This window comes from Coturnix japonica, chromosome 9 (assembly GCF_054131305.1).
Source record: "Coturnix japonica strain WE chromosome 9, WE-NBRP24, whole genome shotgun sequence".
NCBI classification, from domain to species: domain Eukaryota; kingdom Metazoa; phylum Chordata; class Aves; order Galliformes; family Phasianidae; genus Coturnix; species Coturnix japonica.
The window spans coordinates 20,698,518-20,837,621 of record NC_140671.1 but is presented as its reverse complement, the minus strand read 5'-3'; the positions used below and the strand labels follow the sequence as shown (position 1 = coordinate 20,837,621).

At 46.8% G+C, this 139,104-nt stretch overlaps 6 protein-coding genes, 4 long non-coding RNA genes and 1 pseudogene across 21 annotated transcripts in view; 9 read left to right on the top strand and 2 right to left on the bottom strand.

Moving 5' to 3' along the window:
- Window positions 1-683, top strand: part of LOC146759795 (fibrous sheath-interacting protein 2-like) — a 2,227-nt gene extending 1,544 nt beyond the window's left edge. The window contains exons 2-3 of the mRNA XM_085509877.1: window positions 1-72; window positions 399-683. The exon at window positions 1-72 is cut by the window's left edge and continues 54 nt beyond it. Of these exons, the coding sequence (XP_085366003.1) occupies window positions 1-72; window positions 399-683 (357 nt within the window). The remainder of the gene's footprint in view (window positions 73-398) is intronic.
- Window positions 684-10,944: 10,261 nt separating this feature from the next.
- LOC146759794 (obscurin-like protein 1) lies at window positions 10,945-13,255 on the top strand. Its single transcript, XM_085509876.1, has 3 exons — window positions 10,945-10,962; window positions 11,016-11,253; window positions 12,960-13,255. The coding sequence occupies exons 1-3, from the start codon at window positions 10,945-10,947 to the stop codon at window positions 13,253-13,255; spliced, it is 552 nt and encodes a 183-aa protein (XP_085366002.1).
- Window positions 13,256-19,009: 5,754 nt separating this feature from the next.
- On the top strand, window positions 19,010-21,121 carry LOC146759793 (uncharacterized). Its single transcript, XR_014931930.1, has 3 exons — window positions 19,010-19,268; window positions 19,479-19,736; window positions 20,722-21,121. It is a non-coding gene; the product is annotated as an uncharacterized LOC146759793 (long non-coding RNA).
- A 1,729-nt stretch (window positions 21,122-22,850) lies between these two features.
- On the top strand, window positions 22,851-27,136 carry LOC146759792 (obscurin-like). Its single transcript, XM_085509875.1, has 4 exons — window positions 22,851-23,399; window positions 23,526-23,715; window positions 26,524-26,630; window positions 27,131-27,136. Exons 1-4 carry the CDS (start codon window positions 23,292-23,294, stop codon window positions 27,134-27,136), a joined length of 411 nt encoding a protein of 136 aa, XP_085366001.1. The 5' UTR covers window positions 22,851-23,291.
- Window positions 27,137-32,953: 5,817 nt separating this feature from the next.
- LOC146759791 (uncharacterized) lies at window positions 32,954-33,790 on the top strand. Its single transcript, XR_014931928.1, has 3 exons — window positions 32,954-33,149; window positions 33,522-33,590; window positions 33,718-33,790. It is a non-coding gene; the product is annotated as an uncharacterized LOC146759791 (long non-coding RNA).
- Window positions 33,791-34,603: 813 nt separating this feature from the next.
- Window positions 34,604-35,148, top strand: LOC146759790 (uncharacterized). Its single transcript, XR_014931927.1, has 2 exons — window positions 34,604-34,751; window positions 35,022-35,148. It is a non-coding gene; the product is annotated as an uncharacterized LOC146759790 (long non-coding RNA).
- Window positions 35,149-37,012: 1,864 nt separating this feature from the next.
- Window positions 37,013-47,322, top strand: LOC146759789 (rho GTPase-activating protein 32-like). 10 transcript variants are annotated; one of them, XM_085509662.1, is made up of 9 exons: window positions 37,013-37,092; window positions 37,578-37,693; window positions 40,287-40,425; window positions 40,935-41,330; window positions 41,626-42,033; window positions 43,270-43,752; window positions 44,235-44,433; window positions 45,119-45,264; window positions 45,486-47,322. In XM_085509662.1, exons 6-9 carry the CDS (start codon window positions 43,653-43,655, stop codon window positions 45,941-45,943), a joined length of 903 nt encoding a protein of 300 aa, XP_085365788.1. In that variant the 5' UTR covers window positions 37,013-37,092; window positions 37,578-37,693; window positions 40,287-40,425; window positions 40,935-41,330; window positions 41,626-42,033; window positions 43,270-43,652; the 3' UTR covers window positions 45,944-47,322. The 10 variants fall into 10 exon arrangements, with proteins under 10 accessions (XP_085365788.1, XP_085365790.1, XP_085365794.1 ...); XM_085509664.1 differs by lacking the exons at window positions 37,013-37,092; window positions 37,578-37,693; window positions 40,287-40,425 and adding an exon at window positions 40,432-40,843; XM_085509668.1 differs by lacking the exons at window positions 37,013-37,092; window positions 37,578-37,693; window positions 40,287-40,425 and having other exon boundaries at window positions 40,432-41,125; window positions 41,203-41,330.
- A 23,607-nt stretch (window positions 47,323-70,929) lies between these two features.
- Window positions 70,930-80,299, top strand: LOC146759788 (man(5)GlcNAc(2)-PP-dolichol translocation protein RFT1-like; annotated as a pseudogene). Its single transcript, XR_014932049.1, has 13 exons — window positions 70,930-71,020; window positions 71,139-71,224; window positions 71,334-71,450; window positions 71,838-72,027; window positions 72,653-72,753; window positions 73,198-73,332; window positions 74,026-74,104; window positions 74,375-74,425; window positions 75,163-75,293; window positions 76,416-76,560; window positions 77,173-77,278; window positions 78,353-78,602; window positions 79,054-80,299. The product of XR_014932049.1 is annotated as a man(5)GlcNAc(2)-PP-dolichol translocation protein RFT1-like (transcript).
- A 746-nt stretch (window positions 80,300-81,045) lies between these two features.
- On the bottom strand, window positions 81,046-87,363 carry LOC146759787 (maestro heat-like repeat-containing protein family member 7). Its single transcript, XM_085509661.1, has 19 exons — window positions 87,088-87,363; window positions 86,863-86,985; window positions 86,557-86,636; window positions 86,313-86,430; window positions 86,111-86,197; window positions 85,423-85,840; window positions 85,240-85,346; window positions 84,870-85,019; window positions 84,570-84,724; window positions 84,320-84,467; window positions 83,922-84,100; window positions 83,701-83,838; window positions 83,425-83,539; window positions 83,144-83,281; window positions 82,753-82,929; window positions 82,292-82,447; window positions 82,010-82,111; window positions 81,813-81,921; window positions 81,046-81,720 (listed from the first exon to the last, which is right to left on the bottom strand). The coding sequence occupies exons 1-19, from the start codon at window positions 87,304-87,306 to the stop codon at window positions 81,377-81,379; spliced, it is 3,063 nt and encodes a 1,020-aa protein (XP_085365787.1). The 5' UTR covers window positions 87,307-87,363; the 3' UTR covers window positions 81,046-81,376.
- A 27,898-nt stretch (window positions 87,364-115,261) lies between these two features.
- On the bottom strand, window positions 115,262-120,679 carry LOC146759786 (uncharacterized). 2 transcript variants are annotated; one of them, XR_014931925.1, is made up of 4 exons: window positions 120,274-120,679; window positions 118,772-118,859; window positions 117,037-117,108; window positions 115,262-116,596 (listed from the first exon to the last, which is right to left on the bottom strand). It is a non-coding gene; the product is annotated as an uncharacterized LOC146759786 (long non-coding RNA). The 2 variants fall into 2 exon arrangements; XR_014931926.1 differs by lacking the exon at window positions 118,772-118,859.
- Window positions 120,680-127,774: 7,095 nt separating this feature from the next.
- Window positions 127,775-130,847, top strand: LOC146759785 (myosin-binding protein C, slow-type-like). The gene is made up of 3 exons (XM_085509308.1): window positions 127,775-128,099; window positions 129,956-130,115; window positions 130,740-130,847. Exons 1-2 carry the CDS (start codon window positions 127,781-127,783, stop codon window positions 130,027-130,029), a joined length of 393 nt encoding a protein of 130 aa, XP_085365434.1. The 5' UTR covers window positions 127,775-127,780; the 3' UTR covers window positions 130,030-130,115; window positions 130,740-130,847.
- The last annotated feature ends 8,257 nt before the right edge of the window (window positions 130,848-139,104 follow it).

Genomic DNA, 139,104 nt, shown 5'->3' with positions numbered 1-139,104 from the left:
CCACTCGGGGTTAAAATCCCTGTGCAGCCCGGCACCAAGCTCCTTTTCGCCAGGAGAAAGCTGGGGGAAAAGGTGAGAGGAGTAAGGAAGCGTCAAAAAGGGCTCTTGTTTCCTGGGGTTGCCGCCATGCCAAGGAGGCCTTGTGTTGGGATGCCAATCCCATGTGTTGGGATGCTGGGGCCAGGCATCCATCAGGCACAGAAATGTGGAGACCGGGTCGTTCCTGGAGGAGGGTGCAACCCTCTGCTCTCCCTCTTGGAGGACTTAGGAAAACCCAGACATGACTGTTTGGGAAAGAGGCAAGAGGCCAGCCTGTGGGTGTGAGCAGCTTGGAAGTGTCTCTGTCTCTTTGCTGCTCTCTCCTTCCCCATTCACACTCTACAACACATCTCTTCCAGCTCCACCAGCCTTCTCCTCAGTTTGACCTGAGAGATCCGTACAGTCGCAATCTGTGCACAGAGTACAACAGCCTGCATGACCCGCATCTGCGGGAGTTCCACAACCGCAAAAACAACCTGCGGAACCTGAAGAAACGGGGCTTGGTCACCGAGGATGGCGACGTAAGTTTGGCTGTTGGGCTGACCAACACGGGTCTCCTCAGGAGGGCTTTCCAGTCTGCCAGGCAGGGGCCTGACACTACAGCCATCTGTCATTGTCTCTTCTGTAGGTTGTCTGCACTCTGAAGGAGTTCAACGAGTACAGGCAGTACCTGACCAGGCTGAAGCTGGAGAAAAAGCAAGCAAAGAGGCGAGAAGAGGTAGGCAAAGCCCAGTATTGGTAGGCACGTGTCAGCAGCATGGCACTGAGGGCACGGGCTTTACTTGATGGATCTGAGGGAGATGGGGAAAGCAGAAAAGGTGAGGGGCGGGCTGGTGGTCTAGGCATTGAGGCATGGAAAGGACAGCTCAGCTCAGAGCTGAGCTAGCACAGCGTGCTGGTGTGAAGGCAGCCTGGAAAGTTGCTTGCTTACAAGCAGAGCACTGTGGCAGCCGTTCTCTTCTGCCCTCATTGCAAGGCTGAAGCAGTGTGCTTGCCCTCTTCTGCGTAAAGCAGCATTACTTAGGGTGGGAAGCACTCTCTAAGACAAGACCAAGCATAAACCCTCTGTTCCCTTCCAGGATGAGCTTCTTCGGGAGATTTCCAATTTGAAGAAATCGATCCACAGACTACAGATGGCCAGGGACAAGTTCCAGCCCGGTCCCGTGGATTACATTGCGGGTTCGAAAATCAGACCCACAATGCTTCATAAACCAGCTGGCCCCTCTCCTTCATGCTATAATCTTCTGTCTGGACAATGCAGAAGGAATGTGGCTTTGATGGAGCGTGGCCTTCAGGGAGACTCATGGAGCACAGGGCGTGCAATGAAGCTGCCTGAGAAGTCACCCAAACCTGCGTTGGGCAGGGAAGGCTCCAAACTCCCCAGAATCATCCAGACTACTTCTGCGTCAACAACAAACTCCAAACTCCCCAGAAGCATTCGTACTGCTTCTGACCCAACAGCAAACTCCAGAGTCCCCAGAATCATCCAGACTACTTCTGCGTCAACAACAAACTCCAAACTCCCCAGAAGCATTCGTACTGCTTCTGACCCAAAAACAAACTCCAGAGTCCCTAGAAGCATCCAGGCCCCAGTGAAGGGAAAAGGAAAAAAAGGGGAAAACAAGTAGAGAGATTGGCCAAAAACCAAAACAGTGGCAACAAATTAGTTTTAATTGGCTTAATTAATTTTAATTTGTTTAATTCGTTTTAATTTGTTTAATTAATTGACCAAAGATGATACCAGAATGCAAGATAACACACTACAGTACAATATATCATAATTAGTATCAGAATTAGAATTAAAACCAATAAAAAAAATTAAAAAAATAACATTACAAAGTGTGTCCGAAAACTGAAGTCCTTATTCTAAAGCCGAGGTGAGACAACCCAGGGAGTTCTCGTGCTGCTGGGATCAAAAAGGAAAGGGGAGATCAAGTGATATACGGATGGCTTTTATCTTTTGCACTGAACATAAAGGGTGACAGAGCAGCAAGCAATCCTCTGGGGGATGTAGTTGTTCTCTGCTGGGGGTACATGCAGTGTTACAGGCTTGGGACAGAATGGCTGGATGACTGTGAAGAGGAAAGGGACCTGGGGCTGTTGGTCAATGCTCTGCTCAACATGAGCCCACAGTGTGCCCAGGTGGCCAAGAAGGCCAAGGGCATCCTGGCCTGTATAAGAAACAGTGTGGCCAGCAGGAGCAGAGAGGTGATCATCCCTCTGTACTCAGCTCTGGTGAGGCCGCATCTCAAGTACTGTGTTCAGTTTTGGGCTCCTCACTACAAGAAGGACATGGAGGATGAGGTCCTCACAGGGGACTTCAACCACCCTGATATCTGTGGGAGGGACAACACAGCATTGCACCAGAAATCAAAGAGGTTTCTGGAATGTGCTGATGATAACTTCCTCTTCCAAGTAGTATGGGAACCTCAAAGATCAGGTTAGGAAAGCTAAAACCCAGGCAGAACTAAATCTAGCTGGGGACAGAAAGGGGAACAGGTATATCAGTGATTAAAAAGAAGGTAAGCGAGGATGTGGGCCCTCTCTGGAAGGCAACTAGAGGCCTGGTCATGAGGAATACAGAGAGAGCTGAGGTGCTCAATGACTTCTTTGCTTCAGGCCTCACTGGCAAGTGCTCTAGGCCCAGAGCCCAAACTGCAGAAAGCAACAGTAAAACTTGGAGAAGGTGGATCTGTAAGTGCTGTAAGTGAAGATGAGGTTCTAGACCATCGAAAGAATCTGAAGCTGCACAAGTCCAAGGGATCCATCCGCAGGTTCTGAGGGAACTGGTGGATGAACTTGCCAAGCCGCTGTGCATCGTATTTGAAAGGTCATGGCAGTCTGGCGAAGTTCCCACTGATCAGAAAAGGGGAAACATAACCCCCCTATTCCGGATCGGGAAAAAAGAAGATCCAGGGAACTACAGGCCAGTCAGTCTCACCTCTGTGCTTGGTAAGATCGCGGGGTAGATCCAACTGAAGGCCCTACTGCACCACACGGAAAAATAAAGACAAGGTGGCTGGTGGTAATCAAAATGGTTTCACCATGGGCAAGTCAGACGTGACAAACTTGGTGGCCCATGTCAACTTCATGAAGTTCAACAAGGACAAGTGCCCTGAGTTGGGGAAATCTCAAGCACAGATAAAGGTTGGGTGGAGAATGGCTTGAGAGCAGCACCGAGGAGAAGGATTTGGGGGTCTCAGATGATTCAGCACGAGGTGGCAGTGTACGCTTGCGGCCTGGAAGGCCAAATATATCCCAGGTTTCATCAAGAGAAGTGTGACCAGCGAGTCGAGGAGGCGACTCTGCCCCTCCGCGCTGCTCCCGTAAGACCCCACATGGAGTACTGCGTCCAGCTCTGGGGACCCCAACACAAGGACACTGTGCTGTTGGAGCAGGTCCAGATGAGGGAAATGGAGATGATCAGAGGGCTGGAGCACCTCCCCTAGAAGGACAGGCTGAGAGAGCTGGGGCTCTTCAGCCTGGAGAAGAGAAGGCTCCAGGGGGACCTTATAGCAACCTCCCAGTATCTGAAGGGAGTGCATAGGAAAGCTTGGGAGGGACTTTTTATAAATGCATGTAGTGACAGGATGAAGGGAAATGGTTTTAAACTGGAAGAGGGTAGATTTAGAATACATACCAGGAAGAACTTTACTGTGAGGGTGGTGAAACACTGGAACAGTCTTCCCAGTGAGGCTGTGGTTGCCTCACAGAATCACAGAATTGCAGGGGTTGGAAGGGACCTCTAGAGATCAATGAGTCCAACACTCCTGGAAAGCAGGCTCCCTACACCACGTCGCACAGCTCGGCGTCCAGTCGGATCTTGAATATCTCCACAGAAGGAGACTCCACCACCTCCCTGGGCAGCCCGTTCCAGTGCTACGTCACCCTCACCGTAAAGAAGTTCTTCCGCATCTTCGTGCAGAACTTCCAATGCTGAAGTTTCATCCCATTACCCCTAGTCCTGTCCCTACACATTACTGAAAAGAGACCAGCCACGCCACTATGGCACCCACACCTCAGGTATTTATAAACCTGGATCAAATCCCCTCTCAGCCTTCCCTTCTCAAGGCTAAACAGACCCAGTTTGCTAAATCTCTCCTCATAGGGGAAATGCTCCAGGCCCTCCACCATCTTAGTGGCCCTCCGCTGGACTCTTTCCAAGAGATCCCTGTCTTTTTTGTACTGGGGAGCGCAGAACTGGACACAGCACTCCAGAGGAGGCCCCACCGGGGCAGAGTAGAGGAGGAGGATCACCTCCCTCGACCCGCTGGCCATGCTCTTTTTAATACACCCCAGGATGCCATTGGCCTTCTTGGCCACAAGGGCACACTGCTGGCTCATGGTCAATCTGTCGTCCACCAGGACGCCCAGGTCCCACTCAGCAGAGCCCCTCTCCAGCAGCTCTTCCCCCAGCCTGTACTGGTGCATGCAATTATTTCTCCCTAGGTGCAAGACTCTACACTTGCTTTTGTTAAACCTCATCTGGTTTCTTACTGCTCAGCTCTCCAGCCTGTCCAGGTCTCTCTGAATGGCAGCACAGCCTTCAGGCGTGTCAGCCAATCCTCACAACTTCGTGGCATCAGCAAACTTGCTGAGGGTGGTCACTATCCCCTCATCAAGGTCGCTGATGAAGATGTTGAACAAGACCGGACCCAGCACAGACCCCTGGGGGACGCCGCTAGTTACAGGCCTCCAGCCAGATTCCGCACCACCAACGACAACCCTCTGCACTCGGCCAGTCAGCCAATTCTCGACCCACTTCACCGTCCACTCATCTATCCCATACTTCCTCAGCTTTGTTATAAGGATGTCAAGGGGGACAGCATCAAAAGCCTTACAGAAATCAAGGTAGACTACATCTACCACTCTCCCCCTGTCCACCCAGCTAGTGACATCTTCATAAAAGGCCTACAGGTTGGTCGAGCATGACCTCCCCTTGGTGAACCCATGCTGAATACTCCTGATAACCTCCTTTTCTCCCAGTTGTCTGGAGATGGCATCCAGCACAAGCTGTTCCATCACCTTCCCTGGGACAGAGGTGAGGCTGACTGGCCTATAATTACCCGGGTCCTCCTTCTTGCCATTTTGAAGACAGGAGTGACACTGGCCGTCCTCCAGTCTTCAGGCACCTCCCCAGTTCTCCAAGACCTCTGACAGATTACTGAGAGCGGCTCAGCAACGACCTCCAGCAGCTCCCTCAGCACCTATGGATGCACCTCATCAGGTCCCAAGGATTCATATTCAGTGACTGAAAGCAACAGTTGTTGCTCTAAGAAATGCAATACTAAGCTAGGTCTGCCTGTAGCTGACAGCCATCAGCTTGCTCCTCAGGCAGGTTCTGTCTGGATGGAATGAAGGGCATGAAATACTGATGTGCTCATCAAACGCTGCTTGTTAGCTTAGAGACAAGGTGTTAAATAGGTTTGTTCATGTATTGCAAACATGTTACTTAGCTGCCTTCATTCTAGCTTCAGAACAACATGTGCAGAATACAGAATTGATTAAAAGAAATAAGAACTGTCTGCATAGAACTTACTCTTTCCTTTACACAGGAGAATCAAGCACACGTTTGTATGTGAGTACCTCCAGAGGTGAAACTCGATCACCCAAATGTAATGAGCAGAGACATTACAATCAGTTCTAACTGTATCTTCATGCTGTGCTGAATAAGGCTGAGTCAGGATGTAAACCACTTTCTCTTTTTTTCTTCAGATGAAGCCATTAATTCGGTCAACAAGCCCAAAACGACTCCAGAAATATCAGTCAGTCCTTCTGAAGACCTGGAGCTAGTGTGTGAGGTGTCAGCTGCAAGCGGAGCTTTCATATGGAAGAAAGATCAAACAGAGGTGAAGCAGGACCAGAGGACAAGCATCATCTCCCAGGGGACGCACCGCAAGCTCATGGTCAAAAATGTGACCCTGAAAGACCAAGGGAGCTACAGCTGTGAAACAAAAGATGACAAAGCAACATTCCAGGTGAAAGTCAGAGGTGAGAAAATGCTTGAAATCCCAGAGATAAAGGAACGCTTCATTTGGTGTGTCTTGCATTTGGAGGATCAACTGACAGCCTCTCTGGTGCAAAACATTTTGGCTATAGGGCTTTCTTTGTCATCTAGTGTCATAGCAACACTTTTCTACATGTGCTTTTCCATCCAGGAATGAATTACTGCAACAAACAATAGGCAAGGAGGGTAACTTGTGCAGCTCTTGTAGTCATCTGGTGTCTGCAGGGTTACAGTGCAAGAGCACACCAGGCATGCAAGGAGTGAGAAAATGGGAGGTGTTTGAAGAGATCTGGTTACAAAATTTGAATGACACAATGAGGTGGAAAATGCAAATAATCAGACTCATAAATGGCCTGGGTTGCAAAGCCCCACAGTGCTCATCCAGTTCCAAACCCCTCCTATGTGCAGGGTTGCCAACCAGCTGCCCAGGCTGCCCAGAACCACATCCAGCCTGGCCTTGAATGCCTGCAGGGATGGAGCATCCACAGTCTCCTTGGGCAACCTGTTCTAGAGGGCCGTTCCCTTCTGATTTACTGGAAATGTAGAGAGACATGAGAAGAAAAAAAGATAAGGGAGGAGGTTCAGCAGTGCATGCAGGTGTTCTAAATCTCATGTCCAAATCTGCTATCAGACTGTGAAATGTTTAGCTTTGTGATATGATATCATATCATATGAAATGAAATGATATGCTTATCATTTCCCAAGGCAAAATAGAGGGGAAAGTATTTTCCTGTCTTAATGAGGTATCACAATGCTCCCTGTGAAGGGCAAGTATAGTGAAAACGGGGAACTGGAGTTAGCTCTGCAGCAGACTACAGCAAAACGGTGTGACTGTTGTGATGTCCCTGCAGAGAAAGAAGACGTGTTTACAAACAAGGACAAGGTACAAAAAGAGGTGAAGGCTGTACTGACTCAAAATGCCACGCTGAGCTGCGAGGTGGCCCAGGAGAAGACGGAGGTGAAGTGGTACAAGGAGGGGAAACTGATCACCTCGAGCAAGAAGTTCAAGGTGCAGTCAGAGGGCAAACAGCGTCGGCTGGTGGTGAGCCAGGTGGAGAAGAAAGGTGCAGGGGAGTACAGCTGCGAGGCTGCTGGCCAGAAACTCACCTTCAAGATTCATGTAACTGGTAGGAAACACATTTTGGTTGATATTCTTTGATTATTCCATAGTCCGGCTGTGGAAACGTCTGTGTGAATGTGTCTTGATTCTGCCATGAAACTGTTTTTGGGAGGATGAAAAGAAATGCTTACAAACGTGCAACTAAAATGATTATTTGTTTTTAACAGTGTTTCATCCAGCTCTTCCCCTACAACTACTTTATCATCAGCTGTCCATGGATGTCCAACTGTGATTTGTACAATGTGCAACACTGCTCTACCAGTTGATATTTCAACAGTAGTAGTTACAGATCTCTACTGTGGCTGCACTGAGAAGGTTTGGTTGTTGGTGTCCTAAGAACTTTTAGTCAGAGGCATTGCACTTGCCTTTGGCTTGTTGAATCCCACGTTGACAACCATTCATTCCATGTTCTGTAAATGTAATGACCAGTCATGAATCCATTGATACCTTTCTAATTGTACGTTTCTCATTAGTCTGAGGGTTTAGAACAGAGGCAGATCTCTCACTCCAGCTGCAGTAGAGATTGCTCTGGTGTCAGTATATTTTGCACAAGATCTGGTAAATTTTAACTTAGACTCCAGATAGCCATGGGCACATCAGCTGCATTCTGAGTGACCATTAGTGAGCTGGCTGATGACGAGGGTTTGTCTTCTGTTTTATTTGTAGCTGCACTCTACTGGTTTTTGCTCATAAGTCAACTTGTTCTCTGTTAACTTTACAGTTCTCGTCTTGTATTCTGAGCTGATCAGGACAGGGAATCTGTTTTCTCCTCTTCTTTCTTATGGCAGTGAACACATTGGAGCTTAATCCTGGTCAAGGTTTGGCATTTGATCAGCTATGTGGAGGAGCAACTGTACTGGGAGTCTACTGCCTTTCTGCTCACGCAGACCTGTTGTCCTTGCAGGGCATAGCTTGCGTTCTGTTCCCTTGTAAAGGTTGCAGTCTTTGCTCTCTCCATCTTGGGGCATTCTGCTCCTTCAGTCCCGGGTGTGCAATATATCTCTGCTCCTGTAGTAGACAGTTTTGCTGCTGCCTGTGGTGTAGACTCTAAACTATCAGCTTTTACGTTTCCCACACCATGTGGATGTGATTCTGGGGCCTTTGGATCTGTTCCGTGAGTTGTGTAGCTCATGCTTTTGGCTCAGGAAACTGGCAGTTTCAGCAAAGAGTGGATTACAGAAAGGGTAGATTTGGGAGGTATCTGTCAGAGAAAATGAAATATGAACGATTACAGAAAGACTATGGCAACAGCTGGAATCAACCAAGTTAATCCTCAGCAGCCAAAGCCAGCCCACGTCTTATTGCAGAGGCGTAGGGAGAAAACCCAGCAATGTAGTGCTTTTACACTTGAATTTTGCTAGCTGAGGGCTATTATTAGCTGTTTGCCTCAGAAACCAAAGGTTTTCTGTTCTCTTTCAGACCGGATGAGCTCATGGCTGCACAGGGTAATGTAATACTTCCTCCTCTGCCATACGTGGAGAGTGCTTGCCTAGCTACCGTTGCTGTATTTCTCATGTTTACCACTGTAACATGACGTGCAAGTCCAGCACTCACTGCAAAATGATGTGGTGTGAAAGTCAGGAGGGATTATGAGTACTCTTGGAGTGGTTGGCTCTTTCACTACAGAAATCCTCATCTTACTAGCTTCTCCCAAAGTGCAATGGCTTCCTGAGTCTTAATTTGTCCTCTTACCATTGCACTCAGAAAGCTTTTCAGGGTTCCTCTACCCCAGGGTTCCACTGGTAGCACAGAACAATCCCATTTTAAGGACATGTTGAATATTAGGTGCTGAGTGTTGAGCATTACGGGATGCAGATTAGACCTTCTTGCTTAAAAGAAACAAGTGCTGTACACCTTGGAAACCTATAGAAAACTAGACTAAAAAGGGCTGATTCTGCCATCTCATTATCTCAGTATTTGTGGTGCACGCTGAAATCCTTATTTGAAGTGGGCCAAAGCTCCATTGCATTTGTGAGAAGTTTTGCATCACCTGATTGGTCTAGGCCATGTTTGTTGTCTTGCTAATAAGCAAGCCTTCTGATCTTCATCAAATCATTGTGGTTGGAAAAGACCACAAAGATCCCCACATCCAGCCTCAACCCATCCCACCATGCACACTGCCCACGTCCCTCAGTGCCACATCTCCATGGTTATTGAACACTCCCAGGGATGGTGACCCCACCACCTCCCTGCAAAGCTGTGCCACCACATCACCACTCCTCTTCAGAAGAAGTTTGTCTTAACATCCAACTTGAACCTTCCCTGAAAATCATCAGTCAGAACAGGGGCTGTTGAAGATGGGCGGAGAGAATGATGCTTCTACAGTCAATACAAGCAGGGAGATCAAATGTAGAGTGTATCAACTGCATTCTTGCATTGGCTTGCTGCCCTGCTCCCTCGCCTTCAGTGGACTGCAGTGCTGGTGGTAGAGCTGTGGTGTGAATCCTGGGATTGCACGTACTGCAACGGTCAGCAGCACAGGAACTTGAGCTGAACTTACCCTCCTGGGCAGCTGCTGCCACTCAGAATTCAGACAGCATGCAGAGGAGAAAGTCATGAAGGAAGGGAAAGGGATGGCAGCAGAAGGCTTCACAGAGTGACAGCGGGGAGGAAGGAGATAGGGGACAGGTCCTGGAAGGGTTTGCCATGACTGCTGGGGAGCAGGAGCCTTCCCGGTCACCTGAGCTGGGTATGCCTGAATATGCTTGCATGAATGATCTGAATGAGTGGTCTTCCATGTCTCCACTGCAAATAAAAGGCAATGTCAATCCCCCTCACACCTGCTAGCCCTGCATTCATGCTTGGAGCCTCTGTCTTGGTATCAACATCAGGACCCTGGGATCTTTCCTGGGACCCAAACAAGCATAGGAAGCTTATTCAAAATTGCTCTGCTGTTAGAAGCTGGCTAGCACTAGAGAAGTCCATGATGTAAGTGCATCATAAATATTCTGCACTTCTACAGCCTTTTGTAGGGCAAACCATGGAATAGAAATGGAAGCCCATTTATTTAGGGTTTATCTGTTCTCCCACGCCTCAAATAGGAGCTAGCATGAACGCTCTCAGCGACCAGTTGTTGGTAAAAGGAGAATCAGATAAAACAGTCATTAAAGTAATCAATAAAAGATTCAATGTATCAATCGATCCCACTTAGCAAAGTGATTAACTGAATCCCCTTAACTGAAGTGTGTATGCCTAACTAATTATACTTGCTATCTTTCTGATGCTAACTCCATTTGTTGACACAAAGGGTAAGGTGGGCTTTAAACACTTTCTTCTATATGTGTTAGGTATTAAGAGGAGATGACCTCAGCCAGTTCTCTGAAGAATCAGGGGTTGCTGAGAGTAGAAAACCATGCTTTATGCATAAAACCGAGCTACAAAACCTAATGTAGGCCAAGTATTCACAATATTAAGGGCTATATCACTGCCATATGGTAGAGTCAAAAGATGGTTTTCTGCTCTTAAATTTCTATGTTTTCCTGATTTTGAGGTCTTCATAATTGAGCTGTATTTGGCTGCTCTCCAGCGTAGAGTGGAGCAATATCAAAAAGACACACAGATGAAGATCTGTCATTGTCTTCATTAAAAGAAATCTGAAAATTAGGAGTCCTAGCTGATAGTAAAGACTACCCAGAGGGATGGGATGACCATAGGGACTGTGCTGAGGATGCATTATAATGTGTGATAAACACTGTGAAGCAGTGTTGCTCCAGGAAATGGTCCAATACAACATAGAAGCAACTTTTAATGTCTTCCAGTCACAAGTTGTTCATATGTAATGTATATTTTACCCAGTGTTTTCCAGTTCCAGAAGCAGAGGATGCCTTTATCAACAAGCAGAAGGTGTAGAAGGAGGTGAAGGCTGTACTGACTCAAAATGCCACGCTGAGCTGCGAGGTGACCCAGGAGAAGACGGAGGTGAAGTGGTACAAGGAGGGGAAACTGATCACCTCGAGCAAGAAGTTCAGGGTGGAGTCAGAGGGCAAACAGCGTCGGCTGGTGGTGAGCCAGGTGGAGAAGAAAGATGCAGGGGAGTACAGCTGCGAGGCTGCTGGCCAGAAACTCACCTTCAAGATTGATGTCACAGGTGAGAGAAATTGTTTTGACTGTATTGAACCCCCCAGCAAAGAAGGAGGGGAAAGTTAAGTGGTTTGACACATTCAACCCCAGCATTCAGTGATGTAGATGGTGCTTAAATTCTGTTTAATTTGTGTACATTCCTGTTTGCCTTCTGAAGCTATGAACACAGAGGACTTGGGTAGCCTCAGCTTAAGACAGGCTGGAAATAATTCGGGAATTTCCCTGGGGATCTCAAGTAGATGCAATGATAGCAAAATGAGAAGTCAATAATTACAGGGGAAATTAAAGAATATTAAAGGTATCTTCATGGCACAAGCACACCCCTGCAAATGCTTCTTCCTAAATAGTCTCAGAGACAGCATTTGGTCACAATGCTAGACGGCAGCATTGGTGGTTTCTATTAAATTAAAGAAACCTGCAACTAAAAAGGTTTTCCCGTATTTTCTTTTGTTTTCTTCTCTATAGCAGGTACAAAAGAAATGCTTAAAAATAGAAAGGCTTCAAGCTGGTGCTTTTCTTTCCAGAAATGGAGGAAGACAGGCGTTCATTTATTAGGAGAGTCTGATAAGAAAGTGGAAAAAGGCTTTTTACCAGGGTCTATAGCAACATAACAAAGGGCAATGGTTTCAAAAGTGAAGAGGGTAGACTCAGTTTGGACATGAGAAAAGTTCTTTATGATGAGGGTGGTGATACACTGGAACAGATTGTCCAGTGCAGGTTGTGGGTGACTCATCATTGGAGTGTCCAAGGGCAGGCTGGATGGGGACCCTGGGCAGCCTCATTTAGTGAATGATGTCCCTGACCACGGCAAGAGGTTGGACTGGATGATCTTTAAAGCTTCCTTCTATACCCAAACCATTCTATGATTCCATAGGGGAAACCATTTTATTACTGCCTCTGAAAACTCAGGAGATATTAGAATTGTTTTCAGAAATAAGTAGGTGAGAAAAATACATTTCCTCACTATGACTTAATCACAAACAGAATTTAATCTTGACCCTCACCTGGCTTTTGCTGGCAAAGCAACTTACAGCTGTCAGCTTGTTTGGACAATTTAATGCCTGTCCCCTTGTATGAAACAGACTTTTCAATGACTGCGTATGCTGGTGTGCTGCTGGACAGTGGGGAAAGGGGTGTTTTTTAATTTTTGAAGATTTTGGAACATGATACTGGTGGAAATGAAAACAAGTTTAGGGCTATCTAAACTGTTTTGGTCTGGCAGGGAGGAAGTTCTTCACTGGCAATTGATATAGTTCAGATGTTGGCATTCAGTTCTGTATGGGAGATCACAATGTGAACCACTGATTGATCAGCTGAGGCAAGTGTGGGGTCAGCTGTGGGAGCACAGGTGAAAGTTATGTAGCTGTGCTCCCTGGAGGGGTGGAGTTCAACTCCACCTCCTCTGAGACCTCATTTAAGGGCTGACCCTCACTGAGGCAGCATCTCGTGGAGATCGCTTGCCAGGGAGGATTGTCTCAGCTCTGGTGAGTTCCCTTTTCCTTATATCTTCTGTATTTCTACCATTTTGCTTGTAATTGCTATCCTTGTTAGTACCAGCATAGTTACTGCCAATACAAGTTCATAGCACTGTCAGGAAATGTGAGTGGGAAAGCTGTCCTCAACGGTACAGTCCAAAGACTAATTTGGGCATTTGGGGAAGGCTGTGTAGAAAAGATTCATGTCTTAAATGTGCCCATTTGCCTTCAATTCCAGAAGCAGAAGATGCTTTTTTCAACAAGGAGAAGGTGCAGAAGGAGGTGAAGGCTGCACCAACCGAAAATGCCACACTGAGCTGCGAGGTGGCCCAGGAGAAGACGGAGGTGAAGTGGTACAAGGAGGGGAAACTGATCACCTCGAGCAAGAAGTTCAAGGCTGAGTCAGAGGGCAAACAGTGTTGGCTGGTGGTGAGCCAGGTGGAGAAGAAAGATGCAGGGGAGTACAGCTGCGAGGCTGCTGGCCAGAAACTCACCTTCAAGATTCATGTCACAGGTAAGACAGGTGTTGTCTGAAATACAGCAGAGATCAGTAAAGTAAAATCTAGTTTCTATTATACAGTGATCCAGTTGCCGTAGTCTGTGCTGAGGTTTTTCCCCTATACTTGATTGCCTGGGTTTGTAGCAAGTATTTGGATTTAGTATGGCACAAGGACCTGTTTCAGTCTGTCTGTAGAATAATAATTACTGATATATGTACAGTGGAAGCAATATTCAAGATATTATTCAAATCTCTCCAGTGCCTGAGATCCCAAACTGTAATTCTTGTTCACCGAAACATTTGACTAAGAAAAGTATGTGCAGTGAGGCTGGAGTGCATGTTCTACGTGCAGCCTTTCGTGGCAGGAGAAGCAGGAACTTCTCCTAGTAGTACACTGCCTTTTTCCTATGCCTTTATGTTGGAGGCTGCATCTGGATAGGTGAGTCTGCTACTCACAGTAAGAGACCTGGTAGAGCTGACTATTCCCAGAGCTCAAAGTAAGATAGATATCTGCAAATCACACACAAAGAACAAAGGACTGCGTTGGTGAGCATATTTCCTTTGTGCCTTTGACAGTCACAGTTGTGGCAACGGTAGAGGCCATGAGGAGTCTGTTCAGGAAGCCGGGAGTACTGTTCTGGGTCATGAAAAGGCAGCCAGTGGTTTGACTATCACATGTTTATGTGTTTTGATGTTTCACAGTGGGTCTTAAGCAAAAGGAACTCGGGTTTTGGTTGCCTGCAGGTCAGATGTTCTTTTGGGTTCAATATGTTTGCATAGTGACTTGCAACCATGGGACTGGTGTTCAAGGACCCTCTTGGTTCCTTCAGTTCCTAGGTTCTTTCTTGCCTAGATTTGACACTTAGTTTCAACAGAAGAGCTGATATTCTCTAGTGAAGGCTATTAGTTTGGGCACAAGTGGTAACCTAAACCTGTTCCAACCTGTACATACAAACCTACAAGATGGTCTCATTTCAGTCCTTCTGTTTTTCTTTTCTTCCCTCAGAGCCAAAACCTGTGTTTATAAACCAGGAGAAGGTGCAGAAAGAGGTGAGTGCTGCCCTGGCAGCAAGTGCTTCCCTCAGCTGTGAAGTAGCACAGGATCCAACTGGAGTAAAATGGTACAAGGATGGAAGACTGCTTGCCTCCTCCAGAAAGTTCAGAATGGAATCTGTGGGCAAAACACGGCGTCTGGTTGTGGAGCAGCTGGAGAAAAAAGATGCTGGAGAATACATCTGCGAGGCTGCTGGCCAGAAGATGACCTTCGAGCTGGAAACAACTGGTGAGCATTCAGAAATTCTCAGCCAGGATTTTGTAGCCTTGTTTTGAACTGGGTTTTAGGGTGAAATCTCAGTTTTCTTTGCACCTGACAGTGTGAGAATTTGCTCTGGCCCTTTGTGTACCTCCCCGGTGCTCAGCTGTTCCTTCCCTTACTTGGGGATAACATCATTTATTCAAGGTGATGTCCAAACGGGCTTGTTAACAGTCCTCTGCAGTGCTTTAAGCTGTCATATGTCAGCCAGAATTTATGCGTGTTCTATAGCCATTCCTACATGTTGAAAACACTGCTCTGTGCTTAAGCGTCAGCATATGTTCCAGTAAGTACAGTTCCATTAATTCTAGGGAATTGGGTGAATTAAGCATAGATCTGAAGGCTGCCTTTGCCCAGTGCAGAGATGGAAGGACTAATGTAGATTTGACTTGATATTTTCCCTTCTAGGATGGGAAGGAGCTCTGTCAAAGTAAAAAAGTGGGCATTACTTCCCAGGGAAATAAGAGAAGTCTCATTATTCACAGGCGGTGAACTCTCATTTTCTCTCTCAGTCTGCAACCAGGCTGGGTTGCTGTTTCAGTACTGGCTGTTTTATGCAGGAACTCTTCTCCTGAGGTTAATCCAAGTTGTATCCAGGCCCTTCAGAAGGAAAGGGAAATAGCAGCACAGAAATATGGTCTGATTCTGACATAAATAAGTGCAGACCTAGAGAGTTAAAAGGGATTGTGTGATGTTCAAGGGACTTTGAAGCAAAGATGTCCCCTAGGTAAGATTTGTGGCTGACATTCCCCATACATTGTGGGCACACAAGCTAAGGAGAGACTAGTGATGAGCATGCAGAGAAGCCAATGGTTCAGACAGGTTTGTAGTGACACGACATTGTAGAGTTCTGTCTAGTTCTCCTTGGCATAGTTTGGAAAATAAAGATGAGGTGATGGTGGTAACCAATAGGGCTTCATCAAGGTCAAGCCATGCCTGACAAACTTGGTGGCCTTTCATGATGGAGTAACAGCATCAGTGGATAATGGGAGAGCAACTGACATCATCTACTTGGACTTGTGCAGAGCATTTGATCCCGTCCTGCATGACATCCTGGTCACCAAACTGGAGAAAAATGGTTTTGATGGATGGACCAGTTGCAGGATAGGGAACTGTCTGGATGGTCACACTCAGAGAGCAGCAGTCAATAGCTCAGTGTCCAGATGGAGGGTGGTGTTGGGACCAGTGTTATTTAACATTTTTGTAGGCAACATGGAGAGTGGAATCAAATGAACCCTCAGCAAGTTTGCAGATGACACCAAGCTGAGCGGTGCTGTTGATGTGCTAGAGGGAAGGGATGCTACCCAGAGGGACCTGGACAGGCTGGAGAGGTGGGCCCTTGGCAGCCTCATGAACTTGAGTGTGGCCAAGTACAAGGCCCTGCACCTGGGTCAGGGCAATCCCAAGCACAGGCACAGGCTTAGAGGAGAATGATTTGAGAGAAGCCTCGACCCTGAGGAGAAGAGTTGGTGTGGAGGAAGGTGTCCCTGCCTATAGCAGGGGGACTGGAACTAAATGACCTTAAAGATTCAGTCAGTTCTATTGTTTTTCTACCCTTAATTTTGCTTGAAAGGTTTTAGAATAAATGAGATTCTGGTTTCCATGAAAACTGTTTGCAGGGAGCTCCATTGTAGCTAGTAAGTCTATCTTTAATTTCAAGGGCAATAATGCATTGACTGTGTTGAAAAGGGAAATGACTCAGGAATGGATGATGGTTTAGAATAAAACATAATCCTACTTATTTTCTATGCAAATATGTGTAAGGAAAAGATGCTGCACTCAGTTCTGGAAATACCCTGACAAATATATCTCTACTGTTTCACAGCTGGAGATATCAAGATTGTTAAACCACTGGAAGATGTGGAAGTGAATGAATATGGGAGTGCATCTTTTGTCTGTGAGATTTCACACGATGAGGTTCAGAGCCAGTGGTACAAAGATGACAACAAGCTGAAGGCTGATGACAACATCAGAATGCAGCAAGATGGTAGGGTGTAAGAGGGGGATCTTTCTCCTGAGTGGGGGGTGGGTTGGAGATCAAGCATATAAGACATCTGAAATGAAGTGAAGAGGGTTCAGAAGCGAGTTCCCCTTTTGTTTTGGGACTGAGGTTTAGGTGGAACAAGTGACAGGTGGGAAGCTTAGTGTGGGAAGTGTGATGCTATCCCACCATCCCACACTGCCAGGAGCAGGTAGGAAATGAGTGCAGTTATTTCCAACGTGGGGGTGAACAGGGCAGTCAGTTCACCTCTCCAAAGAGGTTTTGTCTGACAGTGAGTGTGATCCTTCTGTATCAGGTACTTTGAAGGTGACAGCGGCCACATTCGGTCAGTCCTTGTAGAAGCCATGTTTAGATTACACTTTGGTGGGGATGTGGACATGGGGGAATGGGTGGTTTCATTGACATGAGAGATCAGGCAGTGATGCTGTGAAACCAGATGGATGATGCTCAGCCTGGCCATGTGCCTCAGAGCTCTTTGCTCAAGGAAGCCAAGTGTAGTTGTGGGTTTGCTCTCAAGAGCACAGTTTGGTAGGGATGAGTTGGTGGCTGGACTAGATGACCTTAGTGGTCTTTTCCAGCCTTAGTGACTCTTTGGTTCTCTGCTTCAGGAAAGAGCTACTTGCTGACTTACACACGTGTCCAAGTCAAGGATGCATCAGAAATAAAATCTGTAGCAGAAAAGGCAGAATCTCGTGAATCTTGTGCCCATCTTACAGTTAAAGGTAATTATGCTTCTGATGATGATTTTGATTAAATTATCTTATGTTATAAACGAGCTAACATCCTTTGCTTGAATGTCAAGGAAGTTAAACACCACCAGGGCCTTTCACAGAAATAAAAACTCCTACCTACCTACCTTTCTGCCCACAAAACATCCAGCTTCTCTTTTGGAATTTACTTTTGCAAAGTAAGATGGATTATTTTCTTAGGAGGTTGATTTTCTACGTTTAGACTTGTGTTTAGATTTGTGTTTGAACGTTGAGGGATAAAAAACATAGCTTGACCTTTTCTTCATTTTCTCTTGCTGTTTGAAAAGAACACAGGGTTTTGGTTTTTTTTTTTTTAATATATACAATGTCAGGGTATATATATGATGTTAAGTGTGATAATGAAAAGGGAGACATTTGAGTTAGCACACTACTCAAGAGTTCAGTCCCCAGCTTTGCCACTGTTAAAATTATAAGGGCAAGAACTTCCTGGAAAATGAATTTCTCCTAAGTAGAGTCATTACATTTGAGCTACAGAGACCTTTACTAGGTGAAAACTTGTTGTTCAGAGCTAAGTTGCTGTATTTAACCAAAGTAATTATCAATGTCCGTGTTTCAATGAACCTCTTTTCCATTTCGTAATGCGAGGAGTTTGATATTGGGATGGGAAGGTCATGGTTTGATTTAGATGTTGGACTGGGAATCAGAAGATCTGGGCTCTTTTCAGGTTGTCAATCTTATTGTCTGACTTCTTAACAACATTCTTTTCTTTCTATTATTTTTTAATGATGTTTCAAGGCATTCTGAGCTGATAGGTGTAGTGTTCATGTGCAGTAATGCTGACGTGAGTAAGTGGGGTGATAATGTAAGGGTTTTTTACATTCCTTCTAAATCTCTGCTTTCTCTTGTTCCATCCTTCTTAAAGAGCAATCCATTAATCTAGTAAAGGAGCTGTGTGATGAGGATGTGACTGAGCCTGAAAAAGCCAAATTTGAATGCGAGATATCCATTCCTTCTGTGAAACCTCCCAAGTGGTATCTACGTGGGGAAGTCTTACAGGCTGGCAGAAACTTGATTATGCAGCAAGAAGGCACCATCCACCAGCTTGCCATAGCGATAACCACCACTGATATGACAAGCACCATTCAGTTCTCAATTGGCAAATCCAAATCCACAGCCAATCTGCTTGTCAGAGGTAACATATCCAGGCTTTGAAAACACTGCACTGTGCAAAGATCTGTTTGAATAGCTGTGATGTGCTTACTATTCAGATCTACAGAGCTGAGGTTTTGTCCTTGGCTATACCAAAGAAGTCAAATCAGGTGAAATTAATTGTATTTCTGAACTAGACAAGGTTAAGTTTGGTAGCACCTAAATTTGATGCAGTTTGTCATTGATTTCATCTGAAAGAAACTTGCAGGCTTTTTATCTGCTGTTGTCCCCAGCATAAGAGTCTCCATTCACACCCTAAAGTACTTGTTATATTTTCAACTCACTCTTATTTGAATAAAAGCCTCAACAATTGGGAGCAATTTAATAAGCACAGAACAAGAGCTGGACCTTGCATTTGGTAGATAATATACAGTATTACTTTATAGAAATGTAGTCAATGGCATTCCCTATAGACAATCGTTTGTTTTATCTTTAGAGTCGTTCAAAGAACCATTGTGAACATGACATTAATTGGAATGGAATACACGCAAGAGACTTTCCTCTTCTTCCAATTGTCCTCATCCTTTCTTCTCTTCCACCCCTGCTTTGCAGATTACCATATAGAAATCACCAGGAAGTTGGAGGACAAGACAGCTTTGGAACATCATTCTGTCATCCTGTCCTGTGACTTCAGGCCTTCTCCAAAGGTTGTGAAATGGTTCAAAGGCCACACACTCATCAAGCCCTCTGAGAAGTACAAGATCAAGAGGGATAAGCATTCAGCAGAGCTCAAGATTCTGAAGCTGAAGCCCGATGATGCTGGTGTGTACAAGTGCAAGGAATTGCAGAGACTGAGGCCACGCTGACAGCTGAAGGTATGAGCAGGGGGGGTGGTCTCTTACATGTCCTATTTCACCTCAGATTTCTCTTCTTGGGGTTGATTTCTGCCGTTCTCTCCTGCTAACTTTATAAATGTATAATCTTCACTGAGAAGATTACACAAAGATCATCTAGTCCAACCATTCTAACACATCCCAGTATGATTTATAGTAACAGTGGTAACAGTTCACCTTGTTTCCTCACAGCCCGCAATGTAGAAGTAACCTGCAGGATGTAGAAATTGAAGAAGAGAGCTCTGCTGTCTTCTCCTGCGAGCTGTCCCATGATGACGAGGACGTGGAATGGTTCCTGAATGGCAGCCTCCTTTACACCAACAATTACAATGACATCAAGAACGTTGGCAATTGCTGCAAACTGACAATGAAGCAGGTTAAGCCTGAGGATGCTGGCACAGTGACAGTGAAGTCAGACAAGGTGTCAGAAAGCGCACCTGAAGGTGATAGGTGGGTCTGATCACACCCCTCCTGGATGTAAGAGATGCTAAGGAGCTCCAGTTCATTCTATTGTGCAGCAGTCCTGCTTCTAAAGCTGACCTCTCTGGGGTGACAAGTCATCAGAGGCTTTCTTCCAGTGGAAGGTTCCATTGCAGCAGATATCAACGAAGGAGGATGGTTTTGGTGTCCTGCCAAAGCATTCCATTGCTTTTTATCATCATTTTATTTAGCACAAGGAGAGTTACAAGAGCAGTTTCTTTTACTGCTTCAGTAACATGCAGTGTCAATACTGTTGTCTCCAAGGATTTATGACTGCAGGGAGAGATCATTCAGTGTGTGTTTTGCCTCTGGGATGACTAATGACCAGGCTGTGAGCAACCTGATCTAGCTGTGAATGTCCCTTTTTATTGCAGGGGAGCTGGGCTAGATGGCCTTTAAGGGTCTCTTCCAATTCTAAGGGTAATGTGATTCTAATCTGCTCTCCCCAGCAATTAAGTTCTTTTACTCTATGCGCTCAGAGTTTGAAGGATTTCCTCTTTCTCCTTTCTTTTGCATTTGGTGGAAGTTTTTTCCCCAGTATAAACATCTGATGTGTGAAATAGAAGATAGATAAAAGGAGTCAATAAAACAGGAAAATCAAAAGTGTTCAGCATCTTATCCTCTTAATCCTGTGGCCTGCTGTATGAGCTGTGCTCCGTGTGAGGGCAATGCCAGCTCTCCAGCTTTAGAAGAGCTGCATCCCAATTACTTCATATGATATCAGTCCCACCCACCGGCAATGCAGGCTGTCCCTCCTGTTCCCTGTATTCTCCTACTGATTAGTTCAGAATTCCATAAAGTGCATTCAGTCAACACACATGAAACCGCTTTAGGTTCTATATTGGTGTTGTCAGTACTGGTAAAGATTTATTTATCCCTCTTTAAAAATCTGAAAGCAACTGGAAATGTCTCAACTTCTGTATCACATTGTTCTGTTTTGCCCTTTTAATTGCAGAGAAGCCTGCTGTCTTCATGAAGTCCTTGGATGATGTTTTTGGTGAGGAGCGGGGTGTGATTAAATTGGAATGCGAAGTCTCTAAAGAGAAGGTCAAACCAGTGTGGAAGAAGGACGGTGTTCTGCTCACTTCTGGCAACAAGTATGAGCTGGTACAGTCTGGGAAGACCCTATATCCCCTTATCCATGACTTCGAGAAGTCAGATGCAGGTTTCTATACCTGTGATATTGTCCGTGATGTTGCCAAATCAAAGGTCGGCGTTCAGGTTAAGTACTGTGGAAAGTAAAGGAGTGCTGAAAGCACATTCAGTGTGGTCACTATGTCTTACACCTATTCCCCCGTGAGCCTTAATAGTTTCTACAATAGAAGTGTATTACTGCAATTTAGCGCAGTGATGTCTGGAAAATTCCCATTACTTTTGATGTAAATGTATCTCATTTTGCCATGAAAATCACCAAACACATCAAGAATGTCCTGGAAATATTTCCTTTCTAAACATCCCTAAAATGGAGAAACGGTTTGAACACCAGTAGGGGTAGGATGGTAACAAATTAGCTAATAGAAACATTTAATGTCTTGTCGTAGGCAAAACCCTTTTTCTCACGCAGCATCCTAGAGTTGTCCTCTCTGTTAGGTTGTTCCCTCTGTAGCTCATTGAATCTTCATTGTGCTCCATGGACTGAGCTGCTCTAATTGTAGTTCTTCCAGAGCAAAGACAAGAGATTCACGTCTCTTTTTTTTTTATAGCTTTCTGGTAATTCTGAGTGGAGAATGTCTTAGAGAATACATCAGTAAGGAATGCAGCCATGTTCTGCAAATCCTAAGTTAAAACACCAGTACTGCTACTCATGTCAGTCACAAATGCCTTTTCTCCATATAAACCTCATACTAACGTATCTCTTACCTTCCAGAGCTGAATAGTGGCATTACCAAACGGCTGAAAACCACTGAAATCCAGGAGGGAGAAGATTGTACTTTTGAATGCATTCTGTCCCATGAAAGCATTGATGAGTTCAAGTGGACACTGAATGGAAGCAGAGTGAAAAATGGTGGGCGATTTAAAGCTTCTAACGTGAGTCGGAAATATACTCTCATTATCAAAAGTGTGACTCCTACTGACGCTGGGGAAGTCGTTTTTACTGCCCGTGGTCTAACCTCCAAAGCCTCTCTGTCTGTGAAAGGTAATGAGATGGGAGAGATTCTGGGGTCTGATTCCTTCAACTGTCTTCTGATAAGATTGTCGTGAGAGCTAACTCATAATATGGTTAAAGTGAATAGCAACCTTCTACTTGAACCTCGAAGCACTGAGAATTTCTCTTAAAAATAAGTAAAAGGACAAAACATTTTACACAAATGTGAGAACTACCCAAAGCACTGGGGTAGTGTTGGAAATGGGCATCTCACTACAGCTTGTTCCATTAACAGTAAATCAGGAATGATCTGTTGAGGGAACTGTGGGAGCAAAGTAAGAGCTATACTCTAAGTATAAGCTGAAGGGATGGCCTTCACATCATCTAGCTGTACAACAAATTCCTATCTAGAGCATGTGCATCTGAGAGCATCATCCGAGGCTCCCAGTGTGATGAGTGGAGAGAAGAGAGAGGCAGTTTTCAGACATGGTTCATCATCCTCAATTGGGTAGATTTAAGAGAGAATAAATGCTGCCTGGAATTCTATTGTCTGTACTTTGCAGATTACTGCTGGCTGTAGGATGGCGTCTGTTGCAAGTGCCTCTCTAACTTATCTCCAGCATGTAGATGCATGTATTTTGAGAGAGGCATCCTACCCTAAGTGTATGTTACTCAAAAAGCAATGTTTTCTTCCAGGAAAACCTACTGAGGTTTCAAAACAGCTGGAGGATAAGACAGCAGCAGCAGGGCAGGACATCAGCCTGAGCTGTGAGCTGTCAAAGCCGGATTTGAACATCAGGTGGTACAAGGATGGCAAAGCAATCAGAAAAAGCCAGAAGTACGACTTGCAGCAGGAGGGAAGGAACTGGGGCCATTCTGATCATCCATGACTCTACTGCCAAGGACAGTGGGGAGTACCCCTGTGAGACAGAGGACTCCATAACAAAAGCCAGGGTCACTGTGCAAGGTGAGTTGAAAAGCACACTGGGGATGGCATGTAGAGAAGTCGAGGTAAATATCTGCAGCCTGTGGGTGATGTTTTTCTCTTCTGTTTCCTTGAGCAGGATCAATTCTTAGTTTTCAGAAAATACGATGGATTAAAATCTTTTCCTTAAAATAATCTGGAAACCGAATGATTCTCCAGTGTGATGTGGATCTGGGCAGCCTGGTCTGGTGGTTGGTGGCCCCTTGACAGGGGGTTTAAAACTAGATACTCTTTGAGGTCCTTTCCTACTCAGGCCACTCTATGATTCTGTGATCATTCTATGGTTCTATGATCTTGGTTGTTAGTGAGCCAAGAAAAGATGGCAATCTGAATTAGTCTATATTGAATATGTGTAATCAAAACTATATGCAGTTTATCAGATGAGATCCTACCAGCGCATGTATAATGGTATTGAACTTTCCAGATATCTACTGGAATTATCAAACCTATGTAAATGGGTGGACTCTGTGGACTTCTTAGATTCTTTGCATCTCTATGTGATGTTCTAGAAGTGAGGGCAAAGGAGATTCAGGACACCTCTGTATGCTTGAGACTTGTTCGGGTAACAAATCCCTTTGTCCCACACCCTCATCCCCCTCTTTTCCTTCCAGAAAAACCTAATTACTTTATCAAGGAACTTTCAGATCTGAAAACTGAAGAAAGTGGAACTACAATTTTTTCATTTCAGTGCGAGAAATGCTCATACACCGTCATATGGAGGAAAGGCATTGCTGAGCTCAGGCCTGGCAGGAAATACGAGATGGCACAGAAAGGACGAGACCTGCAGCTGAGCATAAGAAATCTGGAGAAAAGTGACAGTGACATGTACACCTGTGACATTGGTGATGCCCAGTCCAGAGCCAAGCTGGTTGTACAAGGTATGTGTGAGAGCCATATGACTGCGCATCCTGTTTCTCCACTCCCAAGACATTATCCTGGTAGAATTTGTACATTTATGGCAGGTCTTTGGGGCTGCAGCTGTCTGGCCTGAATAGCGGTTCACAAGCCATGCACAGAGCGAGCTGCACGGAAAGGGAAAGAACTACCAACTAGAGCAGTGCCATTGAGAACTTTATGTATCATTTAAAAACCAAAAATGCTGATGTACGGTGAGGCTGGTGACCCAGAAATCAGTGTGAACTTTCTATCTCTGACCTTTCTGAGTTAAAAATAGTTCTCTAAAGTTCTAGGCAAAAATTCCCTGATGCAGCATTCTGGGTAGTTGTCACGGTTTAAACTAAAATTTACCTGTGTTCGTGACAGGGGGGCCACAGGCAAGCGAGGTGCTAGAAGGAGCTGAACCTCAGTCCCAGCTACTTCAGAAGCAGCCCGAACCCCCAAATACACGGCTAAGATCTCCTTCTCAGTTTAAGCATAGCGCTCCTCAGACCCTTTATATGCTCGACTCCAAAATCCCAGGGGTCGGCCTTGGGTCTCTCCTGAAGCTCTTTGCCACAAACTCCAAGTGGGACCTTTTTCTCCAGCAGCAGTGTAGATTATGTTTTTCACATCCTGTCCCGTCCGTACTGGCCCCAAGGCCACGGCATGGGCTATCTCTTGTTTTATCTGCTCAAAAGCCTGCTGCTGCTTAGGACCCCATGAGAAATTATTCTTCTTCCACGTTACCTGATAGAGGGGGCTCACTATGTGGCTGTAGTTTGGGACATGCATTCTCCAAAAGCCCACTACTCCCAGGAAAGATTGGGTCTCTGTCTTGTTGGTGGGCGGAGACATAGCAGTGATTTTGTCAGTCACATCTGCTGGGATGTGTCGATGCCCATCTTGCCGTTTTACACCTAAAAACTGGATTTCCTGGGCTGGCCCCTTCACCTTGCTGCGCTTAATGGGAAAACCAGCTTGCAAAAGAATTTGGATTATCTGTTTTCCTTTCTTGAAAACCTCTGCTGCTGTATGGCCCCACACGACAATATCATCAATATACTGCAAGTGTTCGGGAGCATTACCCTGTTACAAGACAGCTTGGATCAACCAATGGAAATGGTTGGGCTGTGCTTCCACCCTTGAGGTAAACAGTTCCAGGTATACTGAACAGCTCTCCAGGTAAAAGCAAACTGTGACCTACATTTTGCAGCCAATGGGATGGAAAAGTAGGCATTAGCAATGTCAATGATGGCAAACCACCTTGCTTCTTTTGACTCCAGTTCATACTGGAGTTCTATCATGTCTGGTACAGCAGCACTCAATGGAGGTGTGAATTCATTCAGGCCACGGTAATCCAGCGTCAGCCTCCATTCTCCATTGGCTTTACGCACTGGCCATATGGGGCTGTTAAAAGGCGAGTGAGTTTTGCTAATCAATCCCTGATTCTCTAATTGGCGAACTAGCTTGTGAATGAGGAGCAATGAGTCCCTATTGGTGCGGAACTGCTGTCTTGTACCACTTTGGTGGCAATTGGTACCACTTGGTCTTTTACCTGGAGCAACCCCACAGCAGAAGGATCATCTGACAGACCAGGTAAAGCTGACAGCTGCTTAACACAGTTTGTGTTAACAGCAGCTATCCCAAAGGCCCATCGATAGCCCTTGGGATCCTTAAAATATCTCATCCTAAGGTCATCAATACCCAAAATACATGGAGCCTCTGGACCAGTCACAGTAGGGTGTTTTTGCCAGTTTTTACCATTGAGGCTTATTTCGGCCTCCAACATAGTCAATTCTTGGGAACCCCCAGTCACTCCATGGATCTATATTGGTTGTTTCCCTTGGTGACTTGAGGGCATTAGGGTGCATTGTGCGCCAGTGTCCACCAAGGCTTTATATTTCTGTGGTTGAGATGTGCCAGGCCACCTAATCCACACAGCCCAGTATACTCTATTGTCCCTTTCCCCGCCCAGGCTGTAGTCAGGGCCCCTCTATTGGTTACCTCGATGGCTTGCAGCAACTGGAACTTCCCCCCTTTTGGGGCATGTAGCCCTGTCTTTCATGTCTCATGTCCAGTTCCACATGTTGTTTGAAGCACCATCTTAGAGGCAGCCTTTATTTCTCCAGCCCACCACTCTCTTGTACCACGAGAGCTCTCCTGCTTCTCGCTGTGATGTGAGACCAAATGGAAGGCCCTGCAGAAGTCTGGGTAGGTGATGTCAGTTGCTGTTCCTTTCCCCAACTGGTGCTGGGAAAAGCAGGGAATGGGACTGGGAGACATCCCGGCGGTGGGATCCTGCCTAAGCAGAACTGAATGGCTGTTCTGATCCATGTATTTTAACCTGAGTGAATCTGAAACTAATGAGGGAGGTGAGGGACCTGTGGGAAGAAAATGTATGTGCCGCAGTTTGTGGTGCAAGGTGTTCTAGGAGCTGCTGGTAACAGTGCCCAGAAGTCTTCCTTTTTTGACGGGGAGAGGATTAACAAGGTTATTTTAATGAATCTATTTCCTTTCTGTTCATCTTTCATACTACCTCTCAAAAAACTGTCTGTGGATTCTGTCATAGTTTTGTGCTGTTGCTGTCAATATTCTACATCATAACATCATGTGCAGTATGAATCATTAATTGAGGGTATAAATAGTGGAATCATGTACAAAGGAAAAAGGGTTAAAGAGAAAGTAAATTTATGTGTGGATTCTATGCATTCTCAAGTAGTAGTTCTTGCTAAAGAGAATTCGTGTGCACTCTGTGCTTTCATCTGCACAAAGGATCTTCTAATCATCTCTGTCTGTGTTTCTTTTAGACCCAGAGATGGAGCAGAGAGGAACACAGACTTGGGTGGATCTTCATTCAGGAGCAGGGACACGTCATGCTCATCTGAGGTGTCTGGCTGACAGCAAGAGCAGAGAGGTAAGTTTCATAGGGTCGCGTGCCCATTTTATTTTATTTTTCATTCATGATGCATAGAGGCGTTCCCCAGACAAAGTGAGCATTTCTCAACTGGACTTTCTAGAAATGAGCTAGGCAGTGAAAATGGGTTTGAAGCATTCCTAAGAGCCCCGCAAGAGAATGCTGAGAGTTAATCTGGCACCATCCTTTGGAAACGTCCGTTGTCTGTCAGCTCTTCAGCTGTGCCCTAACACCTCCCATTGCGCTGCCACACCAGGATAGAATTCCAAGCACACACTGAGTCCTGGAATGTTGTGGTGCCGTGTTGGAATCAGATGTGACCACGTGGTCTTGGCTCCCCGCCTTGTGGGGGGTCATGGTGGACCAGGCTGTTGGCCGTTGGTGATGTCATAAGCGGCTGGAATGAGGGGAGGAGCGGTGCGTTCTGTGTTCCTTTGTGGGTGAGCTAGTGGTCGGAGTGGTTGGTTGTCTTGTTGTTCTTGTGCCTTTTGTGCCGTTAGTGCTGATTGTTGGTGTTGGCAGTTGGTGTTGGCAGTTGGTGTTGGCAGTTGGTGTTGGCAGTTGGTGTTGGCAGTTGGTGTTGGCAGTTGGTGTTGGCAGTTGGTGTTGGCAGTTGGTGTTGGCAGTTGGTGTTGGCAGTTGGTGTTGGCAGTTGGTGTTGGCAGTTGGTGTTGGCAGTTGGTGTTGGCAGTTGGTGTTGGCAGTTGGTGTTGGCAGTTGGTGTTGGCAGTTGGTGTTGGCAGTTGGTGTTGGCAGTTGGTGTTGGCAGTTGGTGTTGGCAGTTGGTGTTGGCAGTTGGTGTTGGCAGTTGGTGTTGGCAGTTGGTGTTGGCAGTTGGTGTTGGCAGTTGGTGTTGGCAGTTGGTGTTGGCAGTTGGTGTTGGCAGTTGGTGTTGGCAGTTGGTGTTGGCAGTTGGTGTTGGCAGTTGGTGTTGGCAGTTGGTGTTGGCAGTTGGTGTTGGCAGTTGGTGTTGGCAGTTGGTGTTGGCAGTTGGTGTTGGCAGTTGGTGTTGGCAGTTGGTGTTGGCAGTTGGTGTTGGCAGTTGGTGTTGGCAGTTGGTGTTGGCAGTTGGTGTTGGCAGTTGGTGTTGGCAGTTGGTGTTGGCAGTTGGTGTTGGCAGTTGGTGTTGGCAGTTGGTGTTGGCAGTTGGTGTTGGCAGTTGGTGTTGGCAGTTGGTGTTGGCAGTTGGTGTTGGCAGTTGGTGTTGGCAGTTGGTGTTGGCAGTTGGTGTTGGCAGTTGGTGTTGGCAGTTGGTGTTGGCAGTTGGTGTTGGCAGTTGGTGTTGGCAGTTGGTGTTGGCAGTTGGTGTTGGCAGTTGGTGTTGGCAGTTGGTGTTGGCAGTTGGTGTTGGCAGTTGGTGTTGGCAGTTGGTGTTGGCAGTTGGTGTTGGCAGTTGGTGTTGGCAGTTGGTGTTGGCAGTTGGTGTTGGCAGTTGGTGTTGGCAGTTGGTGTTGGCAGTTGGTGTTGGCAGTTGGTGTTGGCAGTTGGTGTTGGCAGTTGGTGTTGGCAGTTGGTGTTGGCAGTTGGTGTTGGCAGTTGGTGTTGGCAGTTGGTGTTGGCAGTTGGTGTTGGCAGTTGGTGTTGGCAGTTGGTGTTGGCAGTTGGTGTTGGCAGTTGGTGTTGGCAGTTGGTGTTGGCAGTTGGTGTTGGCAGTTGGTGTTGGCAGTTGGTGTTGGCAGTTGGTGTTGGCAGTTGGTGTTGGCAGTTGGTGTTGGCAGTTGGTGTTGGCAGTTGGTGTTGGCAGTTGGTGTTGGCAGTTGGTGTTGGCAGTTGGTGTTGGCAGTTGGTGTTGGCAGTTGGTGTTGGCAGTTGGTGTTGGCAGTTGGTGTTGGCAGTTGGTGTTGGCAGTTGGTGTTGGCAGTTGGTGTTGGCAGTTGGTGTTGGCAGTTGGTGTTGGCAGTTGGTGTTGGCAGTTGGTGTTGGCAGTTGGTGTTGGCAGTTGGTGTTGGCAGTTGGTGTTGGCAGTTGGTGTTGGCAGTTGGTGTTGGCAGTTGGTGTTGGCAGTTGGTGTTGGCAGTTGGTGTTGGCAGTTGGTGTTGGCAGTTGGTGTTGGCAGTTGGTGTTGGCAGTTGGTGTTGGCAGTTGGTGTTGGCAGTTGGTGTTGGCAGTTGGTGTTGGCAGTTGGTGTTGGCAGTTGGTGTTGGCAGTTGGTGTTGGCAGTTGGTGTTGGCAGTTGGTGTTGGCAGTTGGTGTTGGCAGTTGGTGTTGGCAGTTGGTGTTGGCAGTTGGTGTTGGCAGTTGGTGTTGGCAGTTGGTGTTGGCAGTTGGTGTTGGCAGTTGGTGTTGGCAGTTGGTGTTGGCAGTTGGTGTTGGCAGTTGGTGTTGGCAGTTGGTGTTGGCAGTTGGTGTTGGCAGTTGGTGTTGGCAGTTGGTGTTGGCAGTTGGTGTTGGCAGTTGGTGTTGGCAGTTGGTGTTGGCAGTTGGTGTTGGCAGTTGGTGTTGGCAGTTGGTGTTGGCAGTTGGTGTTGGCAGTTGGTGTTGGCAGTTGGTGTTGGCAGTTGGTGTTGGCAGTTGGTGTTGGCAGTTGGTGTTGGCAGTTGGTGTTGGCAGTTGGTGTTGGCAGTTGGTGTTGGCAGTTGGTGTTGGCAGTTGGTGTTGGCAGTTGGTGTTGGCAGTTGGTGTTGGCAGTTGGTGTTGGCAGTTGGTGTTGGCAGTTGGTGTTGGCAGTTGGTGTTGGCAGTTGGTGTTGGCAGTTGGTGTTGGCAGTTGGTGTTGGCAGTTGGTGTTGGCAGTTGGTGTTGGCAGTTGGTGTTGGCAGTTGGTGTTGGCAGTTGGTGTTGGCAGTTGGTGTTGGCAGTTGGTGTTGGCAGTTGGTGTTGGCAGTTGGTGTTGGCAGTTGGTGTTGGCAGTTGGTGTTGGCAGTTGGTGTTGGCAGTTGGTGTTGGCAGTTGGTGTTGGCAGTTGGTGTTGGCAGTTGGTGTTGGCAGTTGGTGTTGGCAGTTGGTGTTGGCAGTTGGTGTTGGCAGTTGGTGTTGGCAGTTGGTGTTGGCAGTTGGTGTTGGCAGTTGGTGTTGGCAGTTGGTGTTGGCAGTTGGTGTTGGCAGTTGGTGTTGGCAGTTGGTGTTGGCAGTTGGTGTTGGCAGTTGGTGTTGGCAGTTGGTGTTGGCAGTTGGTGTTGGCAGTTGGTGTTGGCAGTTGGTGTTGGCAGTTGGTGTTGGCAGTTGGTGTTGGCAGTTGGTGTTGGCAGTTGGTGTTGGCAGTTGGTGTTGGCAGTTGGTGTTGGCAGTTGGTGTTGGCAGTTGGTGTTGGCAGTTGGTGTTGGCAGTTGGTGTTGGCAGTTGGTGTTGGCAGTTGGTGTTGGCAGTTGGTGTTGGCAGTTGGTGTTGGCAGTTGGTGTTGGCAGTTGGTGTTGGCAGTTGGTGTTGGCAGTTGGTGTTGGCAGTTGGTGTTGGCAGTTGGTGTTGGCAGTTGGTGTTGGCAGTTGGTGTTGGCAGTTGGTGTTGGCAGTTGGTGTTGGCAGTTGGTGTTGGCAGTTGGTGTTGGCAGTTGGTGTTGGCAGTTGGTGTTGGCAGTTGGTGTTGGCAGTTGGTGTTGGCAGTTGGTGTTGGCAGTTGGTGTTGGCAGTTGGTGTTGGCAGTTGGTGTTGGCAGTTGGTGTTGGCAGTTGGTGTTGGCAGTTGGTGTTGGCAGTTGGTGTTGGCAGTTGGTGTTGGCAGTTGGTGTTGGCAGTTGGTGTTGGCAGTTGGTGTTGGCAGTTGGTGTTGGCAGTTGGTGTTGGCAGTTGGTGTTGGCAGTTGGTGTTGGCAGTTGGTGTTGGCAGTTGGTGTTGGCAGTTGGTGTTGGCAGTTGGTGTTGGCAGTTGGTGTTGGCAGTTGGTGTTGGCAGTTGGTGTTGGCAGTTGGTGTTGGCAGTTGGTGTTGGCAGTTGGTGTTGGCAGTTGGTGTTGGCAGTTGGTGTTGGCAGTTGGTGTTGGCAGTTGGTGTTGGCAGTTGGTGTTGGCAGTTGGTGTTGGCAGTTGGTGTTGGCAGTTGGTGTTGGCAGTTGGTGTTGGCAGTTGGTGTTGGCAGTTGGTGTTGGCAGTTGGTGTTGGCAGTTGGTGTTGGCAGTTGGTGTTGGCAGTTGGTGTTGGCAGTTGGTGTTGGCAGTTGGTGTTGGCAGTTGGTGTTGGCAGTTGGTGTTGGCAGTTGGTGTTGGCAGTTGGTGTTGGCAGTTGGTGTTGGCAGTTGGTGTTGGCAGTTGGTGTTGGCAGTTGGTGTTGGCAGTTGGTGTTGGCAGTTGGTGTTGGCAGTTGGTGTTGGCAGTTGGTGTTGGCAGTTGGTGTTGGCAGTTGGTGTTGGCAGTTGGTGTTGGCAGTTGGTGTTGGCAGTTGGTGTTGGCAGTTGGTGTTGGCAGTTGGTGTTGGCAGTTGGTGTTGGCAGTTGGTGTTGGCAGTTGGTGTTGGCAGTTGGTGTTGGCAGTTGGTGTTGGCAGTTGGTGTTGGCAGTTGGTGTTGGCAGTTGGTGTTGGCAGTTGGTGTTGGCAGTTGGTGTTGGCAGTTGGTGTTGGCAGTTGGTGTTGGCAGTTGGTGTTGGCAGTTGGTGTTGGCAGTTGGTGTTGGCAGTTGGTGTTGGCAGTTGGTGTTGGCAGTTGGTGTTGGCAGTTGGTGTTGGCAGTTGGTGTTGGCAGTTGGTGTTGGCAGTTGGTGTTGGCAGTTGGTGTTGGCAGTTGGTGTTGGCAGTTGGTGTTGGCAGTTGGTGTTGGCAGTTGGTGTTGGCAGTTGGTGTTGGCAGTTGGTGTTGGCAGTTGGTGTTGGCAGTTGGTGTTGGCAGTTGGTGTTGGCAGTTGGTGTTGGCAGTTGGTGTTGGCAGTTGGTGTTGGCAGTTGGTGTTGGCAGTTGGTGTTGGCAGTTGGTGTTGGCAGTTGGTGTTGGCAGTTGGTGTTGGCAGTTGGTGTTGGCAGTTGGTGTTGGCAGTTGGTGTTGGCAGTTGGTGTTGGCAGTTGGTGTTGGCAGTTGGTGTTGGCAGTTGGTGTTGGCAGTTGGTGTTGGCAGTTGGTGTTGGCAGTTGGTGTTGGCAGTTGGTGTTGGCAGTTGGTGTTGGCAGTTGGTGTTGGCAGTTGGTGTTGGCAGTTGGTGTTGGCAGTTGGTGTTGGCAGTTGGTGTTGGCAGTTGGTGTTGGCAGTTGGTGTTGGCAGTTGGTGTTGGCAGTTGGTGTTGGCAGTTGGTGTTGGCAGTTGGTGTTGGCAGTTGGTGTTGGCAGTTGGTGTTGGCAGTTGGTGTTGGCAGTTGGTGTTGGCAGTTGGTGTTGGCAGTTGGTGTTGGCAGTTGGTGTTGGCAGTTGGTGTTGGCAGTTGGTGTTGGCAGTTGGTGTTGGCAGTTGGTGTTGGCAGTTGGTGTTGGCAGTTGGTGTTGGCAGTTGGTGTTGGCAGTTGGTGTTGGCAGTTGGTGTTGGCAGTTGGTGTTGGCAGTTGGTGTTGGCAGTTGGTGTTGGCAGTTGGTGTTGGCAGTTGGTGTTGGCAGTTGGTGTTGGCAGTTGGTGTTGGCAGTTGGTGTTGGCAGTTGGTGTTGGCAGTTGGTGTTGGCAGTTGGTGTTGGCAGTTGGTGTTGGCAGTTGGTGTTGGCAGTTGGTGTTGGCAGTTGGTGTTGGCAGTTGGTGTTGGCAGTTGGTGTTGGCAGTTGGTGTTGGCAGTTGGTGTTGGCAGTTGGTGTTGGCAGTTGGTGTTGGCAGTTGGTGTTGGCAGTTGGTGTTGGCAGTTGGTGTTGGCAGTTGGTGTTGGCAGTTGGTGTTGGCAGTTGGTGTTGGCAGTTGGTGTTGGCAGTTGGTGTTGGCAGTTGGTGTTGGCAGTTGGTGTTGGCAGTTGGTGTTGGCAGTTGGTGTTGGCAGTTGGTGTTGGCAGTTGGTGTTGGCAGTTGGTGTTGGCAGTTGGTGTTGGCAGTTGGTGTTGGCAGTTGGTGTTGGCAGTTGGTGTTGGCAGTTGGTGTTGGCAGTTGGTGTTGGCAGTTGGTGTTGGCAGTTGGTGTTGGCAGTTGGTGTTGGCAGTTGGTGTTGGCAGTTGGTGTTGGCAGTTGGTGTTGGCAGTTGGTGTTGGCAGTTGGTGTTGGCAGTTGGTGTTGGCAGTTGGTGTTGGCAGTTGGTGTTGGCAGTTGGTGTTGGCAGTTGGTGTTGGCAGTTGGTGTTGGCAGTTGGTGTTGGCAGTTGGTGTTGGCAGTTGGTGTTGGCAGTTGGTGTTGGCAGTTGGTGTTGGCAGTTGGTGTTGGCAGTTGGTGTTGGCAGTTGGTGTTGGCAGTTGGTGTTGGCAGTTGGTGTTGGCAGTTGGTGTTGGCAGTTGGTGTTGGCAGTTGGTGTTGGCAGTTGGTGTTGGCAGTTGGTGTTGGCAGTTGGTGTTGGCAGTTGGTGTTGGCAGTTGGTGTTGGCAGTTGGTGTTGGCAGTTGGTGTTGGCAGTTGGTGTTGGCAGTTGGTGTTGGCAGTTGGTGTTGGCAGTTGGTGTTGGCAGTTGGCGTTGGCAGTTGGCGTTGGCAGTTGGCGTTGGCAGTTGGCGTTGGCAGTTGGCGTTGGCAGTTATTGCCTTTTTCTTCTCACCGTCGTGCGCAGCAGCTTGTAGGTAAGCTGAGCTGGCGTGGGATGGATGGGTGGGCAGTGAGATGTTGAGAACTGCTGGCTGTCGGAGCTCACAGCACCGTATTGCTTACTCTTGACCATCAGACATAATTTTCCCCTGGTACACACGTTCCAAAGGGGGTATCCGTAAAGTTGGCGCCTGTCCCGTGCTTCTTCCATTGTCTTTGCTCAGTAGTGGAAGCATTGTAAAGTTGCTGGGCGGACAGGCATCACGTAGCCTGAGACTCAGCATGTCTTGCAGCAAGTGGATGGGACGGTTGTGCTGTGTGTGTTATTCCATGGATGTCTTAGCCCTGCTCACTGACCTGCTCTTTCTCTCTCCTCTCCTCACCCTCCGCCCACTGCCTCGGTGCAGCTTTTGCTCTCATTCCATCCGAGCAAAGCGACAACTGCTGCAGATAGCTTGAGGTGATCTCACTGCCAGGTACGTGCCATGATTTGTTCCCCCACATGGTTTTGCCACATGGTATGTGAATGTAGTTCTGAAGAAGTCTGTCCATACTGTGCTGTGTGAATAGAGAAAACAGAAGTGTGTTTCTGCTCTGTTCCAGCTCTTCACACTTGCTGTTATGGGTGCTGCGTGCAGTGAGATCAGCCGTGAGCCTGAGGTGGCGGCGACAGAGGTACAGTATGAAGCTCTGGCCGGTCTTTGTTCCCTGTGTTGAACCATTAGAAGGAGCTGCAGATGTACTCTCCTGCAGGAAAGAATGGGCCAAAAAGGGCCTGGCCAGCTGTCTGCGCCAGTGCCATTGCTGATGAGTCTGGGTAGAGAGAGATGCATCTTTGCATGGCCTGGCAATGCACACCAGGAAGGGAAATAACTGTGATGAGACGTGCAGCTCCTTCTGAAGTGCTCCTGATAAGGACAGAGCGCATTTGCTGCAGCTTTCTCTGCAGATGTGCTCCTCACCTTGAAATCCTCCTGGTTTGTCCTCATCTCCTGACCACGGCCTGTGCTCTGTTTTGCAGGCTGATAACATGCGGAAGCCGCAGCTGGTGCGTGCTATGTCATCTTTAAACGTACAAGCGATTGCGGCAGCCCATGTTATTAGGAGCCACGTCGCCCAGGGGCCGGATGAGCTCTCTCTGGAGGTAAGCAGTTCCAGGCGTTCCTTGTTGTTGTGCACAGAGAGTAGTATAGAGTGTGAACGCCTCGGGAATACTCTCATATTTTGTGTCATAGAAGAAGGCTTTTGTTTTAGCTGTGCTGAAGCTGGGATTGATGTTTCAATCTTTTGCAGGTTGGAGACATCGTGTGCATTGTTGATATGCCACCAAAGGAGATGAGCCCCTGGTGGAGAGGCAAGCGTGGCTTTGAGGTAGGCACACATTTTTGACTAGAGAGCACAGCTTCAGTAGTGTCTAGAATCTCCGGTTGGAGCTGCTCTGCCTGCACAGGATGGCTTCTGGATGCAAACAGTTGCCCTGTGTCGGTGTCAGAGGACCTTCCCTTTGGCTCTGGGCTTGGGCTAATGCCCACCTGTCTTTTTGTTCTTATTACAGGTTGGTTTTTTCCCTGGTGAGTGCGTGGAACTCATCAGGGGAAAACTGCCCGAGTCCATCCTACATTCATTGCCAAAGCCAGGTGCGTATTTTACATTTGACAATGCGGGTTAGTAAAATGGGGTCTGAAGGTGGCTTTCAGGGGGTTCATTAATGCCCGAGTTGAGCAAGCTTAGAAAGAGAACTGCATTAAGCTCCTTGGGCACCTCCAGGGATGGGGAAAATCCGTTCTTGTGTGTCCTTGTTGGGAACATGCTTTCTGTTGTTACGTGTTCTGTTGAATGCGTTGCACTTGGCCTCGTCCAACCGAGCCAAGCCTGAAATGAACTTGTTTCTTTGTTTTGTTGCACAGAGCCAAAGAAACGGGGCAAGTTCATCTCCTGCCTTCGTTGCCCGTTGAAGGCCCGCCCCAGGAGAGCGAAGCAGCCGGAGCCTCCAACATTCTCGGGATCCATGTCCCTGCTTGACATCGTTGAGAGGTATTTAGCCAACAGGACTTGAGGGCTGAGCTGTAGGAATGGAAGCATCCTTTGCTGTTTGAAACAGAGCGCTTTTCTAAGCTGTGTTTCAGCAGAAACCAGGCATTGCCAGGAACAGGCAACTATTGGCAAGGGTTCGGTGCAGCTCTTCCCTCACCCTGCACCATGACTGACAGCATGCTCTGTTTTCTCTGCAGAATGAGTTCTCCCAGTAAGAGGGCAGAGTCAGCAGCTTGCAGTTGGCGTTCCTGCTTCTGCCTGGGCAAACCTTCCCCTGTGGCCAAACGCCAACTGCAGAGCAGTGCCAGGGAGCCCTCTGAAGCAGAAGTCTTGGTCCTGGCAGGTAAGCATGCAAATCCAGCTTTCAAAACACTGCTTGTCAGCAACACAGGTAGAATTCATGCTTTCAGTGGGCTTGTACATCCTTCTGGCATTCAAGCCTGTGCCTGACATCTTCAGTTGACTCCTGTCTTTCCCAAATGAGTCTCTTGTCAACACAAGAGCTGGACCTGCACGAGGATCACTTTCAAGGCAGTGACACTGTTGCTAGAAGCCTATTTGCTTCTGCCCACCATCACTGCATAGCCAAATGTCAAGAACCTGTTTCATGATTCATCTTGTGAAACTTTGACACTAACTGCTGTGCATCTACTCCTTCCTTTGTGACCCGAGCCTTTGTATATCTCCAAGACACCGGGCATGTTACGATGCAGCTTCCTGTGATTCCATCAATGAAGAACTGTTACTAAGCACAGGATGCTGCAGTTCAGATGAAAGCCTTCCGTATAACATCAGTTATAAAGAGAAGAATGCCATCATCGTTGAAGCTCTCGTTCATCCCATACCTGCTGAAGCTGCTGACCTGAGCCTGCCAGACTCCTCAGGCACCAGCCTGAACCGAGTGCCTTTCGAGGACAGCCCAGCCCAAGCACAGCACGAGTGCCCCGACAGCAGCACAACCATGCAGGCTCAGGTCAGCATTACAGAGGAGAAGCCAAACATCTTGGAGGGGGAGGTAGAATCAGGCCAAGAGTCCCAGGCTCCGGGCAACAGCACGACTTCTGAGACACTCTCGTCAGACAACAGAGAATGAGTCCCATCTTTCCTCCAGACCTCACACCCCCTCCTTTTTCCTATTGAATAAAGGCACGCTCGTGCTCAATCAACGCCTTGACTGAATTCTGAGTTTTCATTCGCAGAGATTGGGATGAGTACAAGAAACAGCAAGACAGCTCAGCTTGCAACGCTCTGGCTGTGGGGTGCGTGCAGGGACACTGTAACCATACAGGGAAAGGCTTCCACTGCTTCCTCAAGCTGTAGTCCAGCCCTGCTACTGCTCTGTGGCACAAAGCCCTGAGGGATGTTCCATATTGTTAACCTAAGTGAAGCCAGCTTCATGCACTGTGTTTTGTTGTTGCTGGGTGAGAGGGGGATGCACGTTGGTGAGAAGATGAGCATTGCTGGATCTGCCACGAGTGTCCCTTCTGCCTCTAAGAATATGTCCTAAGTAGGATGTGAACACTGCTGGCACTTCCTCATTGCACGTGCTTGGAGGATCTTCAGTTCTTGCACATTCAGGATGTCTGTCAGTGACTACGAGGAAATTCTCAAGTACTAGGAATTCCATGAAACAGTTGGAACGGGTAAGTGTCATCTTTGTACAGAAACAGCACGCCTAACAGTCTGTCTCACCACTCTAGAATTAATGTGAGAATAGATTAACAGCTCTTGTAAGTTCTCTAAGTCAGGTTTCATTTGTATAAATTTGAAATTCGTTTTTTAAACCAGTTGGAAATTGTAATATTATATTAGAGAAGAATTCACACTCAACTTTAAGCATCTGTGTTTTGATTTGTAGGTGGTTTTGCCAAGGTAAAACTCGGGCGGCATCTTCTTACTGGTGAAAAAGTTGCACTAAAAATCATGGAGAAAGTTTCTGTAGGGGTAAGCCAAAAGGCATTTAAATATGATAATATCTTCTGTTGGAGTTGTGGAGTTCTCAAGAACACGGGGGCAGGTGGGATGGTACATACAAATGCAGCCTACTGGTCCCATTGCCTTTTGAAAGATGCTGTAGAGCTGGAAAAAGTTTAACAGAGCACCACAAATCTTCTTCCTCGTTGTTCAGAGGGCAGTATTCTCTGGCTGTAAAATGGAGGAAGTTATTACGTTATTACATTACATTACATTATTGTTACATTATTACAGCAACTTTACCAAAATACCAATGAAAATGCTGAATGTTTTACTTTTCATTTTTCACAGCTCTGTTTCAGAATTTCTATGGGAGTGATGTCAGTCATTGCTGAGTTGATGTTGAATTGTGTACTGTCCCGTATGTGCTTGTTATGTTTCACAGCAGTCAGATGTGGTACCTGGTATGTCACAGTAGTTAGCAATCTCATCGCTTGCTTTTATGGTCTCTTAAGGATGACTTGCCTCATGCTAAAACAGAAATTGATGCCATGAAGAACTGAAGTCATCAACATGTTTGCCCATTGGATCACGTAAGAGAGACACCAAAGAAATATTTATAGTCATAGAGGTAAGAAATAGTTTCTGCTTTCTGTGCTGTCATTGTTACTTACCTTTCTCTGATACTCTCTAAATGCATTTTCAGATAACCTTATCTTACAGGGAAGCTGTTTGATTGCATTGTTTCTAAGGACCACCTTTTGGAAGAGGAAGCTCCAGTCTTTTTTTGACATATTGTTTCAGCAATTGCTTATGTTCACAGTCAGGGTTATGCCTAGAGACCTCAAACCAGTGAGCCTGAACTGCAGTCAGTCTTCCATAAATAATAATGAATGTGTTTTTATTTTTCTGTTGGGAGAGAAAGTTACAGTACTCCACTCCATTCCAGTGGATTGCAGGAGAGAACTTAAGGCGGGAGAAGTAACACAAAGTAGAACTAATGGGTTGATTGAATTGATAGAATTATTTACTGAGATAAAGGATAATAGTTATGATGAATGCAAAAGCAATTGCTCACCACCTACCAATCAGTGTCCAGTTAGCCTCCTAGTAGTGGAAGAGATTTACATGAAGTTCTACCCCCTTCAAAACTCCTTCCACAATATGTCATATAGTATGGAATATCCTTTGGCCAGTTTAAGTCAGCTGTCCTAGTTCTGTTCCTTCTCACTTCCTTGGGCTCTCAGCTGAGATTGACTGTGGCTCTGTACAACGCTGCCTGGCAGCAACTGTAAGCATCACTGCGCTATCTCCATTGTTTCTCTAGAATGAAAACGTAGTATTAAATCAGACACTGAAGAAAATAATTCAGTTCCAGCTGAAACTCAGAGAATAACTTGTGCTTAGAATTCTTTCCCCACAGGAAATGTTAGATAATTATTGCTATTTGGTACTGTGTTGTGTAGCTGAGCTGGATTTTGTTATCCTTGAAGAAGTATCTTCCTCTGAAAGGGGAGTAAAACATGATGCTCTTAATGAGCGGAGCAGAGACACAGATCTGATCTGAGTGTTGGTTTCCCATTTTTGTGATGCTCTTTGCTGCAGTTTGTATCTAGAGAGAAGCCCTTGTGGTGTCAGTCTGTTGTGTAACCTGCTCTAGTTTTGTGCCTCAAGGAAGAGTGATCCTTTAAACAAATGGTGGCTGTACAGAGGGTATGGGGTGAGATGCATTCCTCTGGCCCCATCCAATGGATTTTCTGTCACTGAAGTCTTGAAGCACAGGTTAGGTACTGGAAGGCTTGAATATTTCCTCACCAATAGGTTAGAGCTTGGCATTTTGTAAGCTGCTGGTATCTCTCAGTAAAGCAAATCATTACAGCACGAGCATTTTCCTAGGCATCTTATGAAATCCCTCTATCTAAGGCTACTGGAAGGCACTCTGAACAAAGATCATTCTCCCCAGCTTCTCTTCTCTGAGTGGGAGCTTCAGCCCCCTGCACAGGCTGGAGGTCATCCCCAGAACTTGCTTCAGGTTGTTATCCTTCCTGGCCAAAAACCAGATACAGTATTGTAGATGTGGTCCAGTGAGTGTTGAAGCAGGAATGACTTGTCGTGGTCTGGTTGTGCTGCTTTTTAATGCAGCTGATGATCTTGTTGTACTTCTTTTCTGTCAGAGCACACTGCTGGCTTGCATTCAGCCTGTGGTCTCTCACCACTTGTCCTCCTAGTTCCATACAGTTCGGTCTGTTCATTAAAATGTTTCAGTAAGTTGGTCTGGTCCTACGAAGCAGTATGACTGCAGTAAGCAATGTACATGGTGCGCTGTGAGTACTGCACACATTCCTCTTGGCAGCTTGTGGAACAGACATTGTGCATTGTTTGGATTGTGTAAGCATTCCTGTTGGTCTCTTGTGATGCTTACCTTCTTATAGCACCTTTCCATGTTTGGCTCTACATATTTTGGTACCTTACTTGTTCTGTTTGGCTTAGCAGGGAAGGTCTTCTTCTGAAGCATCCTCAGTCTTGGTCTGGGCAGCATACTTAGAAATGACATGGACGTTACATGAGTGGGTGATCAAAGGGGGAAAGATCTCACCTTTCTGATCTGTTTCCTTTTAGAAGACAGTCCTGGAGAGGATTTGCTTTCCTTGTTTCCTGGAGACTTGGATTCTTAGATGGTTTTGACTGCAGCTATTTCTGATGTTAATTCCTTTTTCTGTACTTTAGTAGCAAAGTGCACGTGGAGTGCTTTGGAATTGTCTGAAGTTGCCAGGTTGCTTGTGATCACATATGTAACGTGGAGTTATGTGTGGTGCCAGTGATAATTCAGTGTGATGAACTTGAAGGCTTTCAGTAGAATTGCAGCCCTAATAGAAACAATGACTTGAACTCTGGAATTCTGTGTAAAATCATTAGCTAGCTTGTGGTCCGGGTCTTCAAACCAAAGGCTATGAGGTGCTGCTCTTGTTGACACAGGCTGTGAAAGATGACTTGAGCTCTAAGAGTAATTTCCCTTCTGCTCTTGATATGAACGTCAAATCCAAAATTACAGTATTAAGAACATAATATAAAAGTTTTTGCTGCTGGCTTGTGGACCTGCATTAGCTCTTAGCCATAGTTTGGAACTTGCAAAGCAATCTTATTTAGATTTTAGTGATGAAATCTTTTGATGAAATCTTTCTTTTAATTCTGCAAAAGAATCTCAATGGCACATTTCTTTTCAGTCTGAAAAGGCTCTGACATAATGAAGATGTGCCAGACTGCAGCCATGTGCCAGATGTGTTTGGATCCATGGAATTTTCTGATGTAGCTTCAGTGTTTGAAGAATCTCCGCTCGATCTAAATACTCAGAGAACAAAGCAGGTGTGTAAAGATGTAGTGCTAGTTTCTTACAGAAAAAATATAGCACTTAATCCAGAAATTTACTTCTCATTGTATATAGTGCTTACTCCATACTTCAGTATCTAGTAAACCTTGACCGAAGTAAGATACAGATTGAGCAAAGTATGTTAAGCATAAATTTTGGTGCCTTCTACCTGTAGGCCATGGTTCATTTTACAAGAACCCTAACTCCAGTGTTTGGTTTGCACAGAAATAGCAAGCAAGGGAACAAGTAAAGGAGTCAGTGAGGATTTTAAAACGCAATGGAAAGTGATAAGGCACAGTTGATAAGATTTTGGAGTTAGGTTGGATGTACACAGAGCTTTAAAGAGGAAGAATCTTCAGGAATAGTCAGCATGGATTGACCAAGGGCAAATTGTACTTGACCCACCATTGCTAGGTGAGCTTCTGCTTTAAAGCATCAAGCTGCATAAAGAAGGCAGTTTTAAAAGCAAGCTTACCAATTCGTTTTTAACCAGTGATTTTTTCAGGAAGGAAAGCTTATAGATGCTGTTTGCTAATGGAAGATGGAGAGAGGAAAAGCAAGAGAAAGGCATGATGTGTGCATAGCCACCACATCCCATCTGCAGCGTTCTCCCCCTCTGCAAACGAGGAGCAGCTCATCAAGCTTGGCCTGGGCCATGGAAAGGGAGCATGCTAACATCTGGGCCAACCCAAACGAGTTAGTTCTGCAGGTTGGTTGTTTTCTGCTGTTTGTCTCACGTCCTGTTGCTCAGCGGTAGATTTGTTCATGTTCAGTGCCAACAGGAAACACCCAACAGGTGGGGTTTGCGGAGAAAGAGGTCCTGCAGGTCTTGTGTGACACCCATGGAACCGTAGCGAGGCTGCATGTGTGTAAAACACCAGGAATCAACAGAGGTGTGAAGGTGAGCTGTGGGCTGCAGTACCACAGGAAGGGATGTGTGTGCTCTGGGTTTGGATGCTTCTGTGTGTTTTAAGTGACTGAGATACCACTGCTCAGTCTGTTTGAGTGTATAGAAGAAGTGTAACATCCATTCTGATGGAGTATTGTGAACGGAGCCCTGTGGGTTTGAGACCTGCCTTTAAGCTTGTGGGCATCATCCAGGAGTTGGGGATGGGGCAAGGGAAGTTGGGGTGAGGGATGAAGCGTAGGAACAGAAACTTCTTTGGTCCATATTAACTCCTCCCTTTTTTGATTAGGAATCGATGTGGGTTTCTTTTATAAAGAAACAGACTCATCGTGAAGCCTGTGAATGAATTGATTCACGCCTGCTGATTGGTGCTGTTCTCTACAAGGAGCTTCAGTGGAAATGGACACTTCTGGTCCACTGTCTGGCCCCCTCCTATGTGCTCAGATCAGCCAAGTTGTCAAGGCCTGGCTCTTGGTTGGTGAGTTGTGCCAAGGTCAGAGAGTTGGATTTTCTGGGCTTTGAGACACGTCTTCAAGATGCACATTGTGTTATTTCTGATGTGTTGACCTGTTGAGGTCCAGCCCCAAATGAGGATTCAAGTACTACCACAGCAGGAATGGTTTAGATTGGAACTGGAATGCAGAAGGTTGGAGTCAGCAGGAGCAGGGAATCGATCATCCCCCTGTACTTGGCACTGGTGAGTCCTCACCTTGAGTTCTGTGTTCAGTTCTTGGCCCCTCACTGCAAGAAGGACACCGAAATCCTGGGATATGTCCAAAGAAGAACACTGAAGGTGTGAGGTGTCTAGAGCACAAGTCTTTTAGCAAGCACTATCTTAAAGGCAGCCTTGATTTCTCCAGCTCCAAGCTTTGTGCCACAAGAGCTCTCCTGCTTCTAACTGTGATGTGAGACCGTATGGAAGGCTCTGCAGAAGTCCTTCCTTTTCTTGACTGTATTTTGTGTGGCTTTGGACTTGTTTTCATCTTCCTCAAAGCCCTCTGCCCAATTCTGTGTCCTTCTCTGCAGCCATGAATTCAATATGGAGCAGGTTCCTGAGCTCAGCGTCCAAGACATTCACAGCGTGAGCTCCCTGTGTAAGATGTATTTCAGGGAGCTCCTGAACCCTCTGCTGACTGAGCAGCTGTATGCCAGGATCTCTATAAGCTCAGGGCAATGTCTTGGAAATGACACGTACCAGTTCCCTGGCCATCCTGGTTAGTGGTTGTAGCAGTGCCCCAGCTCTGAGGTCTTCTTTCTGTTAGCCCCATGAGTCACGTCTTTGCCACATCCTGCCTCTCACTGATGGCACTTGTGGTGGTGCCAGGAGGTGCTTATTTAAGCTATTCACAATGGTTGTGAGAATTCCTTTTCCTTTGCTGTTCTCCTGCTATTGGTAGAATGGGGTTAATAGCAAAGTGGACTTGGAGACGAATGCCTGCTGCGAGGAGCTGCACTGTGCAATCAGGCTGTAAAGCTGCCCAGTGCTTGCACCGCTTGGCCTTGATGGCACGGGCTGTGTGTATAATCAGGAGGGGTGTTAACTCTTTGAAAGGGCCGATAATATCAGTTCAAGAGGAAATGGTTTTATGTTGAAAGAGGGAAGATTAACGTTGGATGTTAGGGGAAAGTACTAGGAGAGTGCTGAGGTCCTGGAACAGGCTGCCCAGGGACATTGTGGATCCCCCATCCGTAGAGGTGTCCAAGGCCAGGTTAGATGTGGCCCTGGACAGCCTGGTCTAGTAAATGTGGAAGATAGGTGGCCCTGCCAGGCAGGGAGTGGAGCTTCATTATCCTTGAGGTCCCTTCCAACCCGGGTCATTCTGTGTTTCTGTGTTCCCCAGATGCCTCTTGGAAGGCATCAAGTCTGCCTCAGTGCTGACCACCAGTGCACTGTCCCCATGGGACTTAATAAGACACTTGATTTCTCTGGCAGGGATCTGCTCGGTGATAAACATGCATGCTAAGAACTTAGCGATAGTGTGGGCTCCAAACCTCTTAAGGTAAACTTCTTCTTCCATTTCAACACGATGCTTAGTTCTGCTGTCCCCCAACCCAGGTGCACAATTTCTAGATGACAGTTTCTACTCACTTGTTTAGCTGGGACTGCTGTGTCTCTGATCATCCAGGAGAATTAGTGGCATCACATCAGTGGCATCGCTGTTTGCCCACTGCGGAAGTCTCCAGAGCCCAGCTTGACAGTTTTTGGCTACAGAAATTCAGACTTGGGGAAGTGACCTCGGGGAAATGACTTGTAAGATCTGCCTTTTCTTCAGATCCCAGCAGAGCCAATCTTCCTGCGCATGAAAAGCTGCTTGCATGGAGCTGCAGATACAGTCAGCTGTTGTGGAATTACTCATCAGCCACACAGATGTCATCTTCTGCTCCAAATCCACACCAGCCATGGGAGAGGGAGTAGGTGAGCATCTTCCTCCATTAGCTTGATCTTGATCTGACAGCTTCATCCAATCCAGGGCTTCTCCAAGACCTTTGAAAATTCTATTACTGTTGAGGAGACAGCAGGCTTCTGGGCTTAGATTAGAATATGGTGCCCCATTCCTGGATCCTTAGTGTGTCCAAACACAAACCTTACATGGAGAAAACCATCACTGCTGTTAAGATTTTTTGCAAGCAGTTGAAGCTTGATTGAAATGTGGCAGCAAAGCTTTCTGAAATCCCAGACCCCTAGTTTTTCTAGGATTTTTGTTTGCCTGTTTTTGATACAGTGAGCTGCTCTTAATTGTGGCTGTGTCCTTTGCCACGAGCATACCTCTGAGCACACGGTTATTTTGAGCTCCTCTTCTTCCAGTGTCTCGGATAAGCAAGTCTGAGAGAAATGCAGAACTGGGATGGCTGTGCTGCTGCTTCCTCCTCCATCTCACCTGTGGTTTTCCCTTGCAGGGCACAGTTCTCTGCCTGGGCCCAAGTCTGTGTGGGTGTCTCCATCCACAAAGCTGCTCACACTGCAGGAGGCACAGGCTGAGAGGAGAGGCCAGAGCAGCTCTCCTGTAGCAACACGGAGCAGCAAGATACAAGTGGAGGAAGGGCCTGCAGCTGTACTGAGGAACTTCAACGCAATCATTGATTTTCCATCTGAAAGGTAAAGAAAGAGGAATTCCCTTTCCAGCCCCTATCATCATTGTTCAGGTGATTTCTATTGGTTTATTTTTTGTCCATTATATCTCCAAGCACTCAACTAAAAAACAGTTGCACTATGGGCTCAGTTCAGCCACACAAGGTGCCTTTCCTTCCTGGTTGGGCAGGCAGTCACAAGATGCAGAAAGCCACGCTGGTGTCTATCCTGGCCTGTGCTGCCTGTACCTGGAAACACTGGGGTTTTCCAGATTTCAGGGCCACGCACCTGAAACCAATTGCGCTTCTCCTGTAAGCAGAGCTGTTGGTCGGACTTGCTGGCACTAGAAATTAAAGATGGCAGTGAGCTGAGGCCAAGGAGGTGTTAACGTAAGAGTCAGAGATGCTTTTGAGCTTCCCTTATGGCTGCACCATTCCTCAGAAAGCAGTTACGCCTGCCAGCTCCTTTCCTGCTGCTGAGCCTTTGCTCACATGCTCCGCATCTTGCTTGACACGGTTGAGAGGAATGTAGCCAGCAGGACTTGAGGGCTGAGCTGTAGGAATGGAAGCATCCTCTGCTGTTTGAAACAGAGCGCGTTTCTAAGCTGTGTTTCAGCAGTAAGCAGGCAGTGCCAGGAGTAGGGAACTGCTGGCAAGGGCTCGGTGCAGCTCTTCCCTCACCCTGCACCACGACTGCTCTGTTTTCTCTGCAGACCATGTTCTCCCGGCAAGAGGAAGGAATCACCTGCTGGCAGTTGGTGTTCCTGTTTCTGCCTGCGCAAACGATCCCATATGGCCAAACACCAATTGCAGAGCAGTGCCAGGGAGCCTTCCAAAGCAGAACGCGTGGTCCTGGCAGGTAAGGGTGCAAATCCAGCTTTCAAAGCACTGCTTGTCAGCAACATGGGTAGAATTCATGCTTTCAGTGGGCTTGTACCTCCTTCTGGCGTTCAAGCCCATACCTGACATCTTCAGCTGACCCCTGTTTTCCCAAAGGATGAAAAAGGCTTTCTCTGAAGCCTTTGCCTCCATGGGCAGAGGAAGTTGGATGCTAACCCCTGTGTATCCACTCCTTCCTAGGTGAATCGAGCTCTTGTGAACCCAGAAGAGCCAGGTCAAGTGCTGATTGCTCAGAGAGTGCTTCCATCAACAGAGACCTCATGGGAAGCACAAGTTGCTGCAATTCAAATGAGAGCCTCCCGTGTGCCAGCAGCGACGGAGAGCAGGAGGTCATTGTTCAGGCACTCATTTCTCCCAGCTCTGCTGAAGGGGCTGATCTGAGCCTGCCAGAAAACACAGTCACCAGCCTGGACTGTGGCCTGGTGCCTTTGCAGAGCAGCCCAGACCAAACACAACCCGAGTGCCCCAACAGCGGCACCTCCAAGCAGGACGAAGTCACTGTCACTGAGGAGCAGCCGAGCCTCTTGGAGGGGGACTTGGAGTCAGGCCTCCAGTCCCAGGCACCCGGCAGCAGCACGAGCTCCGAGCCACTCTCTCCTCAACAGCAAAGGATGAGTCCTGTCTTTCCAAGTGACTAAAGGCACGCTCATGCTCAGTCAACGGGATGGGGTGTTGGAAGAAGAAATGCTTAGAAGAGAAAATTTCCAGTGTTCATTTTAAAATATGGCATTTTTAAAAAGAGAAGAAGATAGAATAAGCAGATGTTGACAGATTAAGGGCACCTCATCAAATTTTGGGAAAGTCCATCTTGAGGAAACTTGGATAAGAGCAGAAAATAACTGTTTATGGATATACCCAATCACTAAAAATACCACCCTGAGTGCCAGCTCATGGCCCCAGACCCTTTTCTTCATTTCAAGAGCTGTCATCACAGAGGGCATCTTCCTGAGCTGGAGACCCTGAAGTAAAAGAATCCTTGGTCCTCAGTTAGTCCATGTAACTGATTTGCCTCGGAGCTGTGAACGTCACGGTGCACTGCTGAAAAACTGGCAGAGTTCCCCTGGAAACCCTGATTTGAATTCAGCAAAGTTCATCAAATCCAACAAGATTCAGAGGAAATGTTACAGGAACAACGAGTTGATATTTTCTCTGAAACTTCCTGGTAGGAGCACTAGAAATGTGGTCAGAAGTCTTTGTGGCATATGTAGGCCTCTTTTAAGAGATCAACATCACCTTTTGCAAAACAGAAAGATGTGGTGATTCATTCACATGAATACTGTGTCTGAACTCCACTTGTACCTGCCAAAGATCCTGCTACCTTCTCAGCTCAGTGAAGATTTGGCCTGCTGTCTGCCCTGAATTATGGTATGGTCTTACCAGATTTTCCGAGTGAAATAACACATGACCAAACACTGCTCCTACTTCAGAATATATCCTGAGTTCATCCCACCTAATACAGACAGAATCATCTTATGCTCTGTTATTAGAGTATGAGAGATGGTTTGCATTGTTGACTAAACATACTTTTAGCACCATAGAACCATAGAATATCCCAGTTTGGAAGGAACCCAAAAAGATCATCAAGTACAACTCCTGGATCCACACAGGACTACCCAAAAATCAGACCCTGTGTCTGAGAGCACTGTCCAAAATACTTCCTGAAATCTGGCAAGCTCAGTGCTGTGACTACTTAATCTGGGGAGGCTGTTCCAGGGCCCAATCACCCTAAATCTTACTTCACTGATTCCTGAGAATTTCTTGGATGACCACGTTCCTATGTCATATGTATCCAGGTTAGATTGCATGAACCAAGCAGATCAATGTGATCTCATCCTCAACAATTTTGCATAAACCTAAAAGCACTGAGTTTTGTAAATGGGAAAGAAACACAAAGCAGACGCAGTTCTTATTCAAACTATAAAATGTCTAGGTGTTTCATGGGAAAAATAAATTTATATTGAACATATTTATATGTAAATTTTATTGTACAATAGAAATAAAAGAACATTAAAAACAATGAGAAACGTGCTGTTGTTTTATTCGTCTTCACAATGATGATGAAGAAAATTAAGTACAGAAGGATTTGGCCCAATATTCACTGACTTGTGTTGTCCCAGATTAGACTTCTCTAAGTGTAAACTCAGAGACTACTGTCTTGATGTTCAGATGTCCTTTGCCCAAACCAGTGGGGTTGCTCAGGTGTGTATAGGTCTGTGGGTATGTGTGCAAGGGCGAGCATGCACATATATGTGTGTGCACAGGGGTGTGCAGAGTGTTGGAGCTGCACAAGGACATTGTGGTACCGGTGTGTGCGTGCACTTTGGGAGTGAAAGGAAGGGGTTACACATGTGTGTCTAATGTCTGGACTGTGGCAGCAAAGAGGCTGCAGTGTTGTTCTCTGTAGGAAGAGGCCAGTAGTTGCCCCATGTCAGACAGAACCAGTTCAAGTGCTGGCCAAAGCTGAGTCAAGGAGTGATGCTGCTGGCACTTCTGTGATAACTTTGTTAAGGAAGGTTCAAACCACTGCATAGCATATGTGAGAGCTATGAGCAAGAATGATGTGAGACAAACAGCCCTGCAGTCACCAAGGTCAGTGAAGAAGGAGGAGAGGAGGCTTAGTGGACATGGTGGTGATGGACTGATGATTGGGCTGGATGATCTAAGTGGTCTTTTCCAGCTCTCATGATTCTATCATTCTGTGACAGGTGATGTTAGTTTTGTTGACAGGTTCAGCAAGGTGAACTGGGACCAGAGGTACATCCCAAAACCTTTGAGTTGCTGGACTGGAGATAATCTTCCCAAAATAACTAATGAAAATAGTAGAACCATAAAAGGAATTTCTTTATCACTACGAGAAAAAGGGAGGGATCCTTTGGCTAATGAAGGCCTGATTTGGCAAAGCCAGAGACAGTTTGCTTTGCACCACATTTATTTGACTTTCCAGAATGGTGTACTTACTTTCCAGGTATTTCTAAACAGTGATTTTTTATTTCCAAACATGGCTAACAGCAGGTTAAAAATTCTTTTCTTTGTTTCCTTTCTGCTAAGAATGAATGAATTTAATGTGGTCTTTTTCGTGCTTCCTTCTTTACGAAGGAGACAGCTGCTGCATCATGGCAAACAAACATTCAGATGGTTTGGAGAACAAGTCCTTACATAGACTACAGTGTACAGCAATAAAGGGCACACACAGCAACATGCAAGACATTCATTCAGCCTCCAAACACTTCTCCCTGTTGACCAATTCAGAACATATTAAACCATTTAAGAAGGGCATTAAGCTTTAGAGTTGATGGGACGTTTTATACCTTGTACTTTTCTCCAACTCCCATAGTAAGCAAGGAAAAACAGAACAATAATAATAAAATCATATACAAAACAAACAAAGAAAGAAACATACAAGCAGAAAACGCTGACAGAAAAAGAATATACCTCGCAAGGTGTCAGGATCCTTTATATCTAATCCTCAAGGCAGAGGATGAAAGCTTTGTCTTTTCTAGGTAACTTGTGGCTAAGACTGGGAGCTGGGAGGACTTTATACTTTCCCTGACCCGGTGGTATGTAAACTAAATACAGAAGGTAGTCAAATAACTATAACATATGTAACATATGTTTATATATGTTTATATATGTTAAACATATTTATATATATGTATTTTTAAATCCCAGACCTTAAGCCTGAAGTTCCTTGAATGGCTGGAGCTTTTAAATAGTGTTTTGATAGAAATTCTCTCAGCTATCTAAGAGTGCAGCTGGTCAAATCCACAAGCAAGCACGAACGATAAGCTTCATTTATAAGAGCAAACACAGAAGAACAACATGGAGGGAATAGTTGTTAGTTTCTTGAGTGAACTAACCCAGGCACCGTGTAGCCTCTACTATTGCTGTTCCTGAAGGAGAATCTGTTCCTCCCTTTATTTCTGAGCTTCACCCACCTCTACCACCTCTCACAAGAAGTGTGTTTTGGGGGAATATTCATATGGAGTCGAAAGGAGCTGGCTGTTCTATCCAATCAAGAATGGGAAGGCATATGACCTGTAGATTAGAAGATAATCCAAATATTTTACAAGAAATCTCTCCATTTATTTTAACAGCTCACTTGGAAGCTGTGGAAGAATTATCACCTATTTACAAACAAGACAGTGAGAGATAAAATTCCATTGTACAGTGAAATCCATGAGATAACAAAGACAGAAAGTCAGTAAGTCCATCTGCCACAGCAAGCAGCAAGCAAACCCCATCACTTTGGTTTTTGCCCGAAAATAAGAGTAAGGTTTGTATGTGTTGGAACAGAACAGCACTGAATGAACTGCAATGGAACCAAACTTTAAATTGCACACCTTGCTTCTGAAATTTGAGGAACTTGATGTGCAGAAGCAGCTCGTGAATGCTGAGTTTACAACAGCAAACCTGAAACTACTTTGAATGAGAGGGAAGAAGCAGAAGCTAATTGTGGCAGGGTGATTCTCTTCATTTAATGCTTCCATTTTCTGTTTTGCCAGGGTTCACTGGATTTCATTTAACGTGAGGTTCTTAATGACTATTATATGTATCCATTTAGAGTGTCATTTAGCCAAAGTCTTTCTGAAACAGACAGGCCTTCCTGTTCTGGACTGTGAACACCTTGTAAGTTTTGCCTCTTCTGCCTTTGCCTCGTCTCTCAGTGGGTTCAACTTCTTTATTCAGTCCTAACTAAGTTTGGCCTGTAGGAAATGGAGAATATTCTCATCTGCTAGAGAAAGATGGCTTTAGAAACTTGGGATGTTTCACGGCACTGAGAGACCCTCCTGCTGCCTGCTTATCTTCTGTGATTTTGCTTCTCATAGAATCATAGAATCACAAGGTTGGAAAGGACCTACAAGATCATCCAGTCCAACCGCCCTCCCATCGCCGTTGCTGCCACAACCACATCTCATAGCTCCTCATCCAGACACCCAGAGCGTATAGTAAAAAGGAAAGTGAGAAATTAAAATTTCCTCAGCAAAGCTTCAGTCATACCAATAGTGGAGGGTAAGACCAGCTCCCGTGGGGCTTCACAGTCAGATTAGTACAAAACTATTCTCAAAAAGGATGCCATCACCTCTTGTAGGCTGAGCTGCCATATCTGCGGCACCTGCTGTGATTCTGGTGGTGGACAGCTGATTGATTCAGAGATGGCTATTTGTGCCAAAGCATTATTTCCATTTCTATGACATGCAGAACAGAAAACAATCATGGCACTCATTGCCAACTTCTTTTTCATAGAGCAGTGCTTATCAGAGGACTTCACTTGTCTCTCCTTCCTGAGCCTTGTTTCATCTGTTCTGCTTGTGGTGGGGCTATGAAAAACTCATCTGATTGCTGTCCGCTTTTGGACTGATGCCCTATTGAGACAGGAGCTCACCTTCCTTTTCTAAAGTCCTGAAGCTTTAGAGATTCTTTTGGTAGCAATATGAATCAGTTTCTACAGATCGTTTTAGCTTTTGTACTGAGGAAGGATTCCACCACTCTGATAGTCAGCACGCCAGTTACTGTGATGTGCAGCTGAACTGGGCTTTCCTACCTCCTCGTGGTTTGCTGCTGTGCCCGTGCAGAGCTGCAGCTGGGTGGAGTGAGACGCTGTGGTTAGGCTGCTACATGTAGGAGGTGCTAGAATCTCTTTGTTTAAATTTATGATGTTTTGAGAACTTGTAATTGCATAATATTCTGTGCCTGCTATAGATGAAATAAAAGAATGGATTTCTTTTGTTTTTCCTGGAGGATGAGATGTATAAGCCAGGCAACCCATGTCCTGTGGCATGCTGAAAGAGGAAAGCATGCAGATTTCTACATATTTGTGTCTGCAACTTACAGCAGAGTGGTTTTGGTTATCAGATGTTAGTCTTAAAAACTGAGATTAAATCTGAGATATACGTTATGTCCCAACTGCTCTGCAGCTTTACTTATCTGAACAAACTTTTGTATTTGGCTTGATAACAAATGAGGCAAGAAAACGCCTTCCTGGCACTCTGAGATTCCTGCCTAGAGAGCTTTGCTTATGTTTGTTTTTTAAGGCCTGTGTGCTTGAGGTAGATTTAAACTATGTGACAATCTTGGGTGCTTTTTCCCTCTTAAAAAAAAACCTATTTCACACGCTTTTATAGCAAACTTGCAAATGTGACCTACATTTCCCCCAAAATTGGGCTGCAAATGAAAGGAACCAGGGAGTCTCTGAAGACTTTTATCAGTATTCCTCCTGCCTCCTTGTGCTGCGGATAGCAGGCTCATAACTGATTCTTGAACATGTGAGGCTGTCTCATAAACCTGTTCTTTCAGAAGTATTTATGTTAAGAATGACTTTGCACACATCCCCTTAACACCCAGGTCCAACACTCTGGCTGTCAGTGTTCATTCTGAACAACCTAAGGAGGTTCTGCTTTCCTTTATGATAGGTTTTCTTTGCAATCATTTTCAGATTAATGCAGACATAAGTTATTAACTAGAATTTCTTCTATTGGTAAAATGTGCGAACCACGAGGGTATTAGTATTATTTGTTCTATTAAATGTGCTTTAACCACTGTCAGACTGTGCAAACAATAACATGAATCAGTCTCACGGTGTGACTGGAACAAGGCTTTGTTTGCAGAAAGAAGAAATGTGCCCTACTGCAGCCTGGTGTGAGGACGTGGGAGCACCTGATTCCTGGTTTCGTTGTCTGCTGGCGTCATTTTGAAGTGTAGTTTGACCACTGTGAACAGACAGCTCACTCTTGGCAGCTGGTGCCTCTAACATTTAATTCTCGTGTATCGGTTCTTGTCTGCTTGGGTATTTTTCCCTGCTATATGGATACTTAACAATGTTGTTCGTAGGTTTTCACGTTCTTCTAGGCTGTACTCCTTCATCCTTCTATTTGCCTTTACTCTGGCAAGTACTAGTTAGACCATAATTGTGTTGTGATAATTGCTTAGTTGGATTTATTTTTATTGGTACAGCAACTGCTGGTATCAAAAGTTGAGCACAGTATCGTTGAAACAAGGTAGCATGTGAGATAACTCCCAGTAAACCTTTAAAATGAAAGTAAATACCCATAATTAAACTATAGCTTGTGTGTGTTTGCACAGGACGAGGGTGGAGTGGCAGACTGGAGTTGCCCTCCCCAGGCACGTCATGGTTACGCTGAAGCACAGAGGGAAAGTTCCATGTCCTGGATGGCTTTACAGTGTCACAACATAGTTGTTGAGCCATGCAGCTTCACAGAGAGATGGCAAAATGCTTCTCCTTCCCAACTGTGTCATGCTGAGAGAGCGTTTGGTGGGAATAGCACTTCTACGTTGATCTTGCCAAATAATAAGTGGACCAAACTCCTGCTTGTGCTCATAGCAGAGTTGTCCCTTAACAAAGTTGCTTGTAGGCAGTTGAGCTGAGGGTCCCCCCTGAGTTGACATCCTGAGGATAATCTGGTAAAGGTGGCATGTGGGAGCCCTGAGCATGGCGTGCTCTCCGGGGGGTGTTTTCACTGACAAGAAAAATTACAGCCTCAGGATAAGCAGAAAGAGATGGAAGATGTTTTCTTGAATTGTCACAGCTGAAATCTGGCTAAAATCTATACTCCCTTTGCAAGGTTTCATTTGTTCTGCTATCTTGACAGGTAAGAGGCTTGGGCATTTTTGCATCTTGTTTTTTGTGATGTGAATTTGTTTTGCATTTTTTTTAGTATCAATAAATTACAGGTTTTCAGTCTGTTTTCTAGAAGACCAGGAGGGAATTGCTCGTCTTAGTCATCGTAGAGTCATACACAAAACAAAGTTTCATCTGGTTGTGAAGCTTAAAGCGTGCTGCTGCACAATTAGAAAGCAATTGCTTTGTACTGGGAGTGTAACAGCACTCCCAGTTCTCACTTCATGTCTGCCTGTAAAGTACAAAGTTGTCAGTGCTGTTGGAGGTGCCCTGAGGGATGATGCTGACAGTTGTGTTGATGTTCCCTAGCAGCTCTGAAAAAAAGCATTCAGCGCTCTCTCCTTTATTTTTAATACAGTGATGTCACGTACATGTATCGGTGTTTAAATGCCTTTCATGTTGGGAAGTGGGATGTAGGGATATATTCAGTTTCAGGTTCCTTTTGATGAGTAATTTCATAGGCTTCTTTAGAAAGCAGGGCTTCTTTACTAGCAATTTAGAGCACTTGACCAAGACTTCTCTTTTGACTCATCTGTAGCGGACTGTGTTTCTTTGCACTTTGTAGAGGGACCCAAAAGCAAATGGTGAGAAGACCTCATGGCTGCCATAGGGAGAAAAACCAACCAGCGCCACCCCGACCACACCTGAGCTGTTTGTTACCAAATGTCTGTAATGTCAGTTTCATTGGACTGACTGGGAGCAGCCAGAAAGTCTGAGCAGGGCCACTGCTATGTAGACAAGCACTCTGTATGCAGGACTGCCACAGCTGAAGGTGAGACCATGTGTTTGTGTAGGTGCTGATTTCTGACGTGGATCCTTGATGTGGACAGCTGAGCAGAACTTAACTAATGGGGTGCTTTTGTGAAGTGGAAGGAAGAGCTGCACAAGCAGCACAGTGCTGCACCAGAGCAGGTTCACACTGGATTTGGGGAGAAATTTCTCTCCAGCAGTGTCCAGGAGGCGTTAGGACAGTGTCCTCAACGTGAACTGACTTGTGCTCAGCCCTGAAGCTGTCATGCAGTTAGACCTGATTATCTTTGTAGGCCTCCTCCCCCGATCTGCTATAAACACGATGAATTTTCTTCCTCTTTTCTTCAGATTACATAAGCTCAGTGAAGGGTTTCTGTGCTTGAGAGAGATGCAGGATAAGAGCACAACAGCACAAGGTCTGCCTTTTGGCAGCTGGAGCTGTGATAATTCCAACATGCATGAAATGGCCTGATGTGCAGCGATTTAATTAATTGTGATTGCAGTCACATTTGGAGTTCAAGAGTTGCAGTTTGCATTTTGTCTGTGTCTTTTCTGGACCACGTGCAATTAAGTTTGAAATATTTCAGCATAATGTATGTAAGTGTACGATGAAGGACACTGCAGTTGCTCTTTTGAAGGTAAACATGTCTGTGTGTCCCTGTGTGTAGGTCCTGAAGCTGATCAGACATACTGTCAATAGTAACATCTTACAGATCAAGCTTGCTTGAGTTCTGATTCCAGTGATGTGGAGATGGGAGGAACAAAAGATATCAAAGCGCTGTTGCTATTCAGAAACATTCAGGTCTTGATTTTAGAAGTACTACTTCACCTTCTTTCTCTGTAAGATGAAAATAAAACCAGTTACCTGTTGTTTTAAGTTCACTGCTGTCTCTAGGGGAAATCTTTCCTTACTGTTATATATTAATAGATTAAGTTCATCTGCAGGGCAAGTAGAAAGAACGGCAAAGACAAAGAAACCACACCTGGGTCTGCAGGAGCTGAATTAGTGGAGGTTCCCAGCTGCTGCTGCTCAGGAGGCATCACCCATAGAGCACAGGCTTGCAGGATATGATGCCTAATTGCTTGTTCAGTTTGTTTCAGAATAGCCTGTTATGTTTGAAGGACTTTTGTAGAACATGAAGTAAATTGATATTTTCCTTCTTGTTTGCATAAGTCCTCAAATTCTTGGCTTCCCAGGCTTTGATTGGAGGAGGTGCAAGACAAAGGAGCAGCATCTGAAAGGCACAGCTTTGTGGAAAGGCTCTTACTGTTCTGTCAGGACCTTAATGCAGCACTGCACAACACTGCAGAGCACTGCAGTGAAATGGCTGAGGTACTTGATCAGGCTTTACCTTCAAGGGTCAGTGTTCCTCATAATGAGAAACAGAAGGGTTTTTCGCTGTGGGAAAAACACTATAAAGAGCAATTAGAGCACAGAACCCTGAGCTGCATCTGCTGCAGGCTTCATTCCAAAGTGTTGAAGTCTGGAAGAATTCACTAAGTTACTGTGCGGTGTCAGCTCAGACATATGTAAAGTACAGGTAAGGATCTTCAAATACAAAACCACTCACATTAATAATCCCCAGGGGACATGAAGGAATGCAGGTCTCGGTGAAGGCAAACAGCATCTGTAGGCAGAAGGCCACGCATCAGAGACCTTTTCTTGTTGTTTGCTTGCATTGTAAGTGAAACATCTAAAATGACACTCCCAGAGGAGAATTATACCCAGGCAGTGGTGCACAGGCATGTATTAAAGTGCTCTTAGTACTTGTAAACACAATCAAATCAGATGGAAACATAGTGCAGAGTTCACTTCCAAAGGTCTTGAAGTTTGTTATTTTTCAGGCAAGATCTGATTGCTCAGGGTGTCAGTTTCATCACTATCAGGATGATTTCCCTCCTGAAGCAGAATCTGTTCGTCCCAGTCTCACAGGAAGGCTGAGGCTCACAGTCCTCATTTCCACATAGGGAAAACGGTCTTGTATTTTGTATTTTGCAAGTGTAGCTGCAGGAGAAAGTAGATCAAGTCTGTCTTTGATGCCAGGAATGAAGTACGAGGAACTGTGCTCGTTTCCCAGTTAAGGGCCATCAAGGTAATTAGACATCTTGAAGTACATTATACTTGGTAGATCAGAATATTGCATCTCATTTAAATGTCAGTGGGGTCTTTTGGTGTTTTTTCTGCATCCATATTATTTTGTTTCCTTGTCTTTTGTTCTTTCTAGGGCTCATGTGCTTCTGTTACTGTCTGATTCCTTTCTCTGCTGTTGTTGTTTAAGGTTTTCAGGTATCAGGTGGAATATTTTCCATGAGTGAGTCCACAATAATAGTTTAAATGTCTGTGGGATTTTTTTCCATGGTGCACAGCAGAGGTTAAAGCAGTTCATCTGTCCTTGCACTTGAGGCCTGATTTATGCGTCCTAGCCTTCCACTCGTGACCAGCTGCTGTTCTGTAAGGTGCTTTCCTAAATAGCTCAAGTAAAATCTGAGCTTCATAAATAGGGAGCAAGACGATTGTTTAACAAGGAATGCTACTGTTTTCCGAATCCTATTATGTTCTTTATCAAGTACACTTGTCATGTGAGCCCTTTTACTTTCTCTTGGTGCTTTACTGTAAACAGAAGAAGTAGATTTGAGAGACCAGAGGAGGAAAAACATCAGGATGTTGTGTTCTCACTGGGTGAAACTTTGCAGAAGTGTGGAAGAACACATTGTTCATCATGTGATTCTTCCCTGTTGTGTTTGCTCTCATGCTCACATCGAATGACCGTCAAATTCCAGCTTCAAACCGGCACAGCATCACAGCTGATGGTTTTGCTGTTCAAGTTATTGGAAGTCTTATCTGAACTATGAAAAGTAGGGATTCTTTGCTTTCTGAACATATGGAGTGTGTTTGAGTCACAGCTCGATGCTTTTGTCCCTCAGCTGTGGCAGCTAGAAACTTCTCTTACGTGATAGCTGCCATTCTTCTGCAGGCATCTGAATTTGACACCTCAGTTTTCAGGAGAAAAGTCTTCAGTTATTAATATTGCTTACTATGATTATAGCTGATAAGGAGCCCTTGTCACCAACCCTGCGTGGATTCAGAAAATGAATGATCTGAAAAAAAACAAACATGACAGCCATAAGGGGGAAAGAAGAAGTAGAATGTATGACTGAATAATGTAGGCAGTGGCACAGAGTAGGTGGCTTATTACTGTAATTTCTTAAATGTTGGTTGTGAGCTTATTTTGGGAGAGGCTTACGTAAATCAAAAGGGAAGGATGGTCTTTGATCAATCAACAGGTGAGCAACTGTGGGTGAGGGATGCTGGTGAGGAGTCAAGCTGATTGAAGAGATTGATGAGGGTGTAGGAGATATTTAGCATAAAGAAATCTTTGGACTAGGACAGAAAGTCCAGCCCAAGTTAGAATGATCTCAGTCTGTAAGTTCCTTCCTTAGTGGATTTTGCTGGCTAGAGATTTCAGATGTTTTCTTCCTGGCAATAAAATAGTTTCCTTCTAGGGGAAAAAAAAACCCAAAACATAACTGTAAACCCCACAGGATTATGATATCACAGATGTGAGAACTACTGACAGAGACTGCTGGATCTCCTTCATGGAATGGCTTTTAAACAGAACCAGGCGCAACCTTTTGTTTCTTTACGCTGCCCGTGGTTTGTCCTTTTACTCTGGGCTCCTTAGTACTGAATGTGCAGCTCCAGGGTTCTTCAGGAATGAATCAAGTGAAATGATGGATAATTCTCATGTTCTCTTTAAACGGCGAATAACAGAATTTTCATTTCTCCTAAATATTTCTGAGACAAAATAGTTAAGGACAGTGGAAGTGGTATTTCAAGTTACACTGCCAAAACATATCACAGTACAGTGCTACTGGCCTGGTTTTCCATTCTGGTCACCATTCCAATCACCAACATGCTGATCCTGTCTCCAGTGTCAGTCTTTGTGCAGTGCTGTTTTGCGCACTAAACAGGCAGTGTGCTGCCCTCCACACCACCCACGAAGGAGCTATGTGTGTGCATCAATGTGCTTCTGACACATTCTGTGATGGAAGTCACTATGCCTTAGGCCATTAAATAGATATGGTCTGAATTTGATTTTTTGTACTGATAAAGTTAGTGTTTCTGTCACTCTATGCCAGTAGTCCGGTGACTGGACTTAGAAAGCATGTCAGTTTGCTCCTGTAATTGCACCTAACTTTGAAGAATAATTGATTTTCAATACCATTGTTCCATAGTGCTCCTCAAATATTTCACAAATTAAATTCCATTTGAAATGCTTCAGGCAATCTGAAAGAGGAAACTCCCCTTAAAAATACCTGTTATGCAGAGTTTTCTAACTTCCTTGTTTGTCTGGCAGTGATTCAGCCTGGTTGATGCTGACTCAGTTATAACTCTTGTATGTGACTCTTTATGTTCCTGTTTTCATGCTTTTGTTTTATTGAGGGACTGGTTCTTCTGGTCATGGGTTTACATACTGTGACTCAGGTGCAATGCAGACAACACGGCAGTTACAGGAGAAAGCCTGTTAATATCAGGTATGTTAGTACTTACGTTTTCCTTGTGCCTTTAGCTGAGAAATTCATACAGTCATAGAATGCTTTGGGTTGAAAGGGGCCTTAAATTTCCAACTCCCTCCAACAGCTGGTTGTCTCCCACAAGGACAGGCTGCCCTCATCCAGCCTGGCCTTGGCCATCTCTAGGGTTGGGCACCCACAGCTTCTCCAGACAACAGTGCCAGGGCCTCACTGCCCTCTGAATAAAAAGACACACGAGGGTTGAGCAGGTGATCCAAGACAGCTGGCACAGCTTCACCAAGGGTAGATTGTGCCTGACCAACCTGGTGACCTGGTGACCTATGATGGAGTGTTGGCATCACTGCACAAAGGGACAGCAACTAATGGCATCTACCTGGGATCCTGCAAAGCCTTTGGCACGGCCCCTTATGCTCTGCTCTTGTATGGCCCCAGCTGGGGTAGTGCGTCCAGGTTTGGGGTCTTTAACGCAGGAAAACTGTGAACTTCTAGCGATGGTCCAGAGGAAGCCATGAGGATGCTCGAGGGCTGGAGTGCTGCTGCTATGATGACAGGCTGAGGGAGCTGGGCTTTTCAGTCCGGCTTCAAGGAGACCTCGCTATGGCTTTACAATACTTAAACATAAGTAGGAGGGGAATAACATTTTTACACAAGTGATAGGACAAGGAGGAACTTCCTTTGTATGCCCAGCAGAGGCAACGCTTCGCCCGCCCGGTGCCAGCCCTTGGTGCTCCTTGTGCCCCACTCCGCTCGCTCAGAGCTGCGTGCCGCTGCCGACTTGGAGCGGTGTCAGACGCGCCGCGGATGCTTTGTAATTTTAATGCTAAAATGGAGCTGTGCCCGAGGGCTTGCACGCACGTGCCAGGAGGTGGAAAAACAGCAAGCAAACAAACGCGGCCTTTCCAGCGGTGTCGGGGCTCCCTCAACTCTGCCGCAGGCAGGAGCCGCCTTCTTTGTTTTACTCCGTGTTTGGCTTTTCAGATGTTGGAGCGCTCTGCCTTTCATTAGTCTTGGATATGGTGAGGACAGGCCGTATCTGTTGGCTCCCAAGGGCTAAGAACCAAATGTTTAGCTGCTCTGGATAAACCTGGCATTGAAAGTATGTTTGTACAGCTGTCACCTTTGTCCCTATGGCTATTTATTGTCTCCTGTGGTCAGTGGGTGTTTCTCGTGCATCTTTCGGAGGACAGCCCGGGAAGGGACACACCTTGTGGGAAAGGTTCTTGAAGTCTGTGCCCTTTTGACACTGTCCCGAGTGGAGCAATGTCCTGAAAACCTGCATTTTCCTCAGCCAGCATCTAAAGTTCAAAAGTACAGTTGAAAGTTAAGGACAGAGAAGTCGGGTTTTTTGAATTCCTTCTTATAAATGCATCAGTGTAGGTGTGTGCTGGAAGGGATTCAGAACGAATGCTGTCTTTCTCAGAGCTCTGTGCACAGCACAGATTCAGTGCAGCCGCCTCAGGTACCTTCCAGCATTCTGTCAGTCCTGCTTTCTTTCTGAACAGCAGCTGTTTAACACTGACCTGTTTGCCTTGGGGATTTCTGCAGAGGTGCTTTTCACATCCAGTGAGTTCACTTTTGCTTTGAAGACTGCAAAGCCATGTTTTGCTGTTGACGCTGGGTGAGTGTACAGTAAGAATGAAGTGACACAAAAGGCTCAGCTGACCTCACCTCTGCCTTATAAGAACGTGTTCTGCTCGTTGGGGGTGCCAGTAAAGCAGTTCTGTCAAGTGCATTTGTCAGCAAGAGTTACCAGCCCTCGTTTAGAATCAAGGGTTGCGCAGATTAATTGCGTAGTAGTTTAGCTGTGCTCAGTGCAAGGAGTGCAGGAGTTGAATATCACTGAGTAACCGCAGGGGAACCCCGAGTTAATCAGTGTTCCTGCTGATGGTGAGCAGTACTGCATCACTCAGCAGAGCTGCTGCAGGAGTCCTTTGCAGCCTCCTATTTTTAGACCTCGGAGGAGGGCTGTGTCCATCGTCACACACGGTGACTAACCCTCCTGGAGTGCTCTGTGGGCCTATAAATACTGGGTGTGCTATTTCAGTCTCAGTACCTGTGAGGCAGATCGGTGCGTGAGGGCAGCTCTGTGCTGCTGAGGGCAATGTTCCGTCCCACACCTGCCCTCAGGTTACAGCTGGGCTGTGCTGCTGGGCTGTGCTCACACACAGAACCAACCCAGGCGGCTCTCGTTTCTGAGCCCTTGTAAGACAAATCTTGGCCAGTGAGAGTTTCTAAGGGAGATCTGCCCAGTCTGGAGGCGGAATGCTTCCAGCTGTTCATTGCAAACAGCAGACCTGCACTGAAGGATGTTACTGTTCTTAGCACTGTATATTGTGTGCGGTCTCATTGCTGTAAAATAACATATATGTACATATGTTTTAAGATATTGGAGTATCCCTACTGTTGTGGAAGTGTGTACTTAGGCAAGCATTATAAGTGCGAATGCAGCTATTTAACATGCACATGTAGCACTTCATCACTATTGTGATCCTATAATACAGCTGGCTGGTCTTTTTAATTCAGCTGGAGTACTTATCAGGAAAAGAGCTGAACTGGACTTGTATCTCACTTGCTGCTGTCTTGTAATATTGGCCCTTCTGCTTAAATTTAGCCCATCTGTATTCATATTCTCAACCAGTGACCAGCCTCTTCCTTTTGCTGTGTATGCGGCAGTGCCCAGCTACAGGCAAGGTAAGTGAACTTATAGGGCTGCTCTGTCTTTCTGTTCTTATTAAAGTACAAGCTGGATGAAGATTTCAGGGCTGTTTTGTGAGCTCTGACAACTTAAATGTGCTTAATGTTGCCAGGGAGAGCAAAGGAAAACTGTTCTTTTTATGTAGGTGTTGAGATGAAGATTTGCTGTGATGCTCTCAGCTTTGCGGAGGAACTTCTAAAAGTTCCTAATGTAGATTGCACCAGGTGAGCAACCTGGAAATTAAAAAGCCTTTGTTCCCATCTGCAGCTTTGAACAGATCACGTGCACTGCAGCAACTTACAGATCCTGAAACAGGCAAAGAAATAGAAAAAAAAAAAAAAGTTCAGTCTTTTGCTGTAGTCACTGAGCTGCATTGGATTCCTTCTGGCAATGCTGTATAGCAGCTGCTCTGTCAACTGCAAGACAGCAAAGTTGTGTCTTTTTAAAGATGGGGCTGTGTCTGTATGTCGGGTCTGCACGACGAGGGTTTGATGGCAGCTGCAGCAGTGACCTCTGGTGGTCTCCAGCAGCTGCCCCAGCTCAGCTCAGAGCCAGATCCACCCAGGACTAGAAGGGTGGTGCTGGTGGCCTGAGCTGAGCCTGAGCAGTGCTGTCTATGCTCTGGGGATGTGGGGAAGGTGTTTGCATTTGCTTTAGCTCTCACTGCTCTGATTTGTTACCAGCCGGTAATAAATTACAGCAATCAGTCTATGCTGAGTGTTTTGACGGTGACAGTAACTGGTGATTGACCTCCCTGTCCTTACCTCAACCTGTGAGATTCCTTTTCCTCCATCCTATTTCCCCCCTGTTCTGTTGAGGAGTGGAGCATGGTGCGGTGGAGCTGAGCTACCTGTTGCTGGATCACAACAGTGTGTGTGTGCTGCTGGGAACCTGTGTGAGGATTCCACCATCATTTTAAAAGAAATCTGAGCAGTGGGAGGACGTTTAAGGAGGGAGCTGAGGGGCTGCTGGGAGCGGCATTCTGACCAGCACAGCTGCAAAAACATGAAACTTTTTCCCTGAAGATTTGGAGGAAAATGTTGGTGTTTCCTGTTGCAGCAAGTCCTGGGAATGTGTAAATGGAGCAGAGAAAGAGAAGGGAGCCTTCATCCTGCCCAGCCGTATTTCTGAAGGTGGTTTGCAAAGCCTCTGAGTTATACAGTATTATCACAGAGTCCCCCCTCCTCCTTTTTTTTCCCTCCATTCTGACAGCTTAGATTTGGGTGGGAGAATTTTGCCCTCTTGCTCTCACCCTTCTTAATATTCTGCAGTAACTGGAATAAAAACATATAAAACTCATCATGCTCTTCTAATACAGAACAATGTGGCCTACAGCCTTCTGGAAGGAAAACTTGCATCGGCTTAGAGTATAAATGAAGAAGCTTGAGGCAGAAATTAAGAAGTAACACAAATCATCGGCATTTCTGATGGTACAGAAATGTGAATAGAAGGGCCGTGTTTCACTTGGAGATCATAAGCTCAGTCAGTGTGTCAGCGGGGTGACACGTTAGTGTGCAAGGTGTGCTCAGGACAAACGGGGGCTTCCATGTGCTTTCTTTTGTTGCATCTTTTGAGCGAGCTTTCTGCTTCAGGAGCTCTGTGAGGGGGCTTAATGGCTTTCTGCTGGTTCTCTGTTATATAGTCACGTAGCTCTTCCCTTTCTATCTTTTCCCTTGGCATTAGGGAGCAGCTTCTTGCTGTTTGCAGAGGTAATAACCAGCGGGTTACTTAGCACAGCACTTTCTATATAGTGAGAACATTCCACAGTGGGTAGGTGTTCTGCTTCACCAGGCAGAGTGCATCACAGAGCATCTGTTTAACGTGCGATTAAGAACCTATGAAGCTTGATAGATCAACTGCCCGGGGAAATAAAGTTCACTTTGTTTGGAAGCAAAGACAGAAGTGGAGCACTGTGTTCACAGTAAGGTTTGTACTTCTTTCCCCTTTTTAAGAAGAATAAGAAAAACAACTGAGCACCTGCCTGGCAGAATAGTTGTTCTCAGTCATATGAATGGTAGTAACTACTTTTGGGATGTTGTCTTAGATCTTCAGCACTTCAGTAGTGTTTAGCATCTGATTTAGGCCTTAAAAGGTATGCAAATCAGTATTGGTACTCCCCAGAACCTCTTCTCTAGGCTGAACAAGCCCAGCATCCTCAGCCTGTCTTTACCCGGGAGGTGCTCCAGCCCCCTGAGCATCCCAATGGCCCTGCTCTGGGCCGGCCCCATCAGCTCAGGGTGCAGAAAATGAAATCCTTCTGGGCAAACGTAAGCCGTGGTATTACTGCACTGATTTCATTTGCCCTACATGTTTGCTTTGGATTTTATGCGGGGTCTCATACGGGTTTTATGCTAATCATGCTAATGGTTTTGCAGAAGAAAACGTCTTAGAAGCACAATTTCCTTGTAGTATCTAAATCTCCGTCATGTAGAACAGTCCCAGGTTGTACATTACCTACAGACAAGGCCGCATTTAAATGCAGAATAACTGGGGGAAGAACCTGTCTTTACAGTGGGGTTGGGAGCACGTGATTAATGAGCTGGAAGACTTGCTGGAGCTGAGCCCTGACAGTGACCGTTCTTATTCCTGCTCCAGATAACATTATGCTTGCTCCATTTTATTGGCACACATGAAACACCTAAGCATGGTGCCGTTGCATCCCTCCTACTATACTAGGATAGTTGCCACCACAAATTACTGGGTCATGACTGACCGAGAAGGGCAGGGCTTGGTCTCTTGTACCTTTTTATGGTATTGCAAATAGCTATGCAGTCATCCTGGAGGAACAGTGAAAGAAAACAAATTACAGGCTAAGCCAGTCTGCCGGTGTCTCGGTGCAAGAGTTTGTTTATGTTAGTTTCACTCTGCCAGTTCTTCCAGAAAAAGGAAATACAGGGAATGCTGCCGTATCAACAAGATCTTCAGCAGGTGTAAGGTTACCAGTGAAATAAGCCACCTGGGAGTGCGCCCTGGGTGCTGCACTGGGGTAGAACAGTTAAAGACACTCGATGGTTCCTTCCTTGGATAGGAACGGGGAAGTGGACTAAATGAATGTGAAGTTCAGCTGGGACAAACACGCTTCTCCAGAAAATCATAGAATGACCCAGGTTGGAAAAGACCTTGAAGACCATCAAGTCCAACCGCAGCCTAACCAGTACCCTAACTCTAAAAACCCTCCGCTAAATCATATCCCTGAGCACCACATCCAGACGGCTCTTAAACACATCCAGGTGCAAACAAAGAATCCTCTATAGAAACGCAGTCCAGCAGAGAGAGATTTGAGAGATGCAGTGACTTATAGCCTTACTAAAACAGAACCATGTGAGCTGTGATCCTCAGGAACAGCACAAGTGCTGTCCTGGCCTGCAGCGTCACTGTCCTTTATGTCTCATGGTACCCGTTTTCTCTGTAAAATGTGTGTATTGTCAGCAGTTCTTAGTCTGTTCTTGTTACAGTTAATAAAAGATAGGATAGAATATTTTAGCTAACCATTGCCATGGGGTGTGGTTTATTTTAGCTCTCTGCTGAGTTATTTCTGAGAATGGCCATCCTTCTTTCAAACATGTTTTACGTTTTGTTCCTATTCTCAGATACCGGCTTCTGCTGAAGTCTTTGCAGGGCTATGCAAATGCTAGTTTTAGCTCTAAATAGCTTCTCTATTTATTCAGAACTAAAGATTTGTGGCAAGACAAGCTTTTTTAAGAGCAAGTCTGTATCTTAGAACCAGTGATTTGGCTGCTGTGCAAGAGTTGAACTGACCCTAACCGATGCAGGTGAGGATTGGCCTCTGCATGTCCCACATCTCTGCCTCATCTCTGGAGGCGAATGGTGCCTTCAAGGCCAGGTTGGATAGGCAGCCTGAACTAAGGGGTGGAGACCAACCCAGCCCATGGCAGGAGGTTTGGAGCGAGATGATCTTTAAGGTCCTTTCCAATCCAAGCCTTTCTATGTATCTGGGACAAATAGGCACAAATAAGCAGTTAGATGAATGATTACAGTCAAAACTGTGGTCATTCCTGAACAGGCTGTTTGCTCTGGGAAAAAAAGGGGTGATGAAAAATATATGGTATGAAGTTCCATGACTGCTGACGTTCTCAAGCCCCATAAATAGTCCGTGACTGCAAACACAAATTCAGATTTGTTAATCAGCCCAATCCCTGGAGAGAAATGGGAGAAAACTGTATCGCAGATACTGCATCCATCATTGGTGTCATTACTGTCGCTTCCTATTTGCTCTAATAAAGAGACAGAGACCTAGAAAAGGAGTCTAAGGCTGTGATTGGCAGCACAGGGAGGAACCTTTGCAAAATGGAGCCAGCTTGTTTCCAAGTCACTTCAAAACTAACAAGCTTTCTGCTACTTTTAGACTGCAAAATATGTAATGTCTCCTGTGCTCACCCTGATACACGGGGTGCTTTTATCGTCATTCTCATCACAGTCATGCTTTAAGAAACCTCAGAAATATTGTCTTATCTGTCATAAAATCTAACCTTTTATAATAGCTACCAAAACTCTTAATTCGTGGCTGCTCTGCTTCATAGCAGGATTATGGTTTCAATTTAAGAGGAAAGAAAAAAAAAGCAGTTTGCCCAAGATTAGTGACAAGAGGCAGCAGTTTCAGTAGCAGCTATAGCCATTAAGAGTGCTTTCTTGCTAAGCCCTGTCACCTTTCTTTTAAGACAAGTGTTTCTGCATCTTTTTGATCCTGTAGTCTATAAAACAGTACCATATTTATTTGGCACACTTGTGTTTTTCTTGTTAGTCAGATTTTTCTCCTTTCTAACTTGAAGGCTGTAAACTGTTTCCAGTCAGTCTGATGCTTAAGGGCCAGGAGCCTAATGAGAACAAACGAGAGGCTAAATTTTGCTTTTGCTTACAGTGGGTTTGTGCCAGAAAAACTCAGCTGAAGTTACTGGAGTAGAGTTACCCTTGTGCAAAGCCAGAGTAATAGAGTGACCTGGATTAATTCCACTCCATTAATTACAACTTTCCCTCTAGTCTGATTTTCTCATTTCAGCAGTAATAAAGGCTGGTAGCGAGAGGGACTATCAGAATGAAGACTATGGTTTTTCATTTCCACCTTACAAACGATGCTGACTTTCTGTGTGCTTTAGTGACCCGTTACCTTTCCTGTTCACAGCTGACTGTAACGTTCAGTCACCTTCAAATCACAAAACAGACACTGGACACTCAGCAGTGGAAAGGAATCAGAACAGATGGACATTTACATAGGTTAATAGCTGCTAAAAACAATTCACTGCAGCAGTTCTGGAATTAACTTTCCAGTAATTGTAGAGCTGCTTGAGAACCTGCATAATTTCAGAGTGCCACGTTTGGACCAGCAGCTGAGTGTCCATGTAGTAGAGCTATAGAACAGGGACTTCTCATTGTCAAGATTTAGTTGGACTGTGGATGGATTTGGAAGTCGAAAGCTGCTTGATTTCGGTCATCCTAGCACAGAAAACAGGCAGCTTTCCCAAAGACATCCAACCCAAGAACGTCAGTAAGGAAGAGTACAGAGCACTTTCTGCAGGCGGTGCTGCACAGACTTGGAGTAGTTGCTGGCACTCACTTGGCAGTTCTCTTCTGCAGGGATGAACCTGTCCACTGCCACGGACTGAGCCTGTTTATTAATACTGGGTGTGGGCACAGATTTTAACCATATTAAACCCAAACAACAAAAGCTAACTGTCGTTAACCTTCTTGGCCTGTATCCCTAAAACAGTTCTATCTAAAGCTGGAATACTCACGCCAGTAGGCAAGAGCAGCAAGGCAGGAGCAAGACTGTGGGTGGTGAGAACAGATGCAGCACGCAGAAATATTTTAATGCTGCAGTTTTACTTTAGCATGGAGGCGGGCTGTGTGTGTTTGGGCAATGCTGTGAGCCAGGAGAAGAGCCCCAGGCTGCCACCCACATTTGTCAGTATTCTCACAAGGGGAAAAAAGAGAATATTTTCTGTGGGGGGTGGGCTGAGGCCAAACACCCCATGGTGAGGCTGGGAGGAGTCTTTATAAAGTCTCAAATAGGTTGTGGATTTTTGGAGGGTTTCCTCCCCTGCCCCAAGTTTTTATGTGCATGTTTGTTTCACGGTTTGTGGTGGGTTGGCTTTTGTCAGATCTGCAGCATGGCTATTTCTGTACAAGTTATTAAACAGTAAAAAGGGAGAGAAAAGGAAGGCTGTTTTCAGTCTTGGAGGACTTTGTTACAAAAGCAAACATTAGAGTTTAATAGATTTTCACGGATGTGAAAACAGCTCCAGCAGGGGAGCTGAAGAGAGGATGGTGGATAAGATTCTGAAAGAGTTTTTGACTGCTCAGCCTCTGATCAAACCTGGCTGCTAACAGCATCAGTGGGGCCAAGCAATCACAGGTGTGTGTCTGTACACCACTTCCTTGTCTTCGAAGTACACAGTGCTTTGTGGGTATGTAAAAGGACCATGAATCTCTGAATGCTGCGTGCATCCTGGATGACTTCAATGAACGTTGGGTACTTTCCACTGTGCAGGTGTACGTGTGAGCTCTGATGCTCATCGTTTTATAATGCAACAGGAAAGATCTCAAGAACCCCTCTGTGAGTGAAGATCAGTCAGTCAAGACTGCTGTGATCTTTGTGACCTGACTGTCCTGGCTGCTTTCAAAAAGCACCGTAAGGATACTGGCTGTTAAACCCCTGTGCTGTATGACATGTGTGTGCTCCCTGCTTCTATACACAAGTCACTAAGCAGCGCGTCCCTCATTCCAGTGAGTGGCCATGTGAATTACTAGCAAAACTGCTCGTAGTTGTGGACAGCTCATCCTTGCTGTTTAGCTGAGAAGTTAAAGCAGTAAACTGAAAACATCATTTGTCCTTTCAGCCTCAGCTTTTTCAGTCTGTTTCCCAGAGAGGTGAAAGTAGCTGCGTTGGCTGCCTCAGTACATGTCTTCCCATGCATCTCCTGGGAGCACTGTGCAGAGTTCTACTTGTGCTTACTCTTTGCTTGGAGGAGGGAGCAGCCTTAATGAGTCCTGTGAGAGTCATTCTTAGGTTTTTGCCTTGGAAAACGAGAGGATCAGAGGCATGCTATGAAGGAGCTGGCGTGCTCCTTCAGTGACAGAAAGGGAGACAGATGGTGAGCTTTGGTTCTTGAAACCTCCATCCATTTCTGCAAGGAGAGGACATTCATTCTTTTAGGCTTTCTGCATTATTTCAGTCTCTAAATGCAGTTAACAGTTTCACTTAGTGAAGTGTGCTTTAATTCCTGTCCTGTGCCTTCCAGCTGTAATGCTTGAGCAGTGGAAATGCTGTGTTTTCCCCAGGGGGGGAAGACGGTCTTGTGAAGGACAAAGTGTTTGGGAACCATTGGGATGAAAAGGAAGTTCAGGAACCGCATGGCGTAAGTTTCAAAGAAAATCCCCAGGATGGTTTTTTAATCTTATAAAGGAATGATCTGCTCCACTTCTCCCTTATTTGTGACTTGTGTTTAGTTATGTCGGTGTGTGCTGTAAGGTGTGCTGCTTCAGTTGACGTTACCCAGGCTGAAAACACCAGAGGAGAGCAACAAGGATGAGACAGTATCGTGGAATACAGTGCAGTTTATAGCATGCATGTGCTGTACAAGCATTCTGACTATCAATATGCTTTCCTTGTTGTCCATAAAATTCCTCTCATTCACTTCCAGGAGAAGACTGGGAAGTCCTTCTTTTCCACGTGTTGTCTGTTCACCTTACAGACTGCATTGGAATAGTTAGACTGACATTTCTATTTATGCACAGCTGGGTACAGGATGGGCAGTAACACACGAAGCTGTCTCGGATTTGCCCACCTGGCTCTGGTGATGTCAGCACATTTCGGTCCCTGTAGCAGTTCAGTGCTGCTGGTTTTTGCACTCTGCCGGTCAAACACTTCAGAAATAGTTGCAGAGGAGAGTTCTGTGTTTTTTTGTTTTGAATCCACCTCGGTGTGTGTGGGGGAGGCAGCTCTCGGCCCTACACTGACTGCTTTGGCAGACCCATCCAGTTTCCTCTGTAGTGTTCTCCACATGTGGTTGTGAAATCCAGTGGCTGACCTCTTTTCTAAATACTGAGTCACCATTCTTTTAAAATAAGTGATGCCAGAATTCTCCCTTGTTTTCAGGACCTTTCTTTCTACTTCTGCAAGTATTGAGCATTTCTCCCTTGTCCATTCTGCACAATCACTTTTCAAGTAACTTTATTATTCTTTTTGCTTTACTGTGTTCTGGTGTAAGTAACTGTTTGGTTTGTCTTCCAAGCAAAAGATCTGCTAACAAAGACTGCTTTCCTTCAGCAATGCAGGAGCAGCCACCGAGGAGTGTGCTGTGCCCCACAGTTAGCACAGAGCGTGTTCTTCACGTGGGCACACCTTCTGTGTGTAGAACACGGACAGTAACGATGGTGTTAGCAAAGATGAAGTGTTCTGTTTTCTCAGTTCAGTTCTGAGCAAATAGCTGATATGTCTTCACTGCACTACCCAGCTGGAACCACCTGATGTCCTGCATTATTAACGTGGTTAAATGGTATTGCGTGTAAGTAAATGTCTTAGCTTGGCCTCTTGCTAATGATGCTAGACTTTGGCTCAGAGGTAAAAAGGGACCAAATGTAAGCCTGGGCTGCAAAACAGCCAGCAGACTGAATGAGTTCACTTTTTATTGGTGAGTCATCATGTGCTTCAAGAAAATGACACGCAAAGCTCATAGCAGCCTCACATGGATTTGGTTGAAAAACCCAGTGTTGCACAGTGAAAAGGGCTGCTCACCCTTTTATCTGTATGGTTTAACAAGGCAAGTCTGATTTTGGGCCTCCCCTGTTGCAAATTACACATTCCACTCTCTGTACCGCTGATCTGATCTCATTGTTAAGCACCACAGTTCTCTCTTTTGTTTTAATAATCACACAAAGGTCTGGAAAACTGCCATAATTCAATAAAAAAGCAAGGCTGACTTCATGGTTTCCTGGCTAGCTCTCTCCTAGGCTGCAGTGAACCTGCATATACCCTTCGGAAACGTTACTGACAACATTACGGGGTTTTGTTCTGTACAATGTAATGTTTGTGAGAGGATGAAGTGATTCAAGTCACAGGCCCGGGGTATGGTGTCACTGCAGTAGTCAGAAGTGGCATTTGTGCCTTGCTGCTCCCATAGGGATGCTGTGGGGCTCTGTTTCTGTTGGAAAGATTTCAGGTTCGCCACAGACAGAGAACAGGTTTTTGCTTTCTGTATTGTGCTTTCAGCATAATTGATCGCATCAGGTTTTGTGTGCGGATGGACAGGAGTTTGCTCCACATCAGACATGGAATGTTAGGAGTATGGTGTGCACGGAGGATGTCAGTGCTGGTTTAGCCTCAGACATGGGGTCAGAGCCTCTTCTTTGAACCTCTCCACATTCCTCAGGATGCGATGGGAGTGTTCTACCGCTTAGAACAGCCTGAGGTGACTCCTGAAGTGTCTCTTACGATGAACCTTCGGTACTATTGGATTCTCAGAAAAGAGTCTTACATTTTAGGTAGGATGATAAGGCACAGATAAAATGAGGTGGTGAAGTTGTATTGTACGGGCTGCTCCAAAAGTAATGCCTGCCGTTTATTTCCATGGGAACTGCACCGGGTGCAAAGAGCACAACAGCACAGTTGTGTGGAGCAGTGTCAGCTACAAAGCGCCGTGTCTCAGCACTGTCACTACCAGCAGCTCCGTGTTTTGGCCAGCAAAGAACAAGAGCCGAATGCGGCGCTGCTAAAAGCTGCATGGCCAGATCTGGGGCTTTTCTTTCCTGTCCGTGCCCCCAGTGCTGCAATGCACCACATCACTGCGCTCACACGCGCTGCTTGTGCTCCATCCACATTCACAAGTGGAGCTGGACGCCTCTGGCTGCCATTTCCCCGCACACTGAGGCCGTACATTGTATCGCTGCACACCCCGCTGTGTCACCCCGCCGCCACCTGCTGACAGGCACCACACGGGTCGGGTTCAGCTCTGCTGCCGTCCGCCCCCTCGTGACGTCATCGCAGCGCGACGCCGTCCTTCCGGCCGGTCGCTCGGTGTCATGGCGGCCGTCGGTGCTCTCCGTCAGACCGCCCGCCTGGCCTCGTCCAGCGCCCTGCTGCAGGTGCGGGCCGACCCGGGACCCCCGGCCCCGCCTCCTCCCGCTCCTCGCCCTCCTGGGCGGCGCCCGCGGGAGCCGGCCCGGCCCCCCGGCAGCGCTTTCCTCCCCCGTTCCCCCGCAGGTGCTGTTCCGGGCGGTCACCTTCGGGCTGAACGCGCTGACGCTGCGCTACCTGTCCAGGGAGCTCCTCGGCGTCGTCAGCGTGAGGTGACGCCGCGCTGCCCCGGCAATGGGAGCCGCCGGGAACCGCCTCTGGTGGCCGGGTTTCCTTGGCACGGAGCGGGGCCGACCCCGTGTCCCGTCGTGTCTCCCGCAGGCTGACGCTGCTCTATTCCACCGCGGTGTTCCTGGCCAGGGAGGCGTTCCGCAGGGCCTGCTTGAGAGGCGGCGCGGAGCGGAGCTGGGCCGCGACCATCAACCTGCTGTGGCTGACGTGAGAGCGGCTCCGCTTTGCTTTAGAGCTCACTCCTGGTTCCGGCTGGAGGAGGCGGCGGGTCCTGCAGCGGGACCTGCACGAGGCGGCCCGTGTCTGCAGCCCGTGTCTGCACTGCATGCCGTGCATGTTTTCTTCTGCTGACTCCACTGCCGTTGCCTGGAAGGCTCACTGTAACAGTTACATTGGGGCTATCAGACTCATAGCTGCAAGTAGTAGCTCGCACTGACAGGTTTTACACCAAAACTTGTAGCTACAATAGCAATGAGTTTGTCTGATCTCTTTCGACATACGTAAAGTACAGCAGCGTGGGAAATTTGAATCAGATTTTCTCTTGTTCTTTTTTCTGCTGAAGGAAACCTGACTGTTTTTACATTAACTTTTTAGAGTCCCTCTTGGTGTCTTCTGGTCTGTTTTCCTGGGCTTCGTCTGGCTGCACGTACTTGAAGTTCCGGATCCATCCGTGGTTCCTCACTATCAGGCTGGCGTGGTGGCGTTTGGCCTCTCTGCAGTTGTTGAGCTTCTAGGGGAGCCATTCTGGGTTTTAGCCCAGGCTCACCTGTTTGTAAGGCTTAAGGTTAGTAGGGAAGCTGTGAGCATAGGGCTGTGTGGGACGGAGAAACTTCGTGCTGAAAAAGTGACGTAATGGAAATGAAGACCAGATTCCTGAACTGGATCTGTGCATGTTCAGGGGTGCTTAAAAAACAAATGAAGCTATGGTTTGCTTCGTGCTGTACGATGTAGTCATAATGTATTTGTAACGTTAATTTGCTCCTGTTTAAAAAAGGAAGTTAATTTGTTTAGAAGTTACCTCCCTAATGCTCATTAAATGTATAATCACAAGTGTTGCTCAGAGGGAGGCACAGACGCCTTCCACACTTCTGCTTTTCACTGTCGGTGTGAGGCTGTGAAATGCAGCAGCTGGGGTCACGATTGTGCCAAGCAGGATTTACTCCCATGTGGGTCCCACACAAGGGAGCGGGGCAGTGTGATGGGGGAAAAGTGCCGTATAAGACTTGAGAATGTGCAGAGATGCTGCAGCGTGAGGTGGTCAATGCAGCAGCAGAACTGTGGTAGCCACACTGACTGTGAATGCCTTACAGGTCCTTTGTGGGTTGTGTGTGTGAAACTGGAGTGCTTTGCCTTCCTGTAGGTGGTTAAGCTGGCAAAAATGAGCGTTGTCTATTTTCTCTTTCTTGAAGGTAATTGCTGAAAGCCTTTCGATAGTGTCAAAATGCACTTTGACAGTTATCTTAGTCATCCTTTATCCGCAATGGGGCTTCACATTTTTTCCTTGGCTCAGGTAAGTTTCCTGTATTCTGTATATAAATTCTTGCTCTGAAATGTTCTTTGCTGCTGTCTGTGACATTTAACCTGCTAGATAACACTGAGGAGGTGAGAGAATGTTCCTCCGAGGTGAGGGTTTAAATGTGAAGGATTTTGGTGATAGACGTTACTTGGCGCGTTGAGCCCAGTCAGTTTAATGGGCACCTTTGTTGTGTGCCTAAAGGTACATTTTGTGAATAAGGTTGTTACGTTGTGTGTGCTTTAGCTGTTCTTGAGGGCAGAGGGCTGTGATGCTGATCTGCTGATTAAAATGAATTTAAATCAACAGTACTCTGTGTGTGGGGAGGGGAGTTACAGTAACGCCTTCAGCTAGGTTCAGAGTTGACAGGAGGAAGAACTGCCTTCACTTCTTACTGAGTTCTCACTCATTCTTTGTTTTTTTCCTTCCTTGTCTTTCCAGCTTTTGTACACCAGTGTTCTGGTGCTGTGCTATGTGGTTTGTTTTGCAAAGTTCTTGGGGTCTCCTGAAGCAACAAAGAAGTCATTTCCGATTACAAGAATGAAAGGCCTGTTACCTAACTGGATGGCGGATAAGGTAGGTCACACAGTTCATTCTTAAGTCTTTGACGAGAGCGCTTTGAAAACTGGAGTTGATGGAGTGACTGAGAGATTATTTCTGCTCCTGGACACCATGGCTGGTTAGGAAGCATGGTTGCATAAAATTCCATTCACAGTTGTTGCATTCAAATCCTTGTCAGAAAACCACAGTGAACCTGGAGCTCTTTGTTTCTGGGCCTCGTTGGCTGCCTCATCTGTTGATTGGAGATGGAACATTTACAGTGTTAAAGGGAGTGAGCTGGTATCAGGTAGAAGAGAATCCAGGGTTGTCTTACAGAGCTGGTACTTCAACTTCTCCTCAGACAGAACGTGGTGGTGCACAGCGTCCTGCAGATACTCAGATCTCTGATGTCCTCCAAAAAGGAAATGGGGCAAAGAAAGAAATGAAAAGGCAAAGATGAGGAAGAGACTGAGAGATTGAGGACATGAAGGCAGTTCTGTCTTGTGAGGCTTGCAGGAGTGCTTTGAAGAGCACTGAAAGATGTACAGTACTGTGAGGGGCAGAGTTATATTGGTCTGCTAAACAACTTTTCCCCCTCTCTGGTTACTGTTGAGTGATTTACTCTGTAGAAAACTTATGCAGTTCCTTTGTGTATCTGCAAAGATGGTGATTTTCCACAAGGGAGAAAGTCAGCCAGACCAGGGTGACGCTGCTTCTTTGATTTTGCAGGCTTTCCTTAACTGGAAGGAAGCATGGCTGACTTGGAGCTTCTTCAAACAGTCCTTCCTGAAGCAGATTTTGACAGAGGGTGAGGCTCGATGTGTGGGAATGCTGGGGGAAGAAAAGTGGATGCAGGTCACAAAATGGACAAGGAGCCTGGGAAGGCTGGGAGGGGATGGTGGTCAGAGCGGCACCAGCAGGTGTTGGCAACCCAGGTGCAGTTACGGAAGGTTTGTGGAGGATCAGAACTGTACCGTCCTGCTGGACATGTCTCTGGAATGCGTCCTGTTAGCAGGGCCTGGACACACACGGGGAGAGATGTGGGGGTTTGTCCTTACTTCTGTGTTTTCAACTTCAGGTGAGCGATACGTGATGACTTTTCTGAATGTGATAAACTTTGGCGATCAGGGTGAGTGTGGCGATGCTGTGCAACAATGACATCATTTTCTAGTTGCTCCTTTTTGTCTGCTTCTGAAAATACTGAAAATATTAGAAACCATTTGAAAATAACATGAAAATGTTGGAGGATTTCAGTGGCGCTGGGACGTTGAGGTGCATTTCAGAGAATGATGGGTAAATGGTTATTAAATATAACACACACCAAAAAACAAGAAACAAAACCAGAGCAACTTGTTTGAGGGTCGTGGATTTAAGGAATGCTTCTCCCTTGGATCAAAACTTGGCAGTTGTGCCTCTTCTGCTGTGCGTCTTGTTTCTGTTTTAAAAACTTGGAAGGAGGCAGCATAGTATCTGATACATTGCAGTTCCTTCTCTTCATTTTCTTGGCCCTGTTGTCTTCCTTTGCAGTCTGTTAGCTGTTACAGCAGGAACACTGTTGTTTGTAGCATCACATCTCCAACTGAATGTGCTCCATAAAAGCAGTGTCCTTACAGAGTAATGAATGGCAGCAGCAGTTCAGGTGACAGCACTGGCTGCGCCACAGGCTGATTCTCTTGCATCTGGATCTTTTATCTTCCTCTGTAGTAAGAACTGAAGGGGCTGCCTGGGGGTGTCTGGGGCTATTGCTAGATTTGCTCTAATGCTGCATTAAGTTCCCCTGGTTCTCTCTTTGTTTATCAGAAATGTGGAATAGGAATTTGTGCCAGAAAAAAAGTGACAGCTTGTTGGTGTGTTTTGTTTGTGAAGGTGTGTATGATATCGTGAATAATCTCGGGTCGCTGGTGGCCAGGTTCATCTTTTTGCCTATTGAAGAGAGTTTTTATGTCTTTTTCGCTCAAGTATTGGAAAGAGGGAAGAATGTAAAGGATCAGAAGCAGGTACGTTTGTTAGTATTGGTTCCACATGAAATGCTTACCTTCTGTTGGAGATCAATTGTATCAGGAGTGTGACTGACGTGTGTTTAAATTACTGAGTGTAAAGATATTTGGAAAGAAACTTGAAGTGGAGACCATGCCGAAGGAGTCTGGACAAAAAGCAAATGGATAAAAAGGTAGCGAAGTAGGAGTTACGAGGTGCAATGACATAATGCTGCATTGTCTGGTAATTGAAGTTAAAATCCTCTACTCCAACAGCATGGTGCTTGTGCACCATGTCTGTGCAGCTGTGCTGAGGCAATTACTGTAGGTTCAATCTCTTTCCAGCAAATAAGTGGCACTTGACAATATTTGACTGACTTGAAAATACAACAGGCTGGTAAGCATTGAGCGCTTCAGAGGGTGCCCTTTCCAGAGGAAGACAGCTGTGTTTTGGCTGAGCTTTGGGATTGTTTGCGCAGTAACGATGGTTACATGAAGGAGAGGTTTCTGTATGCTCTAGAAGAAATTCTTGGTCAGATAGGAAGGTCCCAGTCAGCCAAGTGTCGTGTCTCATGTTAATGGTAGGCTGACAGAGGTGTACCTGTGTGTGTGTTTGACGTGGAGTGTTCATGGTGTGTTTGTGTGTGGGCTTATCCCGTGCACCTGGCAGGAGGTTTGACTCCTCATGAGGGGTGTGGGCAGCTGCATCTTACCATGTACAGAACTCACAAGTGGCTCCTTATGCTGTGGCGAAACTTGTAGTCCAGTGTAACAATGAAGACGTGGCCCTTTTGGTGATTCAGGCTGTGGCCCTGGGCAAATGCTGTGCTTTTCTTTGCTATTTACTGGCTGCTGTTTGCCCCTTTCCTTAAGCCCTGAAACAGAGCTGTCAATGGCTGATCTTTGTTGAGAGTTCTGCATATAATACGGAAGAGAATAAGAATACCTGAGCACAGCTGGAAGCCAGGACCAAGTGTGTAGGTGTGTCAATACCAAAAAATAGTCTTGGCTGTGCCTTGCATTGTGCCAGTGGACTTTTTCCCCCTGGAACAGTTTCTCTTGGTGACAGCAGCAGTTGTGCTGGTTCTAGTTCGTGTAATTGACTGCTGGGTTTTGTTGTTTTGTTTCTGTTTTTTTCTCCAGGATGATGTTGCTATGGCTTCGAATGTGTTAGAACTGCTGTTGAAGCTGGTGCTTCTGATTGGCCTTACCATTGCTGTTTTTGGATGTGCCTTTTCTCAGCTGGCTCTGGATATTTATGGAGGTTCAATGCTCAGTTCTGAAACAGGTAAAAAGCTTTAGCTGTGTTTTTTGTTTCTCAGCTCTGTTCTGAGCTCTTGGCTCGGTCAGCTTTCTGTCTGAAAAAAATCAGCTCAGGTTAAAAGGAGCTTCAAGTAGCCTCATTCTGGTAGAATTATTTGATTGCTTTGCCCTCCTGTAGATGCATGCATTTAGAATATTCCAACTGTAGCACCACAGCTCCCAAAGTTACCTGCAGGGATGCTTGCAGAGGCTGGAATGTAGCCCAGCAGTAGTTTTAACAATATTAGGAGGTTTACAAGGAAGGAAGGATAAAGCATTGGCTTTTCCTGACTTGTGTCACGTGTACCAGCTTATGGCCCAATAAATACAACCACCACTTTTGTGGAGGAGATCTTGTCTGTTACATTAATAGCTGCTGCCGCCTTGTACTTTGAGTTTGGGTTCCCCTTGCTTTGTTTATTCTGTTTGTCATCTTGTCAAGATGTCCAGACCAGAAGCTTCTCAAAGGGACACAGAAGTTGCTGTTATCATCGGTGATAATGTTACAGCTTCTGTTGTGGAGTATGAAACTGTGGCTTTATAAAAGAAATAATGATCTCTTTATCCTTGTAATGCTTCTGTCTTTATTTTGTTGTAGGTCCCGATCTTCTCCGGTGCTACTCGTTGTATGTCCTATTTCTTGCTGTCAATGGAGTAACAGAATGTTTCACGTTTGCTTCGATGTGCAAAGAAGAAGTGGACAGGTGAGGAGTACCCCCAGTGCATCTGTGTGTGATTTGCATGGAGTTAAGCATGCAAATGGGGAACAATTGTTCTGCTTGGATATTCGCTTGGAAATGCTTTTCTGTTACTGAGAAGGCAGTTTCTTTTTGCAGTCGTTTTAAGGACTGTGTGCAGAACTCGATGTAAAAGCTTTAGTTTAAACCTTTGGGTAAAAAGGATCCGAACTGACAAGGTTATTAGCTTTAATACACAGCAAACTGGGAAAGTAATTTAATGTGAAGTCTTATTTTCTGTACATGTACGTGAATAGAAGCTTCAGTTTTTAAGGTGGACTGTTATGTTAAACTCCTTAAAGTCTTGCAGCTGTTAAAACTTCTCAGTCACAGTTTCTATAGATCACATTTGGGATGACATGAGTTCAGTGGTTTATCGGCCTTGAGGAGAGCTCTGGACAAGATGACTTCCTGTGATGTTTTGCAGCCTGGATGTTTTCTTGGTTCTCTGTTGTGGTGTGTTGGCACTGCAACCTGATGGCTGCCATCGGACTTGTTTCACTTCTGTGGCTGTTGTCTATTACAGCTCTGTTCCAAATTAATTAGGCCTTTATTTTTTTTAGGTCATTAATTAAAAGAGATCCTCTTTTAGCAGTTTAGCAATTGAGCAATTCTTTTTAGATGTGCAAGGACTGCTTTTGTCCCCCTTTCCAAGTGTGATCTTCTCTTTAAAGCCACTGTTTGGAGCAGGACTAAGTGTCACCCTATTGAGCGTTATTGTTCTTCAGTACCGAATAGAGAAGGAAAAAGTCCTCAGTGTTTGATACTGCTAATTATTGTTAGTAGGTTTTCTGAAGTGAATGCACAGGTGAATAGTAGGATAGAATTTCCTTCACTTAAAGTAGTTGTTGGTTTAGTTTACTCAACGTATTTTTCATTCTTGTGCTGCATTTCTTTTCTCAGCCTTGCCGGCTGTTAGCAGATGACAGGAGTTGTTGCTCCCATGTTTTAGAAAGCGAATGGATTTTTATCTTCTGAAAATGAGTTTAGTAATTAAAAGGTGCAACTGCATATGTTGTTTATATTGTTTCTTCTTCCTAGGTACAATTTTGTTATGCTGGCCTTGTCCTTCGTGTTCCTGTGCATCTCTTATTTCTTGACCCGCTGGCACGGAAGTGTTGGCTTCATCCTTGCCAACTGCTTTAATATGGGTATTCGCATTGCTCACAGCATCCAGTACATCTATGAGTACTTCAAGGAAAGCTCCTACAGACCTTTGACAGGCTTGCTTCCCTCACCGTTTTTAATACTCGCTTATGTCATAAGTGGAGGAATTACTGTTTATTCAGAGGTAAGTATCTGCCTCGGGATGTTCCTTTCACTGCGGAGGTTTGTCAGATGGCTTCATTACCAGAAGGAAAGAAATATTATCAACAGGAAAGGCTTACAACCATAGCCTTGGAGATTTCCATTACATCTTGCAAGGCTGCGTATAGATCTATTAAAAATGAAACAAAGACATGCAATTATATTGATCTTCAGATGTGTGCCTGCTTGCCTTCTCCAGGTGGCAGAGAACTGTGTACCTAATGAGTCAGACAGTTCTGCTGGCCATCTGTATATCCACATTCTTAGTTCTTGGTAATTGATGGTGATAGTGCAAAGAAATGGTCACTAAAGATTCGGTTAAAAAAATAAAAACGCAGTGCAGGGGGAATAAAACAACAACATCTATCATGTATGTAGCTGGCCTACCTTGTGCCAACTGGTTTTCCTTCAGTTGCTGGTTCCCTTTGTTTTAGGCATTCTTCTGCTGCGATAAGGGTTGGATGTCAAGGCTGATTCACATCAGCATTGGGGCGCTGTGCTTTGCAGCTACCACCATTACCATGTTCTGCACAGAGACCAAGCTGGTCCACTTTGTCAGAAGCCAGTTCCTCTCCCAGTATATGAAGAAAGGAACATGAAATGCTCGTGGGCAGAATAATTCTTGTTCGTGGCTGCAATTATGGAGGGTTGTATTCTTTGCACGGGTCTGCCTGGATAAAGGTTTCCACATGAGTTTGTTGGAAGTATTGATAGTGACAGTATAAGTGGTTGCTGACTAAACTACTCTGTACAGTGAAAGAGAGCCGAGTAATTTTCTCTTCATGCATCATTCGTTCTTAGCTTTTCTTCCAACAGCCTCGTTGGTGATGAAGGTCTGTAGTGCACCTGCCTGACATGAACTGATGGCCAGAATTAATGTGGGGAGCTCCCATTCTTACTGGTAGGGAGACATATATGAAGGCATTGTATGGCTTACGTCTTAATTAACATGTAATTAAGAATACCCTTATTGAGGATGGTGGGCTGTTGAAAAAGTTAGCAAAGAAATGGTTTGATGTTGAAAAACAAAAACCAGAACCAAAACCTGAAGCAAACACTGGAGCGAGGACCAAGCACAAAACCAGTACCAAAGTGGAACGTAATGCAGCGCAGAAAAACCTGAGTTATCGGTGCCCTGAAGTGAGAAGCATTAAACAGACAGTTCTGGTACTTGCAGGGAAGCTACTGGAATATGCAGCGTGTCCAAGTCCAAGCTGGCTGTGTGAGTTTACTTCTGTCAGCATCATTCATGTAAGGAGAGAATCGATTAGCTTGTCAGAAATGCTCTGAAGCTTTTCTCTAGACAGAAGTGTGGTGGGTTTTTGAGCAGTGCCGAACAACAGCTGTGAATTACAGTCACGTCCAAGTTCCAGAAGGTAGAGTTAAATATCATTGACTTCACTGCTGTTCTGTTCCTACCTGAGGTGATCAGTGCAGTTATGAGCAGATTTGTCTCGCCTTTCTGCAAAGTGGAACGTTGTGTATGTTGAATGAGATTTCCTTCTGGGTTTGTGCGTGTTGGATCTCTTGCTTTTGGATTAAAAAAATGCTGCTTTTTCTTACAATGAGGTTTTTCATCTGGTTGCTCCTTTTTGTGTTTGTTATAAACCTTTGTGTTGATTTAATTTATTGAAAATGTCAATGCTCAGAAGCAATAAAGCATTGAATTTTGTTTCCTAAGGGCGCCATGTCGTATTGCTGGTCTAAGATGTGACTTCAGAGCATACGAGCAGCACGTTGTAACAACCAGCATTCCCTTCACATGGTTTGAGTGGAGCAGGAAATGCCGAGTGTGCTGAGACGTACAGCATGAAGACTTCACTGTCATCACATAGCAAACTCCACAGGTCCTGAGACAGCTCTAGAAGCATCTTCACTTCCAATGGCAGTGAGGAGTTGGTACCAATGGACAGAGCTGACGGGGTGAAATGCTTTCTGGTATCACTGTGGTACCGTTAGAAATGTTTGGTTCTGTTAGAAATGTTTTCTTAACTGTCGCCTCCAAATCCGGCGACAAGTCAAGGCTGCGTGTGAAAGTACCGTGCCTCCGCACATGGGGAACAGATGAGACTCACACACAGTGCGTAATGCCAAAAGAACGAATTTAATGCCTTGCAACAAATAGTATATACCAGTACATGTGACCGCCCCCATCAGGTACTTGTGACCTCCCTGACTCCAGCCCAGGTGCACCCAACAGCTTTGTCTCAAGTGATGCACGGTCATAGTTTACAAATCCTGATGAGCGGGCTGAAAGGAAGTGATCACACTATGATACAGGAACATCCCCTTCACCCGAGATTTCTGTCCAGGTTTTGTCTTCTCCAATTTAGAAAAGGCTCATTGGTAGGCTAACAGCATTGTAACCAGCATTACTAACACATCAAATGCCTATTCCCATAGATTCCAGCATTCGTAACATTAGATCCTATTTGATTCACATCCAATTTATTAATAAAATAGAAGCACACTGGATAATAACCTGGATAATGCCTAATAATTGCAGTTCCTGAGACTGCATTGGAAATGCTAGAAATTCTCCCATTATGTCGCTCCGCTGTTATCTGCAGTATAACAGGTTACAAAGCAGCACACGGGCCCAGTCACTATGAAAACTGGATACTAGGGCCAGTCCTAACGACTCCCATTTACTTTCCAAAAGCACAATTTGTGCGGGCGATGGGGCAAAGGGAAGTGATGTGCCCGAGGAGTGGGGCTGAGCAGCAGGCAGGAGATGCTGGGAGCTTTGCAGGGCGCTCAGCTGTCTGCCCGGGAGGAGCGCCACCTCCTCCATGTGCCACGGAGCCTGGTGGAGAGCTGCCCAATGGCTCCTTGTGGATGTGGCCTCGTTTCCTTCAGGATCTTCAGCGTCTGAAGGGCCAAGGAAGCGACAGCTGGACAGGGGTCATGCTTCATTCCCTGAAGGCCTGCGATAAGAGGAACAGAGAGGCATGATGACCCAGCTCTCCCCTCTGGCAGGAGGGAGCGAGGGACAGGCATGTCACCTGCTGGCTGCCCCAACATCCCACTCCCTGGCTTACTTTGGTAGATGTGCTCTCTGTCAGCCCGCTGCTCATCCCTCATGTGCCGCCCTAAGAGCCCTGCGAACACAAAGCCCCGTCAGCGACCCCCGCTGTTCCGTGGGTGCAGCATGGAGGGCCGGGGATGGGGGAAGCTCAGCCTCGTGGCTCACCGATGAACCTCACGGCCTCCAGTCGCAGGGTTTCCTGCAGGCTCTGCAGGTAGAGCAGGCAGTCGCCCAGGTAGTCCTGCGCTGCACTCTGTCTCCTCCTCTTGGTCAGCTGAAGAGGGAAGAATGTGAGGTCAGTGCAGGCTGGTCCCGACCCTGTCCTGGGGTGTGGGAATGGGCATACTGTTGCGCATACACACCATGCAGTCGCTGATCTGCCAGAACTGCTCTGTCTGCACCAGGTGCTCCAGCTTCCTCCAGCGCAGGAACCGTGCAGCACCAAGGAGGGCTTTCTGGGAGGCCTGCCAAAGAGCTGAGATAGCACCGCAGCCCGAGCAGCCGCAGAGCCCGTGTCCCCAGAGCCCCTCTGCAGGGAGGATGCAGCAGCAGGGGCTGATGCTGCTGTGGGCTGCAGTACTCTTGATGTATGGGGGGCACCACGGGAGCAGCATCACCCTCCCCCAGATGAACCTGATTCCCACCTTGGACACGTTCTCTTCCTCATCGTGCAGGTGTAGATACAGCAGGACCAGGTTCCTGCACACCGTCTTCTGCATCTTCCTCTTTTCTTGGCCCTCCACAAAGCTCAGCGTTTTGAGGAAGAAGTCGATGGAGAGCTGACGCACCGTGCCGGACTCCTGTGGAGGAGGAAGGAAGGACATCTGTGTCAGCAGCTCCAAGTCCATGGCAAGCAGGGACAGCACCACCAGTGAAGTGGGGGCAAAATCTCCGAGCTGAGAGGATGCAGATCTTGAGGATGCCCTCAGAACTGCTCCAAAGTGTGCAAGCTCTGCCCAGCGGAAAGTCTGCCCAGGACCACGCAGTGCCTGAACCTGGTGAGCGGCCAGGAAAGTCCCCTGGTGCGCTGTCACAAGGCAGCAGGCATGGGCACGCTGGGCTGGCAGCCACATCCCTCGTGTGCTGGACTCCCTATCATCCTTACATCGTTAAGCAGAGCTGGGAGCTTGCCGGCCAGCTCCAGAGCCATGACGCTGAGCTTAACCTCCTTCAGGAGGTGCAGCAGGTTGCTGAATATTGGTAGGGCCGTGGCACGGATGTCACTATCTGCATCCTGCAGCTGCTCCATGATGCACGGCAGGAAGATGATCATTGTCCTTGCCTGTGGGGAAAAACACCCCATCCTTTAGGTACGGCAGCAAGCGTAATGAGGGCAAGGCTACTCCAGTACCAGCCCTGAATAGCAGGCAGTGATGGGGTGGGCAGAGCGCACCAGCTCCTCACTGCCTGAAGAGTTGCCGAGTTGTACATGGCCCCGCTACAGCCCCATGGCAGGCCCAGCCCAACCTGTGGCATTCCTGGCCACCCATGCTCACCGTGTCCTGCCTCTTGCTGAGCTGCAGGATGCCCCTGAGCACCAGCTGCTGCATGCCCACCCTCTTGCTCTGCAGATAGTGGGCAAAGATTCCTATGATGCGGTGCAGCTCTTTGCTGAGGTCCATGCATTCCAGCATCTGCAACAACACACGTGGCTCTTAGTGCTGGATCTAACAGTCAGCTTGGGGAAAGACAGCAGGCCCCGAGGGAGGCAGCAGGGCTCGTGCTGCCAGTGGCCTTGCAGCCTCCAGTGTTCTCTGCTTCTGCAGCTGTTGCTCACCTCAACGAGGAAGACCATGGCCACCATATCCCAGGAGTAGAAGTTGGTGCTGAGCAGCTCAACCAGCTGCTGGAAGATGGGGTCACGCAGAGCAGCAGGCAGTTCCCTCATCACCCTGCAGGGATAAGAAGGCACCGTGAGCCCTGAACCAGGCAGACGCAGCTCTGGCTGTGCAGCCCTCTTGCCACTGCTGCAGGGGCCACAGGCTCTGGTGCTGTGGCTGCAGTTTGGCTGAGAACTGGGGACCCCCGTGACACCACAAGGAAGGGCTCCCACCTGGCCACCACCTGCACACCCTGGAGGTGGGTCACAGTGCTGAGAAGCGCGTCCCAGCCCCCCTGCTCCTGGATGGCCTCCATCTGCTTCTGGAGGCCCACGCTGCAGAGCAGCACCTTCAAGGACTGCACCGCGGACCTGCAGGTGGAGAAGGGTGCGAGTCACATCAGGAGCCCCAGCACCGGGTCCCTGGGTGCAGCAGGGGGACGGGGATGTGGCACCTGATGGGAGTGAGCTGGTGCTGCTGTTGCCCCTCCCAGAAGATTTCCACCTCCTGCAGCGTCAGCTCCGTGGTGAAGGACACTTGCAGGAGAAGGGCTGGGAAGAGCTGGGGGAAGATGGCTTCAGCCTCCTTGAGGACCAGAGGCAGCTGGAGTATCTCTGGTAGGATCCTTGCTGCCTGCAGAAAGCACCCGGATATGATTCTTGCCCTGTCCCCTGGGTTTCCACCCCGTCTCTAGAAGTGTAGGGATGGAGAAAGGGAGGGGGGGGGAGGGAGACCCCCAGAGCCCCAGGCAGGTCTATGGATGCATCCCAGGGCAGGAAGAAGGCTCGGGGGTGGACAGGGAAGGGGAGTGGGGACTCAGCTGGGGTTCAGCTGGCAGAATGAGGAACTCACGGCCAGGGCAAGGACACGTGGCCTCTCCTTGATGAATGGGGAGGTGTGCTGCAGAGTGTGGTTTATGAGCACTTGGAACACCTCCTGCAGCACCGTCTTCACGGTTGAAGACTCTGAGAGCATTTCCCTCCACATGGTGACAGCAACTCTGCAGGTCCCCAGGGCTGTCAGCGTGGCTGCTCCTGCCTGGCTGATGGCCGTGGGGTGGGGAGGGGGGGGGAGAGGAGCCCTGAGGGCTGTGGCCCCATACCTGGAGCAGGTGAGAGAGCAGACCAGCAGGCTGCTGACCATCTCCTTTGGGAATTTGCTGGCCAGCACAAGCAAGGCCCTGCTCAGGCTTTCAAGAGCTGGCTTGGCTTTGATGGAAGGCAGGCTGCTGTGGATCGCCTTCACAATCTTTTGCACCTGGAGGGGGGGAGCATGGGTGAGAATGGGATGGCACCAGAGCAGGGCCCTGCTGCCATCCCCACTGCTGCCTGCCGGCCAAGCGCAGTGCCAGGGATGGAGCAGAGCCCCCAGGGCTGGAGCGGAGGCAGCAGCAGGTTCCCACCTGCTGTGGAGGGAAGCGAGCCTCTCCTGCGAGCACATCCACCATGTGGGCAGCCAGCTGGGTGCTGTGGAGGCTCGGTGCTTTCATGCTCTCAATGGCTGTGAGTAAAATGTTGACCTTTTCAGGGTACAGGAGGTATTTCAGAAGGACCTGTGGGAGGGAGGAGAGGAGGGATGACTTATCCTCTGCTTGGCTGCTCAGCTGTGCAGGTGTCCCAGGAGAACTGGGAGCAGAGGCTGTGCTGGGTGATGCCAGGGATATGAAGCGTGAGGGCCCCAAAGGCACCAGGGCTGCTCGGGGACAGTGCGTGCACTCTTCCTGACACTGCAGGCCTGGGTTCTCCTGTGGGCTCAGGGTTTGCTCTTTGTACCTCGAAGATATTTCTGGCTCTGTCCTCACGGGAAACCTCCTGGTGGAGCGAAGTTTGGCTGTCCCAGAGCTGTGGTACTGTGCGCTCCTCCGGTTGCCATGGCAGTCCTGGACAGGAGCACACACGGTGTCAGTGAGGGGTCTGGGCATCTGGAGGGACCTAGCCCAACACAACTCCTCTCACTTGGGGCAGCGATGAAGATGAAAAGCTGATGAACAGCATTAATCGCCTCATCTCTGGTCCTGTCATCCGTGGAAGTGCAGGACAGGATGAGGTGTCCGACCAGCTTTCCCAGCACGGGGAAGCGTTGGTTCTCCTGGCACTTGTGCTGGAACACCGCGGTTCCAACGAAGCAGGTGCACAGCTGGGGAGAGAGGCAGCACGGCTGAGTGGGCAGCAGGGCCCAGCCCAGGCTCTGTGCAAGCCTGGACACAGGTGGGCTCTGGCTGGGGAGCCAGGATGTGGTCCCAGAGCTGAGCGCGCCGGGACTCCCTACCTCAGGCAAGACGCAGGTGTTGCTGAAGGCGAGCAGCCTGGCAATGCACACCACAGCCCTCTCCTCCACGGCCGCCAGCTGGCACGTGGTGAAGGGCAGCAGGAGCTGTGGAGAGAAAAGTTGCTGTTGTGCCCACAGCACGGGGCACTCGTCCTTCCCCTTGCTCCCCAGCTGCAGCGGGGTGGGTGGTTGCGTCCCTGTCCTGCTGCAGCCCTGCCATCTTCCCGCTGCTCCCCACCCATCCCTCTAACACCACACGGGCTAGTTTTGGGCCAGCACCCCCTGCCCGCAGCAGGCCCTGGGGGGACCTCGTGTGGATCCCTCCTTTGTGGCCTTGAACCATCCCCGCAAACCCCAGCGTTGCCACATCCAAACCTCCATGATGTTCTGCAGCTCCACGAGGACAAAGCGGCCAGCGCTGCTCACCAGCACCTGCAGCAGGTGGTGCAGGGCTTCCATGGTCTGCAAAGGAGGACAGGGGTCAGGACGGCCTGCCCTGCTGCGTCCTGCTGGCAGCAGAGGGGCATCCCGGGTGCTGGTGCCCAGGAAGCGTCCCCAGGGCTCAGCTGATGCGCACCTCCACGTAGAGTGCCGCATCCAGGTCCGCGTCGTCCTCGTAGCGAGGGAGGTGGAGGACGCTGCCGAGGCAGGCACGCAGGAGACCGTTCTTCTCCTCTGGAAGCAGCCATGCTCCACTGCGAGGGGAGAGAGGGCAGAGGTGTGATGCTCCGCTCAGCACCCTGTGCCCTGCAGCCTGTCCCGCTCAGGGCCCCGGCTGGGACCAATGCCTCCACGCTGGCAAAGCCGTGCTGGGGCAGTACCTCATGGCGGCGATGGTGCTCATGGCCTGCTGCCGGAGCTCCGTGTCCAGGTGCTCGGCGGGCTCCTCCTGCAGCAGCGCCTGTGGGCACAGCGGGATGGGATGGGATGGGATGGGATGGGATGGGATGGGATGGGATGGGATGGGATGGGATGGGATGGGATGGGATGGTGCAGTGTGCCCTGCTTGGTGTGCAGAGCCCAAGCACCCCATCCAGGCCCCCAGTCCTGGCCCTCGTTCAGGGCTCCCCAGTGATCCTGCAGTGGAAGGGCTGTGCCCTCAGCTCAGCCCTGCAGTGCTCCATTACCTCAATGCACAGCACCACCTTCAGCACGTAGTCACACAGCTGGCTGTGGACCACGCTGTCCGTGATGGCAGCTGTGCAGGCAGTGCGGACGCAGGCCAGAAAGCGCAGCTTCTGTTCCTGTGTCTGAGACAGGAGGGGAGTTACAGGGGTTGGCATCGGGGGACCCCGGCACCCTCTGGGCACAGCCGGGCAGGGGCAGCCATGGAAGCACAGAGTGCACACTACCTGCGGTCTGCATGCACAGCAGGCGTCGATGTAGCTCAGGGGATCCTCGTCCTGAGGTGACACGACGGAGGCAAAAGGATCCTCAGCTGAGCCCACGGGCCCCTGCTGGGGCTGCACCCCATGCACCTCGCCGGGCCCCTGCGGGGCCGTGGGGGTGCGGGATGCTCCGCGCCTCTCTGGCCAAGCCTCTCGAACTCGGAGTGGGGGTCTCTGCTCCATCTCGCAGCGAGGAACAGCGGCGAATGAGCCTCGTGTTCCAGCTCTGCCTCCTGGTGGTCAAAGCCCCTTGTAACGGGGCTGTGATCTCACCCCGTTCCATCCGCCTCCACATAGAACCCCTCCTCTTGCCCTGGGCTTGCCCCAGAGCCCCACAGCCGTCCCTGTCCTTGGGCAGGTTCGGTCTGGAAGGAGCCCTTGTATTCACTGTGTGTGTTTGCCACAGCTGCAGTGTTGGGATCCGGGAGTCCTTCTTCAGTCCATCCCCGCATCCCCCCCTGTCAAATTAAACCATGTTCTGGTCTCCATTGGGACGGAGTTGATTTTCCCTTCTTGGCATCTGGTGCTCTGTTTCGGCTTTAGGAGAAAAACAGTGTTGGTAACGCAGCAGTGTTTCTAGCTGTTGCTGAGCTAGATGGGATGGGATGGGATGGGATGGGATGGGATGGGATGGGATGGGATGGGATGGGATGGGATGGGATGGGATGCGATGGGATGGGATGCGATGGGATGGGATGGGATGGGATGGGATGGGATGGGATGGGATGGGATGGGATGGGATGGTGCAGTGTGCCCTGCTTGGTGTGCAGAGCCCAAGCACCCCATCCAGGCCCCCAGTCCTGGCCCTTGTTCAGGGCTCCCCAGTGACCCTGCAGTGGAAGGGCTGTGCCCTCAGCCCAGCCCTGCAGTGCTCCATCCCTGCAGGCATTCAAAGGCAGGCTGGATGTGGCTCTGGGCAGCCTGGTCTGGTGGTTGGCGACCCTGCACATAGCAGGGGGTTGGAACTGGATGATCTTTGAGATGCTTTTCAACCCAGGCCATTCTATGACTGTACAGTTCCATACTGGAACAAAGATAAAATGCTAACTAAGTAAAACATGGAGTCAAACCTGTGTGATTTGTCCACACCAGGAGGTGATTAGAAAACAATTTGTAAGCTACAAAGCTGCTTGCATGAAAGGAAAAGAAAATAAAACTACAAGAATAAGGGAAAAACTTTCTTCCTGAAAATAGGAAGAATAATGGACCTGACATGAAATTTGGGTGAAGCTGCCTGATTTTATGAAGCTATTCCCATTATTTTCTTGGTGCTGTGTTTCCCAAATGAGTGGTTTCTGGCTGTGCTGCAGCACCAGTCTGCATGTGAACATCAACTCTATTCACCATCTGGGAAGATTAGGACTTCCCTTCTCCCACCAGCACCACTGAATTACAGTTACTCAGTGGTTAAACAAAGGAATCCTTAAAGAAGGGTTTACAGCTGTCGTGTTATCTGAAGTGCTTGGGGCATTCTGATGCTATTAAGCTCTATGTATTAACAAGTTCAAAAAGAAAAGGTAGGCATCTGATTGTTGTGACAGTTTCTAAGTGATTTGGAAAGCTGTACCACCCAACCACTCCTTCTGTTTGATGGAGGTGACAAAGCTCAGTTTAATTTCTGACTGCTGTTTAAATTCTGAAGCTCGAGCTGGTTCCTGGAGCAGAAAAAGCTCGGAAGCTGTCCCTCCTACAAGCAGGCACCTCTGAGCAAAATATGACATCTTGATTTCTGATGGTAAGGTCAGGAGACCTGATTCCAGCGTCTAGCTTTCGGATTCATGCTATGTTAGTGGGACCTTTGGCATCTAGCACTGACCAACAGCAACTGACAGGCTGGTAACAGTGCACCCCAAAACAGTTACGTTTCTATTTATGTTATGAGGGAAAATTGTATCGCATTGAGATTTCCAGTTTTTACTCTTTGCAGATCTAACTAGCTGCTGGAAGAATCCTGTACGCCATGTTCACACCATTTTCAATGAGCTGGATGAGTCTGTTGTTGGCATTTTAATACCACTGACCAGGCAGGCAATATGTATGGAGTATTTGGCTCTCTCTACAGTCATGAATGTTTGAGTATCTTCAACATGTGGCTCATTGCTTCCATTTCAGGCTGCCCAGAGAAGCTGTGGATGCCTGTCCTTGGTGTTGAAGGCGAGGTTGGATGGGTGATGGGCCGCCTGAGCTGGTTAGTGGGCAGCCAGCCCATGGCAGGGTGTTTAGAACTGGATGATCTTGAAGGTTTCTTCCAACCCAAGCCCTCCCGTGATCCTATGATTCTGTGATTTCATTCAGGTTTATTAAGATGAGATGAGTTCTCCTAAATGCGCTGTTCTCCATATGATGATAATTGGAGTCTAGATGGATGACTTAAACCAGACACCAAACTTTCTGATGGCCAAAATGAAATGAACTCAATCCTTTACTGTGTCAGTAGTCTGTAACTAGAGCCCATCAGGTAATTCCCAGCCTCCTGCCTGTATCAGTGGCTGCACACGGTGAAAAAGTCTGATGGGATTTTAACCTCTAAAATGTTCAGAATCAGCCAGAGGGTGAATATATTCACTATGCAAATACCTGCAGGAATAAGCTTGTCATGTATGTCCTCAGGTACCACAGTAGTTAATGGTGGGACTCAGTAGGTCATGCTGAAAGTTGAGTCTGCTGATCTTGAAGGTCTTTTCCAGCCTACATGACCTTCTGCTAATATTTCTGTATTTATTTCTGTTCAGCTCCCAGAAAACCTCCCACCCAGCCCCCAGTTGACCCCGTGGTGAAAAATAAAACAGAAACCTCAGTGATGCTGGCATGGACCCCTCCGAAGATGCACTGCCCCATTCCAATCAATGGCTACATGTGGAACCCAATAAACTAACTGGCTTCACGTGGGTGAGGTGCCACGAGTCTCATGTCCCCGTCCCAGAGTTCACGGTGAGCAATCTGTCTGAAGAGGCTGATGATCAGTTCCGAGTGTCTGCAGTCAATGCGCATGGACAGAGCCCGTCTCTGGAATTCCCAGGGAGCGTGCACCTTGGTAAGCACAAAAACCCCAGTGGAAATGGGTCAGTGTGAGCTGAGCAGCTGTGTTGGTTCCCTTAATATGTTTCCTTTGACTTTAAGGATAGTAGTGCATTAACACACCAAAGGCTTTCCCTTATTCCTAGTTCTCCTATCTCATATCAACCTCCAGCTACCACTAAAGTGATACAAGTTATGTTTCTGTGACAGGGACATGAATATCCTTATCTTTTGATATCTCATATGTGCAAGATCTGTAACAGATCTTAAGCATAGAAGTGCTTCTTCCAGCACTCATGCAAAGGGAGAAGTAGAAATGTCCCTATGATTTAATCTTCCATCTCTAAATGAGATACCAGACTTGCATCTAAAGAGCATTAAGACATCCATGTTGTTCTTCCTCAGAACCAGTCCTGGCTGTGAAATCCCCCCTAACAACTGGTGAAGCTGTACCTGGAGGGGATGCCATGTTTACTATTGACCTTACAACAACATGTTGCGGCACTTGGTACCTCAATGGTAAAGTCTTACAGGAAAGCGAGACCTGGATCATCAAGAGAACCCAAACTACTCACAGCCTAATCATAAAGAACATCCCCAAGAAGGATGATGGAGCAGAAGTGAAATTTGTTGCCAAAAATGTTGATGTCAGCACCAAGATGAGAGTGAGAGGTATTTGCTTTGATCCTTCTCCTTTCCTCTTACAGTCAAGGCATAGTTGCTGTGATCTGATGATTAGAACTGGGGCTGCAGGCATTCACTGACTGTACCAAATACCTGAAATTGCATCCCATGGACTGACGTGAGTCCTGGTAATGACCTAAACATGATAGCACAGAGTGTAGGGTAAGCCAATCTACCCAGCTGCTTGGTATCTGAACCAGATTGCTCCATGCCAGCTGATGAATGTCTGCAGTTCACAGCTACTGGTCAGTGCCTTCAGTCACCAGGTTTACCACTGCATCACCATAGAGCAGTACTTTCAGCTCCAGGTTCAGACAGCCTTTCTGATTGCACTGGAATAGTTTAGAAGTAGGGGAGCAATCATTCCAATAGTATCTCTATCAATCAGCTTTGCATGACAAAATAAAACAAATAAAGATTCATTATGGGAGGAGCTGTTTGTCATTGGGTGGAAACCTCCGCAGAAGCATGTTTAGAGCATTATTAATCAGTAGAAGGAGATGTTTGGTTGATTTTTACTTAGTAAATCCGGCAAGAAGAACAAATTAAATATCTTGAATTGCTCAGCACTGACCCAGTTATGAGTGCAGGAACAGAAGGTGATACTTTTTCAGAGATCTTGCAGCAAACATTGACCACGTTAGCCTGATATCAATTGAAATAACGAGGCCTTTGCTCCTGACAGGTGCTGCAGTGAGATTTACCAATAAGAGCAAAGATGTAGAAAAGATCTCCGCTCGGCTGCGTGAGGAAGCCAAACTGCAGGCTGAGCTTTCAGACACAGGTGCTACTGTGGAGTGGATGAAGGATGGGAAGGAGCTCAAGGCCAGTGAAAAATAGGAACTGCACATTGTGGGGAAGAAACACACCCTGAAAATTCACAGTGTCTCAATGGATGATGCTGGAAGTTGTCAGTGCATCTGTGAGGGGGATAAAATGCTCTATCAGCTTTCAGTGAAAGGTATGTGACAGTCTGGGCTGTCCTCTTCCTGCCCAGGGCCAGCAGACTGCATTCACCTGACTCCCCGACAGTCCAGCTGTTGTCAGACAGCATCTGGGGTGTTTTCAGTGGCTGTTTTGACTTGAACTGGCCAATCTGCTTTGTAGAGCCATTTGATTTCTGTGTTCTGTCCTGTGATTCGTCCCTAAGATATAGAGGAAATCAAGGGAAAGATAGGAAAAAGAGCATCCCAGCCTTCCTGCTCTTCTATCAGGTTGGCCACGAGAGATGATGTAAACAGCTCTTTTTGTAGCAGTGATCCCAAGTGTAGAAGAGACCTGTGAAGAGTCACAGGGATGTTTCCTTAGCTGTCATTCCATGGTGGGCTTTTTCTTACACAGATGTAGAGAGAAACTGAACTTTCCCACGCAGGTCTCTGTTTTGCTGCAGGGTGTAGGTCTGATCTCTGAGATCCACACGCTGGGCCTTGATTGCAATAAATGAGAGCCCTGTGTTTGCTCCAGTGGAAGACTTTCCATTTCTGCAGTACCCTCTGCAGATGACACAAATGCAAATGCACCTTCTTCCCAGCAACAATTCCTTTTTTTTTTTTTTACACTGAGTATGCATGAGGCTCTTCATCATATTCTGCTGGCTTGTCACCCTTGTTGATCCATGGAGAGACGAGAAAGCCCTAGAGTAGTGTATGCACTTTGGCATTGGAGAGCTTACTTAATTGCTTCTTCTCAAAGAACAAACTCCAGAGAGGCATGGAGACAGCTCCAAAGAGAATTGAATAATGGGTATAAATTTAAGGAGAGCAGAACACCCTGCCAAGGCTTGTCAGCTAGTCTTAATTTTGCTTTTCTTCTCTTTCTTTGTCACGATAGCATAATATTTCATACTGGCAGTTCTGCCCACAGAATTAACTGGCACAGGCTGCCCGGGGAGGTGGTGGGATCCCTGGAGGTGTTCAGGACCAGTTCTTGGGACCAGTACTTTTTTACATGGTTATCAGTGACACCAATGATGCAATGGAGTGCACCCTCTGCTGTTTGCTGAGTGGTGCGGCTGATGCAGTGGAAGGAAGGGATGCCATTCAGAGGGAGCTCAACTGAGAGGTTGGCCTAGGTGAATCTAATGAGGTGGAACACAGCAAAGTGCAAGTATTGCACTTGGGCTGGAGGAATCCCAGGCATCTGTACAGCCTGGGAGGAGCAGTCCTTAAGAGAAGCCCCGCAGAGAAGGACCTGGGGGTCCTGGTGGATGAAAAACAGAACGTGAGCCATCAGCGTGCTCTTGCAGCTCAGAGAGCAAATGGTCCCCTGGGCTCCATCAGAAGAGGGGATGGCCAGCAGGGACAGGGAGGTGATTGATCTTCATGATCCTTGAGGTCCCTTCCAACCCGGGCCATTCTATGATTCTGTGATTACACTCGCTGTCAGAAATAACGGCAGCTGTACAGAAGCTGGATATATTGTGGGACAGTTCTTGTAACCAGCTGATTTTAAGACCCTGCCAGAGTTGAGAGTCTAAATTGCATGTCAGAAGAAAACTGGGAAAGTGGTTATTGCTCATTCTTTTTCATTTGCTGATTCTTTCTTTAGGGATCCTTTTCCAAATGAGATTCTGGTGCTGGAAGCAGTTGAAGAAAGAACCTAAGCAGCTCTTGCCAAGAGTGCTTGAAGTCCCTGTGGAGAGAAGCAAAGAACTTGGGCTTCCTCTGGGATGCTCCCCACCATGTCTCAGGAAGGAGACAACTGCTGTTCCACTTTCTGCTTTGTGTGTGGAAAGGTACGTCTGGGTTTCTTCTGCTTGTTTTTTCTTTCTTTTTCTGGCTTTGAAGGAGAAGGGGTGGAGCAAGGGGAGACCCACTGGTCATTTGTTACCTCAAGAACAGGATGGATTCTGCATTGACTGTGAAAAACCTGGGCTAGTAGCATGGGCATGTTTCAGGCTGGACTCTTCTTTGGCTGCTTGGTTTCCTTTTGGCTACAGGGAGACAGCTGTCTAAAGGTGTGTTTTCAAACCCACTCTCCAAAACCATGTTTCACTGTTGCAGGTGGTTCAGTGTGCTCTTGCAGTGCAGATGCTGTAGTTTGCTGTAGAATCTGAATGGTTTCTGTTCCTAGGGGAGGACTGGGAGGAGGTAGTGAGAAGAGAATTCAATGCCTAAGGGGAGGGGAGATCGGGGATTGGTGGGAGAGGGAGCCAATAGGAGGGAGAGAGAAGTTGGGCGCAGGGTGATGGTAACATCCCTGTGTGACGTCATAATGCTCCTTTGTGACATCATAATGCTCCTTTGTGACGTCATAATGCCCCTTTGTGACATCATAATGCCCCTTTGTGACATCATAACGCCCCTTTGTGGCGTCACAATGCCTCTTTGTGACATCACAATGCCCCTTTGTGACATCATAATGCTTCTTTGTGACATCACAATGCTTCTTTGTGATGTCATAATGCTCCTTTGTGATATCACAATGCCCCTTTGTGATGACATAATGTCTCCCCTTTGTGACGTCACAATGCCCATTTGTGACATCATAATGCTTCTTTGTAATGTCATAATGCCTCTTTGTGACATCATAACGATCCTTTGTGACGTCATAATACCCCTTGGTGACATCATAATGCTTATTTGTGATGTCATAATGCCCCTTTTTGACATCATAATGCCCCTTTGTTACCTCATAATGCCCCTTTGTGACATCATAATGCTTATTTGTGACATCATAATGCCCCTTTGTGACATCATATCACCCCTTTGTGATGTCATACTACCCCATATGAAGTCCAGGCAGAGTCAAAACTTATGGACCTGCACGAGGATCACTTTCAAGACAGTGGCTCTGTTGCTTCAAGCTTATTTGCTTCGTCCTCTCTATTACCAAGTATCAACAACCTCTTGCATGATTCAACTTGCAAACGTTTGACACTAACCCTTGTGTTTCTGTGCCTTCCTAGATAATTCGAGCCCTTGTCAACCCCAAAGATCCAAACCAAGTAGTGATGTGCAGTGTGTTTATTGAATAAAGTCACTCTCATGCTCAATCATCGCCTTGGCTGCATTCCGAGTCTTCATTCACAGGGATTGGGATGAATGCAACAAACAGCAAGGCAGCTCAGCTTGCAATGCTATGGCTGTGGGGTTCGTGCAGGCAGAGCTCTGGGTTCCCATTTTGCCTGGCTTTGGGATGTCAGCAGCAAGATCTCTACCATTTTGTATGGCAGCAAATAATCTCTAGCATCCAGGTTGCTGCTCATGATAATCCCAGTCTTCCTGGCTGTCGCTTTGTGATACCTTTCAAAGCCTTTTGATACTCTTTGATGCCTTGGCTGCTCCCTAACACCTCTGTCCTCCTGCCATGTTGACTCATGTCTCCCACTTTGAAGCTGGCTTTGCAGATCATCTCCAGCCCTGTCATCATCACGCTGCAGCAGGAGGTGCTCACCTGGCCCAGTGTCTGGCAGTTCTGCTTGTTCTGCAGATGAGCAGCTGCCTCCTCATCTCTTCAGCTACAGTAGTTTTTCTCAGGGCAGTTAGATGCAGTCACGCTCCTCTGGATTTGGTGTGTTAAATCCATGCTGCATGGCAGCAGTCAGTGCAATACAAAGGTGTTCTGTGTGCCACAGCATTTCTCCAGGGGCTGCCAAAGGTAGAAGCACAACACAGCACCATCCTTCTGACAGTAATGTCTGTGAGTGTTAGACATGTGAGCACTGCATCATCCCCAGCGTGTCAGTGCTTTTCCACACCAACCTGACTCTCACACTCTGCACTGAATGTAACTCTGCTCTTGTGGAGACAAATGCTTTCTGTCACATCCTCCATCCCTGCAACCATTTGCCGGTAGGCAGCTCTTGCAGAAGAATCAAGCAGCAGAACCTTGTGCTCACCCTACAGCATGCAAATGCTATGAAAGCAGAAATAACCTGGCGTGCTCTGGGTCTGCAAGGCTGCACAGATGGGAGAGGTAGATTGTGTTTTTGCAGTGGAAGTTTCCAGTATTTTCAGTACATAGTGTAGGCCCTAACTGAATGTATAACCCTCTTGTAAAACAGCTGTATAAGTAGTTTTTCCACCAAGAAAGTTGCTGAACAGAGTTAAGTTCAGACTGGGGGCATTCTGACATGGGTAGAATTAAGACAAGCACAAGATAAATACGCAGGGTGGGTAGAGCCCAGCACAGCACAGAATGAATGTACTGACTGTTGGAAACATTGCCCTTCTCTCTCCGCAGAAAAGTACAAGGCAAACCTAAAAACAAGAGGTTGGTAATTGACCTTCTATGGAAATGAATCCTAGCAACAGTCTGGAGGAGTGTGTGAGCCTGAGATGCTCAACCAATGAGAGCCATGAGAGCATCACCTGCATTGGGTTTAGGGCATAGAACAGAATTAATGTCACTGACTGGTGTGCAATTTCTCCCTTGCCAACAGGGGATGTGCGCGCAGTATTGCAGTAATGAATAAGCACTGCTGCTATCGCTGCCAGCTTTGCCTAACTAGAAATCTTTGACTTTGAGAGTTTCTCACACAAGGGGAGATGGTAAGAAAGTAAAGAGGCACAGAAAACTAAGGGAAACTGCTCTTCTTTATCTTACCTATAAAAATTGATACAATTGATGCTGTCGTGCATTTTTTTTTTAATTATTTTTATTTTTTTTTTTGCCAATGTCAGTTAGATTGTTTTAAAATATCCACACACCAAAATCTGACTACCAAGCAAATTTAATGAAAATGAAATGAAGGTGAGTTAGCGGAAAGCACAAGGCCATATTATATTAGGCTCTAGGAAATTTACAGGCAGTCACTGCACGAAGAGGTAGATCTGAGTTGCACATTATATGATTCCCACAAAGATTAATGAAATCTGAAGCTTTCAATATATTTCCCCTATAATCAAAAGAGAACGGATCCCCAGGGTCTGTCCCGCAGACGTTCTTTCCGTGGTCTCTGCTGCCACCTGCTGGCCAATACACGGAACTGCCACTGTTGGGCGTTTGGTGCCGCAGGAAGCACAACGCAGATCTGAGTTCTGACCGGTCTACGCAGCAAATCCGCCAATCTTTATTGTGATAAGCCCTCCACATGGCATTGCACACGCACTCGAACACGCAGCAGGCATAGATTTCTCCTAACTCCTCGAGGAGCAGGCAAGCAGAACAACTGAGCACTGCAGCACTGCCACCCCCATCATAGAGATGTGTGGTAGATCTTTTACCCACCCCTGGCTTTTTTGGCTACAAGGGCACACTGCTGGCTCATGGTCAATCTGTCGTCCACCAGGACACCCAGGTCCCTCTCAGCAGAGCTCCTCTCCAGCAGCTCTTCTTTCTGCTTACACAAGGAAGATAGTCTTGTCAATGCAGAGAAATGAATCACAGAATCACAGAATGACCCGGGTTGGAAGGGACCCCAAGGATCATGAAGCTCCAGCCCCCCTGCCTGGAAGGGCCACCAAACTTCCATGTTTACTAATGAAATAAATGAAATAAATGACAAAATTTCCTTTCAGAGAGTTGCATTCACACCTTGACTTAGGTTTGTACAGCCAGTTGCTGACTTGTTTCTTTTTGTAAATCTGTTGATGCACGCACAAAAAATGGATCAGAGCACGGGGTCTTATCTGGAGATGGGAAAACAATTGGATAAACAGAAAATTGTTATTTGCAAGTTTTGCAGATCTGTAAGTGGCTTTTCAAGAGATTGTACCACTTCTGCACATTGATTGTCTGACAGTTTCCCTATGATTTTACTTAAAAATGAAGAAGCAATGAAAAGCTCTGAACTCTGTGGGTGTGCATGGCTGGCTCTGCCCTTCTCATAGAGGAGAAAATCAACATTTTCACCCCTGGTTCCTACACTTAGATAAAATCCCCTCCACTTACCTGCAATTTTCCTATGTGTGGAAACAGCCTGACCTCAGATGGGGTGAAGCAGCTTCTATTTGTCCTTTCTCATTATTGAGGAAATAATCTGTATTCTTGGTATCACATCATTCACATGAATACTGTGTCTGAACTCCACTTGTACCTGCCAAAGATCCTGCTACCTTCTCAGCTCATGTCATGGTTTAATAATTTTGTATTTTTTGCTATCAGTATTCCACATCATAACATCATATAAAGCATGAATAATTTTACTGAATCTGCAACTTACAGAAGAAGACTACATCTCCCAGGGAACAACACGATGGGTCACGGGACCTGGACTCTATATTAACTCTGTCGCAGAACAGACTGACGTCTTTCGAGTTCTGGCGTTCAGGGGAGTGTGTGGGAGCCTTCAGCCGTTCGCCTAGATTTACAGTAGGCCTCTCGGTTACGGGACTCATTCTCTCTCCTATTTTGCTTGATTCGTTAGCTCAATTTTCAATTATACTGTATTATATTGTGTTATCCTGTATTTTCGATATAGTATTTAGTAAATAAGTGTGCCTCCTTAGATCGTTGCCGCTGTTTTCTTTTCCTAATTAACTTTTTCTTTTCGGCCTAGGGCCCCTCCGGGGCCCACGGCCCCCTGTCACGGACGCAGGTGGATTTCTTAGTTCAAACCGTGACAGATTTTGGTGGAGAATGCGGGCAAATTGAGTTGCTGTTTTTTCTGTGTTTTCTTCTGTTGCTCTTTTAGCTTTTAACAGAGCTACGAGTTTTTTCCCTGTTAAGGAGCTATCTCGTGTTTGCGATTCTGCACCTGCGAGCTTGACCTTGAAAGTCCAGGCGGACTGCCAATACTCCGGTATATTTTATAAACACTGCTGAGCTTTGTTTTCTTTTACTTTTTTCTCTCTATTGGAGGAAAAAAAAAAATGTTTTCTCTACTAAATTTGTTTTACCAGGGACTGTGTGCCATTGGTTCCTTTTTTGAGACGCTCCGAACATATTGGGCCATGTTTAAGCTAGCCACTTTTTCTTATGGAGCTATACAATTGTATAATGGATTGAAAGCATGGTTAGCAATGCTCACTTCGTATCTGTATACAGCTCCAGAGGGAGCAACTAATGCAACTAATTATACAGAAATGGTGATTTTTAAGCGTGCTCCTCTTTCTTTCTATGAATCCTTTATGCAGTTTTTGAATGATCAGTGGGCCACACTCTTAATCTCCCTGATCTTACTGTTGATTATTGTAATAATCTCACTCAGTATCTGGATTTATAACATCCGGAGGAAGTCTTCCCTAGAACCAGAGAATACTGAGTGGCAGGGAATTGAAGAGATTCTCAAAGGACAGACATCTTCAGTGTTATGGAGCTTCACTCCTGAACACTTGAAGAATCCTGAGAGTTTGATTGCATATTTGAGGCAGGAATGTTGTGGCTCAGGCAGATCTCAGGAGGCACAAATGATTTTGGGCCTAGCTAATGCTTATTGGGCCTTAGTCAATACCATTCCTGAGAGGGAAGTTTTTGAAGCTGAGAGAGAGAGTCTCAGGGCCGAGAAGGAGAGTCTTAGAGCTGAGGCAGAAAAACTTTGGGCTGAGAAGGTAGAGAGAGAAAAAGCTTTTGAAGCTGAGAGAAAAGATCTCCTGTACCAACGAGACTCAATCTGGTACGAGAAAGAGAGTCTTAGAGCTGACGCAGAAAAACTTTGGGATGAGAAGGTAGAGAGAGAAAAAGTTTTTGAAGCTGAGAGAAAAGATCTCCTGTACCAACGAGACTCAATCTGGTACGAGAAAGAGAATCTTAGAGCTGACGCAGAAAAACTTTGAGATGAGAAAAGCTCCCTGCAATCCCAACTCAACACTCTCCAGTCCGAGCACAGCGCCCTCCGGTCCGAGCACGACACTCTCCAGTCCGAGCACGGCGCCCTCCGGTCCGAGCACGACACTCTCCAGTCCGAGCACGGCGCCCTCCAGTCCGAGCACGACACTCTCCAGTCCGAGCACGGCACCCTCCAGTCCGAGCATGACACTCTCCAGACTGAGCGCGATGCCCTCCGGTCCGAGCACGACACTCTCCAGTCCGAGCACAGCGCCCTCCGGTCCGAGCACGACACTCTCCAGTCCGAGCACAGCGCCCTCCGGTCCGAGTACAACACTCTCCAGACTGAGCGCGATGCCCTCCGGACCGAGCACAATGCCCTCCAGACCAAGCTCAACACTCTCCAGACTGAGCACACTGCCCTCCAGGCCGAGCATAACGTCCTCCGGTTCGGATACAACACTCTCCAGTCCAACTACAACAGCCTCCAGACTGAGCTTGGTGCTGTCCAGTTTGAGCGGAACGCTCTCCGAGACCAGCTATGTGCCCTCCAGGGTGAGTTGAATGTATTTAACCAACTACCAGGGGCACATGTAGTCCAATTTGGCCAGCCATTGGGGGCACATGTAGTCCAATCTGACCAGCCACCGGGGGCACAGGTAGTCCAATTGGACCAATCATCTGGGACACCAGATACAATGTTGGTTGCCCCTGTAAGAGGGCGAAAGACAAAACAAGTTTCAACTCAGTTAGAGAAAATGCAGAAGGAGTTAGAAGAGCGGAGGGAGTTAGGAGAGCAGGACTCAGGAGACTCAGGGGAGCAGGGGGAGTCAGAAGACCAGAAGAAGTTGGAGGAGCAGAGGATGTTAGAGGGATATAAGAAGATGATAGAGGAGCAGAAGATGATAGAGGAGCAGAAGATGATAGAGGAGCAGAAGAAGTTAGAGGAGCAGAGAAAGTTAGGAGAGAGGAAAAAGAAGGAGGGTTACCTGGAGGAAATAACACAAGCATCAGGGTCAGGGTCAGAGTCAGAAGAGGAGCCAAAAGCTACTTTTTCTTTACGAGAATTTCTCAAGTCCAAACTTGTAGATGGGGCAGCCTCATCAACACAGTTGCCACCATCAACACCTGGGACTCTTGATAGAGCAAAAGGTGAGCAAAGTATTACGACCATTATTGATCGATCTTTTAAACTGAGTGAAATTCGAGATCTAAGAAAGGATTACACACGTCAGCCAAAAGAAAATATGGTCACTTGGTTACTTCGCTGCTGGGACAATGGTGCCAACAGTGCATGGCTCGATGGCAGTGAAGCTCGCCAACTGGGTAGCATTTCCAGGGACCCACGTGTGGACAGAGGTATTGGCACATGCCAAAATCGGTCCTACACCCTCTGGAAGCGGATGTTGATAGCGGTAAGAGATAGATTCCCCTTTAAACGGGACTTGGAGCCTGAGAGAAAGAAATGGACTGATATTGAGAAAGGTATCCAATTTTTGAGAGAAAATGCTCTGGTGGAAATGCTATACAGCCGCGAGTTCAATCGTAATGATCCAGACCAATTACATGATCCTGAAGCAGTCCGCGTTCCACGACAAATGTGGCGTGACTTTACAAAAGCAGCTCCTGAAAAGCATGCCAGTGCACTTGCATTAGTATATGGCAAAGGGGACAGGAAACCCTTTGTGAATGAACTAATTGGCAGACTTCAGGAACTTGAATTGTTTATAAGCGCCACAGAAGTTAATCTGTATACTTCAGCCATTGTCAAAATTGTGGAAAGGTTAAACGAAGTGGAGGGAACACAAAATGATATTATTGACAAATTGGCTAATGCGCGTGATGTAGATGAATCCACGGTGGTACAAGATGATGGAAACCAGGATTTCCACAATCGCCTATTGAGGAAGCTAAACAACATGAGTTCCTCTCGACCTGTATCATCGAAAATCTCAACCATTAAAAAGAGACGTCCTCGTATTCAAGCAAATGACGATGATAAGTCACCTCGAATCAACAATGAGACTACACGTCTTGCCTTGTTGCTTTTCCTCTGTAGTCATGGGGAGGACATGAAGAAGTGGTGTAATTCATCCACTTCTGCACTTCAGGCACGAGTGAAAGAATTACAAGGTGAAACAACTACCAAGGTGAACTCTTCCAAGAAGGGGAGAGTTCCAGTTGCTGCAAGTCAACGAGGTAAACAATAGAGGGGCCCTGCCCCCAGCCAGGGGGGGGAAAGGGACAACAGAGTATACTGGACTGTGTGGATTAAGTGGCCTGGCACATCTCAACCACAGAAATATAAAGCCTTGGTGGACACTGGTGCACAATGCACCCTAATGCCCTCAAGTCACCAAGGGACACAACCAATATATATTCATGGAGTGACTGGGGGTTCCCAAGAATTGACTATGTTGGAGGCCGAAATAAGCCTCACTGGTAAAAACTGGCGAAGGCACCCTATTGTGACTGGTCCAGAGGCTCCATGTATACTGGGAATCGATTACCTTAGGATGGGATATTTCAAGGATCCCAAGGGGTATCGATGGGCCTTTGGGATAGCTGCTGTAAACACAAATGGTGTTAAGCAGCTGTCAACTTTACCTGGTCTGTCAGATGATCCTTCTGCTGTGGGGTTGCTCCAGGTAAAAGACCAAGAGGTACCAATTGCCACCAAAGTGGTTCACAGACGGCAGTACCGCACCAATAGGGACTCATTGCTCCCCATTCAAAAGCTAATTCGCCAATTAGAAAATCAGGGAGTGATTAGCAAAACGCACTCGCCTTTTAACAGCCCCATATGGCCAGTGCGTAAAACCAGTGGGGAATGGAGGCTGACGGTAGATTACCGTGGCCTGAATGAAGTCACACCTCCATTAAGTGCTGCTGTACCAGACATGCTAGAACTCCAGTATGAATTGGAGCCAAAAGAAGCTAGGTGGTATGCCACCATTGATATTGCTAATGCCTTCTTTTCCATCCCATTGGCTGCAAAATGTAGGCCACAGTTTGCTTTTACCTGGAGAGGTATTCAGTATACCTGGAACCGTTTACCCCAGGGGTGGAAGCACAGCCCAACAATTTGCCATGGATTAATCCAAGCTGTTTTGGAACAGGGTAATGCTCCTGAACACTTGCAGTATATTGATGACATTGTAGTGTGGGGCCATACAGCAGCAGAGGTTTCCAAGAAAGGGAAACAGATAATCCAAATTCTTTTGAAAGCTGGTTTTGCCATTAAGCGCAGCAAGGTGAAGGGGCCTGCCCAGGAAATCCAGTTCTTAGGCATAAAATGGCAAGATGGACGTCGTCACATCCCAGCAGATGTGATTGACAAAATCACTGCTATGTCTCCGCCCACAAATAAAACAGAGACCCAATCTTTTCTGGGAGTAGTGGGCTTTTGGAGAATGCATGTCCCAAACTACAGCCACATAGTGAGCCCTCTCTATCAGGTAACACGGAAGAAGAATAATTTCTCATGGGGTCCTGAGCAGCAGCAGGCTTTTGAGCAGATAAAACAAGAAATAGCCCGTGCCGTGGCCTTGGGGCCAGTACGGACGGGACAGGATGTGAAGAACATCCTCTACACTGCTGCTGGAGAGAAAGGTCCCACCTGGAGTTTGTGGCAAAGAGCCTCCGGAGAGACCCGAGGCCGACCCCTAGGATTCTGGAGTCGAGCATATAAAGGGTCTGAGGAGCGCTACACTCCGACTGAGAAGGAGATCTTAGCCGTGTATGAGGGGGTTCGGGCTGCTTCTGAAGTAGTTGGGACAGAGGTTCAGCTTCTTCTAGCACCTCGCTTGCCAGTAATAAACTGGATGTTTAAAGGACAGGTTCCCTCCACCCATCATGCTACTGATGCCACTTGGAGTAAGTGGATTTCATTAATTACTCAACGAGCTCGAATGGGAAAACTCAGCCGTCCTGGAATTCTAGAAGTGATCATGGACTGGCCTGAGAGTAAAAAAATTGAAACACTACCTACAGAAGAGGTATCACGTGCTAAAGAGGCACCACCATACAATGAGCTACCAGAAAATGAAAAGAAATTTGCCCTATTCACAGACGGATCATGTCGTATTGTAGGGAAGCATCGCAGATGGAAAGCTGCTGTATGGAGCCCCACACGACAAGTTGCAGAGGCCACTGAAGGTAAAGGAGAATCAAGTCAATTTGCAGAGGTAAAGGCTGTTCAGCTGGCTTTAGATGTGGCTGAACGGGAGAGGTGGCCAATGCTTCATCTTTATACTGATTCATGGATGGTGGCAAATGCCTTATGGGGGTGGTTGCAACAGTGGGAAGATGATAATTGGCAACGAAAGGGTAAACCTGTTTGGGCTGCTGAACTGTGGAAAGACATTGCTGCCCGAATAAGGAACATTGTTGTAAAGGTGCGCCATGTAGATGCTCATGTGCCTAAAAGTAAGGCTACTGAAGAACATAAAAATAACCATCAGGTTGATCGAGCTGCCAAAATTGAGGTGGCTCAAATAGACTTGGACTGGCAGAACAAGGGTGAATTATTCCTAGCTCGGTGGGCCCATGAGACTTCAGGTCATCAAGGAAGGGATGCAACATATAAGTGGGCCAGAGACCGAGGGGTGGACTTAACTATGGACGCTATTGCTCAGGTTATTCATGATTGTGAAACATGCGCCATAATTAAACAAGCCAAGAGGATGAAACCTCGTTGGGGGGAAGGGCGATGGCAAAAGTATAAATATGGAGAGGCATGGCAGGTTGATTATATCACCTTGCCACGATCTCGCAATGGTAAGCGTTATGTACTCACCATGGTGGAGGCAACCACTGGGTGGCTCGAAACATACGCAGTACCCCATGCTACCGCCCGAAACACCATATTAGGGTTGGAAAAGCAAATCCTGTGGCGGCATGGCACTCCAGAAAGAATTGAATCAGATAATGGGACCCATTTTAAAAATTCCCTTGTAACCACTTGGGCTAAAAATCATGGCATTGAGTGGATTTACCATATTCCCTATCATGCACCAGCTTCTGGTAAGATTGAACGATTCAATGGGTTGTTGAAAACTATGTTGAAAGCAATGGGTGGTGGAACGTATAAAAACTGGGAGAACCATTTAGCAGAAGCCACCTGGTTGGTCAACACTCGAGGATCTAGTAATCGTAATGGTCCTAACCAATCCAGCTCCCTACGTACCGTGGAGGGAGATAAGGTTCCTGTAGTACACATAAAGAGTGTGTTGGGAAAAACAGTTTGGGTCCTTCCAGCATCTGGAAAGGGCAAACCTCTCCGGGGTACTGTCTTTGCCCAGGGACCTGGGTGCACATGGTGGGTGATGGACAAAAATGGGAATGTTCAATGTGTACCACAAGGGAATTTGATGTTGGGGGAGTGCAGCCAATGATTTTCCTGTAAATATATAGGTAGAGTCTCAGAAAATATTTCAATTAGGTACAGAATTGTTCAATTAGGTATAGGACTTAAGATAGAGTGGATTAATGTTAAGGAAACACTTTTTCTCTATATACCTTAATTAGGCATTCTGTAAGCAAGTTTTCCATCTGGACTCTATATCCTGCACTGGCCATGCATGTGTAGAGCACACATGGAAAGAAGTATAAGTCAAAAGGAAATCTGCTGTGGTGGCTGGAAAAGGATGAGTGCACCTTGATGTGGGGGACGCCCTACTAGCGCTGCCTTTCCCCTCTACCGCTGACATGTTTTCCTTTTTCTGGCAGTTTTGCCATTTTCTCAAAATTAATAAATAGTAGGTTAGGTTATAGAGTTTTGTTCTCAACTTAGGGATTTGTATGGAATAAATATAAATTGTTGAGAAAAATAAGGTTGCTGATTATTCACAATTATACATATGAGTGTGTATGTATGTATAAACATAATGTAATGATGTAGAATAAGGGGTGGAATGTCATGGTTTAATAATTTTGTATTTTTTGCTATCAGTATTCCACATCATAACATCATATAAAGCATGAATAATTTTACTGAATCTGCAACTTACAGAAGAAGACTACATCTCCCAGGGAACAACACGATGGGTCACGGGACCTGGACTCTATATTAACTCTGTCGCAGAACAGACTGACGTCTTTCGAGTTCTGGCGTTCAGGGGAGTGTGTGGGAGCCTTCAGCCGTTCGCCTAGATTTACAGTAGGCCTCTCGGTTACGGGACTCATTCTCTCTCCTATTTTGCTTGATTCGTTAGCTCAATTTTCAATTATACTGTATTATATTGTGTTATCCTGTATTTTCGATATAGTATTTAGTAAATAAGTGTGCCTCCTTAGATCGTTGCCGCTGTTTTCTTTTCCTAATTAACTTTTTCTTTTCGGCCTAGGGCCCCTCCGGGGCCCACGGCCCCCTGTCACGGACGCAGGTGGATTTCTTAGTTCAAACCGTGACAGCTCAGTGAAGATTTGGCCTGCTATCTGCCCTGAATTGTAATGCCAAGTATTGGCTTTTATTTAGTTTTTCCAGCAACGTTTTGTTACATTGAAACCTGCTTTTCTATTTTAACTATCACCACCACTTTGCTGTGATCAGTGGAGATGAAAGTTTATCCTGTGGATATATTATGCCTTGAGGAAACAAATGACTCCCTGACACTCAACCATCTCTCATTTTCAATATCCTTAAACAATTCTCTCACTGACTTCCTGCTGTTCATCTTCATGGCATCTCGCTCAAGCTGAAACCCATCAGAAATTCAAAAAGGTGCCACTTATCCTAAAGACCGGGAGGTGGGAGCTGATTTTACAGTTCAGTGTGAAAGAACATGAATGAGAGGAAGCAAGTCTTGAGAAACAACTTCACCAGCTGGAGTCAAACAGGCACATCTGGAAAGGACTGTCAGATGCAGCTTTTTCACTTATCAATTCAGATCCAAGCATGACATTCAGAAGACAAACGCAAAGTGATGCTGAGGGAAATAGAGAACTGTGGTAGAGGTCATGAAATACTGAGACAAACACAGGGTTTAAAAAGAGATTTTCAATAAAAGAACTACATAATTTCAAGTTGTATATTTTTCTCAGGTTGTATTACATGTCTAATGTCTGGATGTGGCAGCAAAGAGGCTGCAGTGTTGTTCTCTGTAGGAAGAGGCCAGTAGTTGCCCCATGTCAGACAGAACCATTTCAAGTGCTGGCCAAAGCTGAGTCAAGGAGTGATGCTGCTGGCACTTCTGTGATAACTTTGTTAAGGAAGGTTAAAACCACTGCATAGCATATGTGAGAGCTATGAGCAAGAATGATGTGAGACAAACAGCCCTGCAGTCACCAAGGTCAGTGAAGAAGGAGGAGAGGAGGCTTAGTGGACATGGTGGTGATGGACTGATGATTGGGCTGGATGATCTAAGTGGTCTTTTCCAGCTCTCATGATTCTATCATTCTGTGACAGGTGATGTTAGTTTTGTTGACAGGTTCAGCAAGGTGAACTGGGACCAGAGGTACATCCCAAAACCTTTGAGTTGCTGGACTGGAGATAATCTTCCCAAAATAACTAATGAAAATAGTAGAACCATAAAAGGAATTTCTTTATCACTACGAGAAAAAGGGAGGGATCCTTTGGCTAATGAAGGCCTGATTTGGCAAAGCCAGAGACAGTTTGCTTTGCACCACATTTATTTGACTTTCCAGAATGGTGTACTTACTTTCCAGGTATTTCTAAACAGTGATTTTTTATTTACAAACATGGCTAACAGCAGGTTAAAAATTCTTTCTTTTCTTTGTTTCCTTTCTGCTAAGAATGAATGAATTTAATGTAGTCTTTTTCTTGCTTCCTTCTTTACGAAGGAGACAGCTGCTGCATCATGGCAAACAAACATTCAGATGGTTTGGAGAACAAGTCCTTACACAGACTACAGTGTACAGCAATAAAGGGCACACACAGCAACATGCAAGTGTGTAGTCCAACCACTGACTCATCCCCACCACACCCACTAAATCATGTCCCTCAGTGCTATATCAGGGACTGCACCACTTCCCTGGGCAGCCTGTTCCAAAGCATTGCAACCCCATCTGGGAATCATTTTTTCCTAATACTGAACCTCTCCTGGCACAACTTAAGGACATTACCTCTGGTTCTACGACTATCAAAAAGAGAATTCAGTAGATATAAACAGAAACTTATCCACCTGATATCTGATAACAGACACTGGGGTCCTGTTTCCTTTCTGTTAACCTAATCCATGGCAATGAAAATTGGCACTAAAAATCTTCAGCTACAGGACAAGAGGTAATGGCCTCAAGTTGCACTAGGGGAGTTTCAGGTTGGATAGTAGAATAAATTTCTTCTCATCAAGAGTAGCAGTGCACTGGAACAGGTTGCCCAGTGTGATAAAGTGTTTGCTCATTAAGACCAGGATGTGGTCTTAGGAAAATTGATGATCATTATGGTCCTTTTCAACCCAGGCCATTCTGTGATTCTATGATATGCCTTGAATAGCTGAGACAATGCATCCTTTCTTGTTTCCCTCTCTGTGTTACACAGAGACAAGACTGATGGTGAACTGCCAGCACTGCTGAGCAGAGATGCAGCTTTAGTCTTCATTTGTGTGCATGCTTTTCTACAGGCCCACGCACTGCTAACATCACAGAAGATGAAAGTGGTTTTAATCAGAGCAGAAAACGTGGAGAAAAATATCACACTGTAGCCAATAAAGAAAAACTTTCAGTGATACTCAGTTCAGAAGGCATTCATTCTGGCCTCCTTTGTAGTTTGTTTCGTTTAGGCTCTTTTTGTTGTTATTACTGTTGTTCAGTTTTCTGCTAGAAAGAGACTAAATGAATGGAAATTGATTGGTGTATCTAAAGTTATGTACAGGGATAACAATAATAATAATAATTCTATAATCAGTGATTCCCGTCTCACAGTAACCTTGAAGATAGAAATGTCAACATGGATGCATGGATACACCACTGTATAAACGAGCATTGCAGTCATTTCAACTTTTACCTGTTGAAATTCTTTTGTGGAGTAAAATTCAGAAGGCAAAATCAGCCCAGTCAAAGACATGTCCCTGTAAGGTAGTCTCGTAGAGAGAAGCATGCCGTACTTGTTATGAGAGAAGAGTTGACGTCTACACTTGAAATGCCTGCCAATTTAAGCAGGCAAATCGATACTCATGGTATTGTCTTGCTGCTCAGCTTTTTCTGACTCCCTATGTAGACCAGCCCTAGGCAGAGAGGTAGGGTACATTCTTATGTGCATCCCATAGTTTTAGATATAGTCTCAGTACAGCTTTTTGACAGAGCAAAGTAACTCCTCAAACAACTACCTCCCATTCTTTCAGTAGACTGCTGAAATCCCATTGAGCACATTGTCTTTCGCTGGCCCTGCACAAGGGATTCTCTGAGAAATTTCAGGCAAAAATGTTAATTCCCAACAATCTCTAGCTAAATTTAATATAAGGGTAAGACTTGTACGGCATATCTACAGAATCACAGAAGCGTTAAGGTTGGAAAAGAGCACTAAGATCATCTAATCCAACCATCCAACCATCACCACCATGCCTGCTAAATCTTGTCTGTTAGTGTCACAGGGAGCATGAGTTGAGATGGAGAAGACAGAAAGGGAGTAGACGTGTTCAGGGTATTCCTGCCACCCTTTCTAATGACACAGCTGTGCCATTGGCAGTCCCAACTTCATATATGCAAACCAAACAACTTAGCCAGTGTTTTCCTAGCCATACTGAAAAGAAGTCTTCAGTATTCACAGAATTAAAGAATCATTAAGGTTGGAAAAGACCTCAAAAGATCAAGTCCAACCATCAATCATATTGCCAAGGAATACTGTGTTAGTAAGACAGTTCAATACATACCATCTGTCTGTGGATTGCATCACAGGTGTCTGGATACAAAACCTACTGTGCCCTTACCCCATACCTTTCTGTTCCATTGCCTCCAGCAGTGGGTTCCTAAAATTTGCATTAGATATAATGTGAAAGCAGTATGATACTCAGCAAGTTGAACTTTGTAAAGCACCACAAGCATTAAAGGCATTCAGTAACCAGTAACTGCTGCTCCTGAGCATGGGCTCAGGTCCATTTTGATACTTAGGCTGGCTTTCGCAAAGGCTGAGGAAATTCTTTCCTTTACAAACAATTAGAGAAATCATGTGTGTATCCATGCACAGCCTGTTCTCCACCAAGGCAAAACGTAAGTCAATTGCTAGTACCACTAATCTTAGAAATGGCAGGCTTCCTCATCCTACAGTTTAATTCTTGGCAGTTTTGATAGATTTCTAAGGCAGAGGTAAATAATCTTGAAGAGTCTTTTAAGGTGATTGTGCCAGCATCAAACCACCCTCATTTAAATATACAAAGAAATCTAAGGTACAGTACTGAATGGGAAAGAAAGGAATTCAGCAATGACATTCAGCACAAGTTTGGAACTCATTCAGTCATGACCCCAGTGGAAGAGTTCAGACTAAATATCTCAATGAATTTCACTGTTTCTTGTTTAAGTAGTGATTACATGAGGGCAATAGGATTCTATGTCCCAACTGTTGGCTGAGTGATGCACTTGACTATTAATCTAGAGTTACAATGCAGGTTAATGCTGTTATCTTTACAGCTCCTGCGAGAGTTGGGGTCTGGGTCAGGTGTTTAAAAATGAAATGAAAAAAGAATTAAAAAAATATATTGAAAGCTTCAGATTTCCTTAATCTTTGTGGGAATCATATAATGTGCAACTCAAATCTACCTCTTTGTGCAGTGACTGCCTGTAAATTTGCTAGAGCCTAATATAATATGGCCTTGTGCTTTCCGCTAACTCACCTTCATTTCATTTTCATTACATTTGCTTGGTAGTCAGATTTTGGTGTGTGGATATTTTAAAACAATCTAACTGACACTGGCAAAAAATTAAGAATAAAAAAAAAAAAAAAAAAAAGGAACGACAGCATCAATTGTATCAATTTTTATAGATAAGATAAAGAAGAGCAGTTTTCCTTAGTTTTCTGTGCCTCTTTACTTTCTTACCCTCTCCCCTTGTGTGAGAAACTCTCAAAGTCAAAGATTTCTAGTTAGGCAAAGATGGCAGCGATAGCAGCAGTGCTTATTCATTACTGCAATACTGCGCGCACATCTCCTGTTGGCAAGGGAGAAATTGCACACCAGTCAGTGACATTAATTCTGTTCTATGCCCTAAACCCAATGCAGGTGATGCTCTCATGGCTCTCATTGGTTGAGCATCTCAGGCTCACAGACTCCTCCAGACTGTTGCTAGGATTCATTTCCCCTGGAGAAATGCTGTGGCACACAGAACACCTTTGAATTGCACTGATTGCTGCCATGCAGCATGGATTTAACACACCAAATCCAGAGGAGCGTGACTGCATCTAACTGCCCTGAGAAAAACTACTGTAGCTGAAGAGATGAGGAGGCAGCTGCTCATCTGCAGAACAAGCTGTACTGCCAGACATTGGGCCAGGTGAGCACCTCCTGCTGCAGCGTGATGATGACAGGGCTGGAGATGATCTGCAAAGCCAGCTTCAAAGTGGGAGACATGAGTCAACATGGCAGGAGGACAGAGGTGTTAGGGAGCAGCCAAGGCATCAAAGAGTATCAAAAGGCTTTGAAAGGTATCACAAAGCGACAGCCAGGAAGACTGGGATTATCATGAGCAGCAACCTGGATGCTAGAGATTATTTGCTCCCATACAAAATGCTGCAGACATCCTAAAGCCAGGCAAAATGGGAACCCAGAGCTCTGCCTGCACGAACCCCACAGCCATAGCATTGCAAGCTGAGCTGCCTTGCTGTTTGTTGCATTCATCCCAATCCCTGTGAATGAAGACTCGGAATGCAGCCAAGGCGATGATTGAGCATGAGAGTGACTTTATTCAATAAAAGACAGGAGGACTTGAGAGGTCAAGGGTGAAGATGGGACTCCTCTTGTCAAGATGAGAGTGGCTCAGAGCTGGTGCTGCTGCCTGGTGCCTGGGACTGGCAGCCTGACTCTAAGTCCCCATCTAAGATGCTCAGCTTCACCTCACTGATGCTGACCTGCTCCTGCATGGTGGTGCTGCTGTTGGGGCACTCGGGCTGTGCTTGGGATGGGCAGCACTGCAAAGGCACTGGGTCACAATCCAGGCAGGTGACTGTGGTGTCTGGCAGGCTCAGGTCAGGAGCTTCAGCAGAGCCAGGAGATATGAGAGCATGAACGTGGATGAGCCCCTTGTGTCCATCACTGTTACCATGTGGAAGGCTGTCATCCGAATTGCAGCGATTTGTGCTTAATAAGAACTCTCCATTGATGGAAACACACTGCACATCACTACTTGGTTTGGATCATTGGGGTTGACAAGGGCTCAAGTCACCTAGGAAGGCATAGAAACACAAGGGTTAGTGTGAAATGTTTGCAAGTTCAATCATGAAAGAGGTTGTTGATATTTGGTAGTAGAGTGGCGGCAGGACGAAGCAAATAAGCTTGAAGCAACAGAGCGACTGTCTTGAAAGTGATCCTCGTGCAGGTCCATAAGTTTTGACTCTGTCTGGACTTCATATGGGGCAGTATGACATCACAAAGGGGTGATATGATGTCACAAAGGGGCATTATGCCGTCACAAATAAGCATTATGACATCACAAAGGGGCATTATGACTTTAAAAAGGGGCATTATGACGTCACAAAGGGGCATTATGATATCAGAAAAGGACATTATGACGTCACAAAGGGGCATTATGATGTAACAAAGAAGCATTATGACATCACAAAGGGGCATTATAACATCACAAAAGAACATTATGATGTCACAAAGGGGCATTATGACATCACAAAGGAGCTTTATGACATCACAAAGGAGCTTTATGATGTCACAAAGAGCATTATGACGTCACAAATGGGTATTATGACATCACAAAGGGGCATTATGATATCAGAAAAGGACATTATGATGTCACAAAGGGGCATTATGATGTCACAAAGGAGCTTTATGATGTCACAAAAGGCATTATGATGTCACAAAGGGGCATTATGATGTCACAAAGGAGCTTTATGACATCACAAAAGAGCTTTATGACGTCACAAAGGGGCTTTACGACGTCACAAAGGAGCTTTATGACATCACAAAGGAGCACTGCGACGTCACAAAGGGGTATTATGACATCACAAAGGGGCATTATGACATCCGAAACTGACATTATGACGTCACAAAGGGGCATTATGATGTCACAAAGGAGCTTCATGATGTCACAAAGGGCATCATGACGTCAAAAGGCGCATTATGACGTCACAGAGGGCATTATGACGTCACAAAGGGACATTATGACGTCACGAAGAAGCATTATGACATCACGAAGGAGCTTCATGACATCACAAAAGGACATTATGATGTCACAAAGGGGCATTATGACGTCACAAAGGAGCTTAATGACATCACAAAGGAGCTATATGATGTCACAAAGGGGCATTACGACGTCACAAAGGAGCTTTATGACGTCACAAAGGAGCATTATGACATCACAAAGCGGCATTATGACATCAGAAAAGGACATTATGACGTCACAAAGGGGCATTATGACGTCACAAAGGGACATTATGACGTCACAAAGGCGGCATTATGATGTCACAAAGGGGCATTATGATGTAACAAAGAAGCATTATGACATCACAAAGGGGCATTATGACATCACAAAGGGGTGTTAACATCACCCTGTGCCCAACTCCTCTCTACCTCCTATTGGCTCCCTCTCCCACAAATCCCCGCTCTCCCCTCCCCTTAGCCCCGCCCCCCGCCCCCGTTAGACCCCGCCCTGCCCCTCACACCTCACTCCCTACCGCCATCTTGCCCCGCTCCGCTCACCCACCTGCCCGGTGTCGCCCGGCCCGAACCGGGAACGGCTGAAGGGACGGGGAGGGCAGCAGAGATGGGGACGGGGTCTAGGGCGGCCATTCTGAGAGACAGCCCTTCTGAGGGCTGAGCTGCAGGGCAGTGAAGAAACCCACCCGTGACCAGGGTCACATCAAAGCTGCATGAGGCTGTGTTACTAAACACGGTGCCACACGGCCTGCAAAACCATGCGGGGGGGACAAAACATGGCACGTACCTGGCAGTGAGATCACCTCAAGCTATCTGCAGCAGTTCCTTGTCGCTTTGCTCAGATGGAATGAGAGCAAAAGCTGCACCGAGGCAGTGGGTGGAGGGCGAGGAGAGGAGAGAGAAAGAGCAGGTCAGTGAGCAGGGCTAAGACAGTCATGGAATAACACACACAGCACAACCGTCCCATCCACTTGCTGCAAGTCATGCTGAGTCTCAGGCTACGTGATGCCTGTCCGCCCAGCAACTTTACGATGCTTCCACAACTGAGCAAAGAAGAGCTGCACCAAGCCCTTGGATGATGGATTCCCTGCTCCTGCTGGCTTCAGCCTTCTGCATTCCAATTCCAATCTAAACCATTCCTGCGGTGGTAGTACTTGAATCCTCATTTGGGGCTGGACCTCAACAGGTCAACACATCAGAAATAACACAACGTGCATCTGGAAGACGTGTCTCAAAGCCCAGAAAATCCAACTCTCTGACCTTGGCACAATTCACCAACCAAGAGCCAGGCCTTGACAACTTGGCTGATCTGGGCATGCGGGAGGGGGGCAGACAGTGGACCACAAGTGTCCATTTCCACTGCAGCTCCCTGTAGAGAACAGCACCAATCAGCAGGCGTGAATCAATTCATTCACAAGCTGCACAATGACTCTGTTCTTTACATGATAAAAAAACACACAGAGATTCCTGACCAAAAAGTTGGGAGTTAATAACGACCAAAGAGGTTCCTGTTCCTACGCCTCATCCTCTCACCCCAACTCCTGGGTGATGCCCACAGGCTTCAAGTCAGCTCTCAAATCCACTGAACTCCCGTCACGGAACTCCATCAAAAAGGATGTCACACATGTGAAACTTACATACATGAGAATGTATGTATCAGAAACACTGATGCCAGCAGGAGCAGAGAGGCGATTGTCCCCCTGTACTCAGCACTGGTGATGCCACAACTCGAATTCTGTTTCCAGTTTGTGGCCCCTCACTGCAAAAAAGACACTGAGGCATTGGAACGTGTTCAAAGAAGGGCAACAAAGCTGGTGAGGGGTCTGGAGCACAATGGAGCCATATGAGAAGAGGCTGCGGGAGCTGGGAATGTCCAGCCTGGAGAAGAGGTGGCTCAGGGGAGACCTCATTGCTCTCTAAAACTTCCTGAAGGGAGGTTGCAGTGAGCTGGGGGTCGGCCTCTTCTCTCATGTCATTACTGATAGAACTAGAGGGAATGGTTTCAAGCTGCGGCAGGAGAGGTTCAGGCTGGACATTAGGAAATATTACTTCTCAGAAAGGGTGGCCAGGCACTGGAATGGACTGCCCAGGGAGGTGGTGGAGCCATCCCACCTGGGGGTGTTCAAGGAATGACTGGATGTTGTGTTGAAGGACGTGGTTTATTGGGAGCTATTGGTAATAAGAGAACGGTTGGACTGTTCTTTTAGGTCTTTCCCAACCCTGGTGATTCTATGATTCTGTGATTCATACACTAAGAAGCAAGGAGAGGCTCTTTTGTTAAATCTTTCAATAGAGAGAAGAGTTGATATCTGCTTCTCCCAACAACAGAAACACGGAAACAACTTTCCAAGCCCACCTGCCATACAGTAGGCAGAAAACGCACATTGTAAAGGAGCACGCACATCCCCTCTGGCATAAGTCGAGCCCAAAACCCACCTTCAGATCTCTGTGCATTTCCCTTGTTTTACACCAATGCAGCCTCGCTGCAGCTCCGTGGGTGTCACACAAGGCCTGCATGTCCTCTTTCTCCGCAAACCCCACCCTCAGGCCTTGCTCTGTGAGGATTGACACCTGAGCAAAAACAAGCACTAAGAACGAGAGTAAAGCACACTGGATTCGCCCTGGCCTGGCCCAAGCCACAGTCCTACCAGACAGACCCTGGAATGAAAACTGCTCCACAAACCACAGATGGACACCAGCACACAAGAAGTTGATCGGATACAATCCCATGCAAGCACCAAGCCTCCTAAGGAAGCTCTTTGCCATCAGCTCCTTCATCGCCTTTCCTTCTCACCTCAATCTTAAAGTGGCTTCAACATCTGCCAGCACATCTTACCACGCACCTGCTCATCACACAGTGCTTCAACAGCAACAAATTTGCTTCCGGGGCCCTCCTTCAACTCACTGTGCTAACACTCATGATTCAAATTACACAGAAATCCTAGCAGAAGTTCTCAGTGAGAACTGCACCTAACATTCCTCCTTCTACAAGCAACAGCCACAACAAGTGGTCATGAAAATGCTTTCATCAAAAAGAAGCAGAGACGGCACGGCAGGACAGATGTACTCTGTGTGCATGTCTGAAGCCTTTTGAGAACCTAGTCGTTCTTCCTGCAGGACCCCTGTCTTCTGTTAAAAGCTGAACGGTCCCCAGAGCACCTGTTTCCATCAGCTGCCACCATCCAAAGCAGCCAGCCTTCTTACAGTCACCTGGCCCAAACATCCCTTTTGCTCTACACTTGATTCACAGAATCACAGAATTGTAGGGCTTGGAAGTGATGGGAGCTCGGCATGCACACCATCCTTCCAACAGCACATCCCAGCAGCAAGGGATCACAGCGCTGGCACAGCTGAAACAAAAAGGGTGTGCGAGTTTCCTGTTAGCACTCAGTGTAAACAAATCTACCACTGAGCAACACCGTGAGCCCCCACTCACCTCAGCACAGGTCAACCTGTAACCCCAGCCTTCCCCTATCCATGTGCACATGCACACCCGTGTGCCACCCTGCCTGCTTTGCACACCTCCATGCACACACCGCATCGTGTGCCCTCCTTTGTATTCACAGACGTGTGCAAACCACCCCTGGGAACACGTACGTGCCTACACCTTCCACAAACACCCCTTTGTGTGCACCTGTGTGCAACCCAACTCCTCAGCACACGCACACGTTTGTGCCACCCTGTCCACGCACTCACCACGTGCCCTCCAGCATCACTGCTGCCTCCTCTGGTACCAGACCCGCAGATGCTCCAGAGCTCATTAGCATGGACTTCCTTCCTCCCCTCAGCAGCTGCTCCTGCACTCACCTTCATTCCTACTCAGATACCGGCTGCTTCCAGCACCAGCTGACCTGCAAGACACAGAAAGGAAAGGTGGGAGTCATGCAAATCCCCAAGAAGCCCAAGGCTGCATCACCACCACGTATGGCAGCCTCAGGAAGTCAGCTGCAACTACAGACTTTGTCAGAATGGAAACAGGCACCATCAATTAAGTGTGACCTCTGAACTCATTGCCACCATCAGAAACAGGCACTGAAATCGCTCACTTCACTGCAGCTGGTTACCTCCTGATTTTGGGAAAATGCAGACACGGAATTGAAGGACACCAGCAAAGTGACATCTACTTCATTGTAGGTGGTTAAGCTTGGAAGCAGGACTTGAGCAAGAAAAGCTTCTCAGCTCCTTGTAAGGCACTAAGTGATGGGATGATTTCCCATCCCTGCAGAAATCCTGACCTCTGCCACAGGTGGCTGAGTGACACAAAAGCTGTGTCCTTGGTTCCCAGCCTTACCTTCTCATGTCGTTCATCTTGCTCTGCAGCTCCTGCTCTGAATAGTCTTCTTATATTCCCACATGATGTACCCTGAAATACATCATTTAGTGAGTCTGAACAAAACATAAGACATTAATTGGAACTATGAAGAAATGTCTTTTGCACTTTACTTGGAGAATGTTCCATCCTATAACTTCTGCTCTCAATTGTAACACATGATTTTTTATAAAAAGAAAGATAACAAGTCAGCTCTTCAGTGTGCACATTGATGAAACTTGGTGAAATACAACTTTAAGAAAAGGTAATTTGAAAACTTCAATATTCTTATCAGAATCTCTGCTATTAGTTACCGTTCCAATGTTCTGATCTGATGATGTGTCTCTCAGAGCTGTTTTGTCACTCCCCCCCTCAAATGCACTTCAAGTGCTTTAGGAGCATCACTGGAATTTTGAATAAACTCGATATATCTTAGCAAAGCTGCTACAGCTGCACAACTGAAGTACTTTGGAAAAAAAAGAAATCTTTAATGAACGCTGAACAGTGTTATTTAATTATAATCCAGGTAATTAAATTAATTAAACCAAGGAAATCACCTTCCAGTCACTCAGCTCTCACCAGGGAAATCGCTTCCCTGCCAAGCAGATGCAACCAACACAAGCTGCTACATCACTCTAGGGCCCCACTGAGTCTTCCCAAGGGGTCTCCAAAGGCTTCCCTGTTGACTTCTGGGAACCTGGGAACACTCACATGGAAGCCAGTGCCCCCTAATGTGCCCCAGACGTTTCTCAGGGCCCCACAATTAGCTCTACAGACATCCAGACATGCCCCAGAGCAAGTATGTGTGCTGTAGGGAGCCCAAGAGACATTCCAGAGCACCCTAGTACTCCTCAGTGCACTCATGGATGCTTCACCTGTCTCTAAATATGCCCTACTGGACTTTGTTTTCTCTTCTGGAGCTTTCCTTAGTTCTCAGCTTTGCTTTCTCATGCCATTTATCTCGCTCCACAGCTTTTGCTCGCAATATTCTCTCTTGCATTCCCACCTTCCAACAGAATCACAGAATTGTAGGGGTTGGAAGGGACCTCTAGTGATCATTGAGTCCAACCCCCCTGCCATGGCAGGTTCCCTACACCACGTCGCACAGGTAGGTGTTCAGGCGGGTCTTGAATATCTCCAGAGAAGGAGACTCCACCACCTCCCTGGGCAGCCTGTTCCAGTGCTCCGTCAGCCTCACCGTAAAGAGGTTCTTGCACACATTTGTGCGGAACTTCCTATGGAGAAGTTTCAGCCCATTACCCCTAGTCCTGTCCCCACGCACTACTGAAAAGAGACCAGCCGTGCCACTATGGCCCCCACACCTCAGGTATTTATAAACCTGGATCAAATCCCCTCTCAGCACCGCCAACGACAACCCTCTGCACTCTGCCAGTCAGACAGTTCACGACCCACTTCACTGTCCACTCATCTATCCCATACTTCCTCAGCTTTGTTATAAGGATGTCGTGGGGGACAGTATCAAAAACCTTTCTGAAATCAAGGTAGACTACATCTACCACTCTAGCCCCGTCCACCCAGCTAGTGACATCTTCATAAAAGGCCACCAGGTTGGTCAAGCACGACCTCCCCTTGGTGAACCCATGCTGAGTACTCCTGATAACCTCCTTATCACCCAGTTCTCTGGAGATGGCATCCAGCACAAGCTGTTCCATCACCTTCCCTGGGACAGAGGTGAGGCTGACTGGCCTATAATTACCTGGCTCTTCCTTCTTGCCCTTTTTGAAGACTGCAGTGACATTGGTCATCCTCCAGTCTTCAGGCACCTCCCCAGTTCTCCAAGACCTCTGAAAGATTACAGAGAGCAGCTCAGCAGTGACCTCCACCAGTTCTCTCAGCACCCGTGGATGCACCCCATGCACCCATCCCATGTATTTATGGACATTAATGTTTCCTAGGCAATCACAGACCACCTCTTCCCTGACTAAAGAGAAATCTCCTATTGTCCAGACTCTCTCATTAACCTCCAGGGTCTGGGACTTCTGAGGGAGAGCCTTTTCACTAAAGACAGAAGCAAAGAAGGCATTCAGTGTTTCTGCCTTCTCAGCATCCTCTGTTATCAGAACGCCTTCCTCCCCCCCTTGTTTTTTGTTTATTAGCAAACTATTAATATACTACAAAATAATAGCACTAATTACTAAGTAACATCACCATGCCAGCATCCCGACCACCTGCTTTAGAGATTTCTCCTTCATTTTGTGCAACACTTCAAAAACTGCAAAGGAAAAAAGCAAGTACAGAAAGTACAGAACCAGGACACCACTTCCCTCAGGATTTTACAGTCTCATTCATGTCTCACAGATGGAGGCCCTGACAACAAGAGCTGTGTCTGTCCATAACAAGGACTCACCTCTGCAGGTGCAGGGGCAGCTCTCAGAGAAGCCTTCTTCATTTCTGCTTTCTTCTCTTTTTGTCTTTTGACTGGGAGGTGGTGTTGATCTGCCTGAGGGAAGGGAGGCCCCTTCAGAGAGATCTAGATAAGCTGGATCAACCTCACTGGGCTGAGGTGAATGGGATGTGGTACACCCAGGCCAAGTGCCAGGTCCTGCACTTTGGCCACAATAACCCCATGCAGCGCTATAGGCCTGGGGCTGAGTGGCTGCAGGACTGTGCAGAGGAAATGGACCTGGGGCTGTTGGTCGATGCTCAGCTGAACATGAGCCAACAGTGTGCCCAGGTGGCCAAGAAGGCCCATGGCATCCTGGCCTGTCTAAGAAATAGTGTGGCCAGCAGGAGCAGAGAGGTAATCATCCCCTTGGACTCAACACTGGGGAGGCTGCGCCTCAAGTCTTATGTTCAGTTTGGGGTTCCTCGCTACAAGAAAGTCATTGAGGCACTGGAACTTGTACATGGAAGTCTGTCCCTCGAGCAGCTCCCATTCATCATCAGCTCCCATTCTGAACCCCACTGTGCAAAACAGCAAAACTTCTACTGCAAATGGCTGCAGTCACCAAAGCTCAGCCCACTATCCAGGTATCAGCCTTCTCCCTTCTGTTTTCCATCTTAGCCCATAGTTTTGCTTCCAGAAATGGAACTCCTCTTTAACAGCCAAAACACAAACTAATACATCACTTTCACTGCTCCTTCCCACACCCCCATAGGAATGGTTACCTGACATCCCCTACAGCACAGCACCTGCTCACAAGTATCATTCAAACTCTATTCTTTCATACTTCTTGAGAGAGGACGGTAAAAACTCACTTATGCATGGCGGTAAGGACAGTCTGTCCCCATCACATCCCTCTGTGTGCTGAAAGCTGCCATTGGATCTCTTGCAGCCTGCTGGCTGCTGCTCACAAACACAGGGAACTGCACCACACTGATTCTAAAGAGAGAAAGGAAGAAACTCTGGTGGGAATGAGCACCCAAGGTTTGCAGAGATGCTCCAGATTGTGACAGAGATGGAATCTCAGAGTGCTGGGACATGATTGATCACTAAGGAAAACACTTGGAAGCACATTCAATCTGCAGAAGCTGTAATTACTGGGCACAGTCAGCTTTCCTATGGCTCATCTGGAGGAGGCGGGTGGTCTCACACATCTGCTCAGGGGCTTCAGCTGAGACACTTGCACAATGCTGGGATCATTCTGATGGAAACTATGTCTTCAGATACCATGGTTAAATCCATCCAAAATGATCAAGCCGAGCCTTAGCTCTGGAGCAGCACTTCTTCCCCACCCTTCACTACTCCAAGCAGCTCCAACAAACTTCTCAGAAGAAATCCAGGCCAGCACAGACCTGGCAGACCAGAACCAAGTGCCGCTTGTGGGACGGCAGTGCCCACTCCTTGCTTCCACCCTGCTCCAGCAGGTTAAGGAGTCTGAGCCTCACTGGCCTTTGACAGCTCAAGACTTTCAGCACCTCATGCCAACATTTCTCACTAAGATACACCTCAGGCATTGAATTCTCTTCTCACTACCTCCTCCCAGTCCTCTCCTAGGAACAGAAACCATTCAGATTCTACAGCAAACTACAGCATCTGCACTGCAAGAGCACACTGAACCACCTGCAACAATGAAACATGGTTTTGGAGAGTGGGTTTGAAAACACACCTTTAGACAGCTGTCTCCCTGTAGCCAAAAGGAAACCAAGCAGCCAAAGAAGAGTCCAGCCTGAAACATGCCCATGCTACTAGCCCAGGTTTTTCACAGTCAATGCAGAATCCATCCTGTTCTTGAGGTAACAAATGACCAGTGGGTCTCCCTTTGCTCCACCCCTTCTCCTTCAAAGCCAGAAAAAGAAAGAAAAAACAAGCAGAAGAAACCCAGACGTACCTTTCCACACACAGAGCAGAAAGTGGAACAGCAGTTGGTCTCCTTCCTGAGACATGGTGGGGAGCATCCCAGAGGAAGCCCAAGTTCTTTGCTTCTCTTCACAGGGACTTCAAGCACTCTTGGCAAGAGCTGCTTTGGTTCTTTCTTCAACTGCTTCCATCACCAGAATCTCCTTTGGAAAAGGAACACTAAAGAAAGAATCAGCAAATGAGAAAGAATGAGCAATAACCACTTTCCCAGCTTTCTTCTGACATGCAATTAAGACTCACGACTTGGGCAAGGTCTTAAAATCAGCTGGTTACAAGAACTGTCCCAAAACATATCCAGCTTCTGTACAGCTGCCGTTATTTCTGTCAGTGAGTGTAATCACAGAATCATAGAATGGCCCGGGTTGGAAGGGACCTCAAGGATCATGAAGATCAATCGCCTCCCTGTCCCTGCTGGCCATCCCCTCTTCTGATGGAGCCCAGGGGACCATTTGCTCTCTGAGCTGCAAGAGCACGCTGATGGCTCACGTTCTGTTTTTCATCCACCAGGACCCCCAGGTCCTTCTCTGCGGGGCTTCTCTTAAGGACTGCTCCTCCCAGGCTGTAGAAATGCCTGGGATTCCTCCAGCCCAAGTGCAAAACCTTGCACTTTGCTGTGTTGAACCTCATTAGATTCACCTAGGCCAACCTCTCGGTTGAGCTCCCTCTGAATGGCATCCCTTCCTTCCACTGCATCAGCCGCACCACTCAGCAAACAGCAGAGCGTGCACTCCATTGCATCATTGGTGTCACTGATAACCATGTTAAAAAGCACTGGTCCCAAGACAGACTCCTGGATGACACCACTTGTTATCAGCCTTCACCTGGACATCGAACCATGAATCACCACCCTCTGTCTGTGGCCTTTCAACCAATCCCTTATCCACCAGGTGGTCCACCTGTCAAATCCACATCCCTCCAGTTTAGAGATAAGGATTTGGTGGAGGGCCATGTCAAAGATCTCGCTCAAGTCCAGGTCAATGAAATCTGTTACCTTCCTTTTGTCCACAAATGCTGTCACTCCATCATAGAAGAGCACCAGATTGGTTAGGCATGGCCCTCCCCTGCTAAAGCCACGCTGGCTGTCTTGGATCACATGCTCATTCCTTATATGATCAAGCATGTCTTTGAGGCAGATCTGTTCTTCAGCATTTTCATCACAGTTCTACATTTGAATCAAATAATTGGTGTTGCTGCCACCAAGAAAACCTCTTTGTCTTCTACTCCTGCTGCAGCTTTCACCAGAAGCAAAGGGAGAGGCCACCTCCTAGATCCAAATTTTAAGAAACCAACACCCAATAGGTGTCATCTGAAGTAAAATAGGAGAGAAATCAAGATGACTCTTCTGCATCCAGCTTGGATCACTCCCTCACTCAGGCACACCACCATCAGATCAAGGAGATGCTGCCTTCAGCTTAGAGACTGTATGGGAAATCACAGCTTGAACCTCTGATTAATCAGCTGAGGCAAGTGTTGGGTCAGCTGCGGGAGCACAGGTGAGAGTAATCTAGCTGTGCTCCTGGAAGGGGTGGACCTCGACTCCACCTCCTCTGAGACCTCATTTAAAGGCTGACCACCACTGAGGCAGCATCTCTTGGAGATTGCTCCCCAGTTTAGACTGCCTCAGCTTTCTGGTCAAAACATCGACATTGGTGAGTTTTCCTTTGCTAACAACCTTTGACTATTTACCACCATCTTGGTTAACATCTTTTTATTAGCCACCCTTACAGAGACCATAAGGGTTTGGGCTTCCAAACTCTCAGCAAGCATTTGGATCAGCCAGCTTCCTGCTGGGGAGCCCCCTGCATCACTGCTGCCTCCTTTGGTACCGTACCTGCAGATGCTTCAGAGCTCATTAGCATGGACTTCCTTCCTCCCCTCAGCAGCTGCTCCTGCACTCACCTTCATTCCTGCTCAGATACCGGCCGCTTCCAGCACCAGCTGACCTGCAAGACACAGAAAGGAAAGGTGGGAGTCATGCAAATCCCCAAGAAGCCCAAGGCTGCATCACCACCACATATGGCAGCCTCAGGAAGTCAGCTGCAACTACAGCCTTTGTCAGAATGGAAACAGGAATCGTCAATTAAGTATGACCTCTGAACTCATTGCCACCATCAGAAACAGGCACTGAAATCGCTCACTTCACTGCAGCTGGTTACCTCCAAATTCTTTTACTTTTAGGAAAATGCAGACACGGAATTGAAGGACACTAGAAAAGTGACATCTACTTCCCCATAGGTGGTTAAACTTGGAAGCAGGACTTGAGCAAGAAAAGCTTCTCAGCTCAGAATCACAGAATTATCAAGGTTGGAAAAGACCTAGAAGATCATCTGGTCCAACCATTGCCAATACTTCCCGGATAAATCATATTCCATACATCACATCCAAACGTTTCTTGAACACTCCCATGGTCGGTGACTCCACCACCTCTCTGGGCAGTTCATTCCAGTGCCTGACTACCCTTTCTGAGAAGTAATATTTCCTAATGTCCAGCCTGAATCTTCCCTGGCGCAGCTTAAAACCATTCCCTCTAGTTCTATCACTGATTACTCGAGAGAAGAGGCCAACCCCCAGCTCACTACAACCTCCCTTCAGGACGTTATAGAGAGTTATAAGGTCTCCCCTGAGCCTGCTCTTTTCCAAGCTGAACAATCCTAGTTCCCTCAGCAGCTCCTCGTAAGGTTTGTGCTCCAAATCCCTCACTACCTTCGTAGGTGAAGACATTCCAGAACCGCAAGGTTTTCCTGCATGGAGAGGCTCAAAACTGAATAGGTCAGACCTCCTCCTCTCCATCATTGCTGTCACGTGAAAGGCTGTCCTTGGAACTGCAGTGACTCATGCATCCTAACTGCACTCCATTGATGGAAGCACACCGTGCATCATCGCTACTTGCCGGGGTGTTCCTGCACTGGCAAGGGATGGATTCACCTGGAAAGAGTAGATACACAGCAGTTAGTGTAAACTTTCACTATCCAAGGAGGCAAAGGCTTGGTGCTGCCTGTCAAGCAGGTTTCAAGCAGCTTGCGAGACTCATTTGGGAAAGACAAGTGTCAACCAAAGATGTCAGGCACGGCTCGAACGCAGGAATACAGAAAGAGGTACAAGCCCACTGAAAGCATGAATTCTACCTGTGTTGCTGACAAGCAGTGTTTTGAAAGCTGGATTTGCACCCTTACCTGCCAGGACCAAGACTTCAGCTTCAGAGGGCTCCCTGGCACTGCTCTGCAGTTGGTTCTCGGCCACAGGGGATGGTTTGCCCAGGCAGAAGCAGGAACGCCAACTGCCAGCTGCTGACTCTGCCCTCTTACTGGGAGAACTTGGTCTGGAGAGAGAAAACAGAGCATGCTGTCAGTCGTGGTGCAGGGTGAGGGAAGAGCTGCACTGAGCCCTTGCCAATAGTTGCCTGTTCCCAGCACTACCTGGTTTCTGCTGAAACACAGCTTAGAAAAGCCCTCTGTTTCAAACAGCAGAGGACGCTTCCATTCCTACAGCTCAGCCCTCAAGTCCTGCTGGCTACATTTGCTTTTCTCTGGGGCTGGATTCTATATGAATTTGGTCTTGTCCCACATAACACAGCCAAACAACTTCTCAGCCTGACATTTTATTGAGTCTGGCCCTCCAGAATAATTGGTGCACTAACAAGCTCACAACATGCTTGATTAAAGCACGGAATTAAAAAGAAAGTCAGCCAAACAGAGGGTCACATAGAACAAGAAATGACAAATAAACACTCCTGAAAGGCTACGTACTGCAAACAGAGGGAACGGTGCGGAACAGGCTGGGTAGGGTTTATTCCACATCGAGCACAACAAAATCTGCACTAAAATGGGATGGGGGAATTCCATTCCACCACCAAATACAGGTGTCTCCAAGAGGCAAAAAAAAAAAAAAAGAAAAAGAAAAAAAACAACCCAGAAGTTTGAACTTCAGAAGTTCAGTTCCTTTTCCCATTTCTGTTACTGTGAAGAAAATAATGCCATTTGTGTCCAAACTAAGGGCAAAAGCAATAAGTAACTCACATGACAAATGCACAGGTGTTGAATCTTCAGCATCCATTAAATCCAAGTTCCTTGTTTTTGTGGGTTTTTGTGTGTGTGTTCTGCTTTGTGTTGTGGCATTTATTTATTTATTTATTTGTTATTTTTTAGTCAAAAGTTATTAGCAAAGGAAAACTCACCAATGTCGATGCCTTGACCAGAAAGCTGAGGTAGTCTCAACTGGGAAGCAGTCCCCACATCCCCCTCTGCCCCCCCCCACAATGGCCACTCCCGCGCACTGCAGCTCAGCCAATCGGAGCCGGCGGAGCTGCCGCTGCCCAATGGGAGGCCGGGGGAGGCCGGCGCTGGGACGGGGAGAGGAGAGAAGAGACAGAGGCAGCACTGAGGTGGGATGGGCTGATGGGGAGTGCGGGGAGGACAGGGGGGTGTGGGGCTGTGGGGGGGCAGAGGGGGATGTGGGGCTGCAATGTGTCAGCGTCTGGAGCACAGGTGAAGGCAGCTGAGCTGTGTGAGCAGTTGTGTTTGAGTCTGGCTGCAGCTCTCTTAGACCCCACTGAAGGCCTGAGTGCCACTGGGAAAGGATCTCTGTGTGGAGATTGCTTCTACTAGAGGTAGTTCTATCAGACTGTTCTATAGAGCTGTGCAGGGGCTGTAAAGGGAGCTGAGGGGGACTGTAGGGGGGATATGGGGCTGTGGTGGGCCATAGGAGGACTAGGGGCTCTAGGGGGCTCTGAGGGTGTGTAGGGGTTGTGGGGAGCTATTGGAGGATATGGGCAGGTATGGGGCTTTAAGGGGTGGTGTATGGAGAGATAGAGGGTTGTGGGGGCCTTAGGGTGATATGGGGCTACTGGGGGCTGTCGGGGGCAAATATGGGGAGGAATATGGAGTTGTAACAGATTGTGGGGGTGTAGGTGTGGTATATATATATCTATATATATAGATCTGTCATTGTCTTCATTCGAAGAAATCTGAAAATAAAGAGTCCCAGCTGATAGTAAAGACTACCCAGAGGGATGGGATGACCATATGGACTGTGCTGAGGATGCTTTATAATGTGTGATAAACACTGTGAAGCAGTGTTGCTCCAGGAAATGGCCCAATACGACACAGAAGCAACTTTAAATATCTTCCAGTCACAAGCTGTTCATATCTAATGTCTATTTTACCCAATGTTTTCCAGTTCCAGGAGCAGAGGATGCCTTTATCAACAAGCAGAAGGTGCAGAAGGAGGTGAAGGCTGCACCAACAGAAAATGCCACGCTGAGCTGCGAGGTGGCCCAGGAGAAGACGGAGGTGAAGTGGTACAAGGAGGGGAAACTGATCACCTCGAGCAAGAAGTTCAAGGTGGAGTCAGAGGGCAAACAGCGTCGGCTGGTGGTGAGCCAGGTGGAGAAGAAAGATGCAGGGGAGTACAGCTGCGAGGCTGCTGGCCAGAAACTCACCTTCAAGATTCATGTCACAGGTAAGACAGGTGTTGTCTGAAATACAGCAGAGAACAGTAAAGTAAAATCTAGTTTCTATTATACAGTGATCCAGTTGCAGTAGTCTGTGCTGAGGTTTTTTCCCTAGACTTGATTGCCTGGGTTTGTAGAAAGTATTTGGTTTTAGTATGGCACAAAGACCTGTTTCAGTCTGTCTGTAGAATAATAATTACTGATATATGTACAGTGGAAGCAATATTCAAGATATTATTCAAATCTCTCCTGTGCCTGAGATCCCAAACTGTAATTCCTGTTCACAGAAACATTTGACTAAGATAAGTATGTGCAGTGAGGCTGGAGTGCATGTTGTACGTGCAGCCTTTCATGGCAGGAGAAGCAGGAACTTCTCCTAGTAGTACACTGCCTTTTTACTATGCCTTTATGTTGGAGGCTGCATCTGGATAGGTGAGTCTGCTACTCACAGTAAGAGACCTGGTAGAGCTGACTATTCCCAGAGCTCAAAGTAAAATAGATATCTGGAAATCACACACAAAGAACAAAGGACTGCGTTGGTGAGCATATTTCCTTTGTGCCTTTGACAGTCACAGTTGTGGCAATGGTAGAGGCCATGAGGAGTCTGTTCAGGAAGCCAGGAGTACTGTTCTGGGTCATGAAAAGGCAGCCAGTGGTTTGACTATCACACATTTATGTGTTTTGATGTTTTACAGTGGGTCTTAAGTAAAAGGAACTCAGGTTTTGGTTGCCTGCAGGACAGATGTTCTTTTGGGTTCAATATGTTTGCATAGTGACATGCAACCATGGGACTGGTGTTCAAGGACCCTCTTGGTTCCTTCAGTTCCTAGGTTCTTTCTTGCCTAGATTTGACACTTTGTTTCAACAGAAGAGCTGATATTCTCTAGTGAAGGCTATTAGTTTGGGCACAAGTGGTAACCTAAACCTGTTCCAACCTGTACATACAAACCTGCAAGATGGTCTCATTTCAGTCCTTCTGTTTTTCTTTTTTTCCCTCAGAGCCAAAACCTGTGTTTATAAACCAGGAGCAGGTGCAGAAAGAGGTGAGTGCTGCCCTGGCAGCAAGTGCCTCCCTCAGCTGTGAAGTAGCACAGGATCCAACCGAAGTAAAATGGTACAAGGATGGAAGACTGCTAGCCTCCTCCAGAAAGTTCAGAATGGAATCTGTGGGCAAAACACGGCGTCTGGTTGTGGAGCAGCTGGAGAAGAAAGATGCTGGAGAATACATCTGTGAGGCTGCTGGCCAGAAGATGACCTTCGAGCTGGAAACAACTGGTGAGCATTCAGAAATTCTCAGCCAGGATTTTGTAGCCTTGTTGTGAACTTGGTTTTAGGGTGAAATCTCAGTTTTCTTTGCACCTGACAGTGTGAGAATTTGCTCTGGCCCTTTGTGTACCTCCCCGGTGCTCAGGTGTTCCTTCCCTTACTTGGGGATAACGTCATTTATTCAAGGTGATGTCCAAACGGGCTTGTTAACAGTCCTCTGCAGTGCTTTAAGCTGTCATAGGTCAGCCAGAATTTATGCATGTTCTATAGCCATTCCTACATGTTGAAAACACTGCACTGTGCTTAAGCTTCAGCATATGTTCCAGTAAGTACAGTTCCATTAATTCTACGGAATTGGGTGAATTAGGCATAGATCTGAAGGCTGCCTTTGCCCAGTGCAGAGATGGAAGGACTAATGTAGATTTGACTTGATATTTTCCCTTCTAGGATGGGAAGGAGCTCCGTCAAAGTAAAAAAGTGGACATTACTTCCCAGGGAAATAAGAGAAGTATCATTATTCACAGGCGGTGAACTCTCATTTTCTCTCTCAGTCTGCAACCAGGTTGGGTTGCTGTTTCAGTACTGGCTGTTTTATGCAGGAACTCTGCTCCTGAGGTTAATCCAAGTTGTATCCAGGCCCTTCAGAAGGAAAGGGAAATAGCAGCACAGAAATATGGTCTGATTCTGACATAAAGAAGTGCAGACCTGGAGAGTTAAAAGGGATTGTGTGATGTTCAAGGGACTTTGAAGCAAAGATGTCCCCTAGGTAAGATTTGTGGCTGACATTCCCCATACATTGTGGGCACACAAGGTAAGGAGAGACTAGTGATGAGCATGCAGAGAAGCCAATGATTCAGACAGGTTTGTAGTGACGCGACATTGTAGAGTTCTGTCTAGTTCTCCTTGGCATAGTTTGGAAAATAAAGATGAGGTAATTGGTGGTAACCAGTATGGCTTCCTAAAATTCAAGCCATGCCTGACAAACTTGGTGGCCTTTCATGATGGAGTAACAGCATCAGTGGATAATGGGAGAGCAACTGACATCATCTACTTGGACTTGTGCAGAGCATTTGATCCCGTCCTGCATGACATCCTGGTCACCAAACTGGAGAAAAATGGTTTTGATGGATGGACCAGTTGCAGGATAGGGAACTGTCTGGATGGTCACACTCAGAGAGCAGCAGTCAATAGCTCAGTGTCCAGGTGGAGGGTGGTGTTGGGACCAGTGTTATTTAACATTTTTGTAGGCAACATGGACAGTGGAATCAAATGCAGCCTCAGCAAGTTTGCAGATGACACCAAGCTGAGCGGTGCTGTTGATGTGCTAGAGGGAAGGGATGCTACCCAGAGGGACCTGGACAGGCTGGAGAGGTGGGCCCTTGGCAGCCTCATGAACTTGAGTGTGGCCAAGTACAAGGCCCTGCACCTGGGTCAGGGCAATCCCAAGCACAGGCACAGGCTTAGAGGAGAATGATTTGAGAGAAGCCTTGACCCTGAGGAGAAGAGTTGGTGTGGAGGGAGGTGTCCCTGCCTATAGCAGGGGGACTGGAACTAAATGACCTTAAAGATTCAGTCAGTTCTATTGTTTTTCTACCCTTAATTTTGCTTGAAAGGTTTTAGAATAAATGAGATTCTGGTTTCCATGAAAACTGTTTGCAGGGAGCTCCATTGTAGCTAGTAAGTCTATCTTTAAGTTCAAGGGCAATAATGCATTGACTGTGTTGAAGAGAGAAATGACTCAGGAATGGATGATGGTTTAGAATAAAACATAATCCTACTTATTTTCTATGCAAATATGTGTAAGGAAAAGATGCTGCACTCAGTTCTGGAAATATCCTGACAAATATATCTCTACTGTTTCACAGCTGGAGATATCAAGATTGTTAAACCACTGGAAGATGTGGAAGTGAATGAATATGGGAGTGCATCTTTTGTCTGAGATTTCACACGATGAGGTTCAGAGCCAGTGGTACAAAGATGACAACAAGCTGAAGGCTGATGACAACATCAGAATGCGGCAAGATGGTAGGGTGTAAGAGGGGGATCTTTCTCCTGAGTGGGGGGTGGGTTGGAGATCAAGCATATAAGACATCTGAAATGAAGTGAAGAAGGTTCAGAAGGGAGTTCCCCTTTTGTTTTGGGACTGAGGTTAGGGTGGAACAAGTGACATGGTGGGATGCTTAGTGTGGGAAGTGTGATGCTATCCCACCATCCCACACTGCTGGGAGCAGGTAGGAAATGAGTGCAGTTATTTCCAAAGTGGGGGTGAACAGGGCAGTCAGTTCACCTCTCCAAAGAGGTTTTGTCTGACAGTGAGTGTGATCCTTCTGTATCAGGTACTTTGAAGGTGACGACAGCCACATTTGGTCAGTCCTTGTAGAAGCCATGTTTAGATTACACTTTGGTGGGGATGTGGACGTGGGGGAATGGGTGGTTTAATTGACATGAGAGAACAGGCAGTGATGCTGTGAAACCAGATGGATGATGCTCAGCCTGGCCATGTGCCTCAGAGCTCTTTGCTCAAGGAAGCAAAGTGTAGTTGTGGGGTTGCTCTCAAGAGCCCAGTTTGGTAGGGACGAGCTGGAGGTTGGACTAGATGACCTTAGTGGTCTTTTCCAGCCTTAGTGACTCTGTGGTTCTCTGCTTCAGGAAAGAGCTACTCGCTTACTTGCACACGTGTCCAAGTCAAGGATGCAGCAGAAATAAAATCTGTAGCAGAAAAGGCAGAATCTCGTGAATCTTGTGTCCATCTTACAGTTAAAGGTAATTATGCTTCTGATGACGATTTTGATTAAATTATCTTATGTTATAAACGAGCTAACATCCTTTGATTTAATGTCAAGGAAGTTAAACACCACCAGGACCTTTCACAGAAATAAAAACTCCTACCTACCTACCTTTCTGCCCACAAAATATCCAGCTTCTCTTTTGGAATTTACTTTTGCTAAGTAAAACAGATTATTTTCTTAGGAGGTTGATTTTCTACGTTTAGACTTCAGATTTGTGTTTGAACGTTGAGGGATAAAAAACATAGCTTGACTTTTTCTTCATTTTCTCTTGCTGTTTGAAAAGAACACAGGGTTTTGGTTTTTTTTTTAATATATACAATGTTAGGGTATATATATGATGTTAAGTGTGATAAAGAAAAGGGAGACATTTGAGTTAGCACACTACTCAAGAGTTCAGTCCCCAGCTTTGCCACTGTTACAATTATAAGGGCAAGAACTTCCTGGAAAATGAATTTCTCCTAAGTAGAGTCATTACATTTGAGCTACAGAGACCTTTACTAGGTGAAAACTTGTTGTTCAGAGCTAAGTTGCTGTATTTAACCAAAGTAATTATCAATGTCTGTGTTTCATTGAACCTCTTTTCCATTTCGTAATGCGAGGAGTTTGATATTGGGATGGGAAGGTCATGGTTTGATTTAGATGTTGGACTGGGAATCAGAAGATCTGGGCACTTTTCAGATTGTCAATCTTATTGTCTGACTTCTTAACAACATTCTTTTCTTTCTATTATTTTTTAATGATGTTTCAAGGCATTCTGAGCTGATAGGTGTAGTGTTCATGTGCAGTAATGCTGGTGTGAGTAAGTGGGGTGATAATGTAAGGGTTTTTTACATTCCTTCTAAATCTCTGCTTTCTCTTGTTCCATCCTTCTTAAAGAGCAATCCATTAATCTAGTAAAGGAGCTGTGTGATGACTATGTGACTGAGCCTGAAGAAGCCAAATTTGAATGCGAGATATCCATTCCTTCTGTGAAACCTCCCAAGTGGTATTCCTACGTGGGGAAGTCTTACAGGCTGGCAGAAACTTGATTATGCAGCAAGAAGGCACCATCCACCAGCTGACCATACTGAAAACCACCACTGATATGACAGGCACCATTCAGTTCTCAATTGGCAAATCAAAATCCACAGCCAATCTGCTCGTCAGAGGTAACATATCCTGGCTTGGTTTACATCATGAAGATGAAGAATTAATTAACGTACAGTCTTCCTTCACTGGGGTCTTTGAAATATTGTGTGTGTGTCTGGAGGGTCTGCTCCATTTCCATTTAAAAGTCGTTGGACACTAAATGAGACAGCTGCATCTCAGTAAAAGATCTGTTTGAATAGTTTTGATGTGCTTACTATTCAGATCTACAGAGCTGACGTTTTGTCCTTGGCTATAGCAAAGAGGTCAAATCAGGTGAAATTAATTGTATTTCACAACTAGACAAGTTGAAGTTTGGTAGCACATAAGTTTGATGCCATTTCTCATTGATTTCATCTGAAAGAAACTTCCAGGCTTTTTGTCCGCTGTTGTCCCCAGCGTAAGATTATCCATTCACATCCTAAAGTACTTGTTATATTTTTAACTCACTCTTATTTGAATAAAAGCCTCAACATTTGGGAGCAATTTAATAAGCACAGAACAAGAGCTGGTGTCATGGTTTAATAATTTTGTAATTTTTACTATCAGTATTCCACATCAAGGTGCACTCATCCTTTCCCAGCCACCACAGCAGATTTCCTTTTGACTTATACTTCTTTCCATGTGTGCTCTACTCATGCATGGCCAGTGCAGGATATAGAGTCCAGATGGAAAACTTGCTTACAGAATGCCTAATTAAGGTATATAGAGAAAAAGTGTTTCCTTAACATTAATCCACTCTATCTTAAGTCCTATACCTAATTGAACTATTCTGTACCTAATTGAAATATTTTCTGAGACTCTACCTATATATTTACAGGAAAATCATTGGCTGCACTCCCCCAACATCAAATTCCCTTGTGGTACACATTGAACATTCCCATTTTTGTCCATCACCCACCATGTGCACCCAGGTCCCTGGGCAAAGACAGTACCCCGGAGAGGTTTGCCCTTTCCAGACGCTGGAAGGACCCAAACCGTCTTTCCCAACACGCTCTTTATGTGTACTACAGGAACCTTATCTCCCTCCACGGTACGTAGGGAGCTGGATTGGTTAGGACCATTGCGATTACTAGATCCTCGAGTGTTGACCAACCAGGTGGCTTCTGCTAAATGGTTCTCCCAATTTTTATACGTTCCGCCACCCATTGCTTTCAACATAGTTTTCAACAACCCATTGAATCGTTCAATCTTACCAGAAGCTGGTGCATGATAGGGAATATGGTAAATCCACTCAATGCCATGATTTTTGGCCCAAGTGGTTACAAGGGAATTCTTGAAATGAGTCCCATTATCAGATTCAATTCTTTCTGGAGTGCCATGCCGCCACAGGATTTGCTTTTCCAACCCTAATATGGTGTTTCGGGCGGTAGCATGGGGTACTGCGTATGTTTCGAGCCACCCAGTGGTTGCCTCCACCATGGTGAGTACATAACGCTTACCATTGCGAGATCGTGGCAAGGTGATATAATCAACCTGCCATGCCTCTCCATATTTATACTTTTGCCATCGCCCTTCCCCCCAAAGAGGTTTCATCCTCTTGGCTTGTTTAATTATGGCGCATGTTTCACAATCATGAATAACTTGAGCAATAGCGTCCATAGTTAAGTCCACCCCTCGGTCTCTGGCCCACTTATATGTTGCATCCCTTCCTTGATGACCTGAAGTCTCATGGGCCCACCGAGCCAGGAATAATTCACCCTTGTTCTGCCAGTCCAAGTCTATTTGAGCCACCTCAATTTTGGCAGCTCGATCAACCTGATGGTTATTTTTATGTTCTTCAGTAGCCTTACTTTTAGGCACATGAGCATCTACATGGCGCACCTTTACAACAATGTTCCTTATTCGGGCAGCAATGTCTTTCCACAGTTCAGCAGCCCAAACAGGTTTACCCTTTCGTTGCCAATTATCATCCTCCCACTGTTGCAACCACCCCCATAAGGCATTTGCCACCATCCATGAATCAGTATAAAGATGAAGCATTGGCCACCTCTCCCGTTCAGCCACATCTAAAGCCAGCTGAACAGCCTTTACCTCTGCAAATTGACTTGATTCTCCTTTACCTTCAGTGGCCTCTGCAACTTGTCGTGTGGGGCTCCATACAGCAGCTTTCCATCTGCGATGCTTCCCTACAATACGACATGATCCGTCTGTGAATAGGGCAAATTTCTTTTCGTTTTCTGGTAGCTCATTGTATGGTGGTGCCTCTTTAGCACGTGATACCTCTTCTGTAGGTGGTGTTTCAATTTTTTTACTCTCAGGCCAGTCCATGATCACTTCTAGAATTCCAGGACGGCTGAGTTTTCCTATTCGAGCTCGCTGAGTAATTAATGAAGTCCACTTACTCCAAGTGGCATCAGTAGCATGATGGGTGGAGGGAACCTGTCCTTTAAACATCCAGTTAATTACTGGCAAGCGAGGTGCTAGAAGAAGCTGAACCTCTGTCCCAACTACTTCAGAAGCAGCCCGAACCCCCTCATACACGGCTAAGATCTCCTTCTCAGTCGGAGTGTAGCGCTCCTCAGACCCTTTATATGCTCGACTCCAAAATCCTAGGGGTCGACCTCGGGTCTCTCCTGAGGCTCTTTGCCACAAACTCCAGGTGGGACCTTTCTCTCCAGCAGCAGTGTAGAGGATGTTCTTCACATCCTGTCCCGTCCGTACTGACCCCAAGGCCACGGCACGGGCTATTTCTTGTTTTATCTGCTCAAAAGCCTGCTGCTGCTCAGGACCCCATGAGAAATTATTCTTCTTCCGTGTTACCTGATAGAGAGGGCTCACTATGTGGCTGTAGTTTGGGACATGCATTCTCCAAAAGCCCACTACTCCCAGAAAAGATTGGGTCTCTGTTTTATTTGTGGGCGGAGACATAGCAGTGATTTTGTCAATCACATCTGCTGGGATGTGACGACGTCCATCTTGCCATTTTATGCCTAAGAACTGGATTTCCTGGGCAGGCCCCTTCACCTTGCTGCGCTTAATGGCAAAACCAGCTTTCAAAAGAATTTGGATTATCTGTTTCCCTTTCTTGGAAACCTCTGCTGCTGTATGGCCCCACACTACAATGTCATCAATATACTGCAAGTGTTCAGGAGCATTACCCTGTTCCAAAACAGCTTGGATTAATCCATGGCAAATTGTTGGGCTGTGCTTCCACCCCTGGGGTAAACGGTTCCAGGTATACTGAATACCTCTCCAGGTAAAAGCAAACTGTGGCCTACATTTTGCAGCCAATGGGATGGAGAAGAAAGCATTAGCAATATCAATGGTGGCATACCACCTAGCTTCTTTTGACTCCAGTTCATATTGGAGTTCTAACATGTCTGGTACAGCAGCACTTAATGGAGGTGTAACTTCATTCAGGCCACGGTAATCTACCGTCAGCCTCCATTCCCCACTGGTTTTACGCACTGGCCATATGGGGCTGTTAAAAGGCGAGTGCGTTTTGCTAATCACTCCCTGATTTTCTAATTGGCGAATTAGCTTGTGAATGGGGAGCAATGAGTCCCTATTGGTGCGGTACTGCCGTCTGTGAACCACTTTGGTGGCAATTGGTACCTCTTGGTCTTTTACCTGGAGCAACCCCACAGCAGAAGGATCATCTGACAGACCAGGTAAAGTTGACAGCTGCTTAACACCATTTGTGTTTACAGCAGCTATCCCAAAGGCCCATCGATACCCCTTGGGATCCTTGAAATATCCCATCCTAAGGTAATCGATTCCCAGTATACATGGAGCCTCTGGACCAGTCACAATAGGGTGCATTCGCCAGTTTTTACCAGTGAGGCTTATTTCGGCCTCCAACATAGTCAATTCTTGGGAACCCCCAGTCACTCCATGGATATAAATTGGTTGTGTCCCTTGGTGACTTGAGGGCATTAGGGTGCATTGTGCACCAGTGTCCACCAAGGCTTTATATTTCTGTGGTTGAGATATGCCAGGCCACTTAATCCACACAGTCCAGTATACTCTGTTGTCCCTTTCCCCCCCCTGGCTGGGGGCAGGGCCCCTCTATTGTTTACCTCGTTGACTTGCAGCAACTGGAACTCTCCCCTTCTTGGAAGAGTTCACCTTGGTAGTTGTTTCACCTTGTAATTCTTTCACTCGTGCCTGAAGTGCAGAAGTGGATGAATTACACCACTTCTTCATGTCCTCCCCATGACTACAGAGGAAAAGCAACAAGGCAAGACGTGTAGTCTCATTGTTGATTCGAGGTGACTTATCATCGTCATTTGCTTGAATACGAGGACGTCTCTTTTTAATGGTTGAGATTTTCGATGATACAGGTCGAGAGGAACTCATGTTGTTTAGCTTCCTCAAGAGGCGATTGTGGAAATCCTGGTTTCCATCATCTTGTACCACCGTGGATTCATCTACATCAGGCACATTAGCCAATTTGTCAATAATATCATTTTGTGTTCCCTCCACTTCGTTTAACCTTTCCACAATTTTGACAATGGCTGAAGTATACAGATTAACTTCTGTGGCACTTATAAATAATTCAAGTTCCTGAAGTCTGCCAATTAGTTCATTCACAAAGGGTTTCCTGTCCCCTTTGCCATATACTAATGCAAGTGCACTGGCATGCTTTTCTGGAGCTGCTTTTGTAAAGTCACGCCACATTTGTCGTGGAACGCGGACTGCTTCAGGATCATGTAATTGGTCTGGATCGTTACGATTGAACTCGCGGCTGTATAGCATTTCCACCAGAGCATTTTCTCTCAAAAATTGGATACCTTTCTCAATATCAGTCCATTTCTTTCTCTCAGGCTCCAAGTCCCTTTTAAAGGGGAATCTATCTCTTACCGCTATCAACATCCGCTTCCAGAGGGTGTAGGACCGATTTTGGCATGTGCCAATACCTCTGTCCACACGTGGGTCCCTGGAAATGCTACCCAGTTGGCGAGCTTCATTGCCATCGAGCCATGCACTGTTGGCACCATTGTCCCAGCAGCGAAGTAACCAAGTGACCATATTTTCTTTTGGCTGACGTGTGTAATCCTTTCTTAGATCTCGAATTTCACTCAGTTTAAAAGATCGATCAATAATGGTCGTAATACTTTGCTCACCTTTTGCTCTATCAAGAGTCCCAGGTGTTGATGGTGGCAACTGTGTTGATGAGGCTGCCCCATCTACAAGTTTGGTCTTGAGAAATTCTCGTAAAGAAAAACTAGCTTTTGGCTCCTCTTCTGACTCTGACCCTGACCCTGACGCTTGTGTTATTTCCTCCAGGTAACCCTCCTTCTTTTTCCTCTCTCCTAACTTTCTCTGCTCCTCTAACTTCTTCTGCTCCTCTATCATCTTCTGCTCCTCTATCATCTTTTTATACCCCTCTAACATCCTCTGCTCCTCCAACTTCTTCTGGTCTTCTGACTTCCCCCGCTCTCCCGAGTCCCCTGAGTCTCCTGAGTCCTGCTCTCCTAACTCCCTCCGCTCTTCTAACTCCTTCTGCATTTTCTCTAACTGAGTTGAAACTTGTTTTGTCTTTCGCCCTCTTACAGGGGCAACCAACATTGTATCTGGTGTCCCAGATGGTTGGTCCAATTGGACTACCTGTGCCCCCGGTGGCTGGTCAGATTGGACTACATGTGCCCCCAGTGGCTGGCCAAATTGGACTACATGTGCCCCTGGTAGTTGGTTAAATACATTCAACTCACCCTGGAGGGCACATAGCTGGTCTCGGAGAGCGTTCCGCTCAAACTGGACAGCACCAAGCTCAGTCTGGAGGCTGTTGTAGTTGGACTGGAGAGTGTTGTACCCGAACCGGAGGACGTTATGCTCGGCCTGGAGGGCAGTGTGCTCAGTCTGGAGAGTGTTGAGCTTGGTCTGGAGGGCATTGTGCTCGGTCTGAAGAGCGTTATGCTCGGACTGGAGGGCATTATGCTCGGACTGAAGAGTGTTGTGCTCGGTCCGGAGGGCATTGTGCTCAGTCTGAAGAGTATTATGCTCGGACCGGAGGGCATTATGCACAGACTGAAGAGTGTTGTGCTCGGACTGGAGGGTGTCGCAGTTGGATTGGAAGGCATCATGCTTGGCCTGGAGGGTGCCGCACTCAGACTGGACGGCGTCATACTTGGACTGGAGAGTGTTGTGCTCGGTCTGGAGGGCATTGTGCTCGGTCCGGAGGGCATCGCGCTCAATCTGGAGAGTGTTGTACTCGGACCGGAGGGCGCTGTGCTCGGACTGGAGAGTGTCGTGCTCGGACCGGAGGGCGCTGTGCTCGGACTGGAGAGTGTCGTGCTCGGACCGGAGGGCGCTGTGCTCGGACTGGAGAGTGTCGTGCTCGGACCGGAGGGCATCGCGCTCAGTCTGGAGAGTGTCATGCTCGGACCGGAGGGCGCCGTGCTCGGACTGGAGAGTGTCGTGCTCGGACCGGAGGGTGCTGTGCTCGGACTGGAGAGTGTCGTGCTCGGACCGGAGGGCGCCGTGCTCGGACTGGAGAGTGTTGAGTTGGGATTGCAGGGAGCTTTTCTCATCCCAAAGTTTTTCTGCGTCAGCTCTAAGATTCTCTTTCTCGTACCAGATTGAGTCTCGTTGGTACAGGAGATCTTTTCTCTCAGCTTCAAAAGCTTTTTCTCTCTCTACCTTCTCATCCCAAAGTTTTTCTGCGTCAGCTCTAAGACTCTCCTTCTCGTACCAGATTGAGTCTCGTTGGTACAGGAGATCTTTTCTCTCAGCTTCAAAAACTTTTTCTCTCTCTACCTTCTCAGTCCAAAGTTTTTCTGCCTCAGCTCTAAGACTCTCCTTCTCGGCCCTGAGACTCTCTCTCTCAGCTTCAAAAACTTCCCTCTCAGGAATGGTATTGACTAAGGCCCGATAAGCATTAGCTAGGCCCAAAATCATTTGTGCCTCCTGAGATCTGCCTGAGCCACAACATTCCTGCCTCAAATATGCAATCAAACTCTCAGGATTCTTCAAGTGTTCAGGAGTGAAGCTCCATAACACTGAAGATGTCTGTCCTTTGAGAATCTCTTCAATTCCCTGCCACTCAGTATTCTCTGGTTCTAGGGAAGACTTCCTCCGGATGTTATAAATCCAGATACTGAGTGAGATTATTACAATAATCAACAGTAAGATCAGGGAGATTAAGAGTGTGGCCC

Excerpts from the sequence above, each read along its gene's own strand:
- LOC146759787 (XM_085509661.1), bottom strand. The coding sequence starts at position 87,306 with ATGGAGCAGAGACCCCCACTCCGAGTTCGAGAGGCTTGGCCAGAGAGG. Across the intron at positions 84,468-84,569 it reads TGCTCTCTCACCTGCTCCAG|AGTTGCTGTCACCATGTGGA; the intron begins GTATGGGGCCAC and ends GGGGACCTGCAG. Across the intron at positions 82,448-82,752 it reads TCCCAGCTCTGCTTAACGAT|GAGTCCGGCACGGTGCGTCA; the intron begins GTAAGGATGATA and ends CCTCCTCCACAG.
- LOC146759789 (XM_085509662.1), top strand. The coding sequence starts at position 43,653 with ATGGAGCTGCAGATACAGTCAGCTGTTGTGGAATTACTCATCAGCCAC. Across the intron at positions 43,753-44,234 it reads AGCCATGGGAGAGGGAGTAG|GGCACAGTTCTCTGCCTGGG; the intron begins GTGAGCATCTTC and ends TTTCCCTTGCAG. Across the intron at positions 44,434-45,118 it reads ATTGATTTTCCATCTGAAAG|ACCATGTTCTCCCGGCAAGA; the intron begins GTAAAGAAAGAG and ends TTTTCTCTGCAG.
- LOC146759785 (XM_085509308.1), top strand. The coding sequence starts at position 127,781 with ATGGTCTCATTTCAGTCCTTCTGTTTTTCTTTTTTTCCCTCAGAGCCA. Across the intron at positions 128,100-129,955 it reads CTTCGAGCTGGAAACAACTG|CTGGAGATATCAAGATTGTT; the intron begins GTGAGCATTCAG and ends ACTGTTTCACAG.
- LOC146759794 (XM_085509876.1), top strand. Across the intron at positions 11,254-12,959 it reads CTTCAAGATTGATGTCACAG|AAGCAGAAGATGCTTTTTTC; the intron begins GTGAGAGAAATT and ends CTTCAATTCCAG.
- LOC146759792 (XM_085509875.1), top strand. The coding sequence starts at position 23,292 with ATGGGTGGACTCTGTGGACTTCTTAGATTCTTTGCATCTCTATGTGAT. Across the intron at positions 23,400-23,525 it reads TATGCTTGAGACTTGTTCGG|TGCGAGAAATGCTCATACAC; the intron begins GTAACAAATCCC and ends TTTTCATTTCAG. Across the intron at positions 23,716-26,523 it reads AGCCAAGCTGGTTGTACAAG|ACCCAGAGATGGAGCAGAGA; the intron begins GTATGTGTGAGA and ends TGTTTCTTTTAG.